Consider the following 139987-nt stretch of genomic DNA (forward strand, 5'->3'; position numbering starts at 1 on the left):
ATAATAAATTGCTATTATTTTGTCATTACTTTTTCTTCCTGTAGTATATAACCAAAGCCAGCCATTGAGAACTGTTCCCATGGGACAGTGTTTTCTGTTTAGTAGACATATGGAGACAGCACAAGTAACAGACTGACTGATAACCCAGATTTTATTAAAAACCTGAGCCTCTAACAAATCTTTAATATTCTTAGTATTTCAGTGAGCCCAAAAGAATCCAACATCTAGTGGCCACATTCAGAGATATGTTAGGTTAAACTCTAAAAATACACCCCTTCTCAGTCGCAGAATGATTGCTGAGGACCAAAATATTCCGTGGATAAGTCACATAGCAGACAGGATGCTTCAGGTTAGAAGCTGACTGTTGGACCTGATGGGCTTTGGTTTCTACCTGCTTCAGTGTATGGAATAGTTAGTGTTCATTAGAGAGCAGAAATAAATTTATTTCTTTTTAGAGAGAACGTCACAAAAATAAGTATTTGAAGAAAGTAAAATAAGGAAATAATGCACCATATAGCAATTAGCAAGCTATACCACATACCAGAGTCCATTGGAGTTGGGTGGCTAATAAATTCAAATGAATGAATGAATGAATGAATGAATGAATACCAACTTAGAATAAATTCTAAGCCTTACGTTTCCATAATATAATATAATATAATATAATATAATATAATATAATATAATATAATATAATATAATATAATATAATATAATATAATATAATATAATATAATATAATATAATATAATATAATCCCACACCAATATATGCATAATCTCACCCATTTTAGAGTGCAGCTGTTGGGAGAGAAAGAGATTGATGTTACATTCTCTCTCTCTGATCGATCACCCTTCCCTGTTTTTGGGTTGGTAGCTTCTATGTGTGAACTTAAGGAATTCTTTGTGCTTAAGGGAATCTACTGTAAAAATAGTCCGTGTTATGTCTGCATGTAGAGATCACTGTGAAAAACCTCTTTGGGGTATTGCAACAAGGGAACTGCCCAAAGCATTTTTCACTTTTGAACTCTTGGCTTGAGCCAGTTTGATGCTTCCAGGGTGTTATACTCCATTGTCTGACAGTGACATAAATATGATTTAATTTTTTTATGCTTTCTAACAACCCTTGAAGACAGTTCAAAAATACCATATTTTTGTAGTTTTTCCCTTTCCATATTCCAAAGTAGTGCTTGTCTGGATAAATGCAAAATGTCATGTTCAGATGTCTGGCACAACAAGATTTAAGCCTTGATTGAACTTGAACAGCTGCATCCAGAATGTCTCCACAGTCCAATCTAAACCCTTTTCCATGACAACAAGCGACTGCCCACATTCCATATAAGGAAAGTTTAAGACACTGACACATTTATGATATACTAGGCTTTGTATGACCCAATTCATCTTAGCAGGCTGTCAGCTATTGTTTTTAAGCTATGTCTGTTGTGTCTGAGGCTTGAATTCTTTCATCTGATTCCAATATTGTTTCTAAGGTGTCCCCCCCACCTTTTTTTTTTCTGCAAAGCCTACTATTTTCTAACACTTTCACTTTTAAAATACAATGTGACAGTTTCCTGCTGATAAAAATTCAACCTGAGTGTATTTCAGAAGGTGTCTCTGGAGTCAAGATCACTCACTTAACATTTCCAACTGATTTTCTGATAGATGGTTAGCCAAAGCAACTAGATCCTGAGAAGGAATAAGTATTTCTTCAACAGAAAGCTACATTCGCTGGGTCTGAAACAACTTCTTCAAACATTACAGCCAAAGCAAGATTGAACAGAAAGAAAAGGATTGTTTCTTATGTTTTAAGGCACATTATCACTCTAAGTTTCCAAACTTAATAGTAAACAGTTCAGTTACCATTTTTGCTTTTCAGTTATTTCTAATTAATGTAAAATATTGTTTTCAACAGCTCAGAGGGAAAAAGAAGCAAAGGGTGACTCAGCATTTTGCCATTCCAACCTGAAGATGAAGCCACACTCATCTTTATTTAAATTGAAGTTGCTGGACTCTTAAAAGAACCAATCTCAGAGCAGTTGGTTTAAGATCTGAAAGTGGAGGACATTTGTGTTAGTAATTTGATATGCTCTGATTTCTTCCTGATTGCTCTGAGGCTCACTGCAGTTTCTAAACTTGACAAGGGGATGAATTGATTAAAATGGTCTGCCCTGGGCATGTTATGCATCCATTGGTTTCCAGTGGTGCTTGGGGAATTTCCTAGTGATCTGATGGCATCACTGGCTATGTGTGCCTGTTGATCTCTGGAACACAGAATAGGCAAGGGTGCTAGCAAGATTACCCAAGTGGCCTCTCTCTGGCCATAGATTCAGGATATCTCACAGAGGAGTTCTGGCAACCAACATAAGAGATACCTATTTACCAATGACTGAATGTGACCACAGGTACAAGCCCAGATTTGAACCTACACTATGGTGATAAGGACTGTGAAGCTCAGTACTTCCCTATTCTTATTGAGTCCATGTAATGTTGTCTTGTGGCACTATTTAAGGTGACCCAGTCATTGTTGAGGAATGAGCAAGAAGTTTATGCAGGGTACTATAACCTGCTTGCAAGAGCTTTTGAGAATAAAAATTTGTTCATATTCACTTAGAGCTAGACACATCACAATCTGGCCCAACATCTTGCATCTGGGATTCTTTTGAACCTTTGAAATCTGAGAAGTTGACAGTGATCCTGGTAGTATGAACTCAGCTTCTGATGGGATGGGTCCCTGTTCCCCCTGGCTTCTTTCAGCTGCCAAGGAGGGAACAATAATGTGCTCCACTTAGGGCTGACTTTGAATTCTTCAGAAACTACAATTGATTCTAAATGCAGCTACTTGATAAGTAAGAATCATTTATCAAAACATGACCTGTATTGCAGGTGTTGCATTTGTTGCCAATAAGTTTTAAGTACAAGTCAAAGTATTGCTGATAAGCATAAAATCCCTTTTAGTTTGGATTCTTGTTATCTTTGGGATTGTGTATTCTGGATAGAGACTGTTCATCCTGTTTGTCTGATCTGGGAAGTGATATTTCTGTTCCTGTCACCCTGAGATGTGGAAGAGGTGGGGCTCAGAAGCAGACCTCCCCAGTAGCTGCCCTGGCCATACAGAACAAACTCAGGATGGCCTTTTCTCTGTCCTAATTTAGGAAAGCAATTAACACTATCCTCTCCCACCAGGATTTCACTGGGTAGATTCTTAAATATGATAGCTGCTATGTATTTATCCTGTTGCTGTGATTTAAAGAGTGGTTGTTGTTTTTTTTAATCCTAGAAAGCTGTATTTTATTATTGGTATACTTTTACATTTTTTCAGTGTGAGCTACCCACAGTCTGTAATTGGAGAAGTATATGAGATTGGTTAAATAAGCAAATAAATGCCCCTAGTCACCTTCATACATCTCAGCGTTGAGATGTACAGAAATGATTAGAGCCATTTATTCAGTTGTAATTATGCATGCAACAAGATTGCAAAAGACAGCTCTTTGGACCACTCAGCAAAAGGGAACTTCCTTGGCCATTAGGCATTTTTGCATTATATGCATGTATGTGTGTGTGTGTGTGTTTGTATATATAACAAAGAATACATAACTTGCTCTAGATTCTGCTGCTTGAACTTACTGCTTAACAGCAAGACTGAGCCAAGGTCAAAATACTGAAATAATTAGGTCTGTATAACACTAGTTGTTTCACATATATTGCCCTCATTTTCTGCTTATGTTTGATTGATTTCCTGAGAATGAGCTATTAGGGCTTTGCTATAAACTAGAAGAGCTGTTTCCTTTTTATTTCTGTAATATTCAAGTTTGGACACTGAAGGCCATTCCAAACCCTTTTCCCCCTGTAAATACTTCATGGTCAATTAAGTTTTGGAGCATTAATTGTCTTGCTGAAATATCCAACCTCTTTTTAGCTTGAATTTCTTCACTAACTGTGGGGCAGTAGTTGGCAAACCAGGAAAAATCTCTGCTAGAACTGACCTAAGAACCCATACAATGCATGTATGGAGACTTAACAGTATTTCTGAGTAAAATAATTCTGTCAAGTATAAAATGGAAACCTTATCTAGCTTCCAGAAACGTTTGGAAGCCATTGTTTCTGCCAAAGGAGCTGTTTGAGAATACTGACTGTAAGCTTGTGCAAAACTTTGCACCTGCCATACTCACAATTTTCTTATTTTAAATCTGTAAACATTTGCACATAAATAGTAATATTACATTAAAACTTTAAAGAAAAATGTTCTTAAATTTAAACTATGTAGTGCTTATGTCAACGCATGGTAAGGATTAAAGGAAATAGTTTCACCAGGGATGCCTAAACTATACAACTGTATGTAGAGAGTTATTTTCTGCATGCCCCTATGATGAACGTACAAGTTTTTGTGTTATATTGTGAGGGCAGAGAGATCATCTGCAATACTGAAATGTTAAGCATCATAGATACTATCCCAGAATATTACTTGCCTTACAAAGAAAGATTAACATGCTGTTTGGGAGAGAAAAGATCCATAAACTGAAAATCTTGTGGCATTAAGAAAACAAAGTGTTTGTTTTAGATGAACCTTAAGGTATTACATTGGAACATATAAAAGTACCATTTAGATTAGCATCTCTTTATTATTAAATATACTAAACAACGTGCAAATATTACAGTGGGGAGGAAAATGATAATACCCTGTCATTACAGTTCATAATGTATGGATAGTTTTACTCCTTTCAAAATGTATGTAATGGATTGCTTTCAAACTTTTTAAAAATCCTAATCTGTATTTACTTTGGTTAAGACATTTAAATATAGTATTTTGTACATTTCAGACAACAGCTTATGTATCACTGTCCTGTATGTCTGTGATTAAAACAAGATTAAAAAACAGATAGGAATATGTAGATAGTGGCAATTAAAGTACACTTGAATTGAAGTTCCAACATGCTAGATAGATTAACTTTATGCTATGCACATTTAAACTAACAAATCCTGCCTCACAAAGTCCATAATAATGGATTGGTGAAGGATGGTGAAGTTACTGTATCCTGGAACAGTAAAATATGTTTCGGAATATATGTTTAGAATATATAGATTTTACCCATGACATCATATTCACATTAAACTGACATTGCTAATTATACTCAGAAAATGATAACAGGGTTGTTATAATAAATAATGTATAACAAAACTCATTATGATGAACGTAGGCCCACTGCTTTCACAGTGGTGCATTCATGGCCTACTGTGATCTAGAAAGCTGCAAATACCACACAAGTTGTGCCTATTTTATTCTTTAGTCATTTAAGCATCTGCAGATGTAGTTTTTTCTTTCTCAAACAGTTGAATCACATTCCCAAAACAATTCCCAATCAAAACAATCAAAGTCCCAAAACAATGTTTTCTAGGAATGATCATGTAAAATTAAAGCAATACATAGGTCAAAAAGTTTCCATACAAATCAACTTTATTCCCATAGAATGACTGTTCATTGGAAAGCCCAAGGATCCTTACCAAATAATAGTATGGTAGCTCGATGTATGAATTACCTAATAATCCATATAATCCATATTACAAACTTTAGAACTACCAGTAGAAATAGTCCAAAACTGAGTTTGACCATTTACAAGTAAGGCATACTTATAAATTAGTTTTACTCTGAATTCAACTTCTATGACATGAAATGCACTGTTGGCAATGGCCAGGTCAGTCCCGCCCCAAGTGAGGGCATTCCAAAGTGGGACCACAGAATGCAGGAGGATAAAGCTTAAAATCTTCTGCAATCCTAAATACTAATAATAAAAAATCTCTGAAACTGCAAATACTAATACTGTAAGGGTCCACACATCAATGTTACCCTTTTCTGCTTTTGCTTGTTTTTATTAAGCTAAAATTTGATGTTTTTGCAACTAATCGGTGCAACATGTCCAACACTATGCCAGCAATATACTTAGAAGAAAGCTTCACTGAATTCTGTAGAAGTAATTTGGGTGTAATGCTTTGGGTGTAATGTTTTGAAATAAATTTATATTATTTAAAGTTACTTCTTTGGTGCAAATATGTGTAACCAAATAGTTTCAGAAGTTTCTATCTCCTGAATAGAACCAATACTTCAAATTAAGCTGTCTTGAGTACAGGTAGAAAGTAGGAACATAGAAATAAAAATAAATTATTTAAATTAATTCAACAGAAAGTATATCTCCCTCTAGTTTTCAATACTCCCCAATGCTAAAAAAATACCCAAATGTATACATATACACAAGAAGTAATGCATGAGCATTTTAGCTACAATTCTAATATGCACAGACAACATTTCACAAAACAGATGGAAGAACATTATAGTTCATATTTATTTAAGGTATAAAAAGGATAAAAAAGGCATACTGCACCCAAAGATAAAAAGCACTATTATTTATTGGCATTAATATACCAGGGTACAAAATATTAGAAATGCATATTGCATAAAGATAGTGATGATCTGTGTGTAGTAAAATGGGTTTAACAATAGCATTTTCTTCACATTTTAATACTTGTGCAAATGCAGCATTAAAGAAATAACTGTCTTTACAGAAAAAAATAAGTTAAAAAATATGTAAGAAATAATTTTAAAGCTCCAGCTTGTTCTAGTTGACCAGTCACCCTTTTGAAATGATTTTTTCTCTTCTTGAATCATATGTAAACTTATGTAGAACACAAATCACGTTAAGTACTTAGCTGCTCAATTAAGTCTTCCACAGTGTACACAATAACTCTGATATCATCTTTCTCTTTCATCCGATGTTGGCCAGATTTGCGGAGAATAACATCCACATCTCCACTGACAATATTCTCTGCAACTTTCATAGAAATCTGCCATGGGATATCTTCATCCTTTAGGCCATGAATCAGTCTTACAGGACACTTAATTGGGAGTGGACTGCTCAACACACAGTGATTTTCTGCTTCCTGGATGAGTTCATATGGCACAGAGTAAAATCCTTCTTCACTGTGTTTGGTTGGGAGTTTCCATTCACCTTTTTCTTCTATTTCTTTTTTTGCCTAAGATGTTAAACATGTGTCAGGTTGATGTACTGGAAAGAAAGGCAAAAGTGCAGGAATGGCATTCTAGAGGGGATGGCCAGTGGTGTTTTGGTAAATCAGTGCTTTCAGACTCAGAGGTTAGCCTCCCCAGCAACCATTTTATAAAAGCACCCACAAAATGTTCTCAAAATTCTCACATTTGGGAAAAAAATCTATGTACAATCCTTTTACAAAATACATTATCTACACTACCTACTGTAGTTCCAAACAATATTCAAAGTATACCTGCGTACAATGCATGAAATCCTTTAGTCCGAATATTTCTTAGGCATGAATAACTGATCAATTTCTATTTCTGGAGGAGGGTTCTGGCTGGCATAAAGTATATATTAACTCTAGGAGAATCTATTAGATGATACATAAACCCATATACAACTGGATGAATATCATCTCCTTGCAACCAAGTGACTAATTTATTTATATGTTTGTTGCTTATTTACTCCTGGATGTTTACAGCAAGAAAAACACAATAAAAATATAAAAGCCAATAAAAACACATGCAAACCATAAAAGCAGTAACTATGCCAGTGACCGTTTGTTCCCCAAAGGTCCCCCAGATCAGCTGTTTTTTACGAGTTTCTGGAAGGCCAACAATGAGGGTGCCAAGCTAATCTCGAGAGGAAGGGTGATCCACAATATGGGGGCTGAAACATAAAAATTGCCTGCAAGCCCTGGCCCTCTTCACCTACCTCACATGGACTTGCATTAAAACATGTTGGCAAGAAGTCCACCCTTAATGACTGAGTGGTCACCTCTTAGCAGGGGAGGTGGTTCTTTAACTACGTCAGTGCCAAGCTTATAGGTAAAAAAAACAAAAAAAGTTTGAATTGCACACAGAAATGGAACTGTCCAATGATTGGGTCTAAATTCAAACTGGTATGAGTTTAGATTATCAACTTCCTTGACAGCACTCCGCAGCTGACACATTCCACTTTCTCAACAACTTTCCCAAGAAAGAGATGGTTGGAGACTGGGTGATAGTTGTCCAAAATGCCAGATCTAGGGATGGCTTCTTCAGAAGAGGCACCACTGTTCTTTTAAGGCTCATAGAAACATCCCTTCTCCAATGAAGTGTTCTGTTACCTGGAACCAACTTTTGCCCTGGTTTGTCAAAGGAGCCAGAAGGGGCACGGATAGAGCCCACAAATGGTGGAACTCACATAAGAGAGAATCCTTTCCATTTCATTAGAGTCTACTTGTTGAAAAAATTCAGATAATATTGCAGGGTGTTGCTCCAGGAACTATATCAAATTGTGCCCATGAAGAGCAAGATTACATTGAATCGGAGGGCTTTATCACCAAAACGTTCCATTAACTGGTCACAGTGGCCAGGCAGTACTTCTTTCTGCTCAACATTTCCCAACAAGGAAAAGGCAACCTTAAACAAGCTTTAATCATCACATTTTATCTTTTATTAAATGGGTTATATTCTTTATTGACCTCACACCAATTCAATCCTTCTAGGTCCTCACCTGAAACATATATAACAGGAAAGCAAAGAATATTTTACTAAAAGTTAATTTAAATAAGTTGAAATGAAATGAAATTTCGTAGAACCCTGAAGCAGGGCAAAGAAACAGTTCTTAGCCTAGCTATTCTCAGCTTAGTTTGTAATGATAACCCTAAGTTACTTAAGTCAAGTAAGCATTTTAAAAGGAACCTTCTGAAAACATTACCACATATACCTTATATAATGAAAGACAATTACTCTTCCTAATCCTCAAGTAGTGTTCATTTCTCCAGCTGACATACACTATCTACTCCAGCTCCATTAACTAGGATTGTACACTCAAGATACATGATGGTACTTGCATTTGAATACCAAATCTGATATTGGTCCTTACCTCTACAGGAAGTTGTTGAAAAGTTGATACAATATGGTCTGCAGCAACAGCTATTCCAACTAGTGCAGCTATTTTTTCTGGACGGGCAATTGCAGCATGAAGCATCAACCATCCACCCAAACTGGATCCAACTAAAATCTTAATATAAAAACATTAGTATCTCTTTTGTTACAGAAATAGCTCACAGACATATTATATGCATCAGTATAATAATAAAGCAAAATAATCAGATAAGTGATAGGACTATTAAATATAAATGTCATTGAACATGGAACCATATTTATGCAGTGTTTTACTAATACTTTATTTTTAGTAAGCTGATATATGCCTTATCACAGCACCATATATTAAACTATAGCCAATAACCTAGCTTATTCTGAAGATATGAACTGTTTAGTTAAGAAGATTTTGATTATGTGCCATCAAGTCATTTTTGACTCTTAGTGACTACATAGGAGAAATGTAATGAAAAAATTAAAATTAATTCAAGACTCCATGATTTGTTATTCACTTGAGCAAAACTGTGTAGTACCATGAAATTCATTCATCTATGCTTGGTTCATCTGGAGCTGGACAATGGTACCTGAACTTGTATTCCTGAGATACTTATTATTTAGCATAGTTCCCAACTTTTCTGTGTCCTCAAAGCAGTTTGATTTAAAAGGCGATTTTCTAGAGATGTATCGTAAGTGACAACAGTAACACAATAAACATTATCAATCAAAAGCTAATTTTGTCAAAGTATTTTGAAAATCAAGACTATATTTGCTAGGGTTACACAGTGATCCAGATTCGAGAGAGACAAAATGATCTGGATTGTACGGAAGTGCCTACATTGCACTGTCAGCAACTCCTTAAAGAATGTGTGTCTTCCTAGGCTTCGGTAAAGGCATCTTTTGATTTAAAGGAATCCTGAGAAGTGCTATGGGTAAGCCTAGGCATGTTCTGAACTACCTTTTCTCTTTTAAACATGGATGGCTGAACAGTCTTTATACTTGCTTCTCTAAAACAGCAGCAATGATATATTCAGCTCCTATTATCCACAGAAAGGGGATACAGTAAAAGTTGAGGAAACATTATGCTTTGTTTAAAAGTAAACACAGTCAACCTGTGGTCCCTCTGTGAGTTCATCCAGTACTGAAAGCACATCTTTCCGCCACTTTCCTAAAGTACACTCTTTAATACTGCCTTCTGAACTTCCACAGCCTCTGTAATCAAACCTGTAAAATTAATTAAAAAAGGAGTCCAAATAAAGTTGCAGTGTTTTACAAGCAGCACTCAACAGAGCTACCAAATAGTTATCAAAATGGAAGTGTTATAATTTGTGTTCATACACATTTTGCAGCAGAAACTCTTGACCATCCTGATGCTTGGTCTATATTTACAACTGAAGCGCAGGTCTGATGATTCTTTCAGCATCCTTCTCAGTACTATCAACCATTTTATCTCTTGGAACATGTGGTTGATATGGGGACATGTTATTATGGCAGTCCCAGTCCTAACTGGCTGAATATTTCCATACGGTGGTATTGTATGGCACTTGACCTCTTGGCTAGTTTTGTCAGGGCTCTAGTTATCTCTCTATTTATCTAGACTGATAAATAAATACACAAGATTTGTTTATTATTATTCATTTCATTAGATTATTATAGCTGCCCACTCCAACAGACTGTACCTCATAAAATCTAATACCCAAATTAAAACAATGAAAACAGACAAAACAAAATAGCCTGGATTAAAAACAGCCTTAAAACACAGTGTGACAGCCCTTCCCTGATGCCAAACATATTGACTCCAGACCTGGGACCAAAGCCAGATTTCAAGGGATTTTCAGAACCTCAGGAGAGTGGGTGCCATCCCTATCTTTTGGGGGCTGCTGTTCCAGAGGGTGGGGGCAGTGACAGACACGATTCCTAGGTTCCACAAAATGGCAACATTTAAAAGAAAGGACTTGGAGTGCACTCACTCTGTCCAAATGTATTAACTGGGCAGAAACAATGGGAGAAAGACGGTCCCTCAGATAACCAGGCCCTTGCTGATCCTACCTATCCTTTACTGTTATCAATGCTAGAGACCTGTTATATGTCACACTTTCCAGAGAAGCTAGGTTTGGATAAACAAACTCACACAGCAGGTAACACTGAAAGCTTGCCAGTTCCACTTTAGAGGGGCTGCAATATTCTATATTATTTAGTTTCTTGCCAATTGAATGAGTGGTTTTCATGCTTGTGTTTCTTGGTAGTACAATTAGTTTATATATACGTAACACCAAGATACCTGATAGACAGACAATGGGATTTATAAATTTAACAACAAAAGAACAATACAAAAAGTCATATATAAATAAGTAGTTATGTACCACTAATCAATAATAAGCTTTTTGAAAACATACCTTACAAAAGCATGACCAACTGATTTGCAGTAATCTTCTAGTGCAAGTGCCTTTTCACCATTCATATTTGAAAAAATACCTGGCAGGAAGACAATTCCTGGATTCTTGCCTTTCAGCTTATTATAAGCTAGTTTGGGTTGATCAGACCGGTTAAGCAAACTGTGTGATGATTTCTGTCTGCAACCTAAACAAAAAATATTTGCAAACCACTCATATTTTGGGGCTGACAGTACTAAAATACACTTTTTATGCAAGTAAGCAAGAAACTGACAACGACCAGGTTCACATATTAAGGCTGAATTTGACAACCTTTAGATAGGGAATCACTACACAAAGCTTGGGATGTGGTTTAGGATCCCAAACAATTTGGGATGATAGAGTTGGATCTGGGAACATTTGAGGGGAAGGGTCTGGTTTATAATAATAATAATTTATTAAATTTATATGCTGCCTGATTTCCTGCAACTCTGGGTGGTTTTACAATTCCCACCTGTTTCACCCTTTCAAAAATAGCATATTTGTGGGAGGAAAGTCATCTATCAATGTCTGGCTTGAAACCAAGTAGGTGTTTATGAATATGTTTCCTGAGTTAAAATGTTTTTGTGAAACGCCCACAAAAACTTATTTAAAAAAAAAAAAATCCTTAAAATATGTTATTTTCTTGGGCTTTAAAGCCACTTAACCAGCACCCTCCCTTTCACCAATGAAAGAAAAAGGTCAGAGCAGGTTTGGCACACATCCTAACATCACAAAATTAATCAAGTTTGGGGGTCTGCCAAAGACTAAAAGCTAACGAACTCACATTAAACAGGTATTACTGAATAAGTGAACATGGGTTACAGATTTACTAGTCTACATAAAAACAGGCACAGTTCAGAGTTTACACACTTAAACATTCATTAATTTCAATGGTTGAGGCAAAGACAGGAATTCAAAATTCTATTCTTACAAAACCAGTGTTTTAATTTTTAACACCTAAGCTATATTGCAAATGCAAAGGATGGAACTGTAATTTCAGACGAGAAATTAAGAAACAATGATTTGTGAGTTTTAGAGTGCAATCATAAAGCATTTTTCCTACCTTGCAGTGGCTCACAGGGGAAAGGATACTGATAGTGACTTATGATAGCCTTTTCCAACTTCATCCTTCTGCCTTCCCTCCAGAAATGTTAGACTACAATCAATCAATCACTTCCAGCAAGTGTGGCCACGCTAACTGGCCATTCTGAATGTTGCAGTCAAATACATCTGAAAGCACTTGTTTGAATAAACAGGCTTACATCAATCAAAATGTATGTATTACTGATTTTTACTGTTAACAGTAAAATAGACCAGATAGTGCAGATAAGACTCAGACTTACAATAACTGTACAATGTAGTTTAGCATTATCTATGTATCTGGGCTGGCTTGCTTGCTTGCTGGGAAAGGTGACAACTGGGGAAGGCAATGGCAAACCACCCCACTATAGACTGCCAAGAAAACGTCGCAAAAGCAGCGTCCCTCCAAAGGGTCAGACATGACTGGGTGCTTGCACAGGGGACCTTTCACTTTCATATGTATCTGGGCAGCATGTCTACATAAGCATGCTTCTTTTTTTTATTTTTTTATATATATATATAACTATATATAACTATATTTAACTATATATATATATATAACTATATATACATATATATATATATATATAATAGCACTCTTTAACATTTTCAATATTTGCGGTGTCCACACAATGAAACGGGTTAAAAGAGAATTTAGACTTGACTGAAAGAACGTGTAACTTAGTAAATCAAGCTGTGTTTGGAAAAAAAGAAACTATTTGTGAAATTTTTGGAGACCACCATGATCGAAGGAAGATGACATATATTCTCTTCTATTGGATGACATATATGTAAAAGAGACGTGCAATTTCGTTCAGGGTTTAATCAGCCATCGATCGTATCCTGTTATCTTAGTTACAAACTAGCGTAAATGGAGGCGTCTCCTCGACGGCTGCCCTTTCCTCCATTCGGCCGGCAGGATGAAGCAGGATCTCAAGAACAGCGGTTCAGGCCACTAGCCCCATCCACTCCGCACTTACCCAGCAATTGAGGGAAGCCTGAGCCCGTCCTATGGGCGACAGCTGAACCCCATTTTAGCTTCCCCCGCGAAAATATTCTCGCAACGCCCGCCACTGCCATATCACTCCTCCCGACGGCGAAACTGGCACACGCCTTTTCCTTCGGCGGCTCTGCCAGCCAGAGAGCATGCGCAGGAGGAGGGAAAGGAAGTGGCAATTACGTATAGGTATGCGCCAAGTGGGTACCGCTCTTGCTGTAGAGCAACGAAAATTGCTTTGGTCTCTATCGTGCGTATAACTATGAGATACATAGAGACACAAGCTAGGTTTCTCTATGGTTATACAATATAGATTCCAAGTGGGAGATTTATAAATTTATACTGACAAGTCTGTTCTTTGGAAATTCTACTGGTTGGTTACTTTAGATTTTTTTTTTGTTTCCTATTCTTCAGTAAAACTGACAGCAGAGTATAAGAAACGGCATTTATACGTTTATCTGATGAAGTGTGCTTTGAGAGCTGGATTTAAAAAACTAGTCTAAAGACCATGATATATGTTGCTTCAGTAGACCGATGCTTTGAAAACGTATGTAATATAGAAAACATGATATGAAGACGTGCTACAAATACATACATTATTATTTTGCTGTGTTAGTACCAAAAAGTCAAAAGGAGCAAGTAGCAAATTGTTAAGAGCATTTCAGCTTCCTTTGTCACTCCAATAGATCTCATTCGTTCTCCAATAGACTCCAATAAATTTGTGAAGAGTCAGAAGTGACTTTAAACTTTCCATTGAATGAGAGGTTGCTGAACTCACATGCATCAAACATTTCAAGAAATTTCAGGAAGTCTCAACGAACAATGAATTTTTAAAACACTGCAATTAATTATTGACAAGGTAGTTGTAATGTGTCTCACATGTAACCTGAATCTGCAGAGCTACCTTCTTCCCCTTTCCCCCCTCACTTTGCCCCAATTTAAATCCAATAGTCAAGCCACTCAATGCATCTAATGAAATGAGCTGTAACTCACATGAGATTGAATAAAATTTGTTATGTCAGAAAAGGTGCTACCCAACTTGTTTCATGGTTATTTTTAAGAATAATTTAAGTATATATACAGTCCACCTTCTCTTAAAATGTCAGAGAAGAGAGATACAGAGGTTGTTTTATGTCATGCCCCCATGTATAAGGTTTTTGCATAACTTTCACCCCCTTCCCCTCTTTGTGGAGGGGATTTCTCTATTCTTCTACCACCAGGACGCAACACATAAGTGGTTACATCCTTTACTGGGACTCTTCAGTCACAGGTAGCCACATGTTATTCTATAGGGCTCAATCCCTCTATCAGGAATTGAACTGACAGGCCTCCACATGTTAGATGACTTAAATACATTGCATTAGTTTTAGGAGATATCCAGGTCTTGGTGCTCAGCAGTTGCAGGAACTCAAAATACCACACACAAGTTATACACTGTCAGATTGGCCACCTACTACTGGATCTGGGTCTCTCCTGAGCTGTGAAAGCGCCAAGGAGGTGACCCGCAGTTGGTCTATGCAGTAGTGTCGGCCTCTGATGGAGGGGGTGGTGCCTCCAGCCCTGAAAGAGGCAATGGTGCATCCCCTCCTCAAGAGGCTGTCCTTGGACTCAATAGTCTTTGACAGTGCACTCTGGGTTCCTCAAACAATGCTGTCTATTGGAATCCCAGAAGTGCACCTTCTCTGTAGCAATGCCTGCCCTCTGTAATGAGGTTCCCCTGAGATTCCAACAGCCCCCATCTTATTGGTATTTCAAAGGGCCCCGAAGACGTGGCTTTTTTCCCAGTCCTTTGGTGAGGATAACTGACGCCTTTTTTTTCTTTTTCTTTGTACCCATCTGGCTTTGTTCTGCCATCTGTGTTTCTTTTCTGTTTTTTGTGTTTTGTTTTTAAAGAAATTTGTAAACCACCCAGAGTTGCTGGGAGTTGGGTGGCATACAAATTTAATAAATTATTATTAAATGTAATAAATATGTGTTTGATGAAAGCCAATCTTGAAATGAGACCAGAGGGCAACACATATTCAACCAATCTAAAGTGATTCAACTGTTTCTATCATTGTAGCTATTTAGGACTGAGCTACCCGTTGTGTAATTGCATTAAAAGCTAAATATTGAATCTCTAGCACTTTATACCAATTAGGTTTACAGAAAATTAATGGGAAATCAGACACTAAATTTGAAAATGTATTTTAAACATTTATTTAAATGTCGCTATTACAACATGCAAGATGAAAGAAAGAAAGAAAGAAAGAAAGAAAGAAAAAGAAAGAGCAAGCAAAGCTGTAAAATGTATATAGAAGTAAATTTAAAATATGCAATAGAAACTATGAAAACCAATGACGTTTCTGGAATTTTTCTTCTAACATTGGTTAAGCAAAATTTGCAATCTCCTTTTCCTTCAGAAGACACAAATTAGGCTTTTCATAGTTTTTCTTTTTGTTGTTTTTTACACTGGGGTGGATCCAGCTGAATTGTATCTAGAACAGAATTACTGGAATCAATTCACCTTGCTATTGATGACAAACTTAATTTTGATGGATTTCAGTGTGTCTACTCTGAATATGAGTAAGTCTTGATCCAACTTAATGCCTTTTTGTCTGGTGCACACAAACATAAGTAAATCCCAGTGAGTTAAAACATATTTTTACGCTGTTTATATACAATTGAATAGTTCATTCTCTATGTACGTTTGATCAATTAAAGGAAAAACAACTTTAAGCCCTGATTTAACAATTTAAATCACAAGTTTCTATGTGATTTCTTTTCATGTAAATCCATTTGAAAACATGTGGCACTTTTAAATTGCTATAATCATGCTACTTGGCATCACACACTATAATAAATTCAATTATATTTTAAAATTATAACTATTTCTGAAAGTGGTTTATTATTTATAATTTTCTTAAGGAGATACAACAATTTTAGTTTAGTGCACTGAAAACATGGCATGTACAAGATCAAAATATTAAAAGGCAACATCAAATACAAACATGATACAAAATCCAAACTTCATCTGAATACAATATCCAAAGACTGGCAAAGTATTTTAAACAAAAATGATCTTTAAGGAATATATAATCTTAAGAACATAACATGGTGATCCCTTGAATGCATAAAAAATTTAGACTTGGTAAGGCAAGTGCTAGATACAGGCTCTAGACCATCAATTAATTGACCTACTGGGCCTGGAATCAGTAAGTGATTCAGCCCAGTATTATCACCTCTGGGAGCAGTTCAGTAAGGTCTCAAGAAGAAGTATTTCTTATAATCCACTACTCATACTTTTTAAATCAAAGGTGGCTGAGCTTGACCCTGGAAGTGTCTGCACACTGCATATGCTCTGTTACTGAGCTATGGTCCCCATATCATTTCTTCAGACCCCATAAGGAACAGAAAGGATTATTTACTGTACTTTATTCAAGAGAAATGCAGTGACAGCTTCCTCAGTACATTCGTGAAAAAATAGAAATATTTTTCTGTGTTAAAGAGCAACATAAATTAATACATAAAGAATGATCTAGAATATAAAATCAGAAGCACAGCACTAAAAAGAATGTGTAATGGGACTGTTGTTATTTTGTTTCTGATACAAAATAAATTTTCATGGCTTCTATTCGGACACCTATCAAACTAGCTGCAGGATATGTCTGTGTGCCAAAAAAGAAATGCTTCTTCATCATCAATGGAAATATAATTCAGAAAAGATTTGAAGACTTTTCTTCATGACTGATCTTATCTTCAGTATGTCCAAAGATTCATGTTCTAGTTTCTAAGCCAACTTAGCCTGGGAAAATAATCACCTACATTAATAAATTAAAATATTTATTTTATATGGAAAAGTTGTGAATATAGTTTCCAAAGACTTGTAATTTTACCCACAAACACTGTGCTGTTGGGGAAATCTGTCTTTTTTAGGATACTAAATGGTCATTGTAACCATACATAGTCATGTTTTTTTAATTACAGTTCTTAATTCTACTAAGCTGTACTGCTATAACTGATGAAGGAATAATTTTGTGAAGAGGGTTGTAATTTGTTAAGAAATTAAGTAACAGCCTCAGCTAAAGAAATGCAGAATGTGATTGCTCAATGTGGATTTTTATCTGATTCTATCCTCCAAAAAGAAACTTCTGATATTTCGAAGACCCTAAAGATACTATTTTTTTTGTTAACATTCAAACTAACATCCAGCATTTCCAAGATATAGACAGAAATACTTTAAAACTCCACTAGCATATATAAAAGAATTTAAAAACTCTTCTATTACATAAAACTAAATCTCAACACATGGTATGAATCTTTGGTTGTGTTTTAAGTCAAAAACACTGCAAACAGTGGTTTAAAATTGGTTATAAAATACTTGTAAGGAAAAGAACATAAAATTGTTCATAAATCCTATACATTAAATATAGAGACATCATATCTTTCTTTTACTTCTTAATACAAAATATTATACTTAAAAGTATAGCAACACTGTTAACTTATGACATTTATTTTCATAAGGAAAGTTCTGCATGGTAGAATTTGTAAGAAAATGCCACAAAAATTGGCTTATGGCTATCTGATTATCTATTATTGGAGGATTATCATATTTTAAGTAGCTTCCCCCCCACCCACTATGTCAACAACTAATGAATCTAAAACACAGCAAAAGAAAACAAACCTGACCAGAACATGATGCTCCCTTACATATGATGTATTTCTTTTCGGAGCATAAGATTAGGTGTTCTGGTAGGATTCTTGTTATTTTGTACATATGACTTGTCAAATATGACTAAATATGGCTTTCCACCATCACAAACACAGCTATTATTGCATTATGCCCTATTGAGGAAACGTAGCACCATTTAACTACAACATGAAGTGGGTGTAGCCTTCTGCTCCTGTAACTATTACATCCATCCATATCCGCATAGCTTCTGGCGATGGGGCCACCATATAATATATTCTGTCATGAGTTTTAACGCTGAAAGTAAGCAATGGATTAGGGCTCTGGAAAGAAAATAGATGTGTAATTAATGATATTATACAATCTGAAACAGATATAAATTTAATGAGTGAATGTCACTGTAAACTTTACATTTTTTATTCTTTTTTTTCCATAGCTGTGAAAGAAAGAACGTTTGGTATACACAGCTGAGGTTGAAATATTTTCATAAATTGAGTACCTTATTTTATATGTAATTTCATTAGTAGTTATTAATTTAGTTAAAATAAACATGTTTTTCAGTCCTAGCCCTGCCCTCTTAGGAATGTGGCTACTGGCAGTTAACATTCTTTCTCTCTCTCTTTCTCATACAAATACACTTATGTGACATACTTTGTCACATAAACATTGCCCTACACTGTTTGTATTGTTTGTTTTTAACTTTTTTTCCTGTGTACTCTTTGTTTTTTTTGTCGGGAGGGACTGAACTTAAATCAAAGCTGTCTTCTTTTGGGCAAAAAGAGAACATGTCCCAACACTATTGGTCATGTTGGCTGGGAGTTGTGGTTCAGCAACATCTGGAGGCTGCTAAGATTTTATCCATGTAAACTATCCAAACAAGGATTGTGAGCAGATTCCAGTTGAAAACATAATGCTATTCTGTAGTGGGTGGAATACTAGCTATCTACTATATTGCATTCATTGTATTTGCTTAAAAATTCTATGTGTGGGTAGAGAAGCAAAGAAACTAGCACATCACCATGATCTCTATAAACTTTCAGAGTCAGAATGTGTGTAGGATCTATAGTCTCAGTAAGTTTTCTGTTTTGGACAAAATTTTTTCACCTCAGTTTCATTACAGTAAAAAAGCTTATAAACTTGAATATGCAACATCTTGAGCATAATAGTACGTGCTTGATTCAAATATAATGTTTATTTGTAAAAAAATGTTTATTTTCAAAGGAAATATGATCTGAGATTAATGGCAACAAACTAATGACACTTAAAATTTAGCAGTTTCTTAGCATCTGGATAGTGCATCGGATTTCAAAGGATTTATTAATTCCCCTCTATTTTCCCTTATATATTTATATACTGCTCTTCAAACCACCATCTTTTACCAATTAAGTAGCATTTTCAACTGTAAACTGTGTGTACAATAATTAGTGTTTAGCCTACTTTAAACTTCAAAAATAAATACATAAATAAAATAGTGTTAAGAAAAGCAAGATACGCATCTTTTCTTACCTTACAAGCATTCTTTAAATGATCATAATAGACTTCTTCAATGGCTTGGAAATAAATTACTCCCTTTAATTTAGTTTCATGTCTGTCTACAGTAAGAGAAAAAAAGTAGGTTGAAACAAACAACCCATCACAGAGATTAAGATTAACATTAAAATCTCTATTTAATTTAAAATAAACTGAAGTTTTCCTTGGTTATCGATTTGATTTGATAATACATTAACATATCAAAATGTCAGTGAGGCGTATTCCTAATGGGGTATAGTATTTCTTATCTGGAACCTTTTCTCAGATGAATCACATAAAAGATACTGCCATATAACACCACTATTTACTTTGTCCTAAGATGTAAAATGTCAATCAATCAGTCGATCTGTGGTTGGTTCTAAAAACCACTGACCATTTGGTACATAGATGTAGTTTTTAATTTCTCTATCTCAAACCTGATAAAAGATTATAGCTATGGTTTGAAATACAGTATCTCTCAAGAGGAGAGAGAGATAGCACAAGCACAAAAGTCAACCACACAAATTGTGTTTCTCACAGGCTACACTTGACTTTTCATTCCTTGTTGTTAAGCCTCCTATTTGCTCCTCCCCAGTTTGTTGGTTTGCTATAACATCAACTATTGTAAACTGCCCAGTGCAGGAAAAACAGTAACAGGAAGCAAGCAGAAAAAGATCCAGCTTTTGGCAGATGTTGTGAGATTTTCCAGACTGCAAGTTGAACTTGAAGTAATCTTAATTTTCTAGCCAAAAATATGCATATGATTCCAAATACTGATAATGTGTAACAGAAAATCTTACAAAACAACAAGTATCCAGATCCTTAATTTCCAGAATACTGCCTGGCCAGACTCATAGCTTATGAAAATGAGTCCAGCAGTTTTCCATGTTTTTCTAGCCTGATTCCATCTATGCACACAGTTTATATTGGGCATTTCCTTGCTTCTAGAGAAGAATGTATAAGATCCAGCATATGAAGAATCCTAATTCTGACCCTTAGCTTCATTCCAAGATGTAAACATACAAGACTGGCAAGTAACAAGACAAACACACTTCAGTTACCGAAGTAGGATTTATGAATTTAATAAACTTAATAAAGTAACAGGAAGAATGCCATGTCAAACCAAGCATAACTCACCTGCATAATAAGAAAATGTTCTCTTGTTTCTATCAAACACAAACCATCGTTTTTTCCAAGTTTTAATTTTCCCTCCCATCTTAACAAGAAAGCCTCGGCAGGTCTTCTCAGTGAGTGAGACATGGTAACAAGTCTCTATGTTGTGGCCAGCTGTCTCTATGTGGCTGCGGAGATCAAAATCTTCCTTTCTGACTGGCAAATAACGGGTCAAAGGACGAGACTAAGACAAACGTACAATTAATATTGGTATTAAAATTTTATGTTCTCTTATTATTACGATTAACCCATGTTTCTTTCATAGCATGCATAAATCTGTCCCATTAAAACTCTTCCCTATTAGCATAAGCAACATTATGCAAAGTGCAGAAAAAATGTAAGTAGAATAAGCAAAAAGCATTAATGGTAGTAGACAAGAGGAAAAAAAAGGAAATGTAACTAAATCTAGTTTACAGCAAAACTACACACTGTGTATCATAATAGCATATTCTCGCATTGAAAAATTAAATTTATCATGTCATCCAGTGTGCTTCTAACACTGGGGGTGAAATTGCACCTAAGTCTTTCTGATCTTGGTCCAACAATGTAACCTATTAATATGTGTGAGACTTTTCCTCTTCCTTCAATACCTGCAATACCTGCATTTTCTCTATTTCAAACTACGTACCTGACTTCTCTGTTTTTCACGTATCTTAACTTCTTTTTCTATTAGTTTTTGTCGCTGACTAGTTTCTTCTTGTAACCTTTTCTCTAGCTGTTCTCTGCGACGCTTTTCTTCTTCTAGTGCTTTTTTTTTAGCTTCCATTTCTCGTTCCTAAAGGAATACAGACAATAAAACATAAAGGAATGCCCTCTTTTAAAAAAAAATACATCTTTAAAAACAAATTGATCCAATTTAAATATACGTTTGCTCATTCACCTCCCAGTTTCGGAGCCCAGGTGAATGAGGAGGAGAGAAATTGGCAAGAGTTTCTGCCAGTTCCTCCTCCTCCTCCTCAGATGCGGATGATTGTTGCCTGTCCATTTCGGTGTGTGTGCATGTCTCCCTTCTCCTTTCTTGTTGCACAGAGTGGGAACAAGGGGATTTTTTTTTGCTGTAGCATCTGCTTTAGCTTAGGGCTGGGCAGTGATTTTCATTTATTGTTTTCAACATTTTGACTTGATAAAAATGAGGGCAATCATGACTTGTCTTCAACACAGTAAAAACACAGAATATCATGGAAATAAAATCCAGAAAAAAGATCAATAATCATCTGAAAGGCAAGAACATCACATAAGGAATCCATTTACCCACTCTGCCTCAAGGCCTGGTGTATTTTTGCCTCAATTATAAGGTTTTCTATTTTAAAATTCAAATATTTCTGTCAATGTGTTTGGGAATTACTGGGCTATAATACTGAATATTAAATCTATTGAGACTTTTAGTTTTTAAAATCTATTGAGGTTTTAGTTTATATGCATGGATAAAAACTGAAAAATGGATCTGCAGCACAATTAAGAACATACCTACGTGTATAATCTTCAGGTTTACAACTATCATTAAGCATTACGGATAGTCATCAAATGTTCCTTCCTGGAGCCTTGACAACACTAAGTTTGCATCCTCCTCATAATAATCATTGGACAGACACCATAGAACTCAATAAAAATGGCTCTTAAAACAGATTTGAGTTTAATATATTCATGTTGTCATGTTCATCGTTCCAATGTTCTGAATACATCGTAACGTTTCGCATGTCACTTTCCTGATCCGTGCTTGCTGGGTGGAAATTTCCAGCCGTGCCAGGCTGTAATCTCCTTGCTGTAACTGTGGAATGTCTGTTTGGGTTATGGAGTGTGTTCAAGGTTACTTTCTCAGGCCGATGTGGGCAACGGTTGCTAGCACCTGGGAGGGGGTGGTTGCAAAGCGCGAGCGAGGGTGGAACTGGGTTTGAAGCGAGGGTTTTTAGTTTGTATTTGGCGCGCTTTTGCTCATTCTCAGCTTTCTTTGTATCTGCATACTATTCTTTCAATAAACCAGTTATCCTAAAGCACCTGCTTGTGAGACTGAGTTTGTCAGAATAGGCAACCATTACATAAAGCTGAGAATCTCAAAACCCTTATTCCGCTAGCCCCTATCCAGATTCATCTGTGAAGGGGAGCGCTAGCGAGGAACGAACCGTGATTGCAGGAGATGGAGAGCGAGGCATCGAGCGAAGGGGAACTGAACTCCACGGTGGTTAGAGCGGAGAAGGTACCCTGCAGCGACGCTCCGGGGGTCTGGGCAGAACCCAACCCCAACTCGAAGGAGAAGGAGGGACGTCAAAAAGTACCAGAAACGACCAGTACTTCGGCTGGTGACTACCTTACTTGGGAGGAGGAATTGGACCCTGGGGCGGCTCAAGCCTCCTGGAAGCGGCGGTACCCGCTGTCACTCAAGGTGGTCAGGAAGGAAGTGCCTGAGGGGTCCCCCACCCCTGATCGTATAAAAGTGCTGGAGGCAAAATTAGATTCGGTTGAATTCATGCTGAAGAAGATGTCAATGGGATGGGGGTCACCTGAAAAAGGAAGGGAAGGGTCCCGCCGTAGGCATTCCCCCTCACCGTCACCCCTACCATCCCCCAGAGGGAGAAGCAGGGTCCAGCGTCGAGGAGAGGGGCCCGAGGGTGACAATTTCGAGGTCCCCTCCGGCGGAGAGGCGCTCGCTAGGGGCCGTACAAAGGGCTGAGTGACCAGAAACTGCAGGACCCCCACCTTTCACAGTAAAGTTCGATGGGGACCCTGCCAAATTGTCCTTCTTCATAACTAATGCTAACAGTTATATGGAGGATTGGGAACAGGGGTTCCGGTCAGAGCGGGGGAAAATAAATGCCTTTGCTACCAAGCTGAAGGGGAGGGCAGCCGATTGGTATGTACAGCTGTGCCAATCGAACGCTCTGGAGTTAGAAGACTTCAAGGAATTTCTGTGGGCGTTACGGCAACATTTTGAAGACCCGCTAGCTCAGGAAAGAGCGAAGTGGGCATTAAAGGGACTGTACCAAGGGTCACGATCCGTGGCAGATTATGCGCTGGAATTTAAAGCACTGGCGGGGAAAGTGGAGGATTGGTCCCAATCCACGCTGGTGGAGATGTTCAAGGATGGACTGGAAACTGAGGTTCTGAAGTGGTCTCTGGGGCGTGAGGACCCAAGAACCCTATATGATTGGATTCAGCTGGCGAGCAGCGCTGAGCATGCCCTAGAGACGTTTACCCACCGAAAATCGATGAGAATTGGGAGATTCAGTAAAGGGTCCTGCACCTCGGCTCCTCCAGGGAAATCCAGCCAGTGGACCTGGGAGGAAGAGAAGGCGCGACGCTATGCGAGAGGGCAATGTCTGCAGTGCGGAAAAGAGGGGCACCGAGCAGCAGCGTGCCCGAAGGGAAAGACCGAAGACTGGCCGGGAAAGTCATCTGGAAAATCTCCTTCCCTACCAAGGAAGATGAAGGCGGCGCTGGCGGAGATCGAACCTGAGGAAGTCCCTTTCTTTGGGGATGAGGAGGAGGCTGTTTGCAATCAACCGGCGGGAAACGCCAGCCACCTGCTTTAAAGGGCGCCGCTGGGCAGGTGAAAGATGAAGGGCGCGATCACGCCTCGGTGAGTGGAAATTTCCCTACCATGACAGTGAAGGTGAAATTGGGGTCACGGACAAGAACTGTGGAAGTGTGGGCTATGGTTGATTTGGGGTGCTCACGGTGTTTAATGCATCCTGACGTGGTAGCTGCGTTGGAGTTACCCACATTTCCTTTGAAACGGCCCATGATCTTCACCCAATTGGATGGATCTACAGTGGGGGGGAAACCGGTGACTCACTCCACAGGGATGGTGGCATTGCAAATGGGAAGCCACTGGGAGAAACTGCCTTTTGTGGTAGCGCCTGTGGGGGGTCCGTTTGTCATTTTGGGGATGCCTTGGTTTGTTCAGCAAAACCCACACATAAATTGGGTGCACAGAACTGTGACTTTTGCAGATGGATTCTACAAAGCCCCTGAGGGGGATGAACTGGACAGCGGCGAGGTGGGGAGGGCGGCAGCTACAACTCCGCATCTCCTTACTAGTCCGCTAGACGAACTGCCGGAACAATACCAAGACTTTGCAGATGTGTTTGGCGAAAAGGAAGCGGATCAGCTACCACCGCACCGTAAAACTGACTGTGCCATAGACTTTATTCCTAATGCAAAGTTGCCTAAGCCAAAAATTTATGCTATAACCCAGAAGGAACTGGCAACGCTAAGAGAGTTTGTCGATAAAAATCTAGCCAGGGGTTTTATCGAACCAGCCAGTTCCCCAGTGGGTGCTCCTGTTCTATTCAGACCAAAGAAAGATGGGACTTTGAGATTATGTACAGATTTCCGTGGATTGAATGCAGTCTCAATATTAAATAAATATCCCATCCCGTTAATCAAAGACATGTTATCACATCTGGCAAAAGGTAAAATATTCTCTAAGTTGGACCTGAGGGAGGCATATTTCCGCATTCGGATAAGGGAGGGGGATGAATGGAAAACTGCTTTCAATTGTCCTTTGGGCTCTTTCCAGTATAAAGTGTTACCTTTTGGTCTGGCGGGGGCGCCTGGGGTGTTTATGCAGCTGATCAATGAGGTCTTGCATGACCATTTATTCAAAGGGGTCTTGGTGTATTTGGATGATGTGTTAATCTATACTGAAACCATGGAGGAACATATAGAACTGCTTAGACAAGTGCTCAGCAAGCTGAGAAAGGCTGAACTGTATGCTAAATTGTCCAAATGTGCTTTTCATAAATCTCAAATTGACTATTTGGGCTATAGAATTTCAGACAAGGGTACTGAAATGGATCCAGCTAAGATTGAAGCCATTCTAGCATGGGAGCCACCACGCACGCATCGGCAGCTCCAAAGTTTCCTTGGATTCACGAACTATTATTGCCAGTTTATCCAGGGGTTCGCAGGGATAGCGTTGCCCCTCACTGAGCTACTAAAAACTAAAGGGCAGGGGGATACACGGAGGGCAAAGAATCCTGGGGTGTTGTTGAAATGGACGCCCGCATGCCAGGTGGCTTTTGACCAGCTTAAAAAGCTATTCACAGCAGAACCCATTCTACAGCATCCCGATCCTAGCAAGCCATTTGTGGTGCAAGTGGATGCTTCTGATTTCTCCATTGGAGCGCTCCTGCTACAAGCAGATGAGTCGGGATGTTTGAAGCCTTGTGCTTATCTCTCCCGTAAATTCTCTGAGACTGAAAGGCGGTGGCACGTTTGGGAGAAAGAGGCTTTTGCTGTCAAGGCAGCTTTAGACACTTGGCGCCATTTGTTGGAGGGCGCTACCCACCCTTTCGAGGTTTGGACTGATCACAAGAACCTCGAAGCACTCAGTGTACCTCGTAAGCTCAACCCAAAGCAAATCAGATGGGCTCAATTCTTCAGCCGTTTTGATTTTAAGTTGAAATTTATTCCGGGAAGGAAAAACTTTCTGGCTGATGCACTTTCCCGCAGACCCCAGGATTCCAGCACTGTACCTGATGTAGTCGGTACACTGAGGACGGACCCACAATTGAGTCTGGCAGCGGTGACCCGCAGCCAGACTCGTGTGCAACAGCCAGACGCTTCAATTTCACCCCGTCCCGGACGTTTGCCAGTTCCCTCAGACTTGCAACAACAGTTTCTTTCCCAGTTGAAATCTGACACTTGGTTGCAAGCAAATTTACACACTGTTACTTTTGACCGTGATTTTGCTTGGAAAAACGATCGTCTCTATGTGCCTGAGACTTTACGCAAAGACATTTTACTCCGTTGCCATGATGACAAACTGGCTGGACATTTTGGGTTTGTCAAAACACTTCACTTGGTTAGACGCCAATTCTGGTGGCCAACACTAAGGCGAGATGTTAAGGAATATATTGCTTCCTGCCCTGTCTGCGCTGGTTCAAAACGGAAGGTTGGTAAGCCCCAGGGGTTGCTCCAGCCAGTGGCCAGTCCCTCTCACCCTTGGGAGGAGATCTCTATGGATTTTATCGTTGATTTACCTCCAAGCCAGAGGAAAACTGTGATTTGGGTTGTGAAGGACTTTTTCTCGAAACAAGCCCATTTCATTCCGTGCGCTTCCATTCCCTCAGCCCAGCAGCTTGCCCGCCTCTTTTTTGTACACGTGTACAGGCTCCACGGGAGCCCCTCCCGTTTGGTGACTGACAGAGGCACACAATTTACCTCCCAGTTTTGGCGGGCTTTTATGAAATTGGTGGGTACCAAACAAGCGCTCTCCACTGCATCGCATCCTGAGACTGACGGATCTACAGAGGCGCTTAATTCCACACTGGAGCAATATCTCCGTGCTTTTGTTAATTATCAACAAGACAATTGGGTCGATCTCCTGCCCTTCGCTGAAGTCGCCTACAACAATGCCGTGCATCAGAGCACTGGTCAGGCGCCATTTCGCATTGTCTTTGGCCAGGACTTTGTGCCCATCCCAGAGCTGCCGCGACCAATGTCTCCTCCATCTTCCCCTGCAGACTGGGCAGGGCATCTGGGGGACTCCTGGCCTCAAATCAAACAGGCTCTCGGCGATGCTCAAGCTGCTTTCAAACGCCATGCTGACAACAAACGGGCACCTCAGCCACCCTTCAAAGTTGGGGATAAAGTTTACCTCTCCACAAAGTTCATTAAATCTCCCCAACCATCTAAAAAGTTGGCGCCAAAATTCGTGGGTCCCTTTCCTATTGTGGCTCAAATTAATCCTGTTACTTTTAAATTAGATTTGCCTCATAATCTTAAACGTTTGCATCCCATTTTTCATTGCAGCCTGCTCAAGCCTTTCCACCAATCCGATCACTGGCACCCGCAACCCTCACCACCTGCTCCCATTATGATTGATGGGCAGCAACACTTCAAAGTCCAGGAGATTCTGGATTCTCTATGCCTTCGTTCTACTTCGCAATACCTAGTCTGATGGAAACATTTCCCTCATCCAGAATGGGTTGCTGCCCGCGATGTTCACTCCCCTGTTTTAGTTGACCATTTTCATGCTGCATATTCTACTAAACCTGCTCCTTAATTTGTTGTTTTTAAGGGGGGCGGTATGTCATGTTCATCGTTCCAATGTTCTGAATACATCGTAACGTTTCGCATGTCACTTTCCTGATCCGTGTTTGCTGGGTGGAAATTTCCAGCCGTGCCAGGCTGTAATCTCCTTGCTGTAACTGTGGAATGTCTGTTTGGGTTATGGAATGTGTTCAAGGTTACTTTCTCAGGCCGATGTGGGCAACGGTTGCTAGCACCTGGGAGGGGGTGGTTGCAAAGCGCGAGTGAGGGTGGAACCGGGTTTGAAGCGAGGGTTTTTAGTTTGTATTTGGCGCGCTTTTGCTCATTCTCAGCTTTCTCTGTATCTGCATACTATTCTTTCAATAAACCAGTTATCCTTAAGCACCTGCTTGTGAGACTGAGTTTGTCAGAATAGGCAACCATTACACATGTTCAGTATCAATGCTGAATTAACCCAGATTATTTTATGGACTTCCAAATATAGTAGAAGTTACTGTTTCTTTTAAAACATTATCCAAATCTAGTGTCTGGAACATTAATACTGTAAGGGACCACTGGATTTATTCTCTAAAACATATGGATGTTGCCAGGTAGGGGGAGTTATTTTGGTTTAGAAGAGCACAACTAAGGCCGGGTAGCCCAACGTTTATTTGTTTATTCATTACATTTATGTAATGCCTTTTTTATAAGGCAGGGTTTTTCAAACTGTGTTATGTGAAAGACTAAGGGCAAAAAACATTTTTTTAAAAGTTTACTTGAATGCAGCCAATTTTCTATCACTAGAACTTTCCAGGGGTTCCAGGAATTTTCTTTCTTCCTTTTTCATGGCTAACAGGTTCCATAGATTCAAAAAGCTTGGAAAACCCTGCTCTAAGGAGTTCAAGGCAAGGCAAGGCATCACCTCTCATTTATTTTCATAACAACTTTATATGGCAGGCTGCACTGAGAGGGTGATAATGACCTGAATCTCTCTGGTTCAAGTCCAATATTTCAACCACCATACCATACAGGACATTGATCTCTTTTTTACAATGCACAATGTGTTATTATAGAGACCTCTCTTGGGCCACATGCTCCATCATTAATGACCCTAAAAATAAGGGTATATCAAGCAACAACTTAATTTGCTTATTCTACCAGACCATTTCTGGACTATGCTGCATATTTCTGATTAATCTATAATAAATAAATCTGAGTAACTGCGTACTTTTAAATCTGTGCTGGCTGATCAAACTGAAATTAATTACAATTCAAGTCCTTACAAATTCTATGAAAATGTACTAATTTCAAAATGTAGTGACAACACAACTTCAACAACAGGATTGTCTTTGCTCTTTCTGTATTTACATTACCCTGGATTCAAGCAATCGTGTCTTCTCAGCATGAGCTTGTTTTAAAAGTCTTTCCATCTCTTCTATCCGCGCCACGTTTGCAGTACTGGCACTGTAACAAAAAGCAGTAACAACAAAAAAGTATTTGAGAAAACATTTCAATATAAAAAACATATTTCTAGGCTTTTTGTTGTTTTCTATGTATTTTCTTCACAGTGGAATTACTGATCAAAAGGTATCGTTTAGCTACCTGGGTTTTTCTTTTCACATATGCACAAAACAAGCAAGCAAACAAGTGAGCAGAAACACCTAAAAGAAGTAAAGTGGAATAACCGCAGAACAGCTTTCGTCAGATTAATATGAGAGACAACATGGGGAGTTTCAAGTGGACAAGGATTCCCTTGAATCTGTCATAAAGTTCTACTTAGGAGACTGATTATCTCAGAAGCTTCCTAGGGAATAAATACTATAAATGTAAATCCTGTTTGAAGCAAAACCATCAGAAGGAATAGTTTGTGGTACATTATCAGTTTATTATTTATGTATTACTTTACATAATACTCTTATTACTCTTCAGCTAAAGAGAGTTCCTATTATTGATGTCATACACTGGAAAATGCAACACAGAATAAGAGACAGAAGGAAGAAAAGAAATACTAGTACTTAAAATGGCATATATTGCAACAAACAGTTGAGGTGGAAACATTTCAGGTACTCAGGTTGATTGGCTGCTAGCTGACAGTTGAAGAAATAACTGAAGTAACTGGTCTTTAAGTAGGCAGAAGAGATGTAATATTCCTGCTTTCCTATCTTTTTAACTACAGTAACTATATATGCTTAAATAAATATATAGTTCTTGATATTGACTGGGTGCTTCTAAAAATAAAATGCATTTCTTATACTAGCTAAGCCCTACAACAGTACATTTTAATAAACTCATATTTAATAATCTAATATGCTTGTATGTCTAATTATTAAGTTGCATTTGCTGGAAAAAATTAAATATTGCCACAATGTACCTGGAAATATTATCTGGGGAACAGGCAGATATACTAGTCTCCATGCTGTCTGAGCTATCTAAGCTAAGCGTGTCAAAGGCATGGCCTTTCAGATTAGGATTAGGATAATTAAAGGTGTTCAGATACACATTGGATTCTGAGGCAGTTCTGCTGTAGAATTCAGGTGGCTTCTGGCTTTGATCCTCATGCATATGCTGATGGTTATAACCTAGAAAAAGAACGAAAGTGTTTGTTGATTTATGTTTTATATTATTGATGAAGGTATTATTTTTTATTATAAAATATACTTATTTTGAATATTATTCCATTCTGAGCTCTTATCTGGATTTGAAGCAATGGTAATTTTTATTAGTTTTCTCTAAGGAAACACTAATCTGCTGTACTGTATTTATTGTACTTTAATTTCTATTATGTATATTCCCTAAATGAGTCACTGGCTAAATTCACACCTTGTGCTATGTTATCAATATATTTTTTGTGAATATAATTTGTTGAATACACCACAATAATCTGCTTTCACATATTGCCCTAAGAGATAAATTTTAATTTACAAGCACAATGACCAGGTTCATGCATTATAGGAAAGCGGATGTCTCGTTTTAACTTTAGGTGCTGTGTGAATCCAACAGTGGGTTGATTCAGACAAAAGCATACACTTCACCTCCACTGTGGCTGAGATTAAACACAGCTTGCTGGTTCATTCAAATTCAGCTAATTATATTTTGATTAAAATAAGCCAGCTTAATGATTTAGGCAATATACTAAATGGCAATTAGTTTCAAGTGGAAGCAGAATCTTTTCTGGATCCAATGCTATATTATTAATCTAAGTAAACTTTCTTTGGATTAAATATATTTTCAGTTATTTCTCAGCAACAGCCTCCATAAGCTTGTCATTTTTCAAATTCTGCATCTTCAAATATTTCAAGTCTTTGAATGTAGAGAATTATAATTTAATTGTAGTTGTGCAAGTAAGGCCAAGCCATACTGTGCCCACCCATCCGTACCAGCAGGATCAGAACAGCACATTTCTTGCTAGGAGAAGTGATTTATGTCACTGAGAGGAACTGGCCTCTGGATAAGTCTTGAGAAACTAATGTTAACTATATTCCTTTAAAATGTGATCAATTTTTCAGTTCATCTTTCTATACTTTCACACAAGCTATGAAATGCATCCTCAAGCAGTATCACATTTCATGCACAGGAAGCTTTTGCTATGGAAACTATTATCAGGATATATTTTGCAACAATGGATTAAAATTACCTTTAACACTTGAGCTTTTGGAATGACTAACTGTTCCTTTAAAATAGAGATTTTGTTGTAAAGAAAGAGAAAGAAGAGATTACTATTATGATGCCATTTTGTGCTTTTTGGTTATAGATTATAGTTGAGGCCATTTAAATTATTCAATATTAATGGATTTCTTTTAGTTATTTTTTTTTACATGCAAGGAAAAAATTAAATGTATTTACTGTATGACAACTTTGGATATGTTCAGAATATATGCATTAAATACGGTACCTAAAGGCTGCACAAACATTATATATTAGAATAATTGTTAAAAAATTTTAATACACATTCTTCTTTAGATACTAGAAATTTTTATTTTGCTAATAAGGATTCTCTTTAGCAAAACACAGAACATTAGATTCTCAATTTGTAGGAATATATACAGTTCCGTTTATTTTAATTTTACAGACAGCTTGTGATGGTGGATGACTTTGAAATAATACTCTGGGCTGAGTCAAGGAAGCAAAGAGAATATAGAAAGAACAAAACTATAAATTTATGTACAGTTTTATTACCTCCATTAATCCAAAACTGTAGGACTGCAGGGGGAAAAAAGCTAACAGCTAATTTAAAGAGATGATCTTGGATCAATATTTTTGCAAATATTTGTAAGGTCACAATGTGAATCACTGTTCTATCAGTCATTTGTAACACCCAAAATTCAAAAGTATTGTCATGAGTGAGGATGGCGAGCAGGGGGCTCCCATTCAGGCTGTAAAGCGTATGCCTAGTACTGAGGAATTAGGTGGCCATTCAAAAAGACACAGATCGGGCCCACCTTAGTCTTTGGGGTTTATATGTCTGGGTTTTCCCATGCTTCTTCAGTTTGTTAGGATTCTCTGTTATGTAGCAGTAATAAAACACTAGAGACCTACTCCTTGTCTCAGCGTGGTTCCTGGCTGTTAGGACAAGTATTCTGCTTCTGATAAGGGAGGTTTTATTTATCTAACTTGGGTAATAAATGTTGAATAGGCTTCTGTCCCCTGAATTTAAGTGATCTTTTTAAAAAGTTGCGTGAAACAGTAGCCAATATTTGGACAACAAATTCTTTAAATTATATATTTTAGAAAGTAGTAACATGTCTAACAGTCATTCAGCTGACTACTAAATTTGCTGAAGGAAGATATTTTGACAGGCAAAATTATTCTGGAGTTCGATAAACCAGATGATGCCCACACTTTTAATTTTTATTTAGTCTGTGATCTTAGGTAAGATAGATGTGTATTTAATGTAGTATTCTGTAGGGAGCAAGACTTTTGGAAGTCAAAATATCAAGTGCTCAGAGATGCAGACTTTAGGCAATTTTCAATTTTTTTTAAAGGTGTGAGCTGATACTGTATGTTTGTGTAGAATGACTATACAATAGGAAATACTTATATCAAAATAAAACAACAACGTAATCTGATATTAGCAAGCTATCCCTGTAAAAGATGTATCAACTGTATATTATGTCCTGCTAAAAAATGTGTGGATTTGCTAAAAGAAAAGGTGACTTTAATATTTGTATGAAAATGAAAAACTCAAGTTAATGTCTCAATTCAATGTATCATTAATTCAAGGTACTGCACAAAACTGTTTTACAATTAAAAAAACCCAAGCAAGCTGAGTTAAATGGACAGTTGTCAGAAGCATATTGAAATTAAAATAGAAACTGTTACATTATTGTTGTTAATATCATAATCACTGTTAACAGAACAATGTTGAAATCACAACAAAAATTTCAAAGCTTATTTTTACAAAGAACACAGTCAAGAATCCACTTTTTTTATGGTGAATCAGAGATGCTTTTTATATGCTAATGGCAATTATTTAAATTGCTTTCTACATTTGCCAACCCAGAAAATCAGTGGTTGACATACTGCTTCTTCTGTATGCATGGTTGCCTTAATCAGTTAATAGTTTCCTATTACCAACTCAAGAGCATTTATATTTTTTTAAAAGGGAAAAAAGGAGGAATCAGTTAAAAGAGGAGAAAGACCACAGCATATTTTAGTGCTGTAGTGGTAACAAGAAATATCCATGAGAGGATATTTTCAGTTCATCTTTCCTTCAACAGAGTTATGCAGAACTTATAGGAGAATTGCCTTCCTTTTATTTAGACAGCCAAAACAGTAATTTGTATTAATATTCCTTCTCTACAGTCTTGTATTCTGCAAACAATACTCATTTTCAAAAAAGGAAGTTGGAAGAGAATCAAATTTCTAATGTGACTCAAATAACATACATACATACATATATGTGCATGGAAAAACAGCCTACTACAAATTTACAACATTGCTACTTTTATTAACTTCTGCGCCAGGCTATACTTCCAGTTGTGTGCACAGATATCTATCATTTATATCTTCTCTTCAAAATTAAGCAAGTATCAGGTTTATAAATCACTGTCAGGACATTTCCATGAAAATAAATACTGGTTATTACATAGATTTTAATATTTTTGTGATGACATGGTTCACCAATTGTGGTAACAATGTGACTAAGCTACAATTGTCTAGATTTGCCATCATAGTGTACAAGAGCTACGTGCAATGGGTGAACCTGGCTTGTTTTATCTGCAAATCCAGGCTAGATTTGTTAACAATGAAACCTGCAGTGTGTATTTGTATGCTTCCTTTACGTTTCCTCAAATGATTAATAAGTATGGGCAGAGAAGAACAGGATGTGTCAACTCCGCTACCTTCGCTAGTATATCCATTATCTTCAATCAACTCCTATCATGAATATGTCCTTACTGAATAAATACTTCCATTGGAATACTGGTCTGAAATGAAATGAACTTTATTACAGTCATAGACCAGTACTGGTCTGGAATCCTGATGGAATTGAACTCAAGAAAGCTTCCCCACTGCAGATCCCTCTCTACATCCATAGATTTGGGGGCAAGCCAGCAGGCATGGTCCTGTTTTCCATATTATGCCATTCTTAATTATATACACAGGGTATGTATGATTTAAACAAGAGATTGTTTAGATCATAATACTTTCCTAAAGTTTTTGAGTGGAATACGAAGTTCATAATTTCCACACATACTGTTTCTGAATGACTTGACAGTGTCCCTTCTGCCATTAGTAACACAAACCAAGCATATAGCACTACAGAGAATATTTTTCATACCTTTCTTGCCTTTACCTGATTTTAATAAGACACAAAGAGTTAATAGGAAAAAAATTCATAATTTTAAAAACATTAAATAATTATTTAAAACCAAATATTCTCACTAACATGCACAAATCACACATATGTATGAAGAAGTGCAGCCATAGAAGTTGGAGCTGGGAAAAGAAAGGTTGGCTGATTTCTCTTATCACAGATTTTTTTCTTACTTCAGCATATTTTGGATTACAGTCCTTGTCAATACATGTTATTTCATTAAATATATTTTTGATACTGAGTATAGGTTTCCTAAGAATTAAAGAACTCACTTCTCTTTGGGGGACACATCACTATTTTAAAAAGAAAAAAAAATCAAAAAATTCTAAATAGGTATCAGATTTGTGCAAGGCAAGTGCACAAATCCTATTAAACTTAGTGGACCTTACTTCTAATTAAGTAAGGTTAGGACTGTACTGTCTAATTTTATAATCAGAGAAGGCAGGTGAAAGTAGGGTTTTGTTTGCATTTATATTTTCTGTGGCTGTCATTAATCTTAATAAGCATAACAATTATACTGAAATACTTCCAATTAATTAGAGTTTCCCCACTTTGTCTTAAACATTAGAAATAGTTTAGAATGGCAGTGAAGATCTGACCACATCCCTTCCTATATATGGCTTCTAGTACGATAGGGTAGCCACAGGATTTGGCTAGGCACCAAAATGCCTGCTCAACAGACCAAATAAAATTAGGTATGCCTTGTGAATGAGATCTTCTGACTTCTACCTGTTATCTAAATGTTCGAGGTGCAGGAAGACTGAATGTCAGCATCTATAAAAATTTTCCCATGGTATTTCACTCTGTATAGGTATAGAATGCACATGTATATAGGAACATCAAATAATAGATGCAGAGATGGAAATGTGGCCTTGATTTTCAAGTTACAATGAAAATGAGATTTAGCATGGCAGTTATGGCACTACTCAAATAATAACAAAGCATCAAAAACAGCTGCAGGATTTAACTTTCAAGAAAAAAAGTTTGACATTCTGCTTCTGATCAATCTGAAAAGGAATACATAGTGAGCTACGTTACAGAATTCAACATGGTAAATGTGTGAACTGGAATCTTACTATAAGAAACTATTAAGACTATTCACCACATGCAACAATACAAAGAAGTAGACTTTGTCTCAGTGAGTCTTACATGTAGAGTAATGTAATTATCTTAGATGCTCCAAATCCCTTCTGCAAAAAATAATTGTCTTGAGAAAATGTAAGAGTCCATTACATTCAGCTGAATTAACTGTATGCATTTATTCAATTAAAAGAAATATGTACTTCTGTTAATGTGAAATAGGATTTGTATTAGGCTATTATTGCATATAAATATATGGAATAATTCTAAATACCTTTACCTTTATGTGTTCTCCTTGACTCCAATTCTTTGGTCATAGATCCTGAACAATGAGGAAGTATGCTGCCACAGCTACTGCTTTGTCCAAGTGGCAGGTGACTCTGCGAAAAATATGCCATTTAGGGGTATTGCTTTTTATATGTAACTTGTTCAAATAAATTTCATGTATAACTCTTGCTTTTTATTTAAAGAAGCTTAAGGCAATCCAGTTTAAGGCAGAACTTGCCTATCTCCTGGGGGTTTGAATCCAGGATAAATACAAGAGAGGTGTTCTGTGGAGTTAACCGTGGTTTATGCTCAGCATACACTTAGGGCATTTCTTTTAAAATTAATTGTACTGTATTGATGGAGAAGATGGAAACCAAAACAAAGCCAGACCATGCAGGTGTAAATATAAGGTATTCGTATTTATTTATTTGTCACATTTTTATCACCACCCATCTCCCCACTAAGGAGGAATTCAGGGTGGTTTACAATAGAAATACAATTTAAAATTCAATACAAACTATAAGTAATTTTAAATTTCACTCTGCAGTAGTGATTATCTGGTCAGTCTTTTAGCAAGGAGCTCTAGGGTCAAATTCAGTCCAGCCAGGAAGCAATTGGCTGCCAGTCTCTCTCATGGGTGGGGAGTTACAGGGGAATTAGGCAACCTCATGTTTGCTACCATAAACCTTTATGTGTATATTAAGGTAATAGAAGTTTATGTTATTACACTATGTAAATATCGATAATGTGATTTTAAGCACAATTATTACAAAGTAGAGAGAAAATTACTTTGACTAAACGTGCAAGGATTTACACTGTAAATCAGCAATCTGATGTGAGATAATGGGAAAAGGGGTGCGCCTGTGTGAAGAAGGTCATCTTTCAAGTCAATTCAGATTCTACTGAAATCAGTGGAACTTTGTAAACGTGAGCAGTGATTCCAAAAAAAGCAAAGAAATTCAGTTCCTGCTTTTCTCTGAGCTGTACCATTGCTTACCTTAACACTTCGTCCAAGAGTAGAACTACTGAAATGAGGTGATATAGGAGGAGCAGATTTCTTGCGGGGCAAAGTATCACTCATGTACAGGCCTTCTTTGTGCTGCTTCTTTCTCTCTTCCAAATTTCGGAAGTGCTTTAGATAAATAAAAGGGTGTACAATTCTACTGTGATCACATGCTATGAATGTTGTTAATGTTTCTGAAAAGTCATAATTTAATTTTAAAACTGAGCTGAAAATTGCTTGAGGCCAAAGACAGAATTCAGGTAAAAGAGAGGACATCTCCAGATCCACAGAAATTAGAGGACTGAAAACATAGCTCTTTAAAACATTTTTTTTTAACTATATGAATGATTTCCACAAGAAAACTAATGTAAATATTGTATTACAGGAATAGGTTCTATATTAAAGGGATCAATAGATGAGACATTTTACATGTTTTCTTATTATATTTGTCATAAATCCTCTCTTCTGTTTTATGATAATTGAATATAAGCAAAGAGAACAATATATTTGCACTGTGATAAAAAGGTTTTCAAACAAGAAAAGCATTTTTGACAAGAACAGTGGCACATATAATACATTCTGATATACAATGTTTGAACAAAAGGACAAAAAATTACAATGGTCTGCTGTAGTTTGTTTTAAATACAAGGTATAATGGAAGTGGTCATTTACTTAAAAGTAAGGAGACTTCATAGGGTCAATGTTCCTTAAGGTTAGTTTAATTTTAATGAAATGTATTATTGTCAACTGTAGGCTAAATGGTCATCTCTTACCGGATAAATCTAAGTCATGCTAAACCTATCTTACAGCTTATCCATCAATGTACCAATTTGTAATTGCTGGTTCCTTGCATGTAAAGGTATAACTAATTAGTTATTGTAGATTTATTTAACCTGCCTTCCCAAATTGTAAAGAATAACGGCTCTGAGCTGTTCCATCCAGAAAAAGCTAAAGAATGTAGTCTAAAATTGTTTTCTTTCCCGGGTAATCAATCCCTAGCCCCCGCTAAAAAAAAGTCAGAGACACCAGCAAGGTTTACCATGAAATAAAAATACTTGACAGCAATGTTCACAGAGGCTAGTTTCTACTTAAAGAAGAAGCCCTTTTGGCTACAGATAGGTCCTATGAATGTATTCTTAGCTTAAATATAATCTCAGATTTGCAACAGATTTCAAAGTGTTTTGTTTGTAGACTGCAAGTGTGCCATCCAAGGTTATTTCTGAAGCATTATTCATAATGTTTCACACCATATATATCATTTACTGTGCTGATATCAGGATTAGACAATATCCATTCAAAATGTTAATGAAGACAGTGACCTTTACAGTTAAGTTCAAATCATCTCTTTAACTCCTACTGTTTAGAGAAAAAGGCATGTATTATTACTAATCAGCATTGAATATGTCAGTTTGACATAAAACTGTAGGAGTAAGACATTGGTCTAGATAAAGAAATTGTGCATGTGTAAGAAGATGTGTAAGTGTGTGATCCTTTACTAAACGCATCTGCAAGTTTTCTCAACTAATGTAGTACCCAGAGCTCTGCATGCAAAATCCTTTATAAATGCTAAAATTCCACCAGTCAGTTTTAAGGGAAAGGCATTGGGCCCTAGATTTAGATCTTCAGTTCTCTGAAGAGCTGGCCAATGGCTATTCTGCATGCACTTTATCAAACTGGGGCAGAAAAGTCCATGCAAAGATAATCATATCATTATCAAGTCAACCTGCCTTCTGGCATGTTACCTGGGATTCCCTTCGGTGTTTCTTAGCTGGTAGAGGAGGTGGTGTATCAGGTAAAGGAAAAGGCTCTATATTGGCAGCCCTGACCTCAGGCCAGTGGGCTGGTGAAAGTTGTGCAAGAGGGCCAGGAGAGAGAGAGTGAGGAATCACAGATCCAAAACAGAAAGGTGATCTTAGCTTTATAGAAGAAGGAAAAAAAAAAGAAATGGTATTCAGAGTTGTTGTTTTTAAAAGTACATATAAGATGCAAATACTACAAAGAAGTTTATTATGGGAAAAGCTTTTGTAAGCCAGAGCTCACTCAGCCAGATGCATGAAGTGTTATTAACAGTTTGCAGAGAAAAACAAATAAAGAAATGGTATTTTTCTCCCATTGTACTAGAAGACTTTGATATTAGGTTTGTGACATCCTACTAGGGAAAAATGGACCTTAGTTTGCTGCTTTTCCTGGAAATCAAAATGGGCATGGTGTAAACACAAAGTGTTCAATGGGTGTGTAATAAGCCCCCAGTTACTGCATCAGCATTCCGGAAAGGAACGTAAGAAGGAAGACAGAAGAAATACACAAGACATATAGACATACATACGATGTCTGTTCCTGAAAAAAACCCACAGGGGGGAAACTAACTCAGCCAACTCCCTACCCGCCTTTTTAATTAATAAAAAGGTTTACTATAACCTGTCAACACCAAGGGGACAAAATTTGAAAGCACAATGTATACACATGGGAAATGTCTCTCCAACAAACCTCTTTATTTTGTGACTGGCTTATCAGGCCAGCTGTGGAAGGTTCAGTGGGAACAGCACCAGCAGCAGAGGGGGCTTGAATGGAAGGGGATATATTCGTGGAATTGCCATGCAGGTCACTAATGTCATTTACATTCACAAAGCCCTAAAAGGAGGAATTCAGAGGTTAAACATACAAAAGAAGCAAAAGCTAAAAGGCATGCAAGAGTATTAAATTTCTAATTATGCTGTGAAAGTTAGTTTAGAGTGATACAGCCAACTTTGTGATATTACAAAACGATTTTCTTGACATACTTTTTCAGTCATCTACACTGAACCCTCAATGCTTTAATTTACTGCAAACAAAATGGTTATCAAAAACTCATTTTATATGTTCTTTTTTTAATTTAGTCACTACTACAAACATGGTAAGCCATAATTGTTGCATGTAACTTTAAAATACTGAAATGAAAATAAACATCCAGATATCAGACATAATTCCTGTTATTTTCTTTCAAATTTTCGGCGTCTCTCCTTTTGGGGGAGATGGACAGTGATGAAAATTTGAAAAATAAATAAATAAATAATCAGATTAATTTACCATTTTATTCTAACAATGGCCAACCAAGTTCCTGTTTAATTATTGCATTTATATGCCATCTTTGTCATAGTTCAAGGTGGCCACTGCAAGCCCTCAGAAAGAAAGAAATGGAATAGTACTCTCCTGCAAGTTTTCTCTGGTACTGTATCCACTGGGACTAGTAATCATTTTTAGTTCTGTCTACAATACCCTTTTTAAAGCCATCCAAATTAATCATCATTACTTTATCTATTTATCCATCAATTTATTCAATTTATATTTTGTGGCAGAAAACTCCACTGGTGAACTACTTAGTTTGTGAAGAAGTACTGTACTTCCTTTCCTTCTTTTTGGAGTTTGATTGGATAACTCAAAGTGGGACAGGGACTCTTCTCCATATTCCTTTTCTATAAAATCCTCTTCTCTTCATCATGCCCCTTCTCTGCTACTTCCCTTTTAGGAATTGGACGTTTTATTTTTTATTTTCATTATTTCATTTTAATAAAGCTGTTGCGTAAAACACTACCATGTTTGAGTAAATCTTCTAGAAAAATTTGTTTTACTATGTGGCACTCTGAAAGTCTGACTGTTTGAACTTGCAAGCATGACCCCTATAAGGAATGGGAATTAAGCTGATTTTTTTTAAAAAAAATGCAAGCAAACACCTAAAGCCTTTTAAAATATTAAGCTCCCTAATCAATAAACTACTATACTGTAATTAGGTGAAACAAAAGTATGAGAGAATTTCACTTTTTCTATTCCATCAAAATAAATTCATGAACCACTAATAATTTAGGGATATGATTGCAATCAAATGTTTTGCAGAATGCTCTAATAAAGTCTTTATTTTGAACTACAACTATTAGAACAGCTGCAATTCTGAGTTAAATTAAGGCAGTTGTTAGCAGCAGCAGGAATAGTAGCAGAAAATGTTTAGGCACAAGCAAGAACTGAAAGGATATACTAAAAGAGTCTGATTTTTCCTCCCTTCCATTCTAATTCCTAATATTCTAGTGCAACTCTACTAACACTGAAATAAATATTTGCATAATCTAAAAATGATCACTGAAATATGCATACAAAAGGAATAAGATAAAAAAATGGACATGAAATCTAAAGAAAATGAAGATCATTTGAAAAGCCAATGACTTCAACTCCGCACTTACATTCTTATACTACATGACCTGTTAAAATCATCTATGATACCTCTGGATAATGTTTCACCCAAATCCTAGAACCTGCCTAAACATGGTTGATCCAAAAAGCTTAGGCAGAACTTCTGGAATGCAATGGTTTGTTTGGGGTTCAAAACAATGTATATTTCCTTTATGTGCACATGTCTCTGTCACATTTTATTAAAAAAATCCTCCTTAGAATAACTGACCACCTTTAAAATATTAGCAATTAAAATTAATCAGCCCTTTTATAGACATAGGAAAGTAAAAGTCATTTCTCATTGAACTTTATAAAATGGTTGCAATAATATGAAGTTACAATATTGTTTCCCATCCCTTTTGCCCAAATTTCGCACTACCTCTTTTAGACTGCTGGGATTCAGAGGGAATCCTTTGCCTCCTGATAGTGAGGAATACTTCTTTTCTAGATTGCAAAGATTTTCTTTCTCCTACAGAGAACAAGTTATATTTGAGATACATGTTATACAAATATGTAAGTCATTATTTCCTTTCCTTTAAAAATACCTACATTTACAAAAGCTTTAATAATGCTTCACTTGAAAACTGTTCACAAATACATTGTTTTATTTTTGTTTCCATCTTCAAAATGTGGAAAATTTGGTATCCTTCGAAATTTGTTTGCTAGATTGGTTTTACACCAAAATTTCCCTCAGCAAACACTAGATGATACATACAAACACACTTGTTTGTTCCTGATAAAGCTGATAAAGGGGAAAATTTATCAAATCCATTGCATGTTAACGTAAAGATGTCATATAGATTCCATTATTATGGAAAACACAGGTATGCATGCATTAAGGTTTCACTATAAACATTATTTACTTCTTTGTTGGACTTAATATATTACAGATGTCTCTGTATCACATGGTCTAGATTAGACCAATATGTGCTTACATAAAATTTTTAAAAAGAGGAAGTTGAGCAACACAATTCTTACTTATAATTTAATTAAGCTCTTGGAAGAACAAGGAAGAATTGCTTACCCTTTGCAACATCATTAGTAAATTATTTTTCTCTTTGACAAAATGATCTTGTTCTCTTTGTGCTTGTTGTACAATGTGATTGGCTTGTTTTTTGAGAGCAGAAACTTTTTCCTATCATAAAGATAATGGTAACACATATGACATGAATATGAGCTTCAGAATATTCATACAGTTCCTGTCCATTTGAAAGTCAAATTTATGCAGAAGACTTAAGAAAGTTGTACACCAGCAACACTTAACTCTAATTCCTTTTTTTTCCTTTCTTTTTCTTTATGTTGATATAAGTCCTGGGATTGGCCTTCACATGCTTGTATATGCCAGCAGCACTAACAGCTAGCACTGTCAGCATTACTTCTATTACTACTCCAAAAGGTGGAAAGAGAAAGAGAACTATGGGACAATTTGACTATATGAAGGTTATTATCTGTGCAAACACAAATACACTTCTGGGAAAGGTACCATCTGCCTTAAAAACAACCAGCTTTCATGTTAAGAAACTGAGAAATGGAGTACTTTATATCATTTTTTTTTCCATCTTAACCAATTACTAAACCTTAGTGGCCAGATGCAATAATTAACAATTAACTTAATTGTTAGTAAACTGCTAACTATTGCCAAGATTAACAACAGCAGTCAGTTGATCCTGAACTGGAAAGAAACTATTCAAAGGTAAAGATCTGATCAACTTAAAAAAAAAAGAAATTACCTTTCTATTGACAATGCTACGCTGATATTCAGCAACTTCACGCAGAAGCTGCTGTGTTAAGTTCTCTTTTTCTTCATCTAATCTGCTCTCATTTTCAAGCTGCTGAAATTCCAGATCTTCAAAATGTTTGCTTTCTACCTCCAACAAGTCTGCATCCTTCAGTAAGAAAAATCAATGTATCAATTTTAAAAGTTTTCTATTGCTTATGAAAACACACATAAAGCTTAATACAAAACAAAAGTTAAATCCCAGAGTTCAACTGGGATTACACCTGTTTCACAGAAATGTAACCTAAGAACTACATCTATTTATGCATATTTTTTTAAAAAATACCTGTTGACTTGAAATTAAAATTATCATGTGCATCCTCAAATTAATCAATGACAACAGATTCACTGTTTAGCCTAGTCATCCCTTTATCAAGTTCTAGCACAGGGGTCCCCTGGTTAGGAACCAGGCCGCACAGCAGGAGGTGAGCGGTGAGCGAGCGAATTTACAGCCTGAATATTTACAGCCACTCCCCATTGCTTGCATTACCGCCTGAGCACTGCCTCCTGTCAGAGAAAGCAAGCCTATTGACTGCTATCTCCAAATGGCACAAAGGAAAAAGAATAAAAGGTCAGGAAAAAGAGGAAGCGCTTGAATCATCCCAAAACCATCCCCGCACCGTCCGTGGAAAAATTGTCTTCCATGAAACTGATCCCTGGTGCCAAAAAGGTTGGGAACCGCAGTTCTAGCATCATGAACAGAGGTGTTTAGAGTGTTGAATATGCAGTTCAATAAAGCAAACTTCACAGTTAAAGGGAGGGCCAATATGAAAATTGTTGCACTTTAGAATGGGCATGATCGGGACCTGAATCATGGATAAGCAGTTCTAAGATACAGCTAACACAGTATTGAAGCAGGATTATTCAGAGATGCAATTTTCTGTCTATCTTTTAAATAAAATATTTAAATTTAACAAGTGGTGTGACTTCAGCTACACGCCTCAGATTTTTTTTTACCAAATTTCATTTTCAATTTTTTATTTTTGGGGAAAAGGTACTGTATCACCCTCAGAATAAGACTGATCTGGAAATGTTCGATGCATTTTAGCGTGGATTGACTTTCCCTGTCCCCAAACAAATCTTCCAATATTTCCTACATTTCCTTTTTTATTGTGTTATAAATTTAAATTCATAAAGGCTGTAAAATTAAAACAAAACAGTCATCAAATATATGGAATTATATATTTATGGAAATATAATCTAATATAAAAGAAACATTTGGGAGAAGGACCTAGTTCATACATGTTTAGATTTTTTTAAATGAATACACATATTTAAAATTTATACTGCTACAATGCATTAAATAAGTAGTCATTCATGCCTAAGTGAAAATTATTTTCCTCATTTACAGTATGGATACCTAATCTGATTAAACATCAAAGTCACACTCACACTCAGTCATACACATTTTAGAGTTCAATGCCACACAGTGCTAATCCTTAGCTGGCTGATAACTTTTGAAGCATGTTGTGCACACCCATTATTAATCCAGCTTTTGACATTCTATTTAGTTGTCACCATGCACGTATGTTCTTATCAGCAATATAGAAAACCAGCACTGAAGCCATGAAAAAAGAAAGAGTTGGTTAGAAATCTTTGGGCTTGGTCTGATTACAATCACTAAAAAAACACCACATTCATGCTACTGACCCTGTTTAGCTGCTGCTGTAATTGTTCCCTCATGGACTCGGGGCAATTATCAAGCTGAGTCTTCTGCTCGGAGTAAAGCTCCTGAAGCTTTTCTAGTTTTTCCCTCTCAGCATCAAGCTTTATTTTTTCCTGGAGTTTGAGCCAGAAAAATAAAGAACAGAATTACCTTCAAACCTAAGCAGTAGTTAGTGATTCTGAAGAGCAAAGGACGGAGAGAGGGAACTGAAGGGATGGCTCAGTGCTTCAAAGGAATGCTTCACACGCTGGAAGGCTGTAGCTAATTTACATGTTCAGTTGCATATAAGCACAATATTCTGAATATAATTTTAACAAACTGGGCTTTTGTCAACCTGTTATAGATACTTGCCAGTATTTATTCTGCTATTGTTTAACATCAGGTATGGGAAAATGAGGTTTACTTCATATAATAAAAAATCATAGATATATTCAGAAGACATGGACCTTTATGGTAACCATAAAGAAACTCTCTTGCAGCTTAGAACATATGGTAATTCTAAGCTACAATAGAATGTAGTATTACATAAATAAAGGGGCCATAAAGCATACTATATGATATATGATGTAATGCTGTCTTCTGCAACCTAGCTCCCTGTAGATGTGTTGGGGTCATAATCCCAACACAAGTGAAGGACCTTATGTTGGGAGAAATTTATAAACTGGCTTGTTTTCTTGGTTCCATATTCTTCAAACTGTACAATGTAACATAATTTTGCTACTTACTGGGTTAAAAAAAAAGAATAATTTTTATCTGCAGCAAAACCTAACTCAGATTTGAGAACATATATGTTCCCAATATAAACTCCATTAATTAATTTCAATTTTCTGAACATGTTCCTAAACCAATTATATTCTTAATTAGTAGAAACTAATACATTCACAGTTAGATTTGTAATTAAACTCCTGGAGCCAGGTCTCACATAACTTTATTTCTGGGTTTTTGTTTCAGATGAAGTGTTATCTTTAATGCTTTCAAGATCAATGATACATTAGCTATGACGAAACAGAGATGGTAGCATGTTAGTTTCCTAATGATAGAAGGAAAACAAGATAAAAGCTTTATAGTGTGAAGAGAACAGGTATTATTCATGATGACATAAAGGTAACAGACAAAGACCTAAGTGGTCCTTAAGACAGTTTATAAGCAGTGAAAGACAGATGGTTCAACATTAAGTGGTTTGGGGCAGGAAATTCTGTTTTAATGATCAAACATGCTGGGGGAGAGAAAAAAACCTGTCTCAGCTGAAGGAAGCCTATCCTGGTCACATAACCCAAATTTTAAGACAATTAGCTCCTGTTTCAAATAGAGCAATGCAATTTTTCCTAAGTATGTAGATTTCTCTTACCTCAAAATCAAAACAGGCTTAATTTGTTTTCATAAAGATGTTTGGTTTGGTTTTGAAAACAAAAACAAAAACAATTTTTTTTAAGACTACAGATCTACAGAAACTTCAGCTAGAAGCTTATATAAGTCAGACATTTTGTATTATTCCTTTGTCAATAGACCCTTTTAGGGTTTACATGAAGTTCTCTGTTCCCAAAACTGTTTCTTGCTTTGGAGGTGGAGAATAGGATTCCACTGGCAAGAAAGGGTTACTAAAATGAATAGAACGATTGTAAAAATTGATTCATACAGTGGTCAATAATTACTAAAGGTCTCTGTTTTTTCTGAATACTTCTTTGATATTTGCAATGGGTTTGCTGATAGTACAAATCTGATTGGAAGAATAAAATATTTTTACTTCAGTCTGCTAGCTTTCTAACAAGCCTCTTTTTTTTAACTTTTCACTGGGTTGCTTTACCCTTTTTCTCTAGTTCTCTCCTGTTTGACCCTAAACTTGGTTAGGGGTCACAGGCTTTCCTCATCCATAGCTAAGTCTTCCTTTACTCCTTTGTTTACTATTATGTCTCTGAAGGAGGAGGATATATAGGCACCAAAACCAGACCTTTATATTCTCCACCTCCAGAATAAGAAACAGTTTTGGGAACAGAAAACTTCATGTAAAGCAAAAGAGGCAAGCCAATGTTTCACAGCTGTCCATAAGATTTACACACTTCCACAGCTGGCCTGCCAATGAGAACTGCTATATTTCCTCTACTGCAATTTTAATGGTGCACTGACAAGAAAAAATACTCTGGAACATGCTCCAAACCAGCAGGAAAAACCCATTCTCTCTCTTTCTCTGAATCATAAGACAATTTTCTATAATGTAAAGCACATTTCCTCAGTATTTAATTTAAAGGTTCCTAGGATGCCAGGGGGTGTCATATTGTTAACTTTCAATTTATATTATAGCAGTACTGATCAACATAAGAACATAGCAGTAGCTCTGCTAAACCAGACCAAGGCTCATCTTAGCCTGCCTAAATGTTCTTAAGCAGGAGAAAAAGATGTATCTCTCCCATCATTGTTCCCCGCAACTGATACTTGGAGGTAAGAATTGAGTAGTTAAAAATAATAACTCTTGATAGACCTGTTTTTCATGAATTCATCCAACACTCCTTTTTAAAACCTCCAAGTTAGAGGCTACCATCACATCTTAAGGAATGAATTCCACAAATTAATTATCTACTGTATGAAGAAATACTTTATTTTTTTCTAAATATTTTTCCAATCAGTTTCACTGGGGGATGTCTAATAGATTCTGCACATTGAGCTGGCAGCTTAATTCAGCAATCTACTATAAATTTCAAATCTCTTTCCCGATTGATTACAGGCAGCTCAGACATATAAGTATATTAAGTGAAGTCTGAGGATAAGGAGGGAGGGATGTCCCAATACATATTACTTTACACTTATTTAAATTGGATCTCATATTTACAGTGGGTTTTGGCTTTCATCATCCTGAACAGTTTGGTAGGCTCTGCAAACCTGGCTAGTTCACTGCTTACTGCTAAGTCATTTACAGATAAAAGTGTGGATCCTAACAGATCCTTGATGGACACTCTTTCTTCCCTGCCATTGAAATATTTCCCATTTACTCCTATTATATGCCTTCTGTTTTTTTAGCCAGGAAGTGATCCATAAAAGGACAGGTTTCCTTATCTAAAGACTGCTAAGTTTATTCAAAGTCTAGATACACAACATTCACACACTATTTGGCACCCTCAAATATGCTAGCAGGTTGGTGAAACAGGATCCATGCTGATTTTAAGGCTTGTTCTTCTATATGCTTAGTTACATTTTCTTTGATTACACAGAACACACATTAAGCTGACTGGCTTATTAACCTGGATCCCTTTTTAAAAAATCAATTGCAAAGCTAGTTTTCTACAGATATAGCTTTAAAAATGGTTTAGTCAAAGATCATTCTGATTCAGGAAAAATAAGTATCTGTTCCACAGACAATGAAAACTGAGAATATCTTAATCACCCAGAAAAGTTATTGAGCCTTTAAAAAAAAGCTATAAATAACTCTTGGTACTTTTATGAATTCTTAGAGCTTCTCATTCAAACACTTTCATTTGCCAGGGTAACAAGGAAGCTAAAGAGAAAAGTTAACATTTTTTGTTGGTCAGTGATACTAAATACAAGGATGTCATTGAGCTCATCTTACAAGGGAAGCCATTAATTTGGAAGGTTAACAGCTGCATGTAATGGATAGACAAGGAAATCTAATGCCAACTGGAAGAGCCATTTCCTATTTTTTCTTAAGACTGGAGACAAGCACTTTGTTAGATCAGAATTAATGTCTTATATACAACAGGAACACAATTATAAAGAATAGTTTAAAAAAAGAAAAAGAAAAATCCAACACTGTCTTGAAACAGACAGTGACCACCATGTGAATCTTCATGAATAATGAAGATTTATTTTACTACTCTAAAATATACTTATGTGTTATGTGCTACAAACTGAGACAGATACAATGGGACATTTTTTTTCTGAATAAAATATGTTCCGGAGTGCAAGACATGTTTGTTTTGTCAAATGAGACTAAATTCTGTAAGATGTGCAATTGCCAGCAAGACCTTCCATATATAAGAGTACTGGCCAGAATTGCATCTGGAAACAAATCTAATCCTTTCTTGTCCTCTATGTATAAAAATTTCATTAAAAATCCTCATATGGATACCTGGATTTAAAACAGCAACATCTGTTAATTTTTTTTAAAATAACTTTTTAAAAACAGAGCAGATATTTTATATGAACTTTGTAATTAACATGTATGCATGCTGTGCATATACAATTTGCTTATTAATTTAGTACACTTATATTCATCTTTCCATCATAAAAGAATGAAAAGAGGAACAGAATAGGCAGCTAGCTATCCGTCTTATCTTTAAAAATTAGTCACAAGTTCTAGACAGTATGTAGCCCTGATCAGAACAGAATTAACATAATGATGCATATCCCTTCCTCTCACATACATATGCACAGTTTTATTATATTTGCAATATATTTTAGACAAACAGAAATATTTATACATCACTTTATTCATGTTGATGGTTTCATGCACTTTTTACTTAGTTTTTAAAACAGCCATTTATATCTGCATTAATCTACACAAATCCCCCCAAAAATATTTTATTTCTAAGATACAGCGACAGAGATAATGCACGCAGCTATAAAATGTAACACAAAAAGCTATAACGGGAAAAATCAGAAATTGAATGGTTGTTTGTGATGCTAGAAGGGAACTGGGTTATTTTCTCTAATAGTTAGGAAATCCTAGAGGTGTCCACGTGCATAATCTAGAGGGTATAATGGAACCGCCTGTCCCAATCTCTCTACATACCCTTTGATACCTCAGAGGAAGCCACAAGCTTAGCCAAGTATCCAACTGGGAACTGGCCCAGAACAAACTCCTGCTTCTTAGTGCTGCTGCTACCATTCTCCATTTCCTTCCCCTGTTCACAGTAGGCCTTTTTCCAACCAGATGAACATGCATGATAGAATGTAGCTATCTGTTTGCCTTTCCACTGGAACTCTGCTGTTAGGAAGATCTGAGCATTCTGACCAGTAGATAACCAGCAAAAGAGAAATGAAGCTGGCTGAGGTCCTAAGGCAGGAAGAAGTGAAAAGTCCCAACCCATCCTGTATATACGTCCTTTTCCCTTGGACAGCTGTGACTGTATCAAATATCACCAACAAAATCCAAATCCTGCTTGGATTCCCAGCTGTGGCAGGAGGCTGCAAACCCTATCTGCTCCCCACATTCACATAAACAAGGCAAAGAACCTCTTTCTCTGAGGAAAATTCTACTTGAGACATCTGTTTTTACTTGTCCCATCTTGTATCAAAGTCTTTTCTACTGTGAAAATAATTAGCTAAAACTGTGATGAGGAACAAAAACAGTATTTTGCATATAGTAAATAAACAATTTCAAATAGTAAAACTTAATGTTGAAGTTTCCCAAATATTAACATCCTGAACTGCAAAACAGTTTTGAAAATCGAGCCCTCCATCCCCCCAAAATCTTCAAGCTTGCTTAAGTTAAGCAATGTGTTAAGCCAGCAGTGGAGCTGAAAGAACTAAATCAGCTGAACTTCAAATCCCTCTAAAATTACAAATTCCCATTAGGAAAATGATTGAATAATTGCCATAAAATCCCAAACTATATCCCAAGGAGACCTCATTTGGACAATCATACAAGGCTTTGTACAACAAGACTTAGGAAACAATGGGCAAGTGTCTTGGTCATAATCTTGGTCACATCATGGCTTTGAACATCCGGGCTTGTGATAAACCAGAGCTCCAAATTATTCCAAAGTATTAAAACAAAGCAAAATATCCTGACATTAACTTGAATTCCTGATTTTTGATATAACACTTTATCTCTGGATTAACACTGTGCCAAGATACTGCACAACAGAATAAAGGTAAAGGAAGGACAAGGGAGAGGTATACCTGTAACTTCACAAACCATACTTTATGAAACTTAGGTCTATTGTCCAAACAGTCATAATATCTAAGGCACTATTTCTAATTAAAAATTAATTCATAAACAAATAAATGTGATTTTAATTTTCATCAGCCACTTCTGCACTGAAAGTTTTGGCATAGTACTAAAACAAATGTGGTCCTTTGTTTGGAAAAAAAACAGGCACCCATGATCCAAAGTTGTGTCCCTGTGATCTAAAGCATGACCAAGCAGTTATTAGGGCACACTGTACTGTACTGCCTATCCTGTGACACTGAGCGTGGGGAAAAAGAGGTTGTTTTGGATGGGGTGGGAGGGACTAACACTGGCTGTAAAGAGTCTCCTTAAGTCCTTGATAGTGAACTATAAAGGCTTTAATTTTTTGTGGATAAAGTTGCTCATAACAGCAGTCTGTTTGAAAACAACATTAATAATGATCATAGGAAAGAGGAGGCCAGTGCAGCTGCTGATCAATTTTATTCCAAAAAAATACATTCAGACATGAAGATAAACAGAAAACAAAAACTCTTCAGAAATAAATAGCTGTGATTCTACTTTTGATCACAAACTCTAATTTGTAGTCAATAACCTTTTCTGGGCTCTGAGTACTATCACACGATCATGCATGTTGGTTTGGGTGCTCAGTTTAAATAAATAAAGCAGAAACCTCATGTGAAAGTATCAAAATCATTTTATTTGGATTTTTGCTGAAATCTGGAGATATAATGAATATCATGATTCGGTCTAGGTGCTTAGATTAGGCATCTAAAGCCTAATGAAAAATAAGGACTATCCATCATACTGAAACAGTATTTGGGAGGATTATTACATATTAGTGAACAGTACAGAGCACAGAGTAGCATTCCCATAACAGTGCATTTTGAGAGTGGTAGTTACTTAAAAAACTGTTCAGAATTGTGTTTGCAATTCTGTAAACTAAAACTTGAGTGTATGAAAAAATCTAAATGCAATTGTTTAGGGTTTCTAAGATGCTGTATTAAAATAATAAGTAATATGAAGGGTCTTCCTGTAATCTATTTTAAGAATTAGATACCTTTTCATTCATGGTATTGCTTTTCAAGAATTTCACAAGCTTTTGAAACAGCTGCTGTATTCTGATGAATGAAACCAGTTTTATCTTTCATATGATCTAATATTTCACTCTTTATGAAAGTCCAATTGCTGTTGAATGTGACAACTGTTAAGAAATGAAGAGCGACTTCCGGAGGAAGAAATGGCAGACTTAAGACAGTTCTGTGAAAATGGAGCCAATGACAGAGGTGGAATGAAGAGTTCTTCCAAACTTCTCCTGACAAGGAGAGAACTTGAGATTGCCCACAAGTGCTCCAGACAGCTGCTCCTTGTGAGGAGACTGCAGGATAGCGGTCTCCAGCAGGTTTACAGCTCTGGGAGATGAGGGAATAGTCATCTTGCTCAAACCACGATTGGCACCTTTGAAAGGACACTAAGCTTGCATACTTCCTTTTCTAATCACTTTCTGAAATTGCTTATTAACCGCTTTTTAGCTATTAGAAACATTTGGATCTGGAAGTTTGACAGCACTGGGTGAGTTTCCTTCAATCCTTAATGAAAGAAAGTTTTAACTACAAGTTTAAGAACTTTATTTTTTTTTTTTGCAATAAACAGAAAAAGGGTGATTAAAACTTTGATTTTAGAAAGTTAGATAGGGACTAAGGGCCCAGATAAATTTGAAATAAGATTTTGGAATTAATTATAAAGAATCCATGGGAAAATGCTTTTGTTTTGGATTCTGTAAAAAAACATAATAAGATAATAAAAATTGGACACTAGGGGAAGATTAGAGGGAACTAAAGATTACAATTAAAGGAAAAGAACACTCAAATTCAACTTACAATTACAGAATGAAGTAAAATATTTTAACATTGGACTTACTGAAATATTTTGAACAATGGATTCACAAGTTAATTTTAATAGTGCCTGTCTCAATAGATAGACTGTGTTTAAAAGATACTATGGAAGAGGAACAAGTTTTACCTGACAAACTCAAGACTGAGTTGAAAGTGGATTGACAAATGACAGGCTACAAGAATGACATGGAAAAGGATGTTACACTGGACATACAAAAGACACTGGCTGATGTTTTAATAATTAAAAGGGATATACAAATAATAAATCAAGCGGGTGACCTGGATCATTTTCCTATATTGGATTTACAAAACAGGCTTGTTAAAGTTTTGAAGAATCTCATGAGAAGAGGCAAAGAAAAAAATGAAAAGAAATCAACTTCTATGGCATTATTTGAATGGACCGAAGATTAAGATTGTTAGAAGTAAAATGAAGAATATAAAGCTGGTTTATTTGATCAAGGTTAAAATAGGTATGTTGTTATTGCTGGTAACCCTTAATGGACATTTGTTCACATCAGGACTGAAATGATGATGCTTTATGGATTTGTTTATAGATAAGAGATGGGACATGGGAAGAAGAGATCATTTGTTGTATTTTGAAAGGAGGTGATAAGTTACTAAAATTGTTTATACTTGTTGTGATGAAGGGGAAGTCATTTCTTTATATATTTCTTTTCTTGCTCCTTTAAGACTGAGGTGGTTTAAAAAAATAAAATTATTTAATAAAATTGTGAAAATAAATACATGGATAAAATATTTACCATTTTATTTAAAACTGTCCCACTTTGCCTTATAAAAACATAAAAATGGTATTTTATCACCATATCCTTGAAATACAGCTCCACAATACAATATAAAACAAGTCATAACAAAAGAGATGAAGTAGAGCCTGAATCAAATGGTATCTGAGAATAGCAGAACAACAATTCCAAAGAATAAGGTAAGGGGTAAAGGGAATACCTGGGCATTCAGTAAAGGAGCTTTTCATTTACACTTTATGGGACTTTTCATGAATGGAAATTATATTCTAAGATGAACTGCATTATTTCTGGTAGCTACCTCTCTAACCTCTGAAGAGAAGAACGAATAGTAAGATATGACAAAATGATATGTCATTAGCCACATCAGAGCTTTGAATTGTCCCTGGAACTGAAATGGAAGGCAAAAAGTTCCTTCAGCACTAATGCCTAGTTCATGACCTAAAGTAAGGTGGGGTGGGGAGTCAGGAGATTCAAAGTGGCATATCCTCTGCCTTCACATCCTGCCTATCCTGCACCAGTTATGTGGAATGGGTAAAGTGGCATGCCTTGCTAATTGAAGATCAGCAAAGCATGACTAACTGAAGCAGGGCTACTTTTTATATTTTTTAAAGCATGCTGACAGCCTTCAGAACAGATTGAAACATAAACATAAGCAACAATGACAACCTTAACCATGTCTCTAATCAGAATACTATAGACATTCAAATGTGTTTCTAGAATGTGTAACAGGTGTCAGAGATAATTTGCAACGTAATCTAATCTATGAACCTATACCAACACTAAAATAGTATTGTTTCTCCCAATGAAGCAAATGGTGAGGATTCTACATGTGAGGTAGTTCTGCGTACATGAAATAATGATATATTGGACAAGACGTTGCTAGACTGGTATGTATGAGAGCTGAATTAGGGCCAGAGTAGGCTTGATGGTACATGAATGCAATTAGATTGTACATTCGTTTAGTAAATAGCCACTTGATCAGATTTGTAAAAACTAGGGGAGGGGCCATCCACCCTTGACCTCTGTCCTCCCAAAATTACCTCACCAAGCTGTTATTTGTGTCCTAACAACCAGGAAACACACTGAGACAATGAACTGGTCTCTAATATTTATTGCTAGTACTTAACAGGAATCCTGTCATGTTCTCATTCTAATGTCTGGTTAACATTGTAACGTTTCACATGTCATTCTCTGTTCCGTATCCCTTCACCCGGGGTTTTTCCATTCTGTTACACTCCCTTGTTTTGAGGGCTTGGAATGCATGTTTGGGTTTGCGCTCCTGTTCAAGGTTACGTTCCCAGGCGCGTCTATCGGCATTCAGCACCTGGGAGGGGGAGCGTCCTGACGGGCGATGGGGCGGGACCTGCCCTCAAGCAAGGCTTTTAAGTTTGTATTTGGCGCGCTTTTGCTCATTCTCAGCTTTCTCTGTATTTGCATACTATTCCTTTAATAAATCAGTTATCTTTAAGCCCGAGCTTGTGAGACTGAGTATTTGGGTTTAGGCAATCATTACATAAAGCTGAGAATCATTTTTTCCATTTTCCGCTGGCCCCATCCAATCCTTGGATAAGAGGGAACGCCAGCGATGACCGAACCTCAACTTCGCGTAAGTGAGGGAGGCGAAGAGGAGCGGGAGGTGGCCAAAAGCCGGCCAGCGCTAACCTCGAGAGCGCAAAGAGCAGCACGTCGGGAGTTGCGAGATACCCAATTGGACGAGCTGCTGACATCCATACAGGAGAGTCTCAGGAGTGAACAGAGATCTGTTATGGAAAGAACCACGGGGAGGGGGTCTCCCCAATTGGCCTGGGAGCACGAAGTCCCCTTGTCACCGAAGGTGGTGATAACCAACCAACCCCCGGAGGAGCCGGTCACTCCGGCCCGTATGAGGGCATTGGAAGATAAAATGGATTTAATAGTGACGATCCTCAAGGATCTACCCAGAGAGGATCAGCCCAGAGTGGCAGAGCCCACCCCGGAGGATTGGGAGGAAGAGCCGTCACAGTACCCCAGGCACAGCACCCTGTCGACCCGGGGGAGAAGTAAGACTCGATCAGCCCATCAAAGGGGAGAGCGAGAGGCAAGACCTCCTAGGGATCGACCACCTGTGGGGGCTCGGCGTACGCTGTCATTCGCGGCACCGCCACAGCCAGCTGAGCCGGTAAGAACCTTCCCACCATTTGGAGTGAAGTTTGATGGGGATCCCGCAACGCTCTCCTTCTTTATTACGAATGCCAAGCATTATATAGAAGATTGGGGTCGGAACTTTCAGTCTGAACATGGCAAGGTCAATTTCATTGCCAACAAGCTGAGAGGAAGGGCAGCGGATTGGTATGTGCAACTATGCCAAGCTGAGGCAACTGAGTTAGAGGACTTCGATGAATTTTTGTGGGCACTCAAGGAGCATTTCGAAGACCCCCTAGCTCAAGAAACGGCCAAAAATGACCTGCGCAAACTCTACCAAGGGTCCCTCTCAGTTGCTAAATATGCGTTGGAGTTTAAAGCTTTAGCAGGAAAAGTGGAAGACTGGTCTGAGCCAACAATCATCGAATTGTTCAAGCAGGGGCTAGAACCCGAAATCCTTCGATGGGCGCTAGGCAGAGACGATCCCAAAACGCTATATGGGTGGATTCAGTTGGCGGGAAGCGCAGAAAATGCCCTACGAACCTACGCCCATACCAAAGAGCTTAGACAAACACGTCTTGCTAGAGGAGCGCGCACATCTGGACTTGCCAGCCGCCCCAAACCGAAAACCTGGGAAGAGGAGAGGGAGCAACGGTTCTCCAAGGGTCAGTGCCTCAGATGTGGGAAAGACGGGCATCGAGCCACGTCGTGCCCGAGACGCCGTCCTGAGGAACGACAGACGAAACCCACGGTAAAGACGCCTGCTCCTGCTCCACCGCGAAAACTGAAGGCGGCCCTCGCAGAACTGGACCCCCCCGACCTACCCTTCGGAGAAGAGGAGGAAGAGTTGCAATTCGAGCAGCCGGCGGGAAAAGCCTACCACCTGCCCTGAAGGGCGCCCTAGGGCAGGTGGAAGAAACCGGGCGTAACCATGATTCGGTGAGTGGAAACTTCCCCACACTGACTGTTAAAGTTAAACTGAGCTCAAAAACCAAAACTGTGGAAGTGTGGGCCATGCTAGACTCGGGTTGCTCCCGTTCCCTAATGCACCCTGACGTGGTAGCAGCTCTCGAACTGCCCACGTTCCCTTTGGCAAGACCCATGATTTTCACCCAATTGGATGGAACTATGGCGGGAGGGAAAGCAGTCAATCTTTCCACGGGACTGGTCGCTTTGCAGATGGGCTCCCATCAAGAAAAGCTGCCATTTGTGGTAGCTCCAGTGGGGGGCCCTCTGGTAATCCTGGGAATGCCTTGGTTTGTGCAACAAAACCCTTTTATCAACTGGCTCCATAGAACTATAACGTTTGCAGATGGATTTTACAAAGTACCCGAAAAGGACTTACTGGAGGACATGGAGGGTGGAGGGGTAGCGTATACTACTGTGCAAACGCTTCACCCTCTTGAAGGACTACCCAATCAGTATCAGGATTTTGCTGAAGTATTTGGGGAAAAAGAAGCGGATCGCTTGCCACCCCACCGAAAAACGGACTGTGCCATTGAGTTTTTACCAAATGTAAAATTGCCTCACCCAAAAATATACCCCATGTCTCCCAAAGAGCTTACCACGCTAAGGGAGTTCATTGACAAAAACCTGGCTAGGGGTTTCATTGAGCCGGCAAATTCCCCGGTAGGAGCTCCTGTCCTATTTCGGCCAAAAAAGGATGGGTCATTAAGACTCTGTACCGATTTCCGCGGGCTCAATGCGGTCTCAATATTAAATAAATATCCTTTGCCCCTGATCAAAGATATGTTATCACATCTGGCCAGAGGCAAAATCTTCTCAAAACTGGATTTGAGAGAAGCTTATTTTCGCATTCGCATAAGGAAAGGGGATGAGTGGAAAACAGCATTTAACTGTCCTCTTGGGGCTTTCCAATATAAAGTCTTACCTTTTGGTTTATCTGGGGCACCCGGGGTTTTTATGCAGTTAATCAATGAGGTCTTGCATGACCACCTATTTAAAGGGGTACTGGTATATTTGGATGATGTATTGATTTATACGGAAACCATGTCAGAACATATCCACTTGGTGCGTCAAGTATTGGCTAAATTGAAAAAAGCAGAGTTGTACGCAAAACTGTCAAAATGTGCGTTTCATCAGTCGCAAATTGATTACCTAGGTTACCGAATTTCAGCTCAGGGCATTGAAATGGACCCTGCAAAAGTAGAAGCTATTGTGGCATGGGAGCCTCCTCGTACCAGGAGACAATTACAAAGTTTCCTTGGATTCTCTAATTTCTATCGGGCATTCGCCCAAAATTTTGCAGAAATCGCCCTCCCCCTTACGGAACTGTTAAAAACCAAAGGACAGGGGGATACGCGACGTTCAAAAAACCCAGGCGCGCTCCTTAAATGGACTCCAGCCTGTCAGCAAGCGTTCGAAACGCTCAAACAACTTTTTACCACAGAACCAATTTTACAGCATCCGAACCCCTCTAAACCCTTCGTGGTACAAGTAGATGCTTCTGATTTTTCCATAGGCGCAATTTTGTTACAATCTGACCAATCTGGCGATTTAAAACCCTGTGCCTACCTCTCTCGCAAATTCACTGAAACAGAGAGACGATGGCACGTTTGGGAAAAGGAGGCTTTTGCTGTAAAAACGGCTTTAGAGACATGGCGACACCTATTGGAAGGTCCTAACAAACTGAAGAAGCGTGGGAAAAACCCAGACATATAACCCCCAAGGGTTAAGGCGGTCCCGATCTGTGTCTCTTTGAATGGCTGAACAATTCATCAGTGCTACGCATGCGCTTGACAGTCTGGATGGGAGCCCCCTGCTTGCCATCCTTACTCATGACAATTTGCTTTTTAAAAGAAGTTTTCATTACTAGCAATGGAGCTTGCTTTGAAATGCAAATGCTTTGGTACTTTGTCAAAACTATGGTAGGAAGAGAAAAGCATATTCCCACATTTTCAAGGTTTCCCTTTAGATGCTCTAGATATAACAATAGCATTTTAACTACAATCTGTTTAACCCTTAGATAATAAATGAAAGTAGAATAAACACCCTACAGTTCTTTTCCCTCCCAAGATAGATAGATACAGTAAAGGCCCATGTGATGAGCCTACAAAATATATTCAATGTTTCACTCTTCTGCTCTTTCTTCTTCAAGTTTACAAATACATATTTAATCTTATGCAGTTCTATGTTTGATGTTCATTTATCACTTAGATTTTAGGTTGTTTTTTTTCTCAGTTTACATACTGTAAAGTAAATTGTCAAAAATATGGCTGTATAAATATGTCTCACATATATGATTATTTACATGTGTATCACTTAGAAATAGAACCAAGGAGTAGGAGGTAGCTATTTAGACACTGAATCCAATCCCCTTGCTCAGTGCAGGAATCCCCTGTAATCATCCCCAACAGATGGTTCTGCTTGAAATGTTAAGTGGCTATGACAATTTCTTCTAAAGTGTAAGATAAATAAGTGCTAAATAATTGCTCATAAAATGCAAAGTAAACTATGTAATTCACATATTTTCATTGTGTTTGTGTGTGTGTATATATATATATATATATATATATAGAGAGAGAGAGAGAGAGAGAGAGAGAGAGAGAGAATCAATACACATGTATAAAATGTATATATTTTAAGGTGTAAGAACTAAGATTTTCTTTAGTTCTTACTCTTTATAATTCAACATACTATTTATTTTCTTAATTATCTTATAAGGTAAATATCCATCAATATCAATGTCAGTGTCAATTTATACCTCTGTTTTATTTTGGATAATCAGCAATTGGCTTCTAATTTGTTGCAACATTTCTTTTTATTTCAATTTTAAACAATGTATTATGAGACATTACTTTTTTTAAACTCCTTGTCTCTAAAATTCCAGCCCTATGGAAAAATGTGATACCATCCACTTATTTACCTTGGCCTTTTCACCAATGACATTTCTCTCCAGCTCTGCTATCTTCCTGTTTAAATGATCTACTATTTCCTTCTCCTTGAGAAGTTCAGCTGTTTCAGATTTCTGCTCTGCTCCCAACAGGGCACATTCCATATCCATCTAAGAACATAAAAAATTCTCATCCTTAATCCCTTCATAAAGTAATCCCAATATATAGATTGAAGGCTTAATCATACATGATACACATTTGAACAAAACATTGTCCTTAGAAAGCCACAAAGTTTAAAATAGTTGAACATATCTAGACAAACAGAAAATATTGCAAATATTGAATGCTGAAATCAAACTTCAACAAGGCTTATTCTCAAAGAATTTCTAGCTTTTCTGGCTTGTGGTATTAGAACTTCCTTGTGACAAACTGTTACACTAGCACACCAGATTCCAAGCAAAGTAAATGGGAATGTATATAACTGTGCCAAAATTATTAGGAATGGATTGAGAGAAAGCTTTAGTTCCATGGCTTTGGATGCTCTGGGCTTTCAGAAGTACAGTTTACTGAATATCATATCCTAGCATTCCATAGCAATTGCCATGTTGGCTGTTGCTACTAGGAGTAGTCCATTCAGAGTGATATCTATCTACAATGCTCTCAAATAATGTTTTGTACCTCATATTTACAAAATATAAGTGCAGCATACTGTAATATTCTGCTAGACACCATCAGGGGTACAATTCGTTAAAGATATACTAGAGAATAAATCCCAACATAGATGGGGAGATTTAATTCTGAATTAATATGTACAGAATTTCGTTCGAAGTATGCAAAGCAAGAGTGTAGCCCTGAAGACCAAATTAAGGACTGGTTTACCAGTATTCAAGTTCCAGTCCAGATAGAGTTGCTATAGCTAGTTAATATCCTATCATCTGTTGATAGGTTTTCATCTGAATTATATTAATATCTAAGACTAATTCCTTCAGCAAAGGATTGTTACCTTGTCGTGGTGCTGGAGCTTGAGCACCTCAATGATGCCATGAGCTAAACCGTGAAGGGCCACCCAAGACGGGAAGGTCATGACAGAGAGGTCAGACTAAATGCGATCCCTGGGGAAGGTAATGGCAACCCACCCCAGTATTCTTGCCGTGAAAACTAAATGGATCAGTACAACCAGAGATATGTCGGTATACCATCGGAAGATGAGACCCCCAGGTCGGAAGATGGTCAAAATGCTACTGGGGAGGAACAGAGGATGAGTTCAACTAGCCCCAGACGTGATGACGCAGCTAGCTCAAAGCCGAAAGGATGGCTAGCGGCCGACGGTGGAGGTGAACAGCGAATCCGATGTTCTAAGGATCAACACACCATTGGAACCTGGAATGTAAGATCTATGAGCCAGGGCAAATTGGATGTGGTTATTGGTGAGATGTCAAGATTAAAGATAGACATTTTGGGCGTCAGTGAACTGAAATGGACTGGAATGGGCCACTTCACATCAAATGACCACCACATCTACTACTGTGGACAAGAGGACCACAGAAGAAATGGAGTAGCCTTCATAATTAATAGTAAAGTGGCTAAAGCAGTGCTTGGATACAATCCAAAAAATGACAGAATGATCTCAATTCGAATTCAGGGCAAGCCATCTAACATCACAGTGATCCAAATATACGCCCCAACCACAAATGCTGAAGAAGCTGAAGTAGAGCAGTTCTATAAGGATCTGCAGCACCTACTGGACAACACGCGTAAAAGAGATGTTATTTTCATCACAGGAGACTGGAATGCTAAGGTGGGCAGTCAAATGACACCTGGAATTACAGGTAAGTATGGCCTGGGAGAACAAAACGAAGCAGGACATAGGCTGATAGAATTTTGCCAAGACAATTCACTCTGCATAACAAACACTCTCTTCCAACAACCTAAGAGACGGCTTTATACATGGACTTCACCAGATGGACAAAACTGAAATCAGATTGACTACATCCTTTGCAGCCAAAGGTGGCGGACATCTGTACAGTCAGTAAAAACAAGACCTGGAGCTGACTGTAGTTCAGATCACGAACTTCTTCTTGCACAATTTAGGATCAGACTCAAGAGATTAGGGAAGACCCACAGATCAGCTAGATATGAGCTCACTAATATTCCTAAGGAATATGCAGTGGAGGTGAAGAATCGATTTAAGGGACTGGACTTAGTAGATGGGGTCCCGGAAGAACTATGTATAGAAGTTTGCAGCATTGTTCAGGCGGCGGCAACAAAATACATCCCAAAGAAAGAGAAAACCAAGAAGGCAAAATGGCTGTCTGCTGAGACACTGGAAGTAGCCCAAGAAAGAAGGAAAGCAAAAGGCAACAGTGATAGGGGGAGATATGCCCAATTAAATGCAAAATTCCAGAGGTTAGCCAGAAGAGATAAGGAATTATTTTTAAACAAGCAATGCGCGGAAGTGGAAGAAGACAATAGAATAGGAAGGACAAGAGACCTCTTCCAGAAAATTAGAAACATTGGAGGTAATTCCAGGCAAAAATGGGTATGATCAAAAACAAAGATGGCAAGGACCTAACAGAAGAAGAAGAGATCAAGAAAAGGTGGCAAGAATATACAGAAGACCTGTATAGGAAGGATAACAATATCGGGGATAGCTTTGACGGTGTGGTCAGTGAGCTAGAGCTAGACATCCTGAAGAGTGAGGTTGAGTGGGCCTTAAGAAGCATTGCTACTAACAAGGCAGCAGGAGACGACGGCATCCCAGCTGAACTGTTCAAAATCTTGCGAGATGATGCTGTCAAGGTAATGCATGCTATATGCCAGCAAATTTGGAAAACACAAGAATGGCCATCAGATTGGAAAAAATCAACTTATATCCCCATACCAAAAAAGGGAAACACTAAAGAATGTTCAAACTATTGAACAGTGACACTCATTTCACATGCCAGTAAGGTAATGCTCAAGATCCTTCAAGGTAGACTTCAGCAGTTCATGGAGCGAGAATTGCCAGATGTACAAGCTGGGTTTAGAAAAGGCAGAGGAACTAGGGACCAAATTGCCAATATCCGATGGATAATGGAAAAAGCCAGGGAGTTTCAGAAAAACATCTATTTCTGTTTTATTGATTATTCTAAAGCCTTTGACTGTGTGGACCATAACAAATTGTGGCAAGTTCTTAGTGGTATGGGGATACCAAGTCATCTTGTATGTCTCCTGAAGAATCTGTATAACGACCAAGTAGCAACAGTAAGAACAGACCATGGAACAACGGACTGGTTTAAGATTGGGAAAGGAGTACGGCAGGGCTGTATACTTTCACCCTACCTATTCAACTTGTACGCAGAACACATCATGCGACATGCTGGGCTTGAGGAATCCAAGACTGGAGTTAAAATCGCTGGAAGAAACATGAACCATCTCAGATATACAGATGATACCACTTTGATGGCTGAAAGCAAAGAGGAACTGAGGAGCCTTATGATGAAGGTGAAAGAGGAAAGTGCAAAAGCTGGCTTGCAGCTAAACCTCAAAAAAACCAAGATTATGGCAACCAGCTTGATTGATAACTGGCAAATAGAGGGAGAAAATGTAGAAGCAGTGAAAGACTTTGTATTCCTAGGTGCAAAGATTACTGCAGATGCTGACTGCAGTCAGGAAATCAGAAGACGCTTAATCCTTGGGAGAAGAGCAATGACAAATCTCGATAAAATAGTTAAGAGCAGAGACATCACACTGACAACAAAGGCCCGGATAGTTAAAGCAATGGTATTCCCCGTAGTAACGTATGGCTGCGAGAGCTGGACCATAAGGAAGGCTGAGAGAAGGAAGATTGATGCTTTGGAACTGTGGTGTTGGAGGAAAATTCTGAGAGTGCCTTGGACTGCAAGAAGATCAAACCAGTCCATCCTCCAGGAAATAAAGCCAGACTGCTCACTTGAGGGAATGATATTAAAGGCAAACCTGAAATACTTTGGCCACATAATGAGAAGACAGGACACCCTGGAGAAGATGCTGATGCTAGGGATAGTGGAAGGCAAAAGGAAGAGGGACCGACCAAGGGCAAGATGGATGGATGATATTCTAGAGGTGACGGACTTGTCCCTGGGGGAGATGGGGATGTTGATGACCGACAGGAAGCTCTGGCGTGGGCTGGTCCATGAAGTCACGAAGAGTCAGATGCGACTAAATGAATAAACAACAAAGACTAATTCAATTAAGAAAATGCTAAAGGATTTAATAATGTGGGCAAAGTTAGCAGGTATAATCTTTCTTTGTACATTCACTTTATTTGTGGTCATGAGATGTTCTTTATGAGAAATGCCATTTTAATTATCTGTATAAATGTCTTGAAAATAGGTATGTATCCTGTAACAAGGTTTATAGGATATTTAAACATTAAAATCCATCATAGGGAAATAAGTAAGAGACATCTTATACCTCTCTGGAGGATTCATCCATCTGGTCATTTAAGTCTTTGATCTTTTGTTCAAGTTCTTCCAAGTTATTTAATATTATAATGCGCTGTTCTTCCATTTGATTAAGTTCTGATGCTGTTTGTTCATTGCTTATGCATTCTGGTGACTGTAATAAATCAATAATTATACTTTATAAAGAAGAGTTTTTAAAGGATGAACATGCAGTTATCATTTTTTTTCTAAAAACAATCAGCCAAAAAATAAACAATAACAATCATATCTAATATATATTTTAATTAATCTTGTTTTGAAGAATATTCAAGAATACTCACATTTTCATATTTTCTTCTATAAACAAAATAAGCACAAATACGCAAGCACACACGAAGTATGGTAGTTGTTAAATAATTTCAAAGCCTACTCCAAAAATTCTTGAAAATGTAATCCTATGAATCCTCTCTAGCATGTTTTCTATGATTTCCAAAAAGGAAGCCACCCTGAGCACTTGTAATAGATGAATATCTAGCATCTGATGAAAAACTCCAACCAACTGTACTCCTTCATTTTGAAGGCTGTCAAACATCTTATACTCTGAAGTTCTCCTTACTGATTATTTGAAATCCCTTTTAATTTAACATTGTCCTTTAATTTGTACCCTGTGAAGCAACTAAACATCAACCTGTTTAGTCAATATTTGAAGATGTACCTTATGTACACTTCTCCATCTACTTTAACTAATTATCAGGAAATGTTTTTCCAATCCTATTTGAAATGCTAAGCACTGAAATTGCTATATTCTACATATAGAGAGCCAGTTTGGTGCAGTGGTTAAAGGCACTGGGCTAGAACCAAGAGACTGTGAGTTCTAGTCCCACCTTAGGCACAAAGCCAGCTGGGTGACCTTGAGCCAGTCACTGTCTCTCAGCCCTAGGAACAAGAAGGCAATGGCAAACCACTTCTGAAAATCTTGCCAAGAAAACTGCAGGGACTAGTATAGGAAGTTGCCAGGAGTCAACACTGACTTGAAGGCACAAAAAAGAAAGAAAGAAAAGATGTATATTCTCCCTCTGAGATACAATGTTTTCCTTATTGAAATCAGCTCTTGATAATTTTCTCCAGACATTTTGGAGATAGTCTATTTGAATCATCTCTAAACATACACTTAGAATGTCATCCTCTTTAGTTTTGGCTATTGATATAATTGCAATCTATGTGATGATGCTTATGATTCCTGCCTGTCCTTCAAAGGCAGATACATTTTCTGAAAACTAGATTTTGTTAAACAGTGGTGGCACCTGAAAATTACACGGACATCTTTCTTTTGTATCATGATAATGACAGTCAATCACAAACTGCACTAGAATCTGTGTCTGACTCCAGAAAAGAACTGTCTTTCCCTGAATGGTATCCCCCCTCTCACCCCAACAAAAAAAGAGCCCAAAAAAGAAAAGAAAAAAGTACTTTTGGAATTGCTGTTTTGGCAAAATATACAAATAGTTAAAATCTAGAGGAGATATCAACTGATCCTTCCATCAGAAAAATGTTTCTATTTACCTTTGACATAATGCTTAGATAGGAAGATTCACTGACATCCTTCATGAAAGCAGAAGCAGATAAAGGTGAACTTGTCCTGTTGCCATTTAAATGTTTATTCGTTCTGATTCCTCTTGAGGAAAAGAAACCCATAGAATTTTGTCCAAGATCACTGAATTCAGAGAAGTCAGGATCTTCAGCTGAAAGCTGCAAATGATCTCTGAATCTTGAGTCCACTGTTATCTGAGAATCTTCAAAGACAGAATCTTCATCAGACAACTGGAGTTTTTCAAGTTCTTTATTAATTTTCTGAACATCAGCTACAGAAGTGACAGTGGCAGGTTCATTGTCAGGCTTGGAATATTCTGCACACAGATTGAGAATGGTCTCTAGCCGCTGGCGCTCCTAATATTGAAACAAATAATTAAAAGATTAAAGGTGGTAGAACATATACCAACATTAATTACCAAATAAAATGTTTTAAAAATTTCACAAGTGTTAGGGGCATCATTACATTTTTTCAGGCATACAGGAACTACCAATGTCAAGCAAACTTTAAACTATGAATACTTATATTTAATATGCAAATTAAAATAGAACTTAGGTATTAATGGAGAATCAGAATCTTGTGTTCAATGGCAAAATTAGCTAGCACCTTACCAGTCAAAATTAGCTAGCACCTTATCATTCAGTCACAAGGCCCTAAGAAAGGCAGTTTCAACCTCCCCCACCCCAGTTTATTACTAAACTCATAAAATCAGAGATCGAACATTTTATTTGATCATGCAAAATGACAGTAAGAAATGGTGGTTTTAATTTTCTTCCACATTCTATAAAGCTAAGAATATTCTCAACATAGAAAAAAGAAGTCCAAAAGAAAGAACAAAGGCCTATCTTATGACATCCAAGGAAATGACAGACTATCTCCCCCAACTATTCTCTTTGCAGAAAACCCTGAGCATTAACTAAAAGGCAAGACTATTCAAGTAAGTAACTAGTTTTACTGAGTATATTGATTTTGTTTTGAATTCTGTGTGTCTTTTGCCTTTCTTTGCTTTTCCCACATTCCTCTTTTTTCAGTTAACTCTTTTTTATATCTAGAGACTTGGCTTCATTGGTTTAATATGGGAATTTCTCATTAAGAAATACACCCTGTGGAAGACTGCAATGTTGGACAGTTACACCTTTGTATTTCAGGACTGCAACAAGTCTTATTAATTTCTATAGTTCTAGGCTCCAACAGGCAGATGCAAAATACCTTCTTTTCTAGTTCCTAGAAAAGAACTGGAAGGACTTAAGAACTCTTCAGGAAGACACATTAGGACATGTTAGATGACTTGACTTTACTGGTGGCTACCTACTAATGAAGAACCCTTCAAAGATTGTGTCTATCATGAGTCTCTTGCATGTCAGACAAGTTTTTTTAAAAAAGATAATTTTATTTTTCTTTAAAAAATGATATCCTCATATCCCACTCCCTTGGAATTTCTTCATGTGTTCCCATAATTGGTCTGAAAGCAAGTAATACTACAGTAAACAATTATTTTAAGTGTAGAGAAACGTAACTTCTGTAATAAAAGTATTTCCTCCAATGAGTGTTAGAATTCTAAGCAAACTGTAGGAATAATTTCACTTTAGTAACGGACTATTATCTAAGTGGATTGCTGAATCTTACCTATTGAGAAAGTCTACAGTCATTTTACATATGAATTTTCTGAAGTTGTGTAGGACAAGAGATTACAAGACTGACACCATGACAGAATTACAACATCACAGCCTTGCAAAATCGGTTGCTAACTCAGACCTTTCTCTAACTTTAAGTGCAATATAATGTCACAATCTTAAGAGAATGATTTTTTCAAACTGTGAGCTAATGCACCATAGCAATCCTTTGCTCTGCATTCAAAAGCACCAATGAACACATACTGAGAAACTTCATCTCAAGATACAAGTCTTCATAGTATTTTAAACTTGTACTTATTTCCCAAGATAATGTGAAACAATGAATTCAAACCCTGCTTTTCTCCATATGCAAAGGTAAGAAAAAGCAAAGTTATGGACATTAGATGCAATCCAAGTCTTTGCCTGTTTGCTAGGAAAGGCTTGTTGAGTTCAAGGGTTATAATCCTAAATAAATCTGCATAGTAAGGACTGAGGTCTGCTCAATCTTTTGTTTTACAAGGGATGGGAGGACAGTTTCAAATTCAGTAATCAAATGTTTGCATATCCATGAAATTAATGTAGAAACTTCTGTTATTAAAAGAAAATGCAATCTCTTAACTTTTCAGCTCACATTTGATTTCTAAATCTGTCTAACCTATGCATAGAGAAGAGCTCCAAGTATGGTATTAAAAATTAAATCTATTTTTTTTAAAAAATTATCCCTTAATCTGAATTCCCTTCCTCCCTCTGTTCAAACAAAACAGTACATTAGGAAGACAAAATGACAATGAAATTGTTGCACCTTAAAACTCCTTTCTCCCCTCCAAGCATTTTCACCGAAAGCCTTCAGCTCTCTCTTCATTTGCTTAGATAGTGTTTGTTCTCTTCCTCTTAAGCCTGAATTCTTTGAGTACCCAACCCATTTCTGAAAGCTCTGTCTGACTGCTGACCAGGAACACCAACATTCATCCATCATTTGCTGGATTTAGGGCGATCTTCACAGTAATAGTTAAGAACCGAAATAAACAATGCTTGCTCACTGAGCCCACCCCCACATATAGCGACAGGATATGTTCGTTTTGGTATCTTTTTCCTCGCTCACCCTTCAGAACACAGGATGTATCAAACAGTAGCCCACACACAAGTATTTGCCTCTGTCCAGCTCCAACACATGCAGCCGAGGTTTACTCTGACAACGGTATGTACCAAACTCTTACTTTTGGAATGAACAATACTATAACTCCGTACAACACAGAAAAAAAGTTGAAAATCTTGGCACTATATAGATTTCTATTCCTTGCAAAATAAATCTATCATTACCACCAGTTCAAAACACAAATTGGTAAAAGGAAGTTTCTCTCTCTTTCTCTCTCGCTTACACACACACACACACACACAAGCAAAACAGAAAATAGGCAGTTCAGTAAGAAACAACAAATCCTTGCTGCCTCTTGTTACAAAAATGCTTCTACCTCTAAGCAAGAAATGTACCTTCCTTGGCTTTAATCACTACTACAGTGGTAATTAGGAAACATGTTACATCATTTCTATTTCAAAGTGCACAACGTGATATTAGAGAGCTTATGTAGAGGAAGTTCTTTGGGCTGCTATTTTGTGGTATCAGTTTTCATCACTGGCCTCCAGCTATTCCTTGTTTCATTGCACTTTCATTCGACAAATATTACAACTGTAAACTGTGTTCTTCATGTCAGGCCAATCCATAAACAAACAAACAAACAAATAAAATGAAAGTGAACACACAGTCAACAGTTCACCTTTATGTAGAATATTGTATTTTAAAATATAAATGCAAATTATAGAATTTCCCATTTGTTTTATGGGGACTCAAAAGAAATTGGGTAGATTTGCAAGATCCAATAAAACGTGCTGAGTATTTCTCCTTTGACAAGGGTGAGCCTATGTGGCCCACTAGTTCTGTTGTCTACAACTTCCAAGAACCCTCACAGTTGCCCATGCCACCTATAGGTGTTCAACAATATTGGATGTCACACTTCGTCTATCCATGCTCTAAATTTAATTTTTTGTAATTAACCTCCTGTTCATTTATTTCAAATATTTTTTTTAATAAAGCAGAATGTATGTATATTAATATCCTAAGGGAATAGGTTATATTCTCCTTTGGCAGTTCCTTTACCATCTTTACTCAGTACTCATTATTTTCCAATCCTTATTCCCATCATTATTTTTGGTTGCGCAATTGGGCCTTGCAACTGTTTGTCCCATACATGTTCTGTTGTCATGTGATCCTTTCTCACCTATATAAATGAGATGTCCTGCATTCTTCACACAATATGTAAAAAATCAATTGCATATGAATAGCGCAGCATAAACAATATTCTGCTGATAGTTGATATTAGTTGTTCGTTAACAAATTAATTAGTCTCCTGTTTTCAGTGAAGAAGCTAGGAAGATAACCTCTCCAAATAATAGAGTCAAATATGCGGGAGCTACTCTAATAGAATTTTCCAAGCCTTTTTGTCTTTTTCTTAACAGAATAATAAAATATTGGAAGGAAGCTTGAATAATCTAGCCCAATCACCTTCCAGTGGAATCCACTCCTGCAGCATTCTGCCAAATGGTCATCCAGTCTGTTTAAACAACTCCACTGAGCGTTTACCACCATCCGAGACAATTTTTCACTGATAAATAGCCTTTACTCCTATAATTATTTTCCTGTTTTTCAAAACATACTTTATATATTATTCTCATTATTACTAATTATTATTTTGGCTTCATGGAACAAGTCTTAACAATTCTGCAGTCTCCTGTATTGAAGACAGCTATCATGTCTCCTCACAGTCTTCTTTGTCAACCTAAATAGACCCAAAGCCTGCAATTATTTCTCCTAAGTTTTTTTACGTCATGCCACTTACCATCTTGGTTGCTGTTCTACGGACATGGTCCAATCTGTTAAAGTCATTCCTAAAATGTGTTGCCCAGAATTGGACACAATTATCCAGGCGTGGCAAAATGGAGAGTCACAATTATTTCTGTTGGTCCTGATCCTACACTTCGACACAGCCTAGAATTGCTTTTTTTAGACCTGTATCTGTCATGCTATTAGGACAGTATCACATTGTTGGCTCATGTTCAGCTTGTGATCTTCCAAGACACATTTTGACATGCACTGTTGCCCTTCATAGTCTCTTCCATCATATACTTATAGGTCTTTAATTTTCCCTACTCAAGTGGAGTTTGCATCTGTCTTTGTTGAAGTTTATATTTTTGTTTTCTGCCCACTTGTCCAGCTTGACAAGGTTTTCTTCAAGATTTCCTGATACGATCCTTCTAGGTGTTTGCTATTCTCCCTTTGTGTCACCTGCATGTCATGATTATTAATTTAGAAATTATAATCTATTGTTACATTTATTTCAATTTTTTAAATTTGTTTTAGCATTTTTTTTTCTTTTGAAGTAACCACTACGACATAATTTTTGGAAATTCTGTAGCAGCAAAAAAAAAAAAAAAGTCTTCCTGACAAGGAATGGCAAGTGACTAACAAGTTCTTACTTTTAAAAGTCTAACTTTCCACAAAAAAAAAAGTTTTAAAAATGCTTTTGGTTAAAAGAACTATGTAATGGCTATAGCACTGTACTTCACAGTACAATTACATGGCTGCAATCACATGGTAGCTACTTAAATATCCACCGACTTACCTATACCTACCTAACCAGAGAACTGATTGCAACCTCTGAATATATGTGAACAAGTATCACTGGTTTCTTTGCTTTTAAGGATCCTCGAGCAGTTAGTAATAACCATAAATCCATAAGTTCCGTACACATACACAGTTAAGGCCACTGTGCAATAAAAATTATGTTAATTGTTTAATTCAATGCATCACCATTCTGAGAAATATACAGAAGAACATCATATTTCTATATAATAAACATAACTTTATGCATGAATAGAAACTGGTTTTCTTCCCCTTTTACAAGAAGCACCCTAAGGAATATGGAATGAATATACCCACATACCTACCCACCCACACATACACACACCCACAGAGTATTAAAGGATTGTTGGACTAGAATGTAAGTATATTGACCCATCTGCAGTTTATTCATTGCTGTGATGTGAAGCAACTGTACCCTATGTCTATGTGACTATATGCATGAAAATCAATTATTTTTAAATTAAGACTACCATCTAGAGGTAAAACTGTGAATATCTTTAAAAAACTGAATATGGAGTTCCCAGCTTAGGCCCTAGAGACAGAGTTATCAAACTCTCTTGTTATTGCCCCCCACCCACTCTTTCTCCAATTATTGCTCTTCACCACCAGAAGTGCTTGCTTAATTTCAACATGTCAGCAACAGAAGACCAGAATTAAAATGGTTCTAACACGTGTTATTACTAACAATTGTTATTCAGTAACAAACAAGTTATTTAAGTATAGCATATTGTTTGTCCAAAGTTTTTAAGTATAGATACTGCCCAAACTTTGACATACAACTAGTTATTTACCTGCCTTGCTAGAAATGGCCTTTGTTCAGGGAAAACAGTACAAGAAAAAGAACTAAGCACTCATCCTTCCTGTATGGTTTCATATCAATATCTTTTCTTTCTTTCAATAATAGAATCTTAGTGAAACCATTCTTACCTGGTTAAAGAATACCACAAACCTAGGAAAACAGAGGACCATATTTCGTTTATCCCAACAAAATTTGGTTCAGAATTTTCAAATGTTTCAGACATTAAAAAGATGCATTTATCCCTTTGGTTAGGAGCACCACGCTAGATTTCCAGTCTGATCTGATTATGAAACTGATATCTGATTTAAAAAATGAATTTCAAATAAACACTACCCTCCTTTTATCACCTGCCTCCAGCATATTGAAAGTTGAGTCAATTCTAGGATTACCAGATCTGGATGCCAAAAATCTGGGCAACCATTAAATGTCAGATATGGAAAACTCAACTTCTTGTTTCCTGTGGTCTGGATTTCTGCAGCCCAAATCTGATAGCCCCAATCACCATACATGTATCTAGAATATTACTATTTCCCCTAAATGCCTTAGAAATTGAGTTCAATGAGGAATAATCCCAGTTAAATCTTCGTATCTTGCATATGATTTTTTGAAGGTGCTCATTTTTTCTTCCTAAAAATAAAATTCCTCCATTCAGCTGATTGCATATCTGGAAATTTGCCATACTTACTTTTAAAATTAAAATTCCTAATATAGAATGTAAGTTACACCTTTTCAAATGAATCAAATGTCAAATTAACTTCAATTCACTGGAATTTGGATTTTCCTTTGTTCTGATTACCCCTATCCAAGTGCAGCTGAATCAGAAGTGCATGTTGCAGTGTGGCCAGCAGTTTTAACTAAATCACAATCTCAAGAAGCTCCTTGAAAGGACAACTGAACTGGAACTGCAAGTAAATTGACCTTCAAAATAAATATTCATCAAATGGATGGTACTTCCTGTTAGGATGCACTATTTTACTTGTGAATGTCTCCAAAATGTTTGAATGTAGATTCCAATCCAACATCTCTCAGTAGCTGATGTGAAACAATGATCCTTGCAGGATGTTAAAAACAGAAGACTAAATCAAGCAGGAGGAAATTCCTTTACATGTAAACATTCAGTCACTTTAACTTTTTAACATGTTTCAAAGAAAGTGGACTTACATCCTGTTGAGAAAAACAGAAGTATTTGTGCAAGGGAAACAGCTGTCAAATAAATCGGAAAATACTTTGCCCTATCTCTAAACAGAATGATTTCTTTCAACCTTTATAAGGATATAATTAAAGAAGTCCTCAAAACCTTTCATTATATATTTTTCTCTTTAGTTTTCACGTTAATAACAAGAGCTTCCACGCTGTGGGGATATTTTTAGAGCTGTAGGACAGACAGTATGTTTCTTAAATGCTGTATTTTCCTTCTGAAGCATACTCCCCTGCCTTTTCCTATTTTTCAAGCATACTGAAGTTACAGTGCATTCGGAAAGCATTCAGACCCCCTTCACTTTTTTTCAATTTTGTTATATTGCAGCCTGATACTACAATTGTTCAAATTCATTTTTTTTCTCATTAATCTACACTCAGTATCCCATAATGACAAAGTGAAAACAGAATTTTAGAAATGTCTGTAAATTTATTAAAAAGGAAAAACTGAAATATCACATGTACGTAAGTATTCAGACCCTTTACTCAGTACTTTGTTGAAGCACCTTTGACAGCAATTATAGCCTTGAGTCTTTTTCGGTATGACACGACAAGCTTTGCACACCTGGACTGGGGGATTTTCTGCCATTTCTCTTTGCAAATCCTCTCAAGCTCAATCAGGTTGGATGGGACTGTTGGTGGACAGCCATTTTCAGGTCTCTCCAGAGATGTTCAATAGAGTTCAAGTCAGAGCTCTGGCTGGGCCACTCTAGGACATTCACAGAGTTGTCCTTAAGCCATTCCTGTGTTGTCCTGGCTGCGTGCTTAGGATTGTTGTCATGTTGGAAGGTGAACCTTCGGCCCAGTCTGAGGTCCTGAGCACTGTGGAACAGGTTTTCATTGAGGATATCTCTGTACTTTGCTCCATTCAGCTTTCCCTCAACCCTGACCAGTCTCCCAGTCCCTGCTGCTGAAAAACATCCCCACAGCATGATGCTGCCACCACACTTCGCTGTTGGGATAGTATTGGGCAGTGATGAGCAGTGCCTGGTGTCCTCCAGACATAACGTTTAGAATTGAGGCCAAACAGTTCAATCATGGTTTCATCAGACCAAAAAATCTTGTTCCTCACAGTCTGAGAGTCCTTCAGGGGCTTTTTTGCAAACTCCAAGCAGGCTTTCATGTGTTCTGCACTGAGGAGAGGCTTCCGTCTAGCCACTCTGCCATAAAGCCCAGATCAGTGGAGGGCTGCAGTGATGGTTGTCCTTCTGGAACTTTGTCCCATCCCCACACATGATCTCTGGAGCTCAGTCAGAGTGACCATCAGGTTCTTGGTCACCTCTCTTACTAAGGCTCTTCTCCCCCAATTGTTCAGTTTGGCCGGGCGACCAGTCTTGGAAGAGTTCTGGTTGTGCCAAACTTCTTCCATTTGAGAATTATGGAGGTCACTGTGCTCTTGAGAACTTTCAGTGAAGCACAATTTTTTTTGTAGCCTTCCCCAGATCTGTGCCTTGCAATAATCCTGTCTCTGAGCTCTGCAGGCAGTTCCTCTGACCTCATGGCTTTTGCTGATACAGTATGCATTGTCAGCTGTGTGGCCTTCTATAGTGTGTGCCTTTCCAAATCATGTTCAATCAATTTAATTTACCACAGGTGAACTCCAAGCAAGGTGTAGAAACAGCTCAGCAATGATCAAGAGAAATGGGAGGCACCTGAGCTAAATTTCAAGTGTTGTTGCAAAGGGTCTGAATACTTACGTACATTGATATTTCAGTTTTTCCTTTTTAATAAATTTACAGACATTTCTAAAATTCTGTTTTCTTGTCATTATGGGGTACTGAGTGTAGAGTAATGAGAAAAAAAATGAATTTGAACAATTGTAGTATCTGGCTGTAACATAACAAAATTGAAAAAAAGTGAAAGGGGTCTGAATACTTTCTGAATGCACTGTAGTATCACATTGTTGCACAGCATTCTTAAGAAGTCAACCAAAGCAAATGGTTATATGCAGTCCAAAGGCAAGCATTTTTCAATTTTCATCAATGGCCACCAAGCCCTCAATGGAACCTGAACAGTAAATTAAATAAAAATAATTTTTAAAAATATTTGTTAATATAATAGAATCTCATAAACTTGCCATATTTCATCAATCTTGCTTAAGAAATCATGCTAAACTGTCCAAATCTCATGCAACCTCGTAAGATGTCAAGACACATTTTTTGGGGGAGTCAATTTTTAAATCTAATTTTAATTCAAACACGCTGTCCTCACACTTCAGTCCACGTTGTACCCACTCAGTCCCCAGTATATTATATGACCAAAACATATGGCCTTTATCCTAAAAAACTACCCCCCCTTTGAGGGCAAATAAAATAACATTTATATTGACTAAAGAAGGCATACCACTAATTTCACCATATTAGGCAACAAAACATCTTGGGCTTTTATTGCTTCACAGGCTTCATACAGTAGATCAGCCTCTACTGACTTAAATGAGTAATGCAAAACCAAAACCAAGACCATTTTTTAGGTCTGTCAGTACTCTTTAATGATTAAATGATTTACAATAGTTAGGTAGGGCTACAGTTCTTGTATGCAAAAAGCCAGACACCTACTAGATGGCAGAAAATAGATATAGAAAGCTCTCAGTGTTTCCATCAAATGGCAATACAGAGCAATGGTGGCCTAAAGTTAGGGCCTAGCTGCATGACAATCCTAAATCAGTCCTATACCATCTATGGTTTTCAGCCCTGCCCATGTTTAATACGTTCACAGTAGTTTGAGATTTTTTTTTAATTCAAGCATATACAATAGACTAAGGTATTTTTAAAAAGGAAAACTATAAATTGTACATTAAGCAGGGGTGAACTGGAATGTGGGAGTAATAATTTTTCATAAATTGTACCTGTGCCTTAATCTGGATTAGCCCAGTTTGCTTTCTTAAATATTAAATGCACACATTTTGTAGAGAGCCACATAGTGTATCAGCTTTATCAGGCCTAGAAGTTTGGAATTTATAGTTCAAATATATCTGCAGCAGGAGACTAAACTAGACTGTGCCTATAATTATCAGTGTGGGTTTTTTTCTCCAATTTTCTCTTTCTTTTCTTCTGACACTAATTAGTTCTTTTTCAATGCAATGTGTACTTTATCTGTTAAGTTATATGATGTTGAAAAGACAAGTTCTTCAGAACAAATAAACTGCTACTATATTTGGCACATACACTTGACCTTTCGTTTAACTGACTGCCATTTTTTTCACTAGCTTCCAAAATAAAAGACAATGGGAATGATTCCAAGGAAAGAAGTCCTTGTCTGCAAGGCTCACTCAGTTAAGTGGGAACAAGTCAAGGTAACTGTATCTGGTGAAGTATTCGGTTATTGCACTCACAAAATGAAATGTATAGTGAAGTTCCACTTATATTTATCAATATTTCATTTTTAAGATATACCTTCATTTCTGATATATTCTTGGCAATTATGCTTTATATTTTAAAATGTTTCAGAGATTTGAAAAAATAATCATAGATGACTTAAAAGTTCTTCTCTGAAATATGGAACTACTCAGTGTGTTCAAATTAGTATGTTTTCAGAGCTTTTTAAAATGACAAATATCATTTTAAAGAGTTAGGCCTTAAGAATATTAAGTATAGTAATAATGGAAATGAAACAATGCACGTGTAGTTATGAACTGTACAGAGGCTGACCTAAGTTTATATACTGATTTTGAAAATAAGTATCATTTAATCCAAAACAGAAATATTCTGTAGTTGAAGTAATACATATAACTATAACTCATATATTTTAGGTGGGAGACATGTTTTACATATCCTACCACTACAAAATAATGTCATCAACTTTTTTTTTTCCTGAAGTGCTGAAGGATCCCTGCAGGATATAATTAGTGGCTTGTAAGTACAGTACCTGGTCATTTTATCAGAACACACAAGTTGAAGAACTGTAAATTTCTTTCAATTTCCTACACGGTATAGATAGTTTCATTGCCCTGCTCGATGGTTACACTGCACCACTTAGATTTTAAAACATGACTTGACCAATTTTTGTGCTATGGTAATCACTGGTACACATAAAACATCAAGCACCTGAATTGTAAACTTCTGCAACAGCTGCACACACAATAAGTAACTTTAAGGGAAATATTAGATATGGTAATAGTAAACACTGTTAAAAATTCACTGGAAAAAAGTAAGATTACCAGCCTCTCCATTTCCTGTTCTTTAAGCCTTTCTTCTCTCTGTCTCCTGTGGTAGTCCATTAGGTCATCTCTTCCAGAAACAGAACTAATGCTGTTCTTTCTCTCTCGAATGGAAGGAGTCTGCCTAAGGCTTTCCAAATCTGTTTCATCAAACTCCATGGAGCTATTGGAAACTCTCCTCCTCACAGGGAACACTCTCTCAGGATCCAAAGGAATGAATGAATTACTAGGGCTTGTCCCCAACACTCCAATCCTATCAAAGTCATCAAGTGCATATGAGGAATTGGATGCCAAAAGCATTTTTCTAGCTATCCGGGGGCTTGCAGGAACACTGAGAGTTGAATTTACATAGGAATTCACTTCAGGTGCAAAGTTTGAGTATGGCAATACTCCTGAGGTGCAAGAAAAATTAAGGTAATTGTCAGCATCCAGTATATTTTGAGGTAGAAGGTCTTTTTCAATAGTCTTCTTTCTTTTGGAATTCCCAAGAGAGTTTCTTGGGGGTAAACTCAGTGGCGTGAGTTGGCTTTCTGTTGATTTGTAAAGCCTGGGTAATGACCGACTATAAACTCCCATATGACTCAGTGAACCACCTGGATATTTTCTGGTTCTAGGCCCTTGAGCTTCCACTGCTGAGTCCTTATGTTTAGGTGGCCTGGCCTGAACTGACATGATGTCGTGTATATTCATTTTCCTGCTTTGTTTTGGACTGGAGGGCATACTGGCAGCTCCAGAGTTGCTGACTGGTGAAATTATTATATCATTTCCTGAATTCCCATTCCACATTGCAAGAAGAGATCCAGAGTTTTTCCACCCATCCAGCACTCCTGGGAAGTAGACACTATCATGAGATTTATTCTTCTGACTGTACTTTGAATAGGGAAATTTATCCAGACGTCCAAACTGTTTTTCATTTTCTCTGGTAGCATAAATATCGAAGTCTTTCTTTCCTAGGCTGTACCCACTTAGAGATGAGAACGTGCCTGAAATGGGGCCCATATGCTTTATGGAGACATTTTTGTCTGAAAGATAAGAGTTCTCACAAGCCAAAGGTTTGATTCCTTGAATTTTGGAAACAGATGGCATACTTTTAACACTGGATGCAGGGCTCAGTTTAGGTGCCAGAGGCTGGGAGAGAGTTAAATAAGAACCAGAGTAGTCTTCATTTGTTTTTAATTTCAGACTTGATGAATATTTTTTCTGGCTGAGTCTATCCATTATATGGTGGAGATCACTTTCAAGAGAATTCATAACTACCTCCTTTCCTAAACTGGTATTTTGTAATTCCACCTGGTTTTGCATATGGCCATACTCTTCCAACATCTTGTTGGAATCTGAAAAAAAGGAAGAAGAGAGGAGGAAAGTTTTAACAAGTGAACTATTCATTTTTTAGCTTGCAGTAAGTTTACAATTCCTATTTCATGCAACTTGAGTTGCACAACAACTTTCTAGCAATATTGATTACAGTATATATAGAGAGGAGTAATTTTAGAAACTATTTTCAAATCCCTTGATAAAAAAGTATTACTCTTTTAAGCAGCCATCTTATACAAAAAGAATGAAGATAGACTTACATCAAACCTGCACAAGATGAGACTCCACCGAATCAGTGATGTTTGTGGTCCACCAGAGCCAAATTTCCTGTTATAGCTGTTTATCTTAGCTGCCTGAAAAGAAAGAAAAAAAAAATGAATGGAAGGGGAAGGGTAAAGATTCTGACGTTACAAATAGGTGATAGATTGTATTTGGGTCAGAGGCAGAAGTGGCCTAATGTAGTTCTTCCAGCGTCAGTAATAATTTCTTTATTCATTAAGTTAAGTGAACCCTTGCCACTTAAATTTGTTCTTATAATGCCTCATTTTGCCTCCCAACAAGAAATGGGTGGACATTAAATTAGTGGGAATATAATACTCAGAGTCACACTTGCCTTTCACTGGCAAAACGTGCTCTATTTTTTATACATTTGCACCCTTTCAACCACAACCCTCATTCATATTATATGAATCCCTGAAAAATAAGAGTTCAACACTGTAGAAGTAATGCTGACAAATAGCTTTTCACTCCAGTTTATAGAGGGATGTAACTGAAAAGAAGGGATGAGATGTCTCAGTTTGCCATCTCTTTTATGCGACTAGAAGGATAGAATTCCTGAAAAGGGTGAGCATTGCTTTCCAGTCTCTGTCCCTGTTCCAAAGCTCTCTGGATTCATTGAGAAACTTAGCTAGCAAGTAGCAACCTATTTTAAAACAATGCATGCTATTCTAACCACAACATGAAAGGGGTTTTACTGCTCACCAATCTGTAAGGAGGCATAATTCAACTTGATCATTCTCATCATAGTTTTCATATTGATAAACATTATTTCTAATGTTTGATCCAGCATAAACTCTTTATTAAGAATGTCAGAAGCTGATTTATGAAAAATAACAAAAAATGGAAGTTCTGTGATGACTAAAAAACCCAGACAACAAGGTTATATAAGATCATAAGCTCATTTCCTTTAACCCTCACCCCCGATTTAAATCAGCAGAAATCAATTGAGCATTACACTTCTTAGGATCCGGATGAAACCCAATGAAGAATCATAAAAATAATCATGTAAGGATGCTTAACTGTGCAATCTTACAGTATACATGTCTTTTTAGAAATATATACATTGGGTTCAACAAGTTAATTCTTATGTGAGTTGAGGACTACAGTCTGAAGGTTTGTTGTATGGTCAATTCACAATATCCAAACTCTCTTTTTACTACTGCAATCAGTATCAGATATCAATAACTTCCCATTCTAGAACTAATTTAATCAATCTAACCAGACTCAGGGTTGTGATTTCAAGGTGAAATATGTTCACCTGAATATCCTGTCCTTACTTTTAATGATTTTATCTTTGGAGAAGACCTGCAGTACTGGAAAGAATGTCCCTACTTTGCAGGCAGAAGCCACAGCATTCTTTCCCTGAAATATATTTAAACTTATCAGTGGTAATTTTTTTTTTAAAAAGAGTATAAATATGCACAGGGAGGGCACAAAGCATGGAAAATATTGTGCATTAGCAAGAACCTTCCATTACTCCACCCAGCACATACAAGAATAATTTGATTAAAATGCTAACATGTACAGTATCCTAAACTGCTCAATATTGTTTCTACATTTGTTCCAAAGTTAAATTAAGCTGTTCAAAGCAGATTTTGAGCATCTACAAATCTGCTTCTGGTTAAATATATGGAATCTTAAAGAGCTTTTAGAGGAAGAAGAAATAATCCTGCTCACTATTGTCTAGTTTGATTAGCAGCAGCTCTCTAAATCATCTGGGGGATTCCAGAGACTGAAACATTTGGAACCCGTGCAAATGTTCCAAATGTAATTCCAAGAGTTATTTCAGAATGTTGTGTTTATGTACAATACTTTGGTCAACTTGGACACTGACTTCAATGGAGAGAAAATAATAGGGAAAAATAATTTATTCTGTTTGTATACCAGTGAATCTAAAGCTCATTAAAGTTTATAGCAGTCCAATAAAAACATACAACCAATTAAAACATCCATAGTAAGTAAAAAAAATCCATGGTAAACATCATTAAAATATAAACCAATATTTAATCATCATCATCACAACCAAAATACAAGACAAAAATGGAACATAACAGCCAGCTGGCTACTCTATTTTTTTTAATCTGAAAAAATAATATAACAAGCATAGAAGCAAAATATGAAATATTACAGTGCTAATTTTACTTAGTCACATTTTAAAATAATGATATCATATTTATGGTATTTTCTTGCTAATTATGATTTCTGATACGGTCTTATTGGCATTTCCAGGTTAATACAAATATAACAGCTTGTTTTGGTAAGTTCTTTCAAGGCTGTAGGTCAACCAGAGTTGAAACTGATTAACTTTCACCACAGAGTAGGCATTTCATGTTAGTAAACAAGTACTTGCTAATTAAAGTTATATTGAAACAATGTATTTATTGTCTTGTTGGTTTCTTAAAACAGGCAGAAAACTAGAGATTCGACATTACTTGAAAGGCCAGCAAATCAAAATTTATCTTGTGTAGAATACATTCAAACAATGAAGCCTATAGATGCTGCAATCCTAAACATTTTACAGGTGAGTAAGTTATTTTGATCTTAGCAGACATTAATGCGGAGAGACCATGCACAGGATGAACTTGGACTGGATGAACTTGGACTGCATCATAATTAGTAAATAGTTCCAGGTCATTAAATGCTAAAGAAGCATTCCCATAAGCAATTAATTACATACCTATTCTAAGACTGTGGTAAGCAAGATTATTTCTATTTGACATCGTGTTGTTGCTTGCCAGAAGGGATGGATGACAGCCACGTTAGATCAAAACATGTAAATTCTGAGACCTGTAAACAACCGAAGAATGAGTAAGTTGATAAAAAACAATACTTTGAAATATATCGAAAAACTAATTATTGAGTAAAATATTATATTTGCTTCGATTGGTAAAATATTATAGTTTGCTTTCCAAACTAAAAAGGTCTACAATTAATATATAATACGTTTAAAATCTAAAAGTAGGCAAAAGAACCAAAGCAAACAAATCTCCTATGAAACAAGCAGTAAATGAGAAGGGAAACAGCAAAAATTTAAACAAAGAATGTGAGGAGGATGGCAAACATTATAGAAAGAGATAAATAATAGAATAAATATGCTGTTCAGTGTTTTTACAGCATAGAATATACTACTGAAACGTAAAAGGCAGCTTAAAATTTTATCTGTTTGTGTATACACAATCATCTAAGTTTTAATAAAAGTCAAATCCATTTAGCATGTCTTTGCATTTTCTCTTGGGTTCTCTTTATTGACAACTCTTCCTTCAATTAGAAAACATAGGGGATTACAGAGGCCTCTCAACTTGACATCTCTAGTTATAATGCAATATAACTTGCATCTGCAACAACCAACACGTTCAATGACTACCTGGCTCTGGATAAAAAAAAAAATAACAGTCCAATTCGTCTGGAGGGACCACAGTAAGGATGACTAATTACAGATATACAGTACATTACTAACTAATGGTTACAACCTTATCTTCACTTAATTAGGACCAAGGCCAAATAAATTCTGTGAGGCTTACTTTAGAGAAGACCTGCACCCCATCTTTTTCATTTTATTATGCAGTGTTGGAGTGTGCTCTTCACCAAAGATGATTAAATGAACTCCCCTTTTCGTTATATGTATTCAAAATTTTGTCTGCTGCACTGAAAATATTTGTGATAGATAACTGATCTAAAACAGACATAATTGAAAGAGTAAGAAATGCTAAAAGGTATATTCATGTTTCCCTTTAAATAGGTTCACAACTTTATACAGCAGTTAGTCTAGACATATTTCCACTCCTACATGTTAACAGAATAGTTAGTAGAAAACAGGGCAAAGTTAATTCCCATAGCTTCACAAACACTCTTCAAAACGACTCTATCAGCCAAGTTTGTACGAAAGGTACTAAGATACTCATTTGCATTTGCCATTTCCAAGGAAATTACATTAAAAGGAACACAAAGTTTTAAACCAAGCATACTGTCTTATTGCCATAAATAAATAAATAAATAAATAAATAAATAAATAAAATTTAAGCCCTACCAATATGTAAGTAATAAAATCAGCCACAAGCAAAAAAAGGGGGAAATAATAGGTAACTTTTTATGCAATACTCAACAGGGACTGTATACATACTTATAAATGATGGAGAATCTGTTTCAGCTCTAAAGAGGAACTAGGCCAGCATGCTGTGAGGTGAGATGCCACCAATAAAGGGCTCATACATGCAAATAGCCCCTGCACGTTTTCTCAAGCTCACACTGTATTCACTTTCATGCCCAGAAACATTCCCTTCGCTCACAACAGCTAAAATTATTTCAGTGCCTGAGGTGATTATTCAAGGAAGATACAGAACACTGAAAAGTGGAAGCTGAATCATTTTCTCCCTAATAGACACCCCACCCACCCCCAGCCTTCAAACTGTTCTTCCATAAAACAAGTCTTTTCAACATCTTCCAATGACAACCAATACTACTTTCAGGCTTCGAGATTCAGGAAAAGTTGCCATCTCTGCGTAATTAGTAACTGCACATTTTCCTGAGGATGGGATGCAGCAAATATGAAAAGGGGAAGCATGTGGGCTGCAAGAGCTTCATCTACAAAATGAAGCAAGGAAAGAAAAAAGAACAACCCAAGCCTCTTTCCTAAGTTCTCATACAGAGAACTAACCTAACCTAACTTTTCTCTTCCTGTCCAGCCAACTGCAAGATTGCAAGTGTTTCATCTGAATTCTAAATTGTGATTAATTTTAATTATAGTTAGACAGTTTCATAAACTATTGCTAATTGGTTAGCTCGTGCTTCCATTAACCAGAATTGAGTTTAACCAGTTTACCAGGGTTAAGATGACACAGCAAGCTGTGTTTAATTAAATATTAATTAAAATATTCCATCCTTAAAAGTCTGCCAGGCAATATTATGTAGGCAATTCTAGAGGACCATGATGGTTTGACTCTCTTCCTTCCCTATGTATTATCTATGGAGGCAGGCTTGAATAATCTTATAGAAATACGTCATGTCATAGAAATAAGCCCCTTTGAACTCAGTGGGACTTACTGCTAAGGCAAAAAACTTTGCAAAGTATTATCAATAAATTAATATTAAAATGGGCATAAAAATAATGGCAATTGATTGTCTCACTTAATTTTGGTTTTGCAATAAATTTAATTGCATTTAATAACAGGACTCTGAAAAGAATACAGACAACCATTAGTTGGAAGCAAAGGGTTATAGTTTTCTATATCTCTTGGCTACCATCTAGTAGTCTTCTGAACTCCACAGTCCAGAATGGGTAGCCCTTTCATGGGTAAGTCGTATCCTTTCCAACACAGAACACTGTTCATTTTAGACAGGACTGTTATACACTGGAAAACATTCAGAAGTTTGCCAACATTGATGGGATAACAAATTAGGTTAAAAACGGCTGCTTTTATACAGACCAAAAAAAAAAATGCTTTAGAAATTCTAAATTTGCAACCCATTATAAGTAGGTTGAAAGATTCCTTTCATTGTAAATAGTTCTTAGTGCTGAAAATAACCATAGTAACTAATGTAGTAAGTTGCTGAACACTCACTTTTCTATCCTGTTCTTCATACGGAATTTGCATTTCAGGTTCAATACTTCTTACAGCAAGAGTTTACTTGTCCCTTTAACTTTTTAAGTTTTGTACTATTTTGCACCATTTTGCACGAATCTTTTCCTCTGACATGCACTTTCAACAAAATATTGCTTTTTAATAAGATCTCAGTTACTGCCTCCATTTATGTCATATTATGGCATATTTCAATTCTACCACTTTCTCTTGGCATATAAATGGAAAATTGTAACAGTATTTAGACAAGCTTCTATACTGGCACAGGATGGAAATAACTACAGGTGGTCCTCGCTTAACAACCACTCATTCAGCAACTTTTCAAACTTGCAATGGTGCTGAATGACTGATCCTCCAAGTTGTGGCCGTCGTATTATCCCCACGGTCACATGATTGTGATCTGGGTGCTTGGCTCATGATTATGATGTCGCAATGTCCCCTGGTCAAGTGGTTGCCATTTGTGACCTTCTTTGCTGGCTTCCTACAAGCAAAGTCAATGGGGATGCCAGCAGGAAGTTGTAAATGATAACCATGTGATGTCCTCTCTTAATGACCCACAGCAATTTCCTTAACAGCAGCAACCAGGAAGTGCTGAGACTGCTGTCACTAGGTGATGTGGTCACATGACATCACACTTTATGACTGTGTTACTTAGCAATGGAAATTCCAGTCCCAATTGCCACTGTTATATCTGTCTGGGACTACCTGTACATATAAATTGTAAGTATGCATTCAAATTTGCAGGACATTGTGTTCAATTTTGTCCATATTAGTTCTATCAGCTTCTATTCACTTAGAATCTCATTAAAACATACATTTTGAGCAGTGGCGTCTATCTGCAAGTGTGCTTCTATATAAGTGTGTGTGTATGCATAGCAACTATATAACAGATTACATTATTTTACATAGAAATAGTTCTTTATAGATCTCAAAATATTAGGGAGGAGGAGAAAGGGAATACTCTATCAACATAAGCTGCAAGGCTATGAATTTAAGAGGAAAATAGTTTAATCGTTTAATATAATTATTAGGGAAAGGAAGGCTCCTGTTGCAAATACCTCATGGGTTGAGGAAATATATCATCACTGACAGGCTTAACAAATTAAAAATTAATATTAGTACTGTGAGAGTTATGTCTTATACTAATAAAGATAATAGCATTTTAGATTAAAGTTGCTCCACCTTAACCAGAGACTTCTTTCCCTCTACATTAAAAAAGTGCAAGAAAATGTGCAAAAGTGGTGTTAGACAATATTGCTTATAGAGATGTTTCTCATTTGAAAGCAGAATACTCCATGTAATTCTTGTATTTTAACCTTAACTTTTCTTCTAATGAGTAAGTATTAATCAGAGCTCTGAGAGACTTGTTCTTTGGATTGTTTCCAAATTGCTAGGAGGAAAATCTGACATATCCCAATACAACAAAATATATAGTTGGATATAAAATGGCACTGTCCAAGTAGAAGTCACATGATTCTTGGAGGGGTGTGTAGGTCATTGCTTCCATCTTTTTGCCAAAACACTCCTTGTGCTACTTATTCCATTCTTGCTTTTCATCACTCAGCATGAATTTTTCAAAGTGCAAAGAGGATTTTGGAGAGAGATGGACAACTTGGATATTAGGATCCAAGTCAGACATCTAAGTTATCTACTGCAAGTAATAAGTTGCTATGAATGCCTTCTCCTCCAAACATAGATGGGCAGTAAAATAAGATTTGGTTATAGATGCACTCAGCATATCTATCATCATATGACCACCTACCTACCAAAGGCACTAATCGACTGGTAATGCTTGGCTACTTCAGTTACAGTTTAGATCTTTTCTTTTAAATTTAGAAATAAAAACCCAAGCAAACAACTTTTGGCAAATCCTCCTGCAGAGCAGAGATGGCTAAACAAGCAATCTCTTCCCGAACTGCTTTTCTCTGCAGGGCAGCACTTCCCTAAAAAGTGCTAACTGCAAATTAACAAACTCAGCTGTGACCTTAATTAGTTGATTAGAACCCACTGAGGGGAAGCTGCTGCCTGCAATTGACAAGACCCTAATCAGTTTCACACTGAAGGCTTTTGCTTGCCTCATAAGCAGCTTGTGGCTCTTAGACCAGGCTAGGCAAACAGCTGGTGCTAGCGCATAACTTTCAATGTGCATTCCCATTTCTCTGCTTATTCTCTTGTAATCCTTTCTTCTCCAATAAATGCAGGATTGATGTCCTGACTTAAGCAAAAGACCACACTGAGACGAAGAGATTGTTTCTAGTGTTTATTAACTACTATAGTAGACAGAAAAATCCTACCAAACTGAAGGAGCGTGGGAAACCCAGACAGATATACCCCAAAACTCAAGGCGGGTCTGCTCTGAGTCTCTCTGAAGGATAGTTCAAAGCCTCTAAACTACGCATGCGTTTCCCCCCCTGGATAGGGGCCCCCTCCTGCTCACCATCCATACTCATAACAATACCAAGTTATAAAAATGTTACTATGTTGGATAATAGATTTCAGAAAGGAAGCAAACAACACAAAGATAAAAACAAACAAAAAAACTGTAATGCAACCATTTAAATACAAACACTTGCAATACAAAATTAGCCAGAAGTTGCATAGTAAGTTTTTTGTTAGTTGTTTAGTTAGTCTCTAAAGGGAATGTCTTAAAGATGAAAGGATAACCAATGATACAGAAACCTACTGAAACTAAATCTAGACCTTTATTGCTAAGTTACATTTTGGATATTTATTTCTAGACCTTTATTGCTAAGTTACATTTTGGATATTTAGAGATTATTTTTGAGAAATTTATTGAGTTTATTATTAAGAAAACTAACACTGATTGAATTACACAGTAAGTTTAGAACGGGTTGACAACCTTCTTTCACATGTTTCTAAGTGGATGGTGGCAACTCTCTCCCTCTCTCTCAGGGCAAACCATAGAAACGTGTTTCTTTCTTAGGGGAAAGAAAGAGAAGCACAGCTTAAGGGGAAATTATGGTGTGCTCCACAGACTCTCAGGACACCTCTTTGGTTGGGGAAAGAAATGCTTATGGATGGAGGAAGACACCTCATTAACCAAAGGCATACTATAAACACATAAAGTATCAGTCTGGGATTGCTGACAACTTCACTAGATACTTCACTGGTAGATGGTTCAACCAATTTCACACTCTTTTTATTGCAAGGATAAATCAGAGGACGCCTGCCACATATGGCACTTTTAGTTTACACAGGAAATGCAGTATGTAAAGTGAAGTATTTAAAAACTTGATCTTCCACATTCAAAATTCATGTATTCCACTGCAACATAAAAAATGATTATTTCCTTCAAGGTCTGTCTGCATACTGTATATCATATCTGGATGGTCACTGGAAAGAATGGAGAGTTATGTGATCTATATATTCTTGGCAACTGATGAAGCTAAGCAATTAGTCACTTAAAGATCAAAGCATTCTTCTACATAATCCATACTATAGATCAATGTTTCTCAACCTTGGCAGCTTTAAGATGGCTGGATTTCGACTCCCAGAATTCTGGGAGTTGAAGTCCACCCATCTTAAAGTTGCCAAAGTTGAGAAACACTGCTACAGATAATAAATATATCAGTTCATTTTATGACTATGTACAGTTGTACAAAATGTTTATTCTGAAGAGAACATGGAAAGTAGCAGGCTGCAGTTTCCGCTGTCCTTCCCCTCAAAGTAAACTGGACCAAATCCATTTATCACTTCATACCACTGGGCTGGAAACACTACTCAGAGACTAAATTTGACCAATGTACTTTGCTTATCTCTAATTTAGAAAGATGACTGTTTTTTAAAGCAATAATAATTGATAAAACACACACACATACAAATACTCAATACTATGAACACACAGCAGAGTAATATGTCTGCATTCCTAAAAAAAAACTTTTGCTATTTAGAGTACTGTTTCACCAAAATAAAGTCTCTGAATTAGACCTTGTTCCCTAAAGGATTGCTATAAACCATTTTGTAAGACTTATTTCTAATTTGAGGCACGTTATGTGCTGGCAACTGAAAAGTGCCTCAGCCCTATGCAGGCAGAAGATGCCAACCATGTACTGGGGAAAACATCTTTAGACCCATGCAAACTGACTAAAAGCATTCTTCTCTAATCAGACAATGCAAGTTGGAGATTCTGGGAATGTTGGTGCCAACGTATCTGGAAAAAACTAGGCTGGGGAGCAATGAATTCGAGAATAATGTAGATCCTACTTCTATGATTATAGGACTTCAAAAAGAGGAGACAATTGGCATTCACACACAGCCATGTATCTGTTTCCTACCCATTTAGTAGCACAATAGTTAAAATATGAGATAGGGGAGAAGGAGGCAAGATTTGTACTTCTTATTGTCCCTGCTTTTTTTGTACTGAAACTATTAAATGACTTATCTCCACGTTCTCATTTACTTTGCCAGTTCAATATTTTTAAAAATCTCTATTTTCATGTTTCAAACCTTAGGATCATAATTAATCAGTCCTTCTTCCAAAGTATTCACCAATTATTTTGGTTTATTTCTATTAAGTAACATGCAGTTTGACCTCACATATATTTATCTAAAGAAAGTCCCACTGAGTCCAGTGGGGCTTGTCTTCAAGTGTGTGTGCACCTTCGAGTCAGTCTTTGACTCCTGGCGACTGCTTGGGCTAGTCCCTGCAGTTTTCTTGGCTAGGTTTTTTTGGAAGCGGTTTGCCATTACCTTCTTCCTACGGCTGAAAGACAGTGACTAGCCCAAGGTCACCAAGTTGGCTTCATGCCCTAGGCAGGACTAGAACTCAAGGTCTCCCAGTTTCTAGTCTGATGCTTTCACCACTACACAAAACTGCCTTTTCATGTATGTATGCTTTTCTTCCATATTGGCATATATGACTGTGTCCAATGTAACCATAAGAGTATGTTTATTTCATAGCCTCATGTGACTGAGCCCAAGGCTTTTAGTCAGAATCAGAACAGTTTCTCCATATGTAAGTAAAATCTCATTAGTGATAGAACAGGATGGATCATTACAGGGGTCTCAATCTACACACTCAAGAAAGTCTCATATGCAACTCCAAGTATTACAACTTCAGAACATATGCATGGGTGTGAGTATACTTAGAAAGTATGCTTCTCTTAATTGTTCACAACCACAATGTCTTCAAAATTATTTATTTTTAAAACAAGATTTGTATCCCCATCCTATCTCACTGTCTTACACCAGTTATAAAACTAGTATCAAAATAATATTTAAGCATGTAAAACTTTAAGATAATCCAATGATATTCCTAACATTGTTTTTATCATACAAATATGCCAGTGATAAAAGCCAGCTTAGATACAAAAGCATTATATTAAGCAAACTTGGCATACTTTCAGATGTCATGTGGAATGCATCTTTGAACCTCTTGTGTGCTTTTAATTTGGATATAAAGTGGAAAAACAGCAAATCTTTTTTTTTCCAGCCAACCTAGGAATAACATTCCCATTACAGCTGCAAGAAATTTTTCAAAGTGCTGAAGTATAACATCAGATGTGAAAATGTTCTTAAATCCCCAGTTTCTTCTGAAAGGCTGATATTAATGAAGGATACAGATGTACTATAAAGTAGATATTACACACTGTATTAATATCAGGAAAACATGCTGAATCCCAGTTGCAAATGTCTACTTCTTGAAATGTGTGAAACTGAGAGCATTTTCAAATATGTTGCTGAAAGAATTTGTAACATGTATTTCCTTTATCAGTTGGACAATTGTATATAAAATAGGCTCCCAGTGCCTCTGGCACTGGCTACTGACAAGGATGCACCTCCCAAGTAATCTTGGGTCAACTTGCTGTCACCTTCTAAAGGCCTGGCTCCAGAGAGGTTTTTTCTTGATAAGGAATATTTCTTTTAAGTCCTCTCCCCCACCCTCCCACATTTTGAAGGAGCTGTCATTAATTTTTTTTTATTTTAGAAATCTTCAGGAACTCATTCCAAGAAACAGGCACTCTCAACCTCCCACATAGTTGTCTCGAAGTGGGAACAAGAATCAAGCTGACATCAGAGCTCTGTAACTTGCTTTGCATGGCAGTTAACACAGTTCTGCAAGGCAGTTAATTATTATGTGTGTATTCAAAGCTCTGCTCAGTACATGTGACCGGCATTACCAAATCAGTCACCTACAAAGCACTGGTAGACTGGAACAATACTTAAGGGAATCTAGCAGTGACACAATAACAGCTTTCATATGTAACTGCTCCTCTGTCCAGTACTTTGCAAAATACAGAATACTTTACCATTATTTCCATTTTACACATAGTAGTTGTTTAGATGTTACTAAAGCAACTGTGGATAATATCAGTAGTAACAGTGTTTGAAATGCCTCACACTTTTCTGTACTTCTCCCACAGAAATGTGCAAGTTATTTCAGCATCTCACCTGCACAAGTTCCCATTTAGAAAATGCAATAGCATAGGAATGGGCCAACAAACAGCTCTTGTAAATCCATTAAGGGAAAGCACCCTGCAGTTTTAGACAGTGGTAAGATTTAAAGCTTTGCCTCCCAGCTCTTAGAATCTATCAGACTAGATGCAGAGCCCCATTTTTTACCACTTTTATCCAACATGCTTAATGTCACTTATGGCACCTTAAAGAATAACAGATTTATTACATTATAAAGATTCATGAGCTAACCGGAATCATCCTGGCAGGCACACTTTCAACAAATGACACAAGTTGGTGTCAGGAGAAATGTAGGGGGCCTTCCTTAAGGCTCCATGGGATAGAGAGGTCAGCATGGTAAAATTAGATTAGGCCAATGGACCAAAGGTTTCCAATCACAGAGCTACACAAAGATGTTAACAGTCTTTTTGCTCCCCCAAATTATACTTCTCCTACTGTGCCAAATAACTGATCTGCAAAGTGGAGAAACCATGGTGGACTTACAGAAGGGTACCACTGGAGAAAGTTAAAAGTCTTCCTTCCAGCAAATAATTAGCAAAATCTTGTTTCTTTCCACCAAATTCCAGGATTAGAACAGCAATCTCTGTGCTGGGGTTAGGGTAGGAGAGGAGTCAGTGGGATTTTCCAGATCACATGCTGGCTGTGGGTTGCTTACTGATGTTATTGAGAAATAAATAAGTAGCATTTTATACAACTGATGAGTCTACAATAATGCCACAATAAGGGTAGAATCCTACTACTCATCCTTTGGCAATTTGAAAAGAATGGGGCTCCAGAGAGGTTAAAAGGAAGATAATTTCCTGTTGTGGGACTTGTAGTAGTACAACATACTGCTATACAGTACAATACTCTGCGATACTATGGATTCATAAATCATGCTACACCATAAACCACTTTACAAATTACAGCAGCTAGGGTTTTTTTTAATCCCTTCAATCATGTCCAGTTCTTGGAGACTGCCTGGACAAGTCCCTGAAGTTTTCTTGGCAAGGTTTTTCAAAAGTGGTTTGCCATTGCCTCCTTCCTAGGGCTGAGTGTGTGTGACTGGCCCAAGGTCACCCAACTGGCTATGTGCCTAAGGCAGGACTAGAACTCACAGTCTCTCAGTTTCTAGCCTGATACCTTGACTACTACACCAAACTGGCTGTCAGCTAGGTTTATACAACACACTAAGACAAGTTATCTAAGTTTTATACCAGGCATAACTAAAATTCCCAGCTCCACATTCCCAAGACACAAGAAGCCTAAGAAGTAGTTTTATTGTGGAAAATTGGGAATCCACATATTCAAAAAGTTTTCTATATGGCAGCATGTATGAAATACAAACATACATGTTTTTATCCATCTGTCAGATCCAGGTTTCAACTCCTGGGCTGCCTCTTTGCACTTTTTTGAGTCAATTGATTTCTGTCTGTTCTTTTCCTGGCCTTGCAAACCTCTGCCATCTGTTCCTTGTTTATAAAATTGCTTTCTCTGATGTAAGTATCAAGGGCTCTCATATCACTATCTTCGGCCCTTTCAAAAGAGCACCAAAACCTATTATGGCTTAGAATGGGCCCAACCTGAAGCTGTTATCCTTTTAGTATTAAGCAAATAGCTAAAAGGATGTTAGCTTATGAAAGATGTACCTCTACCTCCTCTTTCTTATCTTTCATACACTCTTTTCAAGTGGTTTTGTAGAATGCTTTAATTGTTGGTTTTATTGTATGCTGTCCAGAGTCGCTTTGTGTGAGATGGGCAGCCATATAAATTTGACAAATAAATAAATACAACAATCAATGTCCATGTGCTTGCATACAAACAGTAAATATGGATCTTCATTTGCTGGTTTCCTGTAGAGCAATTCCCTGAGCTCTATTTTAAATTACACTAGCCACATCCCACTGGAAGAGCTGTTCCTGTATTAAAAATCCCCAGAGGAAGAAGCAATAAAGTATTAAAAAGCTTTGTTTAACCAAGTCACTTTTTCAAAGTACAACTAATAGAGAAATACATACCAAGTAAGAAATCCCTAGGGGAAGAAGTACTTAAGAATCAAATCCTACGTGAGAGAAAATTGCTTAGTTGTGTTTTCATAAAATCTCTCTCAAGGCAAGCGCTAATCTCCTCAGCTCCAGGGGGGTCTAGCCAAAGCTTTTGCGTAGTACATTATTCCCAGCGGAGGGGAACAGTTACACGAAGTCAGCAGTACTTCGACTTCAAACGCTGGGTGCCCCATTTTACTCCGAAGACTTGGAAGCCTAATCTAAGCAATCCCGCAGCAGACATGTGCGAAACTGGGGAGGAATAAAGCATCCCGGAGTGCTAAAGAAAAGGACGGCAAGATTCAATGCATGGAAAGCGCCGCCCAACTAAACGTTCACCTCACTTCAGATAAAATAGGCTGCTACTGAGAAGAAGTGAGAAGGTTTTGAGCTCTAAAATAGTAATAGCAGAGGATAAATGGAGGGGGAGGAGGACAAACAAGGGGGCAGTGTTAAACGTTTCCTCTTGGACTGGTTGTTCGGTTTCCGGACTCCGCGGGCGCAATCCCTTCTCACGCGATGCCCCTTTCGCTGCGAAGCTGCCTTCCCACCCAGTCAGATCCTCCGCTCGCTCCCTCGCGCGCACAGGACAAAAGCTGTCTGGGTCCCAGCGTCGATCCACACTCACCTCTCCGTCCTCCAGCTTTTTGTACATCCTTTTCTCTCGAGCCACCTCAGAGAGTCGTTTTCCAACACTTGCTAACTGGAGCCTTTCCTTCCTAGCCGGACAGGATCCAGCCCCTCCTTCTCCTCCCCCAAGCTCAACTGAAGCAACAATCAGTCCCGCCCATTAGGGTACCCCACCTCCGTTTCCCAACAGAAGAACCAGCCACCCCTCCCGCTCCTGGAATGGTTCATTCCCTTCGGGACAAGAGTTAGAAGGTAGGACCGAAGAGACGATTAAAAAAGGGGAGAAAGAAACTGTAATGTCATGCCCAGTTTCTCGTGGATGTAAGGGGCGTTTGAAAGGGCTTTTTACCGAATCACTCTGCATCCTTTTTATGTGCGCCGAACAGTGAGTTTGTGGCACCAAGGGAAGTAATATTGTGGCGTGCTTACATTAACTTCATCTTACATCCAATGCACTCCAGACCACCCCACGAAAATACAGCTGCGCTTTTATACCCGGTAGTAAGTTCAGCTAAACCTTTTCTGAGTGTGAAAGAAAGACCATTCTGCGTCTTCATGTTCAGCTTCGTAATGGGATTGCACGTTTGGTCCGGTGAGCAGCGTTTCCTTCAGACCTCCTGGAAGTGACTTTAAAGGCACAGTACCTCCTATGCCACACGCTTCGTATCAGCCACCGCTGGCACCTTCTGCTTACCCGATCGCTGGAGGGCGCATTACAGAAGAGAGCGACTCGCAGGCACAACTCCTGGCTGGTGAATAAAAAAAAATCCCCGCCAGAATTACTCTCCGGTGACATCATGCAAGCAAATCGCTCGAACAAATGCGCCCGGAGGCGGAGTGCAGGCTGCTGCTTTCAGACTGACAAATTTATCCTGTAAACTTTGGACCGATTTTCTGCAAAGGGCAGGCTAGGAGAGCAACGAAGAGTTTTTCACCATGAGTCAGCTTCCTATTGCTCTGACATCAGCAAAAAAATAGAGCTAGGTTTCAAGAAAGGCGAGCCAGGGAGGAGAGAGAAAACGCTTTGCCTTTCTTCTCCCTCCTTGTTCTCCCGTCCAGAAGTTGGACGGCGCTCAAACTCACAGGAAAAGGATGACTGCTGCAGCCCCACTCCCACATGAATCCAGCTGTGTTCTTTCGGCCGTCTTCACGGAGGCCGCAAGAATGCTGAGAGCGGCTGTTACCATTACTACTTAGGTCAAAGCCCCTCCATTTCGCAAGACTCCACTCTTCGTTTGGCCCTTTCAAGGGGAAAACGTGGGTAGAAGGTCACCTCAAATTCAGGATTTCTAAGATTCACAAGAAATCCACCTCAAATCTGCCAGGTTTCAGGATACATCATTTGAAGAAGAAGGTTGTTGCAGCAGCTACATGTGGCTTGAAGGAGAACCATTGTGGGTGTGTATTGGGTTCATTGATTGCATTTGTTTTTTCTGGAAAGGAACAGAATTTTCCAGACACCCAGCAAAATACAGTAATTTTGCCACTTAAACACTGCAAAATCTAGGTTCAGAATTTTGTACAGCAGATTTCTGTCTTTTACTGCTACAACTTGGCATTAGAAAATAAACCTGCAAGATTTGCACAGCTAATTGCAGAGCAAAATGACAAAAGGGGAAATATGTTGAAAAAAATGGGTAGACACTGTATGAAGTTACAGTTTTAAAATCTCATGCAGAAGTTTGTTCTGTGGACATTCAGATTAGGTGTTATCAAATGCTGAGCAAGTTTGCTTAACAAAGGTATTGCAGTAATACAGATTTTGTTCTGATGTCTAACACTTGTACCTTTAATTTATTGTGGTTGTTTCTTTTCATACAAATTAATATGTTGTATAAAATTATTTGAGAGAAATATATCACTCATTCAATTTGTCCTTGCACTGGTGAATTTAGTCCCCATTGCTCTAGGAAACAGGTTGCTTCTAGTTACTGCTTTTCCTTGGGTGGATTTATCAAGAAATGTGTATTACTTGGTGAAGACGTGCCAGAACTTGCCATGGACTCTTATTTTTTTCTTACACTGTCAGATTCTGCCCCTGCCTCCCAGTTACTTTATAGTCAGATTTCCCTATACAATACAACAACATATTTTGATACTTCATCTTCAACTTGATGTTGTCTGAAGTTTTTAGTTTTTATTCAGTGCTACAAATATATGCAATACAGCAGTGTCTATCAGAACCATGCTATGCTGTCCTCAATGCAAAATTAGTGTAAAAGTCTATTTAGGTATTGCTTGAAAATGTGCTTTTATGTCTAAGTAAGAATCCTGTAATGTATACTTAATTTGTAAGTGAATCGTAAACCAAACTGATATTTAATTTGGATAGGAACAATATATAGTACAACATAAATATTTAAAACTATTTGTATAATTCCTAATGTCTTGATTGCTTCAAAGGCAAAAGAACTACAACCATCGTAATATTTAGTGATATGATAATATCTTGTCCTTTTCTAGTAATTCCACAAATATCAATCAACCCAAGAAGAAACATTATCACAATTATTTTTTTTTCAGAATGGCTATTTTTGATATGATTTGATGAGCTACTTATGTTTTTGAACTGTATGAACTGTTTGTTGTCTGTGTGTGTATGTGTATATGTACATGATCAATTGATTCTGCTTACAGTCAGAATTATGTAGCACAGCTCTTACAAATTCTGTCTACTGAGGAAGAAACAGAAATTTGCCTGCATTTTGTAAGAATGCCTCTTCCAAGTTTGCTCTGCACAAATGCATATTTACAGTAGCACATATATTATACATTCCCATAAACAGATAATAGTGTTCTGGCAGAACTAGCTTTTAAATAGTTGGTCCATTGGTTTGAACAGATGAAATCCATATGCATGCTGAGGGTAATTACTGTGGATGTGTGTTTTGGTATGTGGGAAACACCTTGGGAGACTGGGCAAAGAGACCCTGCCAAGGGAACAGTCAGATAAGAGACAGTATAGCCTGCAGCTGGATAATGGGCAGGGCAAGAGACTCAGAAGAGACCCTCCATAGTTTCTTGGGCTATAAAAGAGCTTTTGGGGGAGGGGTGGAGAATTGAACTTTCAGACTTGCAATATTCTGTCAATGTAGCTTTACAATAAAGTAGAATTAGCTCATCTGTTTGTGATTCCTATCTGGTTTACTTTGCGAGGCCGAAAATATGAGATCATCACATGGAAGCAAATGACAACAATCCTGATGAAGCCAAATATGCCTGTGCTGTATCTATGCTTCCTATATTGAAAATGATATGGGAATTCTATGCATGTGCCCTGGGGATCTGTAATAAAAAGAATGTAAATCATAAACATCACTAATTATGTCAACATAATACAGTTGGAACCACAGCAAAAAAGTGCAAATGGAGTGCTCTTTATTAGGATTCCAGCCAGGCAGCAAAAGTCTTTCCCAGGATATAGAACTGACTTGTCTCCATGAACAAGTCAGTAAGTTTCTATGCTGACTGTGTTTGTTTTATAAGGTGCTGTGTCTGGAGGTCTGGGGCTGATAGTCCCTTGTTTAAAGCAGCAGCCAGTACCACCACTGCTATCACAGCCAGTGAAAGAGGGGTGATGAAGACCAGCAGGCAGCTTGCCACATAGCATATGACCATAATACCTTTGCATTTATTACTGATTTATACAACATGTCATCTAGAAATTTCCTATTCTTTAATTGGCAGTGGGTGGGATGGCCAGTCCAATGACCACCCATCTAGCCCTCTTCTACCTTCCCACCCTATAGCATTCCAACTGTATAGCATTCCAACTATACAGATTTTGTCTACTCCTGCAAATGTTGGGATTTCTCTAAATCTGCTTTTTCCTTCTTGTGCATTTTGACAGTGTAAGGATACTCATTCAAAGTATGAACTTGATCTTGGCATTTGGGATGTTTAAGGATGCTCCCATCCTGCTGGTATTTCAAAGGGGCCTGAAGATCTGGCCCTTCACCCAGGCCTTTGGTGCGGTTGACTGAAGCCTCTTTTTAACCTAGGTGGTTTTCTTTTCTGTCCACACGGTTTATCATTCTGCCATCTCTACCCGTTTTTGTTTCTTGTTGTTTTATGGTCATGTTTTCATGTTTTAAATTATTTGTAAACTGCCCAGAGTCTCTGGGAATTGGGTGTCATATAAATTTAATAAATAATAATAATAAATACTTCAGTGCTTCCCATTCATTTTCATGTTCCAAGACTCTACTTAATACATGGTAATATCACATTGTTACCTGTGGGAAAAAAAATGGCGCAATGCATATATTGTTCCTCCTTGATGGTTTTTTTGCGGGGGAGGGTAGAAAAGACTCAGACTCTTTAGGCAGCAGCTCAGGGCTCAACAACAGAATATTAAAGTTCTTTAAGTCTTGATTCATCCCAAAGCAAAATGTGTGGAGAAAATATTTGCTGTTAGTCTCAGAAGCTAAACAGAGTCCAACTTAATGCATTCTAGGATGGAAAACTACCAGGTATGTACACTAAAAAGTGTACTTATATGTATGGTGTACCAAAAGTCAGGCCCCATAGACAATTTATTATATAAATTACATTAAATGTTGAAATTGGTTACCATTTTCTTCTAAATGCTTTGTTACTTGTTTGACGCTTAACCTTTTAATATTTGTATTCAGTAACAGTACAGTAACATTTTTTATGAAAAAAAGAATCAAACATACTGTGAGTGGCCTATGGGCCTAGCTTATGGTATACCCTACCTATCTCCCACATGAAGGCAGTGGTGAAGCACTTCCATACTGTTGTCAATAAAATTATACAGACATGTCCATGAAATCACTAGGAGTCAAAATTAGCTCAAAGGAGACTTTAATTTATTTGCTATTTCAGCTGATTTATATTCCCTCTGATTTAGAGTCCCTCTCACTGGGCTCTTTCCTGTACATGTTTGGGCACTTATAAAGTATGACATGTCACTAAAGCAGCCATAGTTAGTTTGGAGCCTAGGGCACAAGGAGATAAGGGCCATTCTGTTTCCAGATACTTTGCTGATGATAGTGGAAACACTTTGCTACCATGTGATCTTCCAATTATGTGAACATAGAAGGACACTACAATATTATATCTAGCCTATTTTCCTGTTTTTTTCTGACCATGTATACTTTTTCAGGATCAGCCAAGGTCAATATCAGCATTGTGGAACAGCAGTGGAGGATCACATAAAAAACATTGGATGTGGCCTGGAATATCCATTCATTCTCTATGCCTGATACTAGCTCTAAATGATACACTTGAACATTATATGGACAAACATATTGTGAGTATATTTATAATAAGAGAACCAAGAGATTTTCTGTTATAGAAGAAGTTTATCAAATAGAATTCTGTAAGTTATTGCATCTGAATTATGCATACAGTTATCTAACCATTAACCTAAACTGATTGTGCTGCAGTTTTGCTTGAACAACATTGCAGTCCCATCAGATGAGCTCTACACTGCTACAGCATTTTTTTTTTTGTTCCTTGCATTTAACAGCTTCCTGAAAATACAATCTGCACAGTCTTCACACAGACAGACGCCTGATTAATTTAAATAGCTGACTGACTAGTCCTAACATGTTTAGTCAGAATGAAATCATACTAACTTAGATGAGACTTCCTTTCTAGTAAATATGGTTAGCACTTGCACTTACCTTGCCTCTGGGATTAAGCTAAGATTTATTACCACAGGTTGGTTCCTTTTATGTTTTTTAAACCTTGTAGTTTTATGTTCATGTTAGTTGGGATTGCAAGTTTGGTAACCTCAAAAGTTTAAAGATCGGATTGCTCTTACCTAAATGATAAAGAAAATCAGCTATATTGGGGTGCTCATGCTTGTAACTTTAGGAGATGCATCTAGAGACTTCACCACATTAGTTCCATATATGATTATGGTACTTATATATAAAGGATTTCCACAGCATAATATTCAATTCTGTTGTTATTCTGTTATGGATACTTTATGCTTGTCATATAAGTCTAGGATGCAACTGCATAAGGAAGAATAGTCATATCTGTGGCAAGTTTATACTGAGCTTGGACTGTGGAATAGATTAAAAAAAAACCTTTTATCATGCTCACACTGCTTAAACAACAGCCTTGCTGGATCATATAATAGTGTCATCAGCCTAATATTTTGTTTTTTGTATAGAGGACAGATTATTTTACAAATCCCTCACAGCATGTGAGAGTAACAGTCCACTTTTGTTGACTGTATTACAGTATTACTACCTGTATTACTGCTGTATTACTACCCACTGCTATATGGTAATTTAAACCTCACTGGCAAACTACTTCTTCTAAGGGTTACCCAGTAAAATATACTTATAAAGATTGCCACTAGTCAGGCTGAACCTCTGGGCACATTTTTGACTAGCCAAGGAATTCTTAGCCCTTCCACCATCCTTCAGCCACCTATAAGCAAAGAGAAAGAAATATATTTTGGCTTTTCCTACCCAAAGCCCAGAAATACAGGGTGGGAATTAAGGATGCTTTAAACAGAATATTAAACTTCCCTTTTGCTCCTTAAACTCCACCATCACCACAAAAACTCAACCTGAGTTTTTGTAGTGAAACCTGAATATGTATTCAGTTCCTGCTACAGTGGAATTGTTCTTACTCCAGTTTGTTCCTCCACCCTATCTACTTTTTAATCACCATTTGAGATAAGCACCTGGAAGCCTGTGGGAAGGCAGCATCTAGATGCTGGCAGACAGCAGAAAAGTTGTTCCCAGTTTCTTGTCTCAAAATCTCAATTCCCCTGGGCTGCCTTTTGTGTGTTAAAGTTGGTCTTTATTACTTGCATTTGCATGTAATATATTGTTGATTGTATCCATCAAGTGCAAAACATTGTTTTTTCATCAACCTCTATTGCAAATATACATGCTTGCATACCTGTACCTGTACACTTTTGTTCTGCCTGTTTTTAAAATGGTCATTTCTTGATTTATTGTTTTTAATAAAGCTCATTATCTTAATATTGTCATGGCACCTGCAGTTTTGCATTGTCCCTTCTACAGAGAAAGAAGCTTTTCCCCCCAATCTTTGAATACAGTAGGAGAGGATATAATAATCACCAAGTCCATTTCTAACTTCCAGGAGTTTACTTCTATTTATGGCAGGGCATGAAGGAATCATTTAAATGTTTGAATGAAACAAAGTGCTTTGGCATCTAGCTTTGTTACAAAATGAAATATTGTCAGCAGTAGGTACCCTAAAATAACACTGCTTCAAGTATTGATTGAAATACCATGAATAGATATGAATAGCCTTATTGACGTATATGATAAAATGGGCTAAGAGTGTTGATTATAACATAAAATTTTTGCTTAACTCTAGAGTACCCTGGGCAAATCAGTCCTAATTATATTCAAATTGGAGATTTGATGTGCAAAGAGGGCCTGACTTGATTTGAGTTTGTAATGTGAAAATTGAGGCAACCAGATTCATCTTGGTTTGCTTCAAACTATGCTCTGGGAAAAAAAAAAAGGTCCATAAGCTATAATGGGTAAAGTGCAAAATATGTGAAAGTACATATGAAAGGTACATATGAAAGGATGGTAGAGGGCATTAGCCCTCCTCAGTTTCATCTGGAGCCTTCACAGCTTTCACTGCAATAAGCTTTTGAAATAGTCACTTTGTACCACTTTTAAGAGTTAGCAAACTTGAGGACAACACAACTGTTGAGATAAAATGTAAACCAAAATGAAGTACACGTAGCCCTCATTTAGTTACTGCCTCATATGGTTACTGTTCGCAGTAATGATGGTGATGAAGAAGTAACTTTGTGACTAATCCGTGCATTTACAGCCTTCACAGGTCAGTAAAGCAAAGGAAAGCTTTGTAAGAGTAAGATCATAAGTATAGGTGCAGCTTCACTCAGTGACCACTTTGCTTAACAACCAATATACCAATCCCAATTATGGTTGCTAAACGCTAAACTACCTGTAAAAGAAATAGCCATGGCCCTCTAGTCTCAGAAGGTGTAAAACTAGAACCACTTGATTGTGAATGTTGACTTGGGTTCTTTGCCTTTTGAAAAATTAACAATTTTGTTCTCTTTTCCATACAATTTAATTGGCTATTTTTTCCACTTGTCTGTGAGATACGATTTAAATCATGTTATATTACTCTGTAGCTAGGATTCATTAATATTGATGCAGGGAGAGAAAATAACACATAAGGTTTAAATTAAACTTTAGGTTTACATAAGTAGAACATTAATGAATGTTACTCCTTTTCAGCTGAAGGAGATTAAGAGCCTTTCCGCATAATCAGTTTTATAGCATATTAAGCACACATTTGTTTTTCATTTATTGGAAGACACTTCACATTTTTTCTCATGGCTGCACTTCTGCTGCGAGGCATATAAAAACAGCTTCCAGAAAGGTAGCTATGTTAATATATTTCAGCATAAACAGCAAAAAGCCAACATGCAATAATAATGCTTTGTTAAAACATGTGTTTTTGCAATGTCCTAAAGTTGTTATGTTCTGGGAAGAAGTAATTACATATATTAATTTGACTTTGAGACTGAGTTTAATATTTTGTGATGCCTCTTGAACTGCATACATATATGGAAATTGACAACAGTGGAAAAGGATCCTCTGCGTCATTTCTAAGAAATGAGTCCTTCAATAGATAAATTAACAGCCCCAATTACTCAGTGAACTGAAGACCTGGAATTACTTGTATCTTATGAACAAGTTTCTTATAGATGTACATTATGTATGGAAGATGCAATGGAAGATGGTCATTTTTAATTGAAACAGTTGTGTACAACTTTATCTACATATATACATGCATGAACAGCATATATACATATTTATGCTGTTTTGCTATATATGTTCTGCCTTTGAGTCCTGTTGTTGACTCATGGTAACTGCCTTAACTAACCCCTGCAGTTTTCTTGGCAAGATTTTGGAAGTTGTTTGCCACTGCCTTCTTTCTAGGGCTGAGAGAGAGTGACTGGCCCAAGGTCACCCAGCTGGCTTCATGCCTAAGGCAGGACTAGAACTCACAGTCTCCAGCCTGGTGCCTTAACCACTACACCACTCCTTATTTTGTTCCCATTATGTTTAATTAAATAAAGGTTAAAAATAAAAGCAACAGCAACAAAACTTATAGCATCTTAAAGAAAAACCAATTTATGATGGTTGAAGCTTTAGCTGACTACATTGGGTACAAGATCTAATAAACAGGTTATGGGCCAGGAAGAACTTGGTCCACTCATTCTTATCCATGAAATACCTTACACTGCTTAAGATATACACTGTCTTCTTTCAGATAGCAGGACAAATAAATATAATTTAAGAATAATCTGATGATAGATAATGTTTTCATCTTAGGCAACACATTGCTTGCTATGGTGATTTTAATAATTGAGAAGTTTTGTTTGCTGATTGTTTTAGTAGTCATGGGGAACTTTATATTGTTTTTTGCTTTGTAGTTTTCACATGTCAAAACAAACTTCATATGACCTTACAAAAGACATGTTGCACAGTTCGATCTAAATTGGCAAAAAGGTGTCTACATAGGAGAAACAATATCTGTGGCCCTTCCATTTTGCAGTTTTGTTCCAGCAAAGCATCTTGGGGTCTTCTGTAAAACAGACCAACAATTAAAATTGTTTGTATTCTGAACGTTATTTGCTATACGTTTCATTCTTCCATTTTGTGGTTGTTTTATAATTATCCATCTGAATCATTCATTTTGGGTAAATGTAGATAGTAGCTTGGATATGTCCTCTTGCAGGTCCTTATCTTTAATGGGCACTGGTAAGCTAACTTTGCTGTAGGATAATTTTCCAACTGGCGCTGGGCAGATAGATCTATCCATCATTATATTTCTTGCAGGACTTCACAGTGATGCTAATTTATGGAAATTGTCAGAAATTAAATTAGTATTTCAGTTCAACTGCCTGGTGCTGCTTAGAGAGTTGAGCTAGAGAGAATATTTAACAGATACTGTGGCTGGCATCACTGCTTGGGTTTGTCATAGTGCTTGGGCTTTAGCAGCTGCCAAATGAGGTCACTACTGATACATCCCCAGGACTTACATCCTACTTCATGTTATAAACTATTTTCCATTTCTAGTTACACGAACCATTATATAGTAAGCCATCTCATTACTATTTTTGTAATGATTTGGGGGCACTGAATGATTGAATGCAGAGCAATGAGCAGTCCAGAGGGGCCAAATTCAACTGATTGTTTTGTGTGTCCTAGTATTTAAATTGCAGTATATATAGTGGCGTAGGCATGTTTCAGATGTATTAATGGAAATGTATATGATAAAATGGATCTGAACATTGTCACTATACCTACAGTATGTTTAGAAAAACCTAAGGATATGAAGATAGATAATACTTTTATTATAGTGTACTTCGAACGCAATAGTGTTATAATAAGTTAGCTTATGTGAATTGGTTCTTTGTCCTTAGTAGGGAGATCAGTAAAATGCAGAATAATTATATTGATTTCTCCTGCAGATTTTATTTAATGGATTTTTAAGAAAAGTGATCTGTTGGTGCACGTGCACGTGTGTGTATACTCTCTCCTTCCCTCTCTCTCTCTCTATATATATATATACACACACACACATACATACATACTGTGTGTGTGTATGTGTATGTATGTATCTACGTGTATGTGTGTGTGTGTATATATATGAATGATTATTTTTCCAAGCTGATCCCCCAAATAGCCATTCAGCTTTGTCAAACATTTCTACAAGCTGGTAAACATTTATTATATATGGATGGTCAACATATGGATCAACACATAAAATTGTCGATCATCCTACATTTCTTCAAGCAACAGCAATAAAAGACAGGCTCGATGCAGTATGGGTAGCCTTTCAATGACCCAGCTGGCGTAACAAACTTGCTGGACCTTCTGAAATTTGGAATGCATATTTGGCAGGCATTTTGGCATTTTTCCATTCAAAATAAGGCTGAAACTTCTTGAGATACTGTGGCCAATACATTTTTTTTTAACATTGAGGAGGCACTTATCATGCCATAAAGTAAATTATTCCTCTGCAAAAAAAAAATGTAATTAAGGTGACAGCTATCCCCACTTATCTGGGAGTACATTTGATTGAACTCAGTGAAATGCACTTTAAGTAGTAGGACAGCATGAATGTGCCGAGGTCCTGCTTGTTGGCTTCCATCAATTTCTTTTTGGCCCGTCCTCAGCATGGAATGCTCAGCTAAAGAAGCCCTTGGCCTAATCAAACATGCCTGTTCTAAGCTTGCTCTTTAAAACTTACAGGGGTGTCTACTGAAATACTTCTCTTTGACAAACCATTAGGACTAATGTTTTTTCATCTTTCCCCCCACTTTATTGTATTTTATGGGAAGATAACAAAAAAAAATACAAAAATACAAAAGGTAAACTGGATTAATAAATTATTAAGATAGATGTGATGCCAGGTGATACAGCTGCTACTCAGACAAGTTCACATTTCTCCAATTATTGTGTGTTCATATTGTAGGAGGAGATCTGTGTTTGCCTATGGTGGCAGAAAATTAGGAGTCTGGCAGCACCTTTTCTGACTAACAAATTTCATTAAAAGGCATAAGCTTTCATGATATGGAGTGTGGAACACATAATCTACCTGTTTTTTGTATTAATACCATTGCAAATTCTAAGTCTCTTTGTATACAATGAGGCCACATTAATATATAATTTTAGAAGCATGCTAGTTGCTGGAAAGTAAGTCCCATATGTGCTTGAGTTCTATATATTTCACAGACTATAAATCAAACATGTAAATCTGAGGATCCTCAGTTTTAATTCAGTACAAAAATAAGGCTATGTTCATTAAATCTATAGAGAGCAATCATTTTATGTATTTTTATTTTAATTACATTTAGATTCAGTTCAATCAAATTTAGGTTTTGCTCTGGTCCCAGCAAGTGCTTGGAGTGCTGCTTTTGGCATGCTACTCAAAGGTCAACTGCATCCCTCAGCCCCCCAAAGTTTATAAATACCTGTTTTAAATAGAAATGACCCCATACCAAGGACCCTGACCACAGGTAATGTTTTCTAAGCATGAAGCCAATTGTTTGTAAATGTTACAGGTGAAGCTGCACTGTTTTCAGAATTCCTAATATCACAGTAGAATTTAGCTTAAACTAAACTAACTTTGAACTAAATTTAAACTAAACAGTTACAGAGGTTCCTTTGGAAAAATGTGTTCAAGCAGAACCTGAATAAACATCTATCAGGAGTGATTTAATCTGGATTATTGCATGGACCAGGGAATTTGATTTGATGGTCTAAGTGGCGCTTCCAACTCTGTGATTCTACCCTTGAGGTAAGAATATCATGATTTGAACTTCTATTATTTTCTTTTGTTTTTTTTTACCAAAACCAACCCAATTAAAACTGAGACAATATACTTTTTCTGCTAAAAACTGCTTTCCATTATTTGCCCTGTTGGAATCATGCCTTACCCACCTTATGATCCCAGGTCAAATCAGAGTCCCCCCATCAGAAAAAAATATGCCTGTCATGCAAGGTATGTCACACATCACATTTAGTTTGATCTCAGAACAACTATTCTGATTTTGACAATGGTTAAAGAGCTTGTCTTTAATTTTACATTAAGACAGGTGATGATTGACTGATTCAATAGGATCTGCTCTGACAGAGGGCTCTGCAATTCTGAATTTACTTTTGCTAAAAGGATTCAGTGAGTGAGGAAATTCTGTATTTGAATCAGTGATCCATGGCATTTTTCTTAAGTGACAAATAAGATCAATATCTCAGATTCATTGATGATTTCATTTGAGAAAAATTGCTAAGATGCCATTATTCCCCCATACAACAAAATCAACAAATGTTTACCTGTTAAGTTCATTTGTCAAGTACATTGAAAAAAGGATAATTTATACCTAAAGAAATATGCAATTTCTAATCTGATTAAAGAAGAAAATGGGCAGCTGATGACTTCCACTTCTACCAAATTTAAGTACGATTTTATTTTACTAAAGTGATACTCAAAATGATTAGATTTCAAAAGTCAACCCTGAATTTGCAATTGCCTAGTGTGGAATTATAGAGAAAATGCTAAATCACAGTGAATTTAGATAAAGTACAACTTTATGAATTAAAATATGGCTAAGGGGGTTCTACAATAATTTTCCTCTGAGACCTTCAGATAAGTTTCTTTCCTTTGCTATATTCCTATATTTTTAGGGATACCACTCTATTCCATTGAATAAGCATTTCTGGCCATTTTGTTTACATAGACAAACACTATTTTCAAAATTTGTGATTCTCAGCAGTTATAATTTATACTGTAAAGAATTTCCTGTCAAGAGAATAAATATAGTTTTCTGTCATGTTCCCCGTTGCAAGGCATAAGTGCATCACAACGGGGAACATGCACATCAGGAAAGAGGAAGGGATAACCATTATCCTTTAAACACACACATCATCCCTTAAGCACCCAGACCCATAAATAAATCAACAGGACAATAGAAACGCACCTCGGACAGGATCTGGAAATCATTAACAGATCAGGGGAACTCCCACCCATTACCCCGGGGGACACACCTGCACCGGACGAAGGCAAGGAGACAAAGGGGAACGTTGGAGATTGCCCGAATCACCCATCGCCGGACCCATACCAATGCTAATCACCCATCCAGACCTAGCGTGGGGGACAATAGGGGGTGGAGGAGAACAAGGTCCGCCACCGGGGTATAAACGGGAGACCCCGATACCACACCCGCATTCCCATCTTTTTCTCCACATGCATTCTGCTTCAATAAACCCGAAAATCCTTAAACCCTTTAAGTGAGTCCGTGTCTTATTCGGAGCAAGGCTGCCCTGACATTTTCTTGCCTTCAACATTTTGCAATATCTCATATTAATTGGAAGTTGATTTTTTCAGTGTCATTTTTTAAATTTAGTGTAACCATGTCCAGATAAAAGTCAAAAAAGACCTCTGATTGACACCCTGCATATTCTCTTTTAATCGGTATGGGCCAGTGTTTCTTAAATATGATCTGCAGAACTCCTCTGTTTTCCTAAGGGTTTAAAGGTGTTGGGAAGAGTGATCCCACACTGTCAATCAGCCAGTAGAATGACCACACCCAATGCCTGCAGTTCACAATCTGGACAATGGGGAATGGAATGGGGAATGGACCATGATGCAGAAGTGGCTTCAGGGTTATAATACTGAATTACAACATGTTTAACTTTCTTTGGCGATTCTTCTGAAACAAAATTGGATATTTAAAATAAAACCAATAAACTTATAAATGTAATCCAGATTTCACAACTGCAAAAGCCCTGTAATGTTCTTAATGCATGCCATAGTTCAGTTAACAAAACCGCTGAAGAACTGTTGGTGACACTCTGAATGCACCTACAGGAAGCAGAATATATGAAAGGAGGAGTTCTACTTGCAACCCCCAATAGTTATAGAAACATAACTCCTGAGTTGCAAGGTTTGATTCCAGTTGCCAGGTAGGGTTCCATGTTTATTATATGTATTTTTAGTTCAGTAGTCTCTTTGTTTTATTAATAGTAGTCATTCCTTTGGTAAGGTGCTATTTATAAAGTATGCACAATAAGAAGGGAAATCCGGCTTATGGAGTAAAGAGAAGTTTCACTGAGGCGTGAGGTCAGACCCTCTATAATTAATGTTTCCCACCATCTGGATATTTGGTGCACCTTCAGGAAGCACATTTTAACATAGGATCACTTAAAAGCATGGGAAGAATAGACAACTACTGGGTTATTTAAGGTTGTTTTCCTGCTTCCAACTGTCAGCTATTTCCTAGATGCAGATGAGGAAAATGAGACATTAAATAAATGTTATGTGTTCTTATTTGCAGTTATAACTATAATTTTAACACCTACAATGTGTACATAGACAAGAACTATTAGAAAGCTGACTCCTACACTGTATGGATTTCAGCGTTCAAGCACGGGGCAAGTCTTGGGTGCATCTTCAGCAAATTGAAGAATTTATCTAGATTTAGAGTCTTGAAATAATCTTACCTCTTTTTATTTGTTTTCATTAAAATGTTTCAAAAATTAATTAAATCAGGTTAATACAAAATAATGTGAGCCTTCAATTACTTGGAGTTTCTTTTCCCTCTTCCAAAAATCTGCTAGAAAGTTTGATGATCGCCTGGAACATCACAGGAAGTCAGAGCAGGGGAAGCAAGGGAAATTGAGAAAAAATAATAGTCTTCTGTAGCAGGAGTGGTCAATCAGTCAAAGGCCTTGATAGGGATGACGGTAGCCTATGATGCATTTTTGTAAATTCTGAAAAACATCAGAAAGACAATACTTGGTAAAAGCCTTGTGTTCAGCCTAAAAAGGGTATGAATTATGCATAAGGCAACATAAGTTATTTCCATACTCTGAGTGATAGTGTCATGGTGTGAAGGAGGCTTCCATTCAGCTGTTTGAAGGAAGTAGACATCTCCATACGATCAGGGACTATACATTGTCAGAGCCGCCAATAGTACAAGATTTTTCCTGCTAACACTCAAGAAAATATGAATAGAATTCTCCTCAAACTTTGCTTCTCAGACTGACAAGTTCAAGGAACAGAGGCAGTTAAGAACTTTGGACATGCATAACGCTTTGTTGTGAATACACTTACTTGAAATTTGGCCCCCTACTCTGTATGATTTAGTTTGTGTCATAGCCTGAAACTGAGAGCCCTCAAAAATTGAGGTTTCTTTATTTTAATTAATTTTGATTAAAGAAGTTTTTTACAAAGTAAAAACAATACAAATTCAAAGAAAAAAGAAAGTAAAGCAAAAGAAAAGTGATGAGTAAATAGAAAAGAAATGAATGAAAAAAGAGAAACATAAAAAAAATAAAAAGAAAGATATGAAGAAGTGGTTTCCGAACTTCTTTATAGCAGTTATAATGCTGTGATCCTCTCTATCTAAGGTTACATCATGGCTCCTTTCTTTCCATATTCAACCCTTTCTAATCGTCTAACCCATAAATCACAAGTTCATTTTTTTCCGTTTTCACCAAAAATCCATAGAGGGTTTCCAGTCACTAACAAATGTAGTTATTGTCTTTTCCCTAATCAATCAAATTCTGTCATCTTCATCAACCATTCTTTCATTGTAGGAATTTCAGAGTCTTTCCATCTTTGTGCATATAATAATCTCTCTGCAGTTACCATGTACAAAAACAATTATCAAATCTTTTCTAGTTGTTTGTCCATTAGTCCCAGCAGGAAAAATTCTGGTTTCAGTTGACTATTAATCTTTAAAATTCTTTGTATCACTGTGAGTATTTGACCCAAAATTTTCTAGCCTTTTCACAAGTCCACCAAACATGATAAAATGACCCTTCATGTTTTCCACATTTCCAACATACTGTAGATTTGAAGTACCTTTATACATTCTAGAAAGCTTTTCTCAGGTCATTTACCAACGTTACATCATTCTGTATAAATTCTTAGCCCATTTTGTCATACGCTGTTTAACTCGTTCTTCTTCCATTTCAAATTTCAGTAAAAGTTTATACATTTTAGCAACTACATGTTCATCATTTGCCCATGATTCAGTTTCAAATTCTGTCTTACGTTGTTCATTTCCAAATGTCCTTTTGTCTACTTAAAATGTCCTTTTGTCTACTTTCTCTTAACTGTACAGATGAAAACCATTGGAAACTAATCCCTCTGTGGTCAGTTGCTCTTTTGACTTCATCTTATATTTTCCATGTTCTTGTTCTAACAACGCTTTGCCTGCTGTTTCTTTTCTATAAAATGTTTTTTTGTGCTGAAATCCACAAAGGCATTTTCAGACTCAGTTTGTATCTGTGTTTTTCAGTTTGTATCTATTCCATATGCTTGATATGGCACTTCTGACACAATGATTTTAAAATCTACATTAACATTATTGTACCATAAAAAACCATGCCATCCAAATCTCAGATCATGCTCTTCTAAATCTAAGATTCTCTTATTTCTCAGTAACACACACACACACACAAATGGAGGTTTCTAAAGAGGGCAACTTCAACAAGTTCTCAAGATAATGTTCCTTCTGAGTTGAGTTCTTTCATGGATCCTATATCCAAACCATACAATACCCAAAATGTACTATTTGCCTCTACAGCCATGAACTTGAGGCTTCTCTAGAGAGCAGCAAAACCCAAAGGATTTGCTAAATTTACAAACTGTGTATATACATGCACAAATTATCTTATGTATTAGAAATATTCTGTTACATAACTTTCCACTTTTCCTTGTGTCTGATTTCTTTTTATTCAATCATGTTGTTTTTACCTTAGTGGTAAGTAAATGTGATGATAATAGGGCATCTCCCATGAGGATTCAGCCTCAGTTTGAAAGCAGCTCTGGATCTTTAGGATTGCATGAAATCATCAATGCTTGGAAGCTAATTGATTTATTTCCACCTCAGCTGTGGTATGTTTGAAATAGCAATGAAATAACATTTTCTTTGGAATGCTTTAAAATGTTCACTTCTGAGTGAAGAAATTTCCCTTTGGTGGGAACTCTTGCTTAATCTTGCCTCCTGACCTGAAGTCAAACCAACCATTACTTTGCACCCCCTCTCCATCCAGTCAAATTGCTGTTTAGCAGATACTGTAGGGTGTTCCATTTCAAGTTGCCACTTACTAGAGAAGGATAAAGCAGACAAAACTCTTGTCAGTTTCATCCCTTCTTATTCAGCCTGGACTACTGGGAAGATTCAAAAGTACCTGCAGACCATTAAACAGCTCAGAGCAATTCTAGCTGCATGTCCCTACCTCTTGAGCAACCAACAACCATGATTAAAGCAGGTGTGTTGGGATTATAATTCCCATTATTCCTTGCCATCAGGGAATTATCTGAGTTATAATTCCAATGCATCTGGTGTATACCAGATTGGAGAAGGTGGATGTTTAGATGTTCAGAGGTCAGAGATGTTCAGGGTATTGCACTAGAGACATCAGTTTGTTCACTAATTGCTGCAGCTGAGAATTTTACCGGAAAAGAAAAATTACTTGGAAAATTCTTCTCTGAGAACTTGACCAGAATAAAGCCTTGTCTAATTCCTCAGCCTGAATGAGATATGTAGATGTTGCAATGGAGAATATGCTTCTTTATTCAACAAGCTTCTCCTTACAGATTCTGCCTACTGCTTACACAAATGCAACAGCATTGTTCATCAGCCCTGCCCAAAATGCATATTAAATGCAATTGCCACTAGAAACATCCCTCTGTTTTGAATAGCTGTATGGCAATGCTGTTTTGAATAAAATACAAGATTTAAAAAAAAAATGCCAACCAAAACTGAAAAGTTCATGGATTGTATGGCAAAATGTAGGTATCTGTTGGGAACAGTGAGCTAAGCTCCAGAAAGTTACGTGCAGTGTGAGATTGGTACAAAGCAAGCTTCCTGTCCATTAGCAATGCCTTGCAAACACAGCAGATTGTGCTGTGGCAAAGCTCAGTGTGGTAGGCCTGCACTCATAAGCAGCTACTGTTTATAACAATATCCAAGTGATGAAATGTGTGTCATGTGATCTAATGCAAAATTTTTGTGTGTGCATTTGTTTGCCTTGCAACATCATGATGCTCATTTCATCACTTGATTCCCCTCCGCAAATGCCCATGCCTTCGCTGCTAGCTTTAGAGCCTAGGTGTTGGCTTCAAGGTCCTGCTTTGAGTGTGCTAAACAGGTTGAGGAAGGAGTATAGGATGTGCCTCAATAGTGCACCCATAGAGGAGAAAAAATGGATTATTCCTTTCATCTGCCACAAGAGAAGATTTTTTCCCCCCAGTGGGAAGGTACTTCTGTCCTGGAGGAAGATATATTTCATTGTGGAGTCCTTGGTGCTCTCTGAGCCTTGTGTTTTCTTGCAAACGTTTCATTGCCAGGCTAGGAAACATCTTCAGTGCGAAGAGGGAGTGGGCCTTGCTCTCAGTTTATATACCGTGGCTTGCCCTGCTTGTGTTGGTAGGGGTGTTGTTCTCTCCTTGGGAGTTCTTTGATTGGGCTGTTGTTTGCTCCTTGGTTGATTGCCTGAGTTGATAGTTCCTTGATTAGGGTGTACTGTGCTGTTTGATGGTTCATCTTGTGTGAATCCTAGTGTTGATTTTTTCATATCTGGGTGTTGATTGCTGGCAAGGGAGTGTACTGGTCTTTTGGCTTTTCTATTGTCTCTTTTGAATGGTATGTAGATGTGGTTTACCTCTATGTGTTTGTTGATGACTGCTTTGTCTGAGTGCCAGGCTTCCAGGAATTCTCTGGCATTTTTGGATTTGGCTTGGTTTTGGATGCTCACAGTTTCCCAGTTGAAACTATGGTTCAGTCTGTCCATGTGTTGTGAGATTAAGGAGTTCTCATCGTGTCTTCTGACTGCTAGTTGGTGTTCGTGGATGCGCTCTGCTAGTCTTCTGCCTGTCTGTCCTACATAGTGGCTGTTACAGTCTGCATTGTATGTTGTAAATAACTCCTGTTTTTTCTTCTTGGGCTATTGGGTCTTTTGGGTTGTTTAATATGTTTTGAAGAGTTTTAGTTTCATCAGAAGAAGGTTGCTTCCATCAAAGGCAAAGAAGCTTTGAATATAACCTGTTATCAGCAAGGTTTCTTTTTTAACGTTTAAATGCACACCTGCACCCACAGAGGATTCCTGTTTCCTCCTTATGATTCATAGAGATCCCCATAATTGGAAACAGTACATCCATACACAGGTTTAACATCTCAGGAAGTATTAAAAGTATGGTATGAGCATACATCTGACTTGTAGTCCTTAGGACACTATGTGGGTCATGGTTTATAGAGAAAATGCCTTGTTGATATGCTTATACGAAGAGAAACCTAAGAATTCAGAAATGAGCCCACATAGCATCGTTGGAAGTGATACTCAGACCTCCCCCAAACTCAGCTGGAGAGGTTGAGTCATCTGCCACAAAGAATGGAAACCACTTAATTATTTCCCAGTAAATATATATGTTTATAGAACAGAAGAGGAGAGGAGGCTTAAAGCAAACTGATGGATCTTTTGGAATGTGTGGAATATACTAATCCAAGATAAAAGAACTGGGGAGAATTTGATATTTAACTCTGTTTATTGTAATCTGTATTTAGTCCTCTTCTGTTGCCCTATGTTTGTGGAACTTCCTTGCAGTGTAGCCTATAGACAATTAAAACCCACTTTATTTTAGAAACTTTAGTTTAACTTTCAGTTTGACTGAACATGTAATAATGTTTTCTGATTCATAGGTAGCAGATCATTTTTGTTTCTTGTACTAGCCTCATCACACCATTGCTGCATAAATACCCAGGGTGGACAGGACAATTCTACACCTCCCTGCAGCTTTTAGATACCAACTCTGCTACAACATACAACATTGCCAGGTTCTGCACAGCAGCACTCAAAATTCATCAGATGATGACCTGTGCCATAAACTAGACTTAATAAGCACCTGGTTCACCATATTAGAATGCTCTGTAATTTGATAGATATAGTCTCCCACATACTAATCTATTATGCTCCCCTACACCCATCTAATGCTCCTAGCCCTTCTTTCAGATTCTTACAGACTTTTACAGTATATATACTTTTTGCTTTAATATCTTCTAGCTTTTCATAATTTTTTTTAGATGCTTATGTATCTTCTATGCTTTTTAATTGACTTGTACTCCACCCTCCTTATGCTGGTCTACAACTATAATAAAGATTTGATTTGATTTGAGTGTTGCTTGTATTGCAAACATTTGTTTGCTTTCAGCAAATTGCTTTTTTAAAAGTTTAATGTCTAGTTTGCTTATATATATATAATGATGCAATACTTATTTTATTGTAAACTGCTGTGATATTTTTTACATGAGCCTAAAAAAGGATGTGGTGTGAAAACATTTATATTAATAAAAATAACATGTCCTCCTGAACCCACCCGCAGGTCGGCAGGTAGACATTTGAGATACAATTTCTTTTAATTATAGCACTCAGAATTTGGAACAGCCTGCATAAGGAGGTCTGCCTGTGCCTAATTTTCAGCAGGTTTTTGATGATTATTGTTCTTCAGTTGATTTTTTGCAGCTATTGTCTTCTTATTATTTCATGCATATTTTCATAAATTATTGTTTTGTGGGGGGGGGTTGTTTTTATTGCAATGTATTGCTTTATTTGAGGTCATCTTAGAGATTTGGTGGAAAGACAGAACATGAACTTTTAATAATAAATTATAATAAATCTAGTATCCTGAGAATACCATGGACAACCAAGAAAACAAACAAATGGATCTTCGACCAAATCAATCCAGAGTTCTCACTCAAGGCATACATGACCAGGCTCAAATTATCCTATTTTTGACACATTATGTGAAGACCTAGATATCTGGAGAAGGCTTTAATACTGGGAAAGGTGGAAGGAAAGAGAAGAAGAGGACAACCAGCAGCAAGATGGATTGGCTCAGTTACAGCAGCAATGAGTACACTGTTGGAAGACCTAAAAGACCAGGTAAGCGATAGATCCTCATGGAAAAAATCTATCTATGTGATCACTAAGAGTCAGCAACAACTTGATAACACATAGTCAATCCTAATCAGCATACAAATAATGCAGTATGGCTATTTAGTGCATTTCCATTAGAGACATGCTTTGGTTTGGGCAGAATCCCAAATTAAATAGGGCTGCTTGAGATCAAACCTATGGCTGTACATGATGAAGCAGAGGGCAAGTCCAGTAGGGCAGGTCTGTGTTTTTTAGCAGTTATTTTCAACTTAGAAAGTCTTCAGCCATCTAACCATTGCACAAACTTGCTGGCAACATCTTTTTCCTGCTGTGACTCATGACATTGCCCATCTCATCCTCAATTCATGTGTGAGAATGTAAGCCTGTATCATTTATTGTTTTTAATTGTACCAGTCCTGAAGCAAAGTTTTCTTCCTTTTCCCTAGTACCTCTTAGATTAGTCAGTTAACTGCAGTGACTTAAAACAGAGGCAACAGAGGCAGCATAGAGATTGGCAATGGGACAGCAATTGTCAATGTCTTATAATTTTTCCTTAATCTCTTAGATTCACTAACTACCTCTTAGATATAACCTGAATTTCATGAAAAATATGCATGCTACTAAGCCAGTGGTTTAATTCACTGTAAAGCAGTTTGTGTGTATATTTGTAGTGGCAAAGGTTAAAGCAAAACCCTACATTTTCCCCCTAACTTCCTTATTTCAGTTGAGATGTCCAGGGAACTTTCTTGTTAAGGCCTTTTTACAGCATCTGCCAGAAGCTGCACAGGAGTAGATTCATCAGTGTAGTCCATGGTATATTCTATTTTAGATGCTTTAACAGATCCAGTAATTTGTATTCAACCATTCATAATTATCTTAAAATACTTCCTTCTTAATTTTAGAGGAAGGGAATGGTACAATTCTTTTCATTTGAAGGTTTGTTTTAAATAGATAATTATAACAGCTCATTGGGAGACTAATGTTAGATTCCCTAGTACTAGTATTTTTCTATAATAATTGGTGGCTTAAGATATAAAGGAGGTATGTCTTGGCCATGCACTTACGCATTAATGCATTTTGTACATGTGTCACAGGAGACCTATTGCAACATCAGTAACTAAGAATTCTTCTAACAATCTCCAAAATACTTTTTTTTAAAAAAAATAAACCAATTAATTACAGAGTTTCTAATATTTCGAATGAATTAAGAGTTCCTTGAGGCTTATTTATATAGGTATATATTTAGAGTAAATCAACTTATATCCCCATACCAAAAAAGGGAAACACTAAAGAATGTTCAAACGATCGAACAGTGGCACTCATTTCACATGCCAATAAGGTAATGCTCAAGATCCTGCAAGGTAGACTTCAGCAACTCATGGAGCGAGAATTGCCAGGTGTACAAGCTGGGTTTAGAAAAGGCAGAGGAACTAAGGACCAAATTGCCAATATCCGCTGGGTAATGGAAAAAGCCAGGGAGTTTCAGAAAAACATATATTTCTGTTTTATTGACTATCCTAAAGCCTTTGACTGTGTGGACCATAACAAATTGTGGCAAGTTCTTAGCGGTATGGGGATACCAAGTCATCTTGTCTGCCTCCTGAAGAATCTGTATAACGACCAAGTAGCAACAGTAAGAACAGACCAGGGAACAACGGACTGGTTTAAGATTGGGAAAGGAGTACGGCAGGGCTGTATACTCTCACCCTACCTATTCAACTTGTACGCAGAACACATCATGCGACATGCTGGGTTTGAGGAATCCAAGGCTGGAGTTAAAATTGCTGGAAGAAACATGAACAATCTCAGATATGCAGATGATACCACCTTGATGGCTGAAAGCGAAGAGGAACTGAGGAGCCTTATGATGAAGGTGAAAGAGGAAAGTGCAAAAGCTGGCTTGCAGCTAAACCTCAAGAAAACCAAGATTATGGCAACCAGCTTGATTGATAACTGGCAAATAGAGGGAGAAAATGTAGAAGCAGTGAAAGACTTTGTATTTCTAGGTGCAAAGATTACTGCAGATGCTGACTGAAGTCAGGAAATCAGAAGACGCTTAATCCTTGGGAGAAGAGCAATGACAAATCTCGATAAAATAGTCAAGAGCAGAGACATCACACTGACAACAAAGGTCCACATAGTTAAAGCAATGGTGTTCCCCGTAGTAACCTATGGCTGCGAGAGCTGGACCATAAGGAAGGCTGAGAGAAGGAAGATCGATGCTTTGGAACTGTGGTGTTGGAGGAAAATTCTGAGAGTGCCTTGGACTGCAAGAAGATCAAACCAGTCCATACTCCAGGAAATAAAGCCAGACTGCTCACTTGAGGGAACGATATTAAAGGCAAACCTGAAATACTTTGGCCACATAATGAGAAGACAGGACACCCTGGAGAAGATGCTGATGCTAGGGAGAGTGGAGGGCAAAAGGAAGAGGGGCCGACCAAGGGCAAGGTGGATGGATGATATTCTAGAGGTGATGGATTCGTCCCTGGGGGAGCTGGGGGTGTTGACGACCGACAGGAAGCCCTGGCGTGGGCTGGTCCATGAAGTCACGAAGAGTCGGAAGCGACTAAACGAATAAACAACAAATATTTAGAGTATGTTACAAAGCATGCAGAAGTATGAATATGTAAATCAGGCTATGTCAGTATTGAACACTTGTCCCCTTTAAAAGCAGCTTGGTTTCATGACAAAATTTACTGACTGAAATCCAGTGACCCTAACATCCACAAATGCTGTTTAGAAGATTTTGGTTAATATGCAAACACAGAAAGCTATTTTTCCTGTTAGCTGTTCCTGTTCAAACCACAGCTGTCCTTTTGTACACAGTGTATGATTAAACCTTCTAAGATGGTTGAAGTTAATAACCAGTTGCTCTAAAGGAACTTTTTTTTCTCCTCCCCATTCAAACAGATTTATTATCTGAAGTCATGCAGACAGCAGATTTGCAACTAAAAGATAAACAGGCCTGTTGTCACCAGTGAAATTGGTGATGATGCCTAAATGAGAGGTTTATCACTGAAGGTATTGCAAGGTAATATGCACACAGTCTGAAGGGCCAACTCTTACCAACTTTTGACTCAAAGAGATTCTCTTGGCTTACATTTTGTTTGGCTAGAAATAGTATTGTGGATGTGTTTCTGCCACTACAGTGGCTGAAGCCCTAGATCACAAATTTGTCAGTTTGCAACTGTAACAGAAACCTTCCCATTCAGTTGTCAATCTTTGCAATTTTTATTCCTAAGTATTATCCAAAACCGTTGCTCATATTTACATTTTCACTAGGGTTTAGTGCTAAAAATGTGTGGTATGGTATTTGAAGTTTTATGGCCAACAACACATGCTTGAAACCATAAACCCTGTCACTGGCAAAGAAATCCCATGGGGCATTCATAAAATTTCTGAAGTTTCAGTTTTTTGTCTAACCTCTACAATTTTATGATATCCAAATTGTACTGTAAAGTTTTAGATTGGAACTCACCAAACCTAATATATGATCTATTGGCTATATGAATAACCTTCATTCTTGTTCAGCTTTGTAAACTGGTTTGCAATGTAGATGAGCTATTATGTAGTTTAGTGGATCACAAGTTGTACTGAGAGTTCCAACTTAGCAGTACTACAGTGTCCTAAAATGATGAGTGAATGGTTGTGATTCCCCATGAATCAAACAAATGATTTCATTGATGTTAGGGTTGGGCAAGAACTAAATATAGAATATTTAATAATTAAACATTAATCTATAAATTGCAGAAATTCCTTAACTTTGCAATACAGCAACTGCCCATTGAAAGCTTACGTAGGAAAAATGAACAATAACATCCTGAGCAAATTTTGACAATGCTCTACTTTGTCTGTATAGGCCTAATCAGTTAATTTTTTTTAAAAAAAATGTGATCAGTTCTTCTACATTGCTTTCTCTCTCTTTGTCTCTGCCTCACACACCCAAGAAGTGCTGAGCCCACAGCATAAGAAAGCTTGGCACATATGTTAAAATTGTACTAATTAAGAATGAAACTTTCAGCCTGCCATCTGCCTTACATGGATCAGGCTTTTTGTTTTGTCTACTTTGACAAGCAGTGGCTTTTTTCCAGTCTGTTTCCATCACCTGCTGCCTCATCTTTTCAACTGCAGAGCCCAGGAATTAAATCTGAAACTATTTCTATGCAAAACATGTGTTACAGCCCTTTCTTTATTAGCTATATCTTTATTATTTGGATAGTCAAAGGAATATATTGCAGTCTTTCAGTGGATATAATCATTACATTAAATTATATCGAGAAAGTGTTTGTACTTTTTATATCTTATTTTTTCTATTCAGCTATTTCTGTTTGCTTTGTTTAATTGTTTTGTTGGGCAATTGGCTACTAATGTTTACTATGAACTTTGATGAATGATGAATCCAGTACTAAACATTAAGTTAGTCTTTGCCAATTTAGAAAATCAATTGTATTGCATCTGGTTCTGTTTTCTTATTCTTTCAGAAACAAATGCTATTTTCATGGTTTATCTTTTATAGTCTGAATGTATCCCAGATCTATGAGTGTCATGGAGATGAATGTCATAGATATTCACAAAGAAGAATGGTAGAAGGAGCTAACTAGCAGATATCATAGTCAATGACTTGGCAAAAACAAGCAGTTTTCTTACGCGATTTCAAAATGTAGAAACTATAACCAGAAGTCTGCAGAATAGTTTGCAGAAGATAACTGTTATCTCATGGACTGATGATATTACCTAGTCAGATAATGAAATGTCTGCAAGCAAACAACCAAGCTCAGAGATCACCAAGGACTACACAGTTGAACTATTGAATGGATTGTCCTAGACTTCTGCTTCCACTCCTTCCCAAAAGCATCAGAAATGAATAAGTGGCCAAGAATGGTGGGTGATCAAATTGCTATGTATTTCATGAAAATATCGGATGTTGTGGAACTAAAGGGAATCAGGCTCACTACTGAATTGTGGCAGATCTCCATCTGCAAGGATGCAGAAAAGCAGAGTAAGCCCTTGAGGAAGCAGATGGTAGCAAGCAAAATTATAATAAGAAACGTTTGGTTCTGGGAAAAGCCAGTGGGAATATAAGAGACTAGGCAAGTTTTGTGATGGCTCATTGAAGTCATGATGCTTGTTTCCTGTCTTTTCTTTTCTAGGGTTTTCCTTACATTTTAATTATAATCCTAATCACCCTACCCTTTAGTTCTAGCCTTGAATAACCGTACTTGTATTTCGTGCTTCATGGTATAAGTAGATCACCCAGTCCCTGGAAGGAAAATTTATTTGCTTATTCTGTATATACAATAGTGAGATGGGCCTTCCTGTTTCACAGAAAGTGTTAGTTGCTGTTGGAGACAGAAGATTAGCATGGCTGAACTAACGAACTATATTATTTTGCATTATAAAAGCAGTAAAAAAATGTCTGCATTTCTCAAAAGGGCATGTTGTTACACAAACTGTGAACACATCAGAACACAGTGTCTGATAAATCAGTAGATGATTCAGAACATGTAATTCAGAATATGTAAAAATATGATAATCCGAAGAGTGACAATATATGGTGTTATATATTATAATTGTCACTTTTATATATATATAGACAATATATAGTGTCATATAATATAATTGTCACCTTTATATATGTAAAAGTGACAATTTTCCAATTGCTTTACTTGAAGTTTAAGTAGAAAATACAGAAGCATCACCATGCTTACTATGAGTGTCCATGTGTGGGAATGAAGAAACGTGTCATGATATGTACTTGTTTCAGATGTCAGGATATAAGTACAGCAGGGTAGGATTTTATGCGATGATGTCACTGCATGTGTACTGCTATTTTTGCATCATCATATCTTGCTGCAGATGCCACTGAAGCCTGCTGTTTCAGTGAAATTCTTGTTTCCTGATCTTTATTAAGTGAAGGGTTTTTTCTGTCCTCTCCGAAGGAGCCTGTGGTTGAAACTGTTCAATCTGTTTTAAACAACTTTAGATCTGTCTCTGGCCTTCCTTTTTTAGGAAACATTGTGGAGAAAATGTGATCATGGAACCGCAGGATGCCCTAGATAAAGCAGATTATTTATATAGTTGACTGTCAAGTTCAGACCAGGGTACATAATGGAAACTGCATTAGTCATGCTTGTGGATGATCTGTTGAGAGACTAGGATCAGGGGAGTGCAGCCCTCTTGGTCTTCCTTGGTCTCTCAGTAGCTTTTGATACCATCAATTGGACAGTCTCTGAGTGATTGGAATGGGAGTACTGTCACCAGATGGGGCCTCAGAAATGGGTGTTTTCAGTAGCTGCCCCCCCGCTCCTTGAAACCTCCTCACAGGAGATATTCAGTCAACTTTGTTTCTCATAGGCTTCAGGCAAAGATTGAAGATCTTGTTCTACCTGCCAAAGTAGGTGGGTGTACTATAACTGAAGGTAGGGTTCGCAGGAACTTGACACTTGGATTTTTCAGGGTTTTTTTCCCCACATTTATATGTACTTGGGGTTTTGGTAATCCACCTTCTCCAGAGATAGTGCTTATCCCCAATGTTGATCTAGACTATTTCATGAGGGTTCGTATGACATTTCTTGGATGTTCCACTCCCAGTGGAGCATCTTTGTGTTGAAAGCACCCTGTTTCATCACTGCCAATTTGATGCATCTTCTGAGTTTTCTTCCTGAAAGGGCTCGCTCATGTGATCCTGAAAGGTGGTGCCCTTAACGTAGGCTGACCATATTTCCTTGAGACAAAAACAGGACATTGGGATGGCAAAATGGGACAGGGTTAAAAATGGGACATTGGGATGGCAGAACGGGGCAGGGCTGGGCAACGGGCTGGATCGGCAGGCAGGAACTTCTCCGGTTTTCTCGGACTGGGAGTCTTTGGATTCCTTCATTTGCGAGAGGCAAGGCTGGGCTGGAGAATCTAGTGAATGGTTATCCCTGACAAGCCATTCCTCCTCTGACTGTGCTTTTACATTCTTTTCTTTCCACCATTTCAAGGCAGGAGCCAATCGGCTCGCCCTTTTATCACTGCCTATCAGCTGATCCTGTTTTTTTCTTTTTAGGTTTCCCAGTGGGTTGAGCTCTGCAGCTTTTTTCCTGCCATTTCTGCTGAGCTCCCCTTCTTTCCACTCAAAGTCAGACTGCATTCTGACAGGTTCGCGGGAACTTTCAAATTTTTAAGTAGGTTTTTTAAGAAAATGGGACAAAATGGACATTTATATTAAAGTGACGGAACGGTCTGGAAATGTTAAAAAAATGGGACTGTCCTGTTCAAAATGGGACGTATGGTCAGCCTACCTCAAAGGTAAAAAGGAGACACTTAAAGAAAGAAGGGGAGCATGGGAATTTCTTTTTACATGTGTCCTTTCTTCCATGCAGCCTGAAAAATGTATGCTGAAATACATTACAAAAGTTTTCACATTCAGAAAAAGGAATTATCTATGTCTTTGTATCAAACCACAATTATGAGACTGTTTAGGACAAGATAGAAAAACTTATGCTGGCCAAAAGCTGTACAATATTTTGTACAGAGGGTTATGGTCAGGCAAAGATGCTAAGTAGCAGCATTGAGGGAAAGACAGTTGGAGGTCACTTTTAAATGAAATATGTTAATCCTATTTTAAGGGCTCACACACTATTGTTTTCATGTATTTTCCACAAAGTGGCAGAAAACCATGCTTTTGCTTTTTGGCAACTGTGTCACCAAAATAATGTGGCATGGTTAGCATGACTTTTGAGGTGGGTACAAAAAGGAAATTATAGGCTGCTAAAACCCTGGGCAGCCCACTTCCAGCTTAAATTTTGTTTATCCGGTTTGCCCTGGAATGTGCACAGAAAGATTTAGGTTCATGCACCGCAACTTTTGATATGTTCCTCATGAAAGTGACTCTTGTAACTCTGATGTAGATTAATGGACACTAACTTCACACAGAATCTTTCTTTTGCTCCAGAATCTGTTCCTCGCTTGTGAAATATGTTATCTTCTACATTTGTCAATTGAAGTAATGTATTACTGATTCAACTGTAATTTAAAACCAGTCCATTCTTGGAAACATTGTGGCTTTGTGGAGCTTGCATGTGAGTTCTTCTATCTTCAGGGACTTTTGTCTCATCTTGTTTTGGGCTCCTGAGATTTGGCCATCCCACCAGGTCTTTCAAGGGGAAAGGTTACTTGGCATCTTTGTACCCCCTGCTCTCATAGAGCAACTACCGGTTTGGTTTGGTCTGGTTTTGCATATGACCAGAAAAATGCCAGCAGTATAAATATAGTGAAGGCAGGAAGACAACTGCCTTATTAGACCCCAAGGCACAGAGGAGCTGCCAAGTTCTCCTTGCCCCATGGTTCCCACAAACCTGATAAGGCATGGTAGGGCTACCATATGTGGGCTGTTGTTTCTATAGTCATCTGGATTTTTTTTAGCTCAAGCACAGGGCCCCAAAAGGGCACTTAGTGGAAGAGTGCTATAGAAGGAAGGAGTGAGTAATTGAAGAGCTGCCATTGTGGTTGCTACTATGTCTTCTCCTCTACTGCTCTTCCTCGGATAGCCATTGCTCAGTAGTAACCACATGCAGTAGAAGTAAAGCCCTTGTTGCTCTTAACAGCTTTCCCCATAATGGTTGCTTGGCTGCTCTCTTTTCACTGTCCTCCTCTTGCACGTGACGGGATCAGAGGAAAAAGTATAAGCATACCATATCTGGGCTGCAAAAATCTGGATAATTCTTAGATGGGAACAAAGAGATACACAGAACTCTAACTTTTTGTCCCATCTAAGAGGTTGGTCTTGGAGCCCAAAGAGTTTTATGTTTGTTCTCCCCCTAACAGTCTTTGTTTGTCTAGCTATCAGTTCTTAGCCTTTCCAAGGATATCTCTTCAGTTCTGTTTAAGGCAAAGCAGAACAATGCTTTAAATCTTCCTGTCCAAAGTAAAAAATGCAGAACTTAAAAAGATCTTGTGAACATCCTGGAATCACGGAAGGTAATTATGAAGAATGCCACCTTCCACATGGGAAAGTGTTCCCCTTTTAAACCAATGAAGCCAAATCATTGAAAACTCCCTGTTTAAAACCAATGAAACCAAATCTCTAGATACAGAAAATAATTTATTGGGAGAAGGGAAAAACAAGGGAAGGAAAAAAATCACCCGGAATTTCAATTGAAATAAATGAATTCGTTCAAACTTAATTCTTTGTTTCCTGTTTGAATAAGACCTTGGGCTCCAAAATTTGTAGATCTTATTGTGCAGTGGAGAGTTGGAGAGACAGCACTGCTTGGATGTTATTAGGAGCAACCTAATTTTTTCTTTCCCCTTCTCTGTACATTATCCTCAGTTTATAGAGTATGGAGGGTATAAGGAAAGCCAGTCTTTTTGAGGAGATTAACCACTGTTTTTCCCGGTAAGGCAAAATGTTCCATCTCCTTGGAAGAAACATTTCCTTCCCACAGCTTCTACATCTGGGCTGGGCTGTCTCTTCTGACACTAACTGAACTCCTCTTCCCCCAGCTGGTTCCCACAGTTTCACACCCTATAGCTGAATGATAAATGTGCTGACTAGTTTTCACCAATTATGCCAATGTATAAAAAGGATTAAATAGATTGGGGGTGGGGGTGGGGAGATTGTATGCATTGTCTCCCATGACATTACTCAGAAGTCATTTCACCAATAGCAGCTATGAAAGCCTGCATTCTGTGATTAAAAGATGAATCCCATTTAATCCACCCTTCCAGCATCGGTTCAAGTTGCAATGCTTAAGGTATGTGCCTTACAAGAAAACCAAGGAAAGCCACAGGAGATGAGATTTTTATGAATCTAGGTCTATGTCAGCTTGGGGCACATACTTACTGAATGGTGTTCTTTGCTCCTTTTTACTTATTTATTTTTTTTAGCATTCTAAGGTTGTAAGAAGTTAAAATATTGCAGATTATCTTCAAACTGCTTTTGAAGGATTGAGGATTGCAAAGAGTGGTAGTTTGGAAATACCTTGCATTGCTAGCTGCTGTAGAAAGTACTTAGCACTGTTTCAAAAGTAATATGTCTGTAGAGCTTTATTTTTTTGTTTAGGAAAAAAAAAGGAAAGGAAAAGGAGATATGAATGGTATGCTTTTCTTGAATCAGAGCCCAGATCTGGAAGAAAAAAAAAATAGAAAACATGAAAAGAAGCTAGATTTGATGTTTAAATCCCTAGGATGTTTTGCTTAGGAAATGAAATATGCTAACACTTAAATATAGTGCATTCTTATGAGTTTTATATGTATGCATACTCAAGGTTATTTTTTTTTTTAGCTTTTCCAACAAAGGAATATAACTGAGAAGTTATCATATTGTTTGGTCTTTCAAAAAAATACCTCCCTGTGATATCTTTTCAAAAGGAATAAAAAATTCAGTCTTCAAAAATGTTTCTATTCATATCAAAGTTCACAGTGCATCCTTCCCTTGAGGAAAAAAATGTTTCTACACATGTGAACCATGCAAGGCATTTAGATATCTGAAGACTGGCACTGAAATGAGCATTTGGTACGCACATTGAGATTACATAGAGCTCTCCTGAACAATATGCCTTTTCTCAAGCCTGAAAAGTTTTATTCAGTCTACTAGTCTTCTCCAAAACAGTTGTTATGGCTCCAGGATTTCTGAAGACTACAGCATCAACCAAGAAATAACTGCAGCAACCTAATCCTTTGGATCAGTGGAGAAATCCCCAGTGCTATTACTTGAAGATTGTATACCATATTTAGGAATTGATGGGGATTATAGACATTGTACTACTTCAGATGTCTCCCTGGTGCTTTTCAAGGCAACAAGTTCTTCAATGTTAGATGGCTAAGCATGTTTTTTTCTGAGTCAAAGCCCAAAGCATTTACTTCCAGTCATGCATATGGGAGGTTGGAATTTAAAAGAAAGCAAAGATCAACTGTCATTCATCATAAATCCCAAATGATATACTTAACATTGTATTTCTGATTTCAGGGCTACTGCTAAATGAATTATCACAGACTTGATGTAGGAAAAATATATTCAAAATTTGCCTGATTGCAAAAAATTTAAATTAAGGAAAAGCAGGAGTTAACAGGCAATTGCAAACAGTCTATCTCTGCAAGAAAGTAGGCAGCTTTTTGGAAATAAAAATAGCTCAGATTGATTGTTATTTTTGCTATCATTTAAGCGAACATCTATGACCTCTGGAATGCAGAATTCTCTATCCGGTTTTTTCCACAACCTCCAAGTTTGGTTTGTTTTGCTGTTGGAAACCTCAACATTGGGAAGGCTGAAAAGAAAGCTTAGGGAGATTGGGCAGGAGAACCAGTGCTAAAGACTAAAGAACCAGTACTAAAACTTCCAACATTTCATGTAAGAAGGTAATACTCTTCTTCCATTCTGAGACCTATTGCTAGCAGTATACTGGTTTTGTTGGATTCCACTGACTAATGTTCAACCTATGTTAGGATTTTTATTTTCTTCTCTGTTTTGTGTTTTTTTTATATTGGATATTTATCTCTTGTGTTTTGTTTAGGTTTCCAGTGTTAAATATATAGTGTTAAACTTGCCTGCTTATCATGTGTTCACTAGATTTCTATCTCAACCCTTTTCTAGGACCTTAAAGTAACTTCCATGTATTTTGAATGTTCTCCTTCTTCTACAACAGTTCTGTGAAGTATGTTGCACTGAGAAATAGGGACTGGCCTAAAAACCACCAGGTGGATTTTCATGGCTGAGCATGGATTTGAACCTTTCATGTCTGAGCATGGATTTGAACCTTTCATGTCTGAGCATGGATTTGAACCTTGGATTCCTTAGTCTTAGACATAAATATGTAGATAAATTTGATCAGTGCGTCAGTTTTCACACTGAGGATGTTGCCTAGTCTGGCAATGAAACATCTGCAAGAAAACAACAAGGCTCAGAGAGCACCAAGGATTCCATTGTCAATTACTTTCTAGAGATATGGATTGACTCCATTCTTGCAGACCTCTTTCACAAGGGATATACAGTATAAGTGGCTTGGCCAGTTTGGTTTTTACCATGGCCTTGAAAACCTGTTTGTTTTAGCTGTTTTCAGCTGAGAGATTTAGCTGATGTTTAAATTATATAGTGATTCATACAAGGGGCAGAGAACCTGTTTCTGGTTAGAGGCCTCAATGTCTGTTCAAAGTCTAAACTTTATATTGAGACTGATTTGAATATCGTTTCTTCTGAATTGTTTAACATGGCTTTGGATGACTGTCATGCTGGGAAAATTTGTATTTTTAAACTATTTTAATGGTTTAATTTTATAGAAATAATATGTTTTCTTTTAAAATAAATAAAATAGATGGGCTTAGAAATAGGCCTGAGTGAGCATAGTTAGAAAATTGTTCTGAAGAAGCACTTCATGGCTTTCAAAAAAAGAATCAATTTTTTCGGGCTTTCACAGGGGCTTAAAAAAGAATCCAACTGTTTTAAGTTAATACAATGCTTAAAGCAGCTGTACCATGTTTTCGTGGTCACTCATAAGCCCTAAAAACAAGGGGCTGTGTTAATAAAAGAGTAGTGCTTGTACGTGCAAGGTCAAAAACATTTCCAAATCATTTTCCAAGTGTGCACATGGCTAAAATATAGGGAGTCAGAGTAGGTACAAGTAAGATTGATCCATTGAACAGAGGCTACCCATTGTAATTCTGCATGAATCATTGGTCAGAGAAGGAGTCAAGACTCTGTTGGCAGATCATTCTGCTAATTTCACTTGTGAAAATTTATTTTATTTTATAACTTTATTCACCGCCCATCTATCCCCAACGGGGGGACTCTGGGCGGCTTACAGTAAAACAAGATTAAAATATAAAACCATTACAATTACAAATACAATAAAAATATAAATATAAATATAATAAAATCTACATGGCGAAGAATAAGGGACGTGGTGGCGCTGCGGGTTAAACCGCTGAGCTTGCCGATCGGAAGGTCGGTGGTTCAAATCCGCGTGACGGGGTGAGCTCCCGTTGCTAGTCCCAGCTCCTGCCAACCTAGCAGTTCGAAAACATGCAAATGTGAGTAGATTAATAGGTACCACTTTGGCGGGCAGGTAATGGCGTTCCATTTAGTCATGCTGGCCACATGACCACGGAAGTGTCTACGGACAAACGCCGGCTCTTTGGCTTTGAAACGGAGATGAGCACTGCCCCCTAGAGTCAGACAAGACTGGACTTAATGTCAAGGGAAACCTTTACCTTTACCTTACATGGCGAAGAGATCTTAATCAGTCCTTAATACAACCAATTTGCCCATTCTGGAAGGAGATGAGGCTAGAAGAAAGAATAACTCAGAGATGCATAGACAGCATCTCTTTGTGAATATTTTAGGCACAGCAACTTTTAATTACATTATATATTTATGTCTTTTTGCATGTACACAAGAGTTTTGTTTTGTTTTTCACCAGCATCAGACTGAGATGCCAGTACCCAATTCTGGGATATTCTGCATGCAAGGCTTGTGGTCTATCCCTGAGTGATGATTCCATTATCATTTTAAATTGGATCATGGGCATTTCTGCATGATATTCCAATAGAAAATTAAATTGGCCATTCTGCCACTGATCTGCTGAATTTTTTTTGTCACTCATGTATTGCTTTCAGTTCCTGAAATCTCAGTGGAACACCTGTCAAGCAAGATCCAATCTTTGCCTGCCACCACAGTCCCTGGACTAATGTCAAAATATCAATGATAACCTCCAGAAAACAAGGCTAAAACTGACAGTCCTTTAACAGGGAAAAAAAAACCAAAAGACTTTTGCCTTCAGACTCTTTAAATAGAGAACTGCAGTCTAAAAACATTGAATCTCCACTCTGCAAGATATCAGACAAAGATAAATAAGGGTATTCATGTCAGGTCTTTTGCACACCAGATCCAGTATTCTGTTAATAAATATTTTAAAGCCTCTTCAGTGTTATTATAAAGGAACATTGAATTGGCCCTCTATAATATCCTCTGGGCTATGCAGAGGCATGCAATACTATTCCACCACCCAACAATTCACTCTTTTGATTCTCTCATCATAGATCAGATTTGAAAGGAAGGTGCATTCCATCCCATAAATATTTTAGACAGAAGCAATTAGCCTGCATGCTTATTGGAGGCAGGGAATGGCCCTTTGGTCTACATGAGTGTTCTCCAAACAAACATAGAGTAGGAGTGGGTTGGATGGTATGCTTCAACATTCCAGCTCTGAAATCAGGCATTGTCTCATAGCATCTCAATGTGTGGGCATGCTGAGTTTGGTCGAGGAAGTCTGGCTAATATTCTCAGACACTAAGAATGCCAATGGTGCCCACCCAAAAATTCATAAATAATTTCAACCTTTCTATCAAAAACTGGAATGATGGCCAAGATTTTTGAACAACCTTCATTATTATCTGCCAGGGCTGTGGGCCTCAACATCCACAATCTCAGGCAGAGATGTCAGTATGGAAATTGTACTTTGCAGGTATGGAGAATGCAGGGCCGGAAAAGGTTGTTTTAGGTCAAGTCATGAGAATCTGAATGGAGCATAGTTCATCTTTTTGCAAAATGAATAAGCAGGCAGCCAATGAGATAACTCTAGAATTATATGCAATGTGGTCAAACGATGCATCTCTCCAATCACATTTCAAAATAAGAGATAGAAGCATAGGAGTTTGAATATGTAGGATTCAAATTATGTGAGATTACGCGCATGAGAAAATTGAATAGTTTTATTCACATACTCATAATATATCAACTGATAATTAATTGGATGTACAAAGGTAGGGTTCACCATAAGTGTCTTTGTAAAAATTTAACAGTTAAGTAGTTAAAAGCAATAGCATTAATGTTTATTATGATTTGTATGTCTTTAGGCATTTTAAAAATCTTTTCACGTGGCTCCAACTTTTATGCAGTCTAATTCCCATATGTGGTTCAATGGCTGCGACTGTCCAAGAAATTTGTACACCGTTAGTTCAGTCCCTTTGCTTTCTTGCAGAGAATTTCCAACCATATTGCTTTTGGAGACTTGACATCTTTGTTAACACTTCCAATCCTCATAGGTCCTTATTGTCCAGAAAACCTTAGGCCATCCATTTGGGTTGTTCCATTCCATATTGATGAGACAAAGATAACTATGATAGTAATGCAGATTCTATGTGACAGGACTTGGCAGACTAGGTAGTTGAAAGAAACATTCCTGTAGAAATCAGTGGCAAACCACTTCTGTATGCTTGCCAAGAAAACACATCCTGTTGACTTAAAACTTTATGGAACTCACCAGAAAGTTGTATGTATTTTGACAGAGGAATATTGGAAGGGGATCCCAGCACATAATAGAAAATGAGTGAAATATTGACAATATAATATAGAAATAATTCCATTGTTACTTAGAAGTGTTTCACCAGTTGGAAGCAAGTGACCAACTTTGTTTCAGCTCAAACTAAGTAGGTTCAGACTTGAGTTGTACTGGGATGAGAGCTCATAGGATATTTAAGAAAATAGACTTACATTGGGTATTTTAAAAAAAAAAATCTCTGAAGCCAAGGGCACACAAAGTTCTGTATTATACCAAGAAAACTAAATGAATATATCCATGAAGTTATGAGAAACGAGCTCATATCAAAGGAGATTTTACCATTCTAGATGATGGCAATCTAGTTTTGCTGGGAAGTCTTGTATCACAATCAGCATTAGATATAAGCACACTGATGCATTCTGGGCAAAGGTTTATGTTTATTTTCCTTTGGCCTTCATAACTTTTACTCCAGCATGAATAAATTAATAGAACCTAAAAGTAAACCTAGGATCTATGTGTAAATCTATTAAAGTAAAAAGCTCAATAAAAGTACATTAACACTCCATCTGTCTCTATAAATAAGTTGTGCGCTTCTGCATACCTTACAAACTTGCAGCTAAGTAAGCCTTGAAGTCTTTGAACCTCAGTAAAAAAAAAAAAAAAAAAAATTATTTGGAAACCAGGCATCAGAAGACATTCTAATGCAACCTTCTGACAATTAGGAAATGTGCTTATCTTTCAAGGGGTTAGGGAGAGCAGGGTAATTGCAGTGTTAAATTGCAGTGTAATTGCAGTGTTAAATGGATAATTCAGAGCAAAGGGTTTTACTAACTATTTGAGCTGAAAGGATAATGCAGTCCACACTGTACCTATCTGATAGGCTCACTTTTGACAGACTTAGGTGCTAAATTTTGTTCAAAAATGAGTACAAGGAAAAACCTGAAGAAAAGATGTTGGAGAATCCAGTCTGGCAAACAGAGAACTGCTTCTTTATCATAGAAGTTTATTTATTTTATAATCCAGTTGTGAAAATTGTGCTCAAGGTGACTAGCAATAAAAATGTAGCTAATACATCAAATTATAATTAACATCCCCACAGGCATCCATCCACAGAGGGTGGGGGGAAACAATGACAAAATGTGTGTGACAACTTCATCATGCAATTGCGGCAACTTACATCAGGTGTTGGGGTGCAAATACATAATGGCAGCATTTGTGTGATAACATCACTAAGCACGTATGATGATTTGGCCTTGTGGTTTGAGGAAGATGCTATCAAACACCTCTCCATATACACACAAAATGTTGCTTTTCATTAAGTATTAAGACATGTCTTTTTAGCATTGCCTTTTAATTATCCTGGCTTTTTTAATTAAAGGTTTTTATAGCTTTTTAGAATGCATTTACTTTTCAATTTGTTCTATCGCCATGCTAACAAATAATGAAAAGATGTGTAAAATGTTAATAAACGATTACTATACCTTCTAGGCTTCAGCAAAGGATCGTTACCTTGTCGTGGTGCTGGAGCTTGAGCACCTCAATGATGCCATGAGCTAAACCGTGAAGGGCCACCCAAGACGGGAAGGTCATGACAGAGAGGTCAGACTAAATGCGATCCCTGGGGAAGGTAATGGCAACCCACCTCAGTATTCTTGCCGTGAAAACTAAATGGATCAGTACAACCAGAGATATGTCGGTATACCATCGGAAGATGAGACCCCCAGGTCGGAAGATGGTCAAAATGCTACTGGGGAGGAACAGAGGATGAGCTCAACTAGCCCCAGACGTGATGACGCAGCTAGCTCAAAGCCGAAAGGACGGCTAGCGGCCGACGGTGCTGGTGGTGAACGGCGAATCCGATGTTCTAAGGATCAACACACCATCGGAACCTGGAATGTAAGATCTATGAGCCAGGGCAAATTGGATGTGGTTATTGGTGAGATGTCAAGATTAAAGATAGACATTCTGGGCGTCAGTGAACTGAAATGGACTGGAATGGGCCACTTCACATCAAATGACCACCAGATCTACTACTGCGGACAAGAGGACCACAGAAGAAATGGAGTAGCCTTCATAATTAATAGTAAAGTGGCTAAAGCAGTGCTTGGATACAACCCAAAAAATGATAGAATGATCTCAATTCGAATTCAGGGCAAGCCATCTAACATCACAGTGATCCAAATATACGCCCCAACAACAAATGCTGAAGAAGCTGAAGTAGAGCAGTTCTATGAGGATCTGCAGCACCTACTGGACAACATGCCTAAAAGAGATGTTATTTTCATCACAGGAGACTGGAATGCTAAGGTGGGCAGTCAAATGACATCTCGAATTACAGGTAAGTATGGCCTGGGAGAACAAAACGAAGCAGGACACAGGCTGATAGAATTTTGCCAAGACAATTCACTCTGCATAACAAACACTCTCTTCCAACAACCTAAGAGACGGCTTTATACATGGACTTCACCAGATGGACAACACCGAAATCAGATTGATTACATCCTTTGCAGCCAAAGGTGGCGGACATCTGTACAGTCGGTAAAAACAAGGCCTGGAGCTGACTGTAGTTCAGATCACGAACTTCTTCTTGCACAATTTAGGATCAGACTAAAGAGATTAGGGAAGACCCACAGATCAGCTAGATATGAGCTCACTAATATTCCTAAGGAATATGCAGTGGAGGTGAAGAATAGATTTAAGGGACTGGACTTAGTAGATAGGGTCCCGGAAGAACTCTGGACAGAAGTTGGCAGCATTGTTCAGGAGGCGGCAACAAAATACATCCCAAAGAAAAAGAAAACCAAGAAGGCAAAATGGCTGTCTGCTGAGACACTAGAAGTAGCCCAAGAAAGAAGGAAAGCAAAAGGCAACAGTGATAGGGGGAGATATGCCCAATTAAATGCAAAATTCCAGAGGTTAGCCAGAAGAGATAAGGAATTATTTTTAAACAAGCAATGCGCGGAAGTGGAAGAAGACAATAGAATAGGAAGGACAAGAGACCTCTTCCAGAAAATTAGAAACATTGGAGATAAATTCCAGGCAAAAATGGGTATGATCAAAAACAAAGATGGCAAGGACCTAACAGAAGAAGAAGAGATCAAGAAAAGGTGGCAAGAATATACAGAAAACCTGTATAGGAAGGATAACAATATCGGGGATAGCTTTGACAGTGTGGTCGGTGAGCTAGAGCCAGACATCCTGAAGAGTGAGGTTGAGTGGGCCTTAAGAAGCATTGCTAATAACAAGGCAACAGGAGACGACGGCATCCCAGCTGAACTGTTCAAAATCTTGCAAGATGATGCTGTCAAGGTAATGCATGCTATATGCCAGCAAATTTGGAAAACACAAGAATGGCCATCAGACTGGAAAAAATCAACTTATATCCCCATACCAAAAAAGGGAAACACTAAAGAATGTTCGAACTATCGAACAGTGACACTCATATCACATGCCAGTAAGGTAATGCTCAAGATCCTGCAAGGTAGACTTCAGCAGTTCATGGAGCGAGAATTGCCAGACGTACAAGCTGGGTTTAGAAAAGGCAGAGGAACTAGAGACCAAATTGCCAATATCCGCTGGATAATGGAAAAAGCCAGGGAGTTTCAGAAAAACATCTATTTCTGTTTTATTGACTATTCTAAAGCCTTTGACTGTGTGGACCATAACAAATTGTGGCAAGTTCTTAGTGGTATGGGGATACCAAGTCATCTTGTCTGCCTCCTGAAGAATCTGTATAACGACCAAGTAGCAACAGTAAGAACAGACCACGGAACAACGGACTGGTTTAAGATTGGGAAAGGAGTACGGCAGGGCTGTATACTCTCACCCTACCTATTCAACTTGTATGCAGAACACATCATGCGACAAGCTGGCCTTGAGGAATCCAAGGCTGGAGTTAAAATCTCTGGAAGAAACATTAACAATCTCAGATATGCAGATGATACCACTTTGATGGCTGAAAGTGAAGAGGAACTGAGGAGCCTTATGATGAAGGTGAAAGAAGAAAGTGCAAAAGCTGGTTTGCAGCTAAACCTCAAAAAAACCAAGATTATGGCAACCAGCTTGATTGATAACTGGCAAATAGAGGGAGAAAATGTAGAAGCAATGAAAGACTTTGTATTCCTAGGTGCAAAGATTACTGCAGATGCTGACTGCAGTCAGGAAATCAGAAGACGCTTAATCCTTGGAAGAAGAGCAATGACAAATCTCGATAAAATAGTTAAGGGCAGAGACATCACACTGACAACAAAGGCCCGCATAGTTAAAGCAATGGTGTTCCCTGTAGTAACATATGGCTGCGAGAGCTGGACCATAAGGAAGGCTGAGCGAAGGAAGATCGATGCTTTTGAACTGTGGTGTTGGAGGAAAATTCTGAGAGTGCCTTGGACTGCAAGAAGATCCAACCAGTCCATCCTCCAGGAAATCAAGCCAGACTGCTCACTTGAGGGAATGATATTAAAGGCAAACCTGAAATACTTTGGCCACATAATGAGAAGACAGGACACCCTGGAGAAGATGCTGATGCTAGGGAGAGTGGAAGGCAAAAGGAAGAGGGGCCGACCAAGGGCAAGGTGGATGGATGATATTCTAGAGGTGACGGACTCGTCCCTGGGGGAGCTGGGGGTGTTGACGACCGACAGGAAGCTCTGGCGTGGGCTGGTCCATGAAGTCACGAAGAGTCGGAAGCGACTAAACGAATAAACAACAACAACAACAATACCTTCTAGGACAGTTGTGTATAATCAATATTATATAATACCCATAATATATTCTGCTTCACTTTCCTTAGATTATATGCATGTATATTCAGAAGTAAATCTCATTATTTTCAATGGTATTTATATCACAGAGAGTATGTTTAGTGTAAAGTTCCTACCATAAGCCCTGTGGAGCCTAGCAGATCTTATCTTCTAAGAAACAATGTATGTACTGTATGTAAGACTACAATCTTATCTTTACTTTACTGGGAATAAATTCCATTAAATTGCATCATGGGATTTTCTTCTGTTGTAGCATTACAGTTCTACAGCCAATGAGGAGGAGAAGCCAACAGGTAAAAAGAAAAGTTTATTTGGCAATTATTATTGGATCTGTCCTACAGGAGCAAGTACCAGCATTAGGATAAACATGAATAGCACAATGGGTCCATTTCTCATTGGTTTAATGTATTCTTTTACCCTATATGGTTACATTTTACACTTTTTTGCATATACAAATGTTCCCTATATGTCTTCTAAAATGCTGGCTGGCTTCTAAATTGATTGATACATCCAATCAATAATTTTGCCTGTTAAAATATTCCAAACTTCCAAAATACAAAATATCACTTTTTTTTTGTCGGAGGGTTCACTCTGGATGGGGAGATGAGGACCACAGAAGAAATGATAGATGCTGCACATCTTGCTTTTCTAGCTTAAGTATTTTACAGTTAAAGGTTCACTCCTATTCATATTTTCATATTTCATAATGTTTGTGCTATAAAATCATATGACATAAATTATATTTAAAGCAATCTGGCAAAAGCTCACAGAACATATGTGTTTAGCTGGGTTTCTCTGTTATAATAATTTTAGAAGAAGTTTCATAAAGCACAGATCTTGCATCCCTACTGAGTACATCTATGTAAGACAGCTCTCTTGGTAATAGTTACATATAGCATTCTGCATGGTTTAACTTAGGCTATGATGGAGAAATTTGGCTTGCCTGTGCCAGCAAACTGATTCATTTGCAATTAATGCAATCCATATTTAGCAATGTATCTGCAGCATAAATATCTCTCCTTTATCCCAAGAATCAAACCACACAGACAGATATAGACACAGGCTTCTGGATTCTATTTTGCATGTCCAAATAAGGCAAAAAATATTAAGAAACATAAAGTTGATTTAGAATCCCCCCAAATTCTTCCAGGAGTTATTTTTAGCTTTAAAAGTGCTTTGTTATATATCTGAAGATGCTGCTTGCCTCTGATGGTATACTTCTGTTTTGCTCACCAGTTATTTAAACAAACAAACTGAAAAGCAGCAGACAACTTTTAAGCAAACACAGCCAAGATAATGCTGGCAAAATCCTAGCAGCAGCAGCAGCTGATGAAGATCATGGAGTTTCAAAACAGATGTTGGGTCTTTGTTGTAATAACACAAGGAAAGATCAAAGATACCCAGATTCCAATTCAGACTGTAATTTTAGACTGGGAAAGATGATTCCCAACTGGTTCTCAGTTATAAGTTGGTAGGGGACTAGTGGCAGCAGAGGGTTTTAGCCACGATGCTACTGTGGATCCTTCTGTGAATGTTTGGTGACTATCTTGTCTTCATTCTGACCTATACAGGAAAGGATAGTGTGGTGACCATTTTGCAGTCATCCTTGATGCTGTTGCAAGGCTTATCATCCAGGTGGCTTACAACTGTGGAGAAGTGGTGAATGTAGGATTGCCTATCCTTATGTAAGGGTGGCTCTCCTTCCTCTGGGTGAGAGCTGGCTGGGGGTTAGTGCTGGAGTGGTGCAGTTTGGATGGGTGGTGAGCTTGCCCAATTGGCCAGTGAGAAAGACCTGGTGGAGTGGACTGTGCAGGTTGTTGGCTGCTGAATGGGAATGGGAGGTGGTTTGTTGAATTCCTTGTGGTGCTGAGAGCAAAGGCTGAAGTGCCCAAGGTTTCACTCACTCCTCTCTTGGAATGATGGTTAGAGTATGATAATGTGGAGATCCCCTGCCCTGAGCACTGGAGGTTATGGGCTGGGGGATGGTAAGATGTAAGGGGGTGGCTTGGGGCTGGTCAAAATATCCCAGTGACGATGGGCATGGAGAGGTATGATGGGAGACAAGGGGTGAGCCCCCCACCGCAGGGAGGCAGGATCCATTTGATTGGTCCACCCCTGGTGACTGATGGACCCTGATGGGTTTCAAAGAGAGGTGGGAGTATTCCTGAGGGTCTGCTGCACAGTCCAACTGAGACCCTGGATTGGATCACACCCATGCGGCCTCTCTCCTTTTGTGGATCCCACCATCTCTTCTCTTTACAGAATTGCTGAGGGAGATAAAAGGAATTAAGAGAGACCTGGACTGCCTTTGGTAGAGAACAAAGAATGAACTCAACCAAACATGGGTGAGAGCCACTATTAAGGTGTACCTTGTGGCAGTAAGGGTTTTGTGACCAGAGCCCTCTTGGGTAAGGGGGACTCTGGGATACACCTCCAGGACCACACAGAGGAATTTGCAGAGCATCTGTCAGACAAAATCATTCGGATTTGTTCCCACCTGGACGCCAGCCTTGATACAGGTCCTGTAGAGATTCCTGGGGCACAGTCTTGCCATATTATCTGGGAGGAGTTTGAACCTGTTGGGCCTGAAAGTGTGGACAGGATCCTTATGACAATGAGCTTGGCCACCTGTTTATTAGATCCATGCTTTTTTATGACCTCTGGTGAGAGCGGGATAAGGATAGTCCATCCTTGCTTGATCTTCTTGACCTCTCAGCAGCCTTTAGTGCTACTGACTTTGGTATCCTTCTGAACCGGCTGTGGTGTTGGGAATGGGCAGCACTGTATTGAGCTGATTCTCTTCCTTCCTCAGTGGCTGGATTCAGTCAGTATTGATTGGGGACGAGAGGACCCATCCTCGTCCCCTAAATTGTGGACTGCCACAGGATTGCATACTTTGCTCCTGTTTAACATCTACATGAAGCCAGTGGGTGAGGTCATCCACAGCCATGGGGTGAGGTATTATCAGTATGCTGATGATACCCAGCTGTATATCTCTGCCCCTGGTGAAGTAAGTGATGCTGCCAATGTCCTGTCTTGGTGTCTGGAGGCTGTAGTGGTTTGGATGGTGAACAACAGGCTTTGGCTCAACCCTGGCAAGACTGAGTGGTTTGGGGTTTTGAGGCACCTGGATCTAAAAATTTACTGTTTTGGGTTCTGGATCAGGTTGCATGTCCCCAGACAGACCCAGTGCACAATCTGGAGGTCCTTCTGGACTCATGACTTCTGTTTGAAGAGCAGGTACCAGTCATGGCTAGGAGGGCCTTTGCACAGCTTCGAGTTGTGTGCCAATTGCACCCATTCCAGGATCAGGGGGCTCAGTCACTTATGCACTGGTCACATCTGTTTGGATTACTGTAATGCGCCGTTCATGGGGCTGCCCTTAAGGAGTGTTCAGAAGCTTCAATTGGTGCAAAATGCAGCAGTGTGGTCAGTTATGTACACACCTAGATCTGTGCACATTATACTTCAGCTCTGCCAGCTGCGCTCGTTACCAATTTGCTTCTGGGTCCAATTCAGGGTGCTGATGATAACCTATAAAGCCCTACATGGCAAGGGGCTGGGTTATTTGAGGGACTGCCTCTCCCCAGTGACATCTACCTGTCCCATCAGGTCCAGCAGAAGAGGCCTCTTGTGTGTTCCATCCATTAGAGAGAGTCATTTGATGGAACCCAGGAGGAGGGACTTTGCTGCTGCTGCAGCCACCCTATGGAACATCATTCCCCCTGAGGTCAGGCTGGCCCCGACCTTGATGGCCTTCCGGAAGGGCCTGAAGACCTGGCTTTGCCATCAGGCTTGGGGATGAGAGAGTGGTATGGAGTCCATAAAATGGCTGTACTGTTCTTGAATGGCTGTGTTCTCCCAGTGTCTATAACGTATGGTTTTTAACTGTTTTTAATTGTTTTAATGTTTTGTATTGTTGGTATGGTTGCTTTATGTTTTTGGTTTATTGGTACTGTTTGTGTTTAATCGTAAGCCACCCAGAGTCATGAATGTGAGATATATAAATTGAATGAATGAACAAACAAACAAACAAACAAATAAATAAATAATTTTTATGCTGACCTGAATGTTGTTCTGAAGCGATTATAGTGGTATTCTGTGGCAAAGGCTGATTGAAGATGGACGACCACTGGTCTGATAAAGTCAAAAGTATGTCTAAAGCTGTATGGTTCTTAGGGCTTGCCCCTTGATGAATAAAGTGAATAAATGCTTGGGCTGAATCTACCAACCATATAGAGTATAATGTTTATGTAATGTATTCATTGTGTGCTGGGAGTCCAAAGAAGTTCAGCTAGGGGAAAAATGGCTGAGAACAGGGATTGCAGGATTTGAAGAGGGTTTGGCAGCCTTCCCATCCCCCCCTTTACCCTCCTAAATTCTACTCTGTCACTGCACAGACTGCATGATTTCAAAGAAGTAAACTTCAAATAATTGTGTGCACCGTCAGATACTTTACAAAACCAAATTGGTACATAGTGTTGATAAAGAAATTGGGAAATATAGCTCTAACAAGAGTTGCTGAAGGTATTTGATAAGGTTCAGAAATTATTGGTGTTAGGTAGAAAGTTAAAATGCAGATCATTTTTTCACCTATGAAATTCATGTAAGCCTGACTTATATTCAAAGTTTAAATGCCCTTCCTTTTACAGGCATAATATTCTAGGTGCTATATTTAAACTAGAAGAGCCTGTGTGTAGTGGGTAAATGATGCCCTCAAGGCTGTGTGGTATAATAAACAACTCCTTTCCTTTTTAATGAAATCCAGAATGCTGAGATCCTGTTCAATAAGGATATAAACCTTCATTTAGATGCAAAGATAAAGGCAGCTTAGAGCTATTATCTGTATCCCATATGATAGCCTGTTGCTTTGAGGGTTCAATTTATATTCTTTAAAGTGTGTCCAGATGTACCTCGCTTCCAATCTTTATTCCTCAACTGATAAATGTCCAACTAGTGGCTCAAATCCTATACTTCACTTATGTCCAGTTGCACCTTCTGGGAGGTGGTAGGAGTGTGAACAAAGTCAGATAATAATAGAGGACCAGTCATTCAGCACAGTATTCAGCTGGTCAAGGAGAAAACAAAAGAAATATTTTACTCCAAGCTCAGCCATCAGAAGAAGGTATATCCATATGTGATCTACAGATATTTGCTTACCCATGATTTTTTGGGGAAAAAACTTTTTCACTCAAAGCCTATCTCAAGGGAGCATGATTATTTTGTAGAAAAGACCCTTCTGAAATGGACCTTCTCCCTAATTCAGACAAAAGACATTGCTAATAAACTGTCAACATATGTTTAATGCTGAGCAGAAAATTACTGAAGCTGTTGCAGCCTGAGATCATGAGAAGCTAGAAGCATAAGCCTTTAAGTGCAAATATATTTTAATGGATGTAGCAGGTGAATAATGTAGCAGGTAATGGCGGAAGATCTATTTCAAGCAGTTACAACAGCCTATTGATAATATCAGAATGCAGTGCTTTTTGAGGGAAACAAGATAATTTAGCCATAACATACTAATGTCAAGGAGAAAAGATATGCCTAGATCATTTTTTTGGCTCTCTTCTTCTGAATTCTTTTGCAGGACATGTTTTATTTTGTTTCTTAAAGTTAATGGAAAAACTGTTGCTCAGTGATTGAGCGTATACTGTGCATGGGGAAAACTACCCTAAAACTATCCTAAAACAACTGAAACAACTCAGGTTCAGTCTTTGAGCTCCCTAAATTAGGGTTAGGATATATGCTTGTCAGAAGCATCACTAGTGGTTAC

The 139987-nt window shown here is 37.7% G+C and overlaps 2 protein-coding genes across 4 annotated transcripts; both read right to left on the reverse strand.

Annotated features, from left to right (window-relative positions):
* Positions 1 to 6380: 6380 nt before the first annotated feature.
* ABHD10 (abhydrolase domain containing 10, depalmitoylase) lies at positions 6381 to 13539 on the reverse strand. Its single transcript, XM_063305560.1, has 5 exons — positions 13379 to 13539; positions 11301 to 11484; positions 10017 to 10128; positions 8909 to 9046; positions 6381 to 7022 (listed from the first exon to the last, which is right to left on the reverse strand). The coding sequence occupies exons 1-5, from the start codon at positions 13476 to 13478 to the stop codon at positions 6687 to 6689; spliced, it is 870 nt and encodes a 289-aa protein (XP_063161630.1). The 5' UTR covers positions 13479 to 13539; the 3' UTR covers positions 6381 to 6686.
* Positions 13540 to 15570: 2031 nt separating this feature from the next.
* On the reverse strand, positions 15571 to 92888 carry PHLDB2 (pleckstrin homology like domain family B member 2). 3 transcript variants are annotated; one of them, XM_063305561.1, is made up of 20 exons: positions 92729 to 92887; positions 80743 to 80852; positions 78047 to 78139; positions 76473 to 77806; positions 64983 to 65366; positions 63451 to 63594; positions 59049 to 59186; positions 44510 to 44638; positions 42813 to 42968; positions 42107 to 42217; positions 41462 to 41551; positions 39370 to 39513; positions 36877 to 37011; positions 35893 to 35992; positions 30090 to 30297; positions 29092 to 29182; positions 21375 to 21521; positions 20711 to 20930; positions 19571 to 19656; positions 15571 to 18387 (listed from the first exon to the last, which is right to left on the reverse strand). In XM_063305561.1, exons 4-20 carry the CDS (start codon positions 77793 to 77795, stop codon positions 18247 to 18249), a joined length of 3747 nt encoding a protein of 1248 aa, XP_063161631.1. In that variant the 5' UTR covers positions 77796 to 77806; positions 78047 to 78139; positions 80743 to 80852; positions 92729 to 92887; the 3' UTR covers positions 15571 to 18246. The 3 variants fall into 3 exon arrangements, with proteins under 3 accessions (XP_063161631.1, XP_063161632.1, XP_063161633.1); XM_063305562.1 differs by lacking the exon at positions 44510 to 44638 and having other exon boundaries at positions 92729 to 92888; XM_063305563.1 differs by lacking the exon at positions 39370 to 39513.
* Between the last annotated feature and the right edge of the window lie 47099 nt (positions 92889 to 139987).

This window comes from Candoia aspera, chromosome 5, assembly GCF_035149785.1.
Source record: "Candoia aspera isolate rCanAsp1 chromosome 5, rCanAsp1.hap2, whole genome shotgun sequence".
In the NCBI taxonomy this organism is placed as follows: Eukaryota; Metazoa; Chordata; class Lepidosauria; order Squamata; family Boidae; genus Candoia; species Candoia aspera.

Excerpts from the sequence above, each read along its gene's own strand:
- PHLDB2 (XM_063305561.1), bottom strand. The coding sequence starts at position 77,795 with ATGTTGGAAGAGTATGGCCATATGCAAAACCAGGTGGAATTACAAAAT. Across the intron at positions 44,639-59,048 it reads TCATTGGTGAAAAGGCCAAG|GAAAAAATAAAGCTTGATGC; the intron begins GTAAATAAGTGG and ends CTCAAACTCCAG. Across the intron at positions 42,969-44,509 it reads TACAGCAGCAGCTAAACAGG|GATGCAGACTTGTTGGAGGT; the intron begins GTCAGTAGCATG and ends TTCTTACTGAAG.
- ABHD10 (XM_063305560.1), bottom strand. The coding sequence starts at position 13,478 with ATGGCAGTGGCGGGCGTTGCGAGAATATTTTCGCGGGGGAAGCTAAAA. Across the intron at positions 11,485-13,378 it reads AGGCTTCCCTCAATTGCTGG|GTTGCAGACAGAAATCATCA; the intron begins GTAAGTGCGGAG and ends TTTTTTGTTTAG. Across the intron at positions 10,129-11,300 it reads GTTGGTCATGCTTTTGTAAG|GTTTGATTACAGAGGCTGTG; the intron begins GTATGTTTTCAA and ends TTAATTTTACAG.